Below are 142,800 nucleotides of genomic sequence, written 5' to 3'. Positions count from 1 at the left end.
CCTTGTAACGTGAACTTATTTGTGCGAACACTATCACTTGTATAAATAACTATGATATTCCAACAATTAAAACAAAGACTAATGGTAAGATTCATTAAATTAAACTAAGCATTTGAGTCAATTATATTAGTATTAGAATGATTTTTTGTGCAAATAGTTTAAATTTATATAATATCGTTATTTCATTTTATCGGCATTTATTTTTTCTAAAAAAAAATAAAAGACAGACTTGTGTATTTATTTCAATAAGTTTGTCAATTCCATTGTTTTAAAAATATAAAGACTCTAAAATGTTATATACTCTGTTTTATTTTATTTTATTTCCTCATTCTCGTAAAAAATTTTCTAACAAATATTTTTTATTTCCAGGACAAATACAATTATGCCATTTTTATTTTTAATTTTTCAAATGTCAGCAAAAATAACAATCCAAATAGATTAACATTTTGAATCTTCTTTTACTAATTTTAACCAAATGGTATCTTATCTTATTTTTATTTATGACATATGGGCCTTCTGGACGAACATGTCTTTCCAATCGAGCCCATCTACGCATAATATTGGGTTGACAATATGGCTTTCGAAAGCCCATCACTTCAAATTGTCCATTCTTACAAATCAAAGGCAATGAACACTTAAAAGACCTAAAAAGTTATAATAAAAGAATACTTAGTAATTGAGAACTTAAATTTATAATTTTTATAATTTTATAAAATAATTAATAATATATTTAAAAATGACACTGCTATCCTTTCTAATAAAAACAAAGACGATGCTCCTGAAAGAAAATTTGTTTTTCAAAAAACAAAAGCATCCAAGAGTAACGGATAGAGACACAAAGTCTGAACACATAATTTAAAATAAAAAAAAGGGTTCAATTCCCTGATTTTACAAATGCATCTTTACCTATAAGAGTTAAATGTAATATTTTTAACTTCCATAATTTTTGCTTTAATTCACATATTAAGGTACATTCTTTTACAAAAAAGACACTTTACAGGACTCAATTAATTATACTTTTAAATATAAAAACTTAAATAATTGAATTATAATCGATAACCTTTTTTTATGTTGGAGACTAAGGGTCAAAAAGTTGAAGTGTGTGTCACTATCTCTCACACGTGGGTCAAGAATCATAACTCATTCTTCTTTGTCACCCAACTGCAAGTGGACCTGCGCACCTGCAATTCCTAACTTCTTCTCTAAATTTACAACGAAACATTACAAAAGTTAAAATAATAAAAAAATTAAATAAATATTTTAGTTCAGATTAAAAATAATATATATATATATATATATATATTTAACTTGTTAAAAATACCTTTTAAAAAAACAAAATTATTATTACGAAATACCGATGTGCAAAATGAATAATGGTGTAAACGCCCTTAGTATTATTGTTGATTGGAGTTTTCAGTAAAACCTGATTCAGAAATGGAATTTATACAATTTCAGATAGTAGCTGTACTTTTTGTTTTAAAGTTTTTTAAAATAACAAGAAAATAAGAAAACGTTTTAATTAAAACAAACAAGAACGTAAAAGGAAAAATTTTAGAGATAAATATATTTTTATATAGTTTTTACGTTTTCATTTTTCTGCTCTGTTTATACTGATCTAAATAACATATTTATAACTTATATTTTCCCTTTATCTTTATTGTATCTTTTTTTCTTTATTCTCTAATTTATTCTTAATCCAGGGAAGAAAAAAATGGTAGAAAAAAAGGAAAATATAATGATTTAATAAAAAATAGAAATTTACATTGGTTAATAATGTGTGATTATATTAATTAATGATGTTACTTTGATTCCTCATTTTAAGTTAATCAAACAATGTGTGCGAATAAAAGGAAAGAAAACGTGACACGTCTTTAGTGTAGGAAAGTTTAATTAGAGTTAGTATTCTAAAATTATATTGTTTTAAGTGAAGTTTTTGATGCTTATTGTATAAGAAAATTTTAATAAGCATAACTTTATCAATTCAACAAGAACATTACAAAAAGATATGTTTTTTTTTAATATGATATATTTTTATTATATGTATTGTTATTTTGTTAAGTTATATATGTAATTATAACACCTCAAATTAGTAGGATTTATCTTATTGATTTAAAACATTACTGATAAAAAAATATTAACCAACATATAAACACATAAAATTTACAAATATTTTAAAATTTGTAAATATAAATAATGTTTCATCATATTAGATGTTTTATACAATAGAAAAATTATATATCTAAAGAATAACTATTTTCTTTATAAATACTAGTATTAGTCCTATTGTTTTAAGATTATTTTACTTGTATTACATTTTGCTAGTATATAATATATAATTATTGTAGGTGGATGAACTCCAACCAAACACAAAAAATAATATAAGTTAATATTTTATAACATAACATTCTATAAAATTTCAATGTTTAAACAAAAGTATCACTATAGTCATTTATGTATTATCAACTCATCACATATATAATTCAAACATAGCTCGTTGTGAACTCAATTCCATAAAATACATGCATTAAGTTGAGTACTCATATAGTCATGCACCTATCGTATAATGGTATTACATAAAAATCAACGTCGATATAAATTTATCATGTCTAAAATCTTCCATGATAAGGTTTATTTATTATAATATCACCATAAGTGAATTTTAAACTTTATTCTTTAACACGAGTCCAAAAATTTAATAGAAATAGGATGATCACACCCTTTGTACTCCTAACCAAATACATACACAACTAATGATAAGGTATTTCTCGTTGAGAAAAACCTTATTCACATCACTCATAAATTCTCATACAATTTCTATCCATTTAATATATGATCTCATTACATTGAACACTTGTTATAAAAGACATTTTTCAAACAAACATAAATATTCAAATAGCATCTCAAGAACACTATAAATGTACATGTACGGATATAAAAAATCATTCAACAAAAAGTAAAATATGTCTAGGCTAATCAAACAGAGAACTTTTGAAAAATAATATCAAACTAATGTCAAACATAAAATATTTATACCAAATAAAGATTTCTCGTATCCAATAATATAAAATCATTTAGTTTTTATTAGTATTTCTTTGCATAATATTATATATGATCTTTATTATTTAGTAGTTGAAAATTTTAAGAATACCATTAAAAAAATTTAAAGATAATATCTTTTAAATGTTTTTACTTAAAGAATAATTATCTAAACATAATTATGATGCTTATAGTATGCTTTATAGTATTAGTGTTAATAAAAAGGTTGAAATTTAGTTCATAAGAAGGAAAAGACATTTTGAGATCTAAATTTTTGTGTATTGAAGATGATTTAACTTATGGTAAGCCACACATTTTTAAAAAAGAAGCTCTTAAAGATCAAATTAGTTACTTTGAAAAAAAAATGAAACTTGATTTCTTTTATCTGATATGCCTTCTGATTGTATAATGTATAAGTATTGGCAATGAATTTTTAGGAAAAAAAAATAAAATATAATGGATTTATTGATAAATTTAAAACAAGTGTTGTTATATATTAGTAGTAAACAAGTAAAATTTTGTTATTTTTATTTACTTTGTTCCTAAACTTACCTCCATTAGTATTTTTATAAGCTTTGCCAAAATCTGAAAAGAACTAGATAAAATGCCTTATACATGCAAGCTTATGAAAACTATAAAAAGTCTAATGTGGAGTTAGACTTATACAAACATATATAAATAATAGATATTTCTCTAACAAAACTCTATATACCCCAACTTAAAGATAAAAATATTTATAACTATTTTATTCAAAAAATTATAAGATATCATACACTAATTTCCTTTTTGCTTGATTCACATTTTATAATTTTTAATGATTGTATAAAATCTACATTTTAATATTACTCTATTTTAAGGACCACAGGAAAAACAAATAATTTTTCTCTTCTAAAATTAAAATACTTATGTTGAGAAAGATGGTTAAAAAACTAACAAATTAAAAATTAAAAATAAATAAATTATATTAAACATGTAAACATATTTAAACTTTACACCACACTATTTTATTTAAATAAGTTAAAAGTTAATAATTGTACTGATTTTAATTTTATATATACTAAAATATGTATTGTATTTTTTGATTTCATTTAATTTGTTTAGTAATACATATATAACTAAAGAATATTAGTTATGTCATTCAATATATATCTAATAACTCTTTTGATATATTATTTTAATAATAAGATATCTCCATTTAATAAATTATCACAATAGAAAATAAATAACATTTTATTTGTATAGTTTATTTTTAATATTATTTTCTATTATAAAAACATGTATAATGGTTTTAAATCATTATTAAGAGTAAAATAAATATGTTAAAAAAATATCTTAAAACACTATTATTGAAAAAAAAATCATTAGAAATATTACCTTCAATATAAAATATAAAAGTTATCCATATTTTTTATCTCTATTTAATATTATATGTAAATTTATACTTTGATTCCTGATAAATTGACTGTTGATAGACTAATTTATAATTTATAAACTTTTAATTTATATGATTTTAATGTGTGATGACATAGTTATATAAGTTTTATGTATAAAGATTTTTGTATTTTAAAAAATATATTATCATATAATTATAATTTTAGATTTTAAAAAATAAATATTTTTATAAATTTTGTAAAATTTCTATTTTAATATATATAATTTTTTTATCTTATTAAAAATTTTGTATTAACTAAAAATATGAACATGTTATAATATATAAATGTATTTATAAAATATAAAATGAACTCTTTTTGATTAAAAATATATACAGTAAATATTAAATATATTAAATTTTGAAATTGTCCAAAATTTTGTTAATGGAATTGACAAATAACTTACCAAGTAGTTAATTTACATGTTAAATAAACTTTTTACCAATTATGTATAGATGGTGAATAAATGATTAAAAGAGATGTAATTTTTTTTTTAATCTATGAGGCATGAATGGAGGTATTGTGTGTCATGTACATTATTCCACCTCATGAGAGAGAGAGAGAGTTCCATTGCTCCATGGCATGGCATCATCCCTTCTTTATTTCTTATTTTTGAGATCAACAACTCTAAAACCTCGTAACCGGAACTTCTGTTCCCGGTCACTGCAAAACCCCTAATGGGAACAGTTAACAACACAGTCAATGCTGCGGCTTCGGCGATAGTAGTTGCCGAATCCAGAATCCAACCTGCCAGCTCGCCGGTGCTTTTCTCTCTCTTACTATTTCCATGACAAGTGCATGTTAGTATTTAGTTATTATATAGTGTATGTGAGACTAATTCTTTTGTTTTAGGTTTCATTCATTGTTCTGATTAGTTCGGTTACCGAGAAACAGAGGTCAAATTGAGATCTTGGGTTTTGTGTTATCTTTATTCATTTTCCAATTTCATCAGTGATGATGAATGAATCAAAAGAAGGTCTAGCCTTGGCTGACTTTGTGCTGGGGTCCAATTTTCTCTGATTACCTTTTTTGCTTTTTCAAAATTTATTATTATTATTATTTTTTATGGCTCTCAAAAGTGTGAAAGATGGGTGTGTCTTTTTTGCCCGGCTAAATTATAAGTCCTGTTAGCTTTGATTTTACAAAGAACACTAGCAATTTGCTTCTTCAACCAATTGGGGCAGAATTTCAATCTAGCTGTATCATGCATGTATCTCTTATAATTATAACTTTTTTCAGTTCAATTAGTACTTACTATTTTTATGACTTGTTACCCTTCTTGAAGATGATTGAGCATGCGACAATTTTATTTACAACTTGGTAGTGGAATGTTTCCGTGATTTTGTTGTCTTGCCTTTGCTGATGGTTTTGGATTTATTTCTAAAGATTATCATGTTAGTTCCAAGGCAGATAAACTGTATGTCTGAGTCACCATTCATTCCATCCTGAGAGTAGGTTGCTCAAAGCAGCTCTTTTTGTTAATCTTATGTTTAGATGTAATTTTGAAAGGTACTCAAAGGATTCTCCCATACATGCTTTAAGATTATGTTTGGACTAAATAACTTCTAATGCACCAAAGTGAATAAACAAAGTATTGCTGCTTTTATAATAAAAGTATTTTTAAACTTTCTAGATTTAATCCAAACATTATTCATAGTCACTAGTGATTACCTGTGACTGACCTTTCTAATCCGGTATCTTATCACATGCTTATCATCTATCAAACTACTACTATTTGTTTTTCAGACCTTGATTACACATCTATCAAACTACTACTATTTGTTTTTCAGACCTTGATTACACATTGAGTAAGTTTTCTTTGGCCTTTATGTTTGGGTTCCGTGTTAGTTCTCAGAAACTTACGTATTTGGAGAACTATTAGAGATAGTTGAAGTGGGTTTATGTTTAGAATTGGCAGGCACAGCTTGTTTGGCTAACTGTTTGCAGAACTGAAAATACAATGAAAGTATGTTGTAGGAAGGAAATTCTCGGTACTTTTGGATTAAAAATAATTCTAGCAGTGTTGAAATAGTGATTTAAATATAGACCAAATCTTCCTTATGCTGCTGGGAAACTATCCAGCATTGCGGAATGGGATGATATTAATAGATGCCATGTACTTAGCTGATAAAGGAGCATTTATTTTATTTGAAGGTTTCAAGTCCTGCTTTACTCGGATGCTATTTCTTCCCTTTTACTTTTAACGTCTGCTGATGTTTTTGCTCCCCCACACTGTCAAAAGTAGGTGACAATAGAGGTTTTATTTAGTTTCCTCCAGCCAGTGTAGCTCGATAGCTATTAGGAAAATTAAGGTTCTTCTATTTGTTGTCTCCGTATCTGTGCAATGTCTTCAGTTTTAGCATAAGTACGTTTTGACGAAACATTACACCATTTCTAATTGTTTCAGAAGTTCTTCCCTAAATTTCTTTCTCAAACTTTTAATTAATTGAAGTCGCTTCACTCAAGTTGATTTAACGTTTGATAAAAAAATCTACAGTTTCCCTGCTGAAAAATATTATATTACATCATTGCTATTGACAACTGAATTCGTGATTTAATTTGCTTTCAACTTTTAATATAGATATGTTTCTTTATTAACTGCAGAAAAAGCGCTGGGGAAGCTGCTGGAGCTTATATTGGTGTTTTGGACCCCATAAAAACAACAAGAGAATTGGCAACGCTGTCCTCGTTCCTGAACCTGTTGAACCAGTGGGTCAAGTTGGATCTCATCCTGCTACTGCTGCACCAAATCCTTCAACAGCCGTTGTGATGCCATTCGTTGTCCCTCCCTCTTCACCTGCGTCTTTTCTGGAATCCGATCCTCCATCTGCCACTCAATCACCGGTTGGATTATTCTCTCTCAGTTCTCTCAATGTCAATGCTTCTGGTGGACCTGCATCCATTTTTGCTATAGGTCCTTATACCTACGAGACCCAGTTAGTCTCACCGCCTGTATTTTCTAACTTTACCACTGAACCATCTACTGCTCCTTTCACTCCACCTCCTGAATCGGTGCAGCTGACGACACCATCATCCCCTGAGGTGCCATTTGCTCAATTATTGGAATCTTCTCTAGATCAAGATTGTAAAAATAAAGGTACAAATCAAAGATTTGCATTATCCAATTATGAGTTTCAACTTTATCAACAATACCCCGGAAGTCCTGGCACCCAACTTATATCACCTGGATCAATCATTTCTACTTCTGGAAGCTCTACTCCTTTCCCTGATAGACACCCACTTCTTGAATTCCACAAAGGAGAAGCATCAAACCTCTTGGGCTTTGAACACTTCTCGACACATAAATGGAATTCCAGACTTGGATCAGGATCTTTGACACCAGACAGTACTGGGCAAGGTTCAGGACTAGGCTCAGGATCTTTGACACCTAATGTTGTTAAGCCAGCTTCACAACTAGGCTCTGGGTGTTTGACACCTGATGGTGCAGCACCAACTGCTGCAAAAGACATCTATGTTGGAAAACCGATTTCTGAGTTAACATCCCTTGCAAATTCCAAGGACGAGGGTCAACCCAATGCAGCATTAGTTGATCACAGAGTTTCATTTGAATTGACTGGGGAAGATGTGGCACGATGTCTTCCAAATAAATCAGGGTCTCCTTTGATTGGAAACATCTCAGGGTCTTCTGAGGATGCACTGCTTGGAGAGCCTGTTGACAGAGAAAGTATACACTGTGATTTGTGTTCAAGGAAAACTTCAAATGATAAGCCTGAAAATTCTCCTAGAGAAGGAGAAGAGCATTGCAATTCTTCCAAAGAATTTAACTTTGACAGCAGAAAAGGTGTTGTTTCTGATAATCCTGCCAATGCCTCGGAATGGTGGACTAACAAGAAAATGGTTGGAAAGGAAAGTAGATCAAGCAACGTTCCGGCATTTTTCCCAATGTTACAGTCAGAAGTCGTTTAAAGACGTAGTTCATTGCTATAGGACTTAGGAGCTGTATCTCTCAAATTTTTTAAATAGCATAAATTATTTTTTGTGATATTTAATTAGGGCTATCTCGAATTTTAATAAATGAAAACAATATTTGGTATTTTTTAATAAAGAAAGTTTACAATTTATAAATAGTCTCCGGCTAGTAAGCACTATGGATAAACAACCAAACTTGTTTACGAAGATGTGTGATGTAACTTTAGTTCATGTGAAAAACATATTAAAAGGATCTTTAAATGATATAGTACTTTCGAAATTTAAATTGAGTTATATATTGCACATAGATTGTTAGTAAAAGTATTATTATTTTCTATAATTTTTATTTCTTATTTTTCATATTTTTTGTTATTTTCTTTCACATAATTTATTGATAAATTTGACTTTGGTCATGAGTTATAAGCTCAATGTTGAATGTTGAGTCCGAGCTGTGTGTTTGGATTTCTATTCAAGTATATAAATTAATTTTGAGGTTCTGTTGAATGCTATTCACCTCAAACTTCACATCATTTAAAATCTATAATAAGTGTTTTTTTTCTTTTAACTTCAGTTGAGTTTGACTAAACTTTTTTCTCTTAAATGAAATTTAAACATACACTCTGAGTTTGAATTTTTCTTTTACCAAATAAATATTAGGTAAACGACATAACATTATTTATTGTGCTTATGAAATAATTATGTTTTTTCAAACTAATGTTAAAATTCAAAATGGTATAATAAATCTTAAAACTTTGTAAGTTTTTAAATTTCAAATGATGAGCTTGGTTTAAAAATAAATAATATGAAAATGGATGAAACCATAATTATATGAATAATGACAAAAGTATGAAAAATAAAATAATATTATGCTAATAATTTATGTACAATGTATGATTTAATTAAAAAGATTGAAAGTATTGTAAAAATTAAACTTACTATAATGAGGAAACAATATCATAACAACCAAAAATAGAAAAATATGTTGTAAAAGTAATTTCTTTAAATTTGCAAAAAAAGAAAACAAAAAAATTATAATAAAAAAAATCAATAATTTAAATTTGGTAAAACATTTCGCATGTGCTGTCAAAATAGGTTGTAACCCTCGAGCCAACCCATCTCACCGTGGGTTTGAGTCGGGTTGGGTTTGAAAAAAATGTAATTTTTTATGCGGGCTAGTTTTCAATCCGGCTCACGTGGAACCCGACTCACCGGGTTGAACCTGTGATGAGTCGGGTTGGCTCACCAACCCACCTAATTTAATTTAATTATTTATTATTTTGTGTTTCAATATTATTAGTTAGCATTTTTTTATTATATTATAGATGGTGATAAAAAAGAAGATGTTTCAAGAGAGAAGAAAAATATTATAGATTTATGTATTCAAAACTCTAACATTATAAATGGACAAGTGATACAAAATTTATCAATATTAAAAACTTATATTTATTTGTCTTTTATACATGTTTTTGGATTACGCTTGAATTGTATGATATTTTTTTTTAATTGTCTTTAAAGTTTAACATTATTTTAGTGTGACGTTTATTTAGATTTGAATTAAAAAAATTGTAATTTTTTTATTTTTTAAACAAACTTATAATTAAATGAGCTAATGAGTCAATCCGTTTAATCTATTATGTGATGGGTCAAACTAGAATCTACTACGTGATGGGTCAAACCAGATACAAATTTTTTCAGCTAACTAATAAGTAAATCAAGTTGGATTTATTTATTAAATGATGAACCCATAGTAAGTCGGACTCGATTGAGTGGGTTATCTTTTTCCATAATCAATCAATAAGTTTCAATAAAACCAAATATAAATATAAAAGTGTCAAATCAAAATCACATGGTATACTACTAATAGATATATAAAAAATAATATTTTTCTCAAATATTAACGAATCGTGTAACTTTACTAAAAACGGTTTGATAAATATGTCAATTTTTTTTCTCTTTCTAAAGCTGCAAAAATAATCACTTCTTTTCATCTAAAAGACTCCTCTTGACTTATTAAATGTATTTTGACTAATTTAAACTTTTTAGACACAGTCAGAAATTCAACCTAATAAAGAAATAACAGATAAAAAATTAATTGTTAAATTACATTTTTTGTTATTTTAATTATTAAATATTAGTTTCATGAGGCAGTAGATGAGAGATTTTTTTTAGTATAATATTGTTTGTTTCAAAACTATATATTTTCAATTTTCTTATCTAATACATTTAACTAGTGACTATGTAATAAAATATTAGTGGTCTCGACTTTTAAATTAATTAATTTTTGTTGAAGTATCTTCTAACATTCCAATTTTAACATTTTAGAATTGATAAAAAAAAATATTATAAAATTAATAAAATAGGAATAGATTGTATCAAACTATAAACATGTGATATTAATACAATTATTGGTTTAAACCCTCGGATGATCCTCTTATTTATATGGAAATCTCAAGTGGGTCCTCATATTTGTAATTGTCTCAATTGGGTCATAATATTTATAAAATTAAGCTAATTGGTCCAAATATTTGTAAAATTGAGCCAATTAAGTTCTGTTCGTTAAATCTTCACAGACGGCGTTAATAGCGGATGACGTGTTGCACGCTGATGTCAAAGTATTTGATTACGTAGAATTTTTATTTAATTTAAGACATTATGACATGACAAAAGAGTTTTACTTATCTTCAAATTATAGGGTCCATCATGACCGCCACCCGCCGGCAGTCACCATTTTCATCATCTCTTCAACCACAGTTTGCAATCAATCCTTGCATCATCCAAACACAACAACAGACCATCCAATATCATATCCCTAACCTGCAGAAAAGCTTACATGAACAATCCCAAAAATCCCTAATCGAAACTGAGAGCCTTGATACGACGGAGGACGAAAACCCTCGTCGCCGTAGAGACATTACCGCTGAGACGCAAACCATTTCACCTTCTAACACAATCAATTTTTCTTCACAGACCCAGAGAAAAAAACTACCTAAAGAAGTTGATGAATTAATTAATCTTAAATACCACTTCTTTCTCTCTCCAACCTCAATCCCTTCCCCTGCGCCACTTTTTCTTCAAAGCCTTTATCTCTGCCTCAACCCCCTTTCTTTTCTATTGTTTCCTTTATTTCGGTAGTTTGTGGTAAGTTTTTTTATTTTTTATTTAGTTTTGCTCTCGTGGGTTTTCGGATTTCAGTTGCCTTTATGTTCAATCTGATTAATTTGATCAACTTCTTTCATCTTCTACCTTGCTCTGTTTTATTATTTTTTCCCTTTTTCATTATTTTTCTTCTTCGGGGTTCCTGAATCAGATTAAATGTGCTTTTCTTTGTGTCATTCAATATGTGGATCGATTATTCACCCTCTTCGTGTTTTTCAGTTTGTGTAACAGACAAAGCAAACATGAAACATGAGATGGTTACTAGTGTAGCTTTGAAGGAGCTATGAGTATGAAATCGGAGTGCTAAAATGGATTTTTTGTAATACTTAAGCCTGTTTGTTGAAGGTTATATGTGGAAACGTTTTGTTTTGAGGGGTTTGTTTTATCTGTAAGTTAAATGGTGTTACTGTGGATGACCCGGTTTATGTCGGGCTCATCGTTGGATTTTCGTTATTCCTAACGATTATAGTTTGCAGATGCCACTTTTGAAGAGCACAATATCACATAGCACAATATCACATATTTTTAAGTGATTGGTAGTCCTAACGACGTTGCTGGCGAGAGGGGAAAAGTTTTGAATATTTGGTGTTTTGTTCTGGGCGCGTTTGTCATGGCCCCGACGGCGGCGTTTTTTAGTTTGAGAGGGAGAAAGGGTGTGTGTCTGGGGAGTGAGGGTTTGAGGGTGGGAGTGGGAAAGAAGCAGCTTGGACGGAGGAGCGGAAGAGGTGAAAGGTGATAAGTGGTTTGAGGGAAGAAGAAACACCGTCATCACGTGGATTTGATTAATTTAATGCACAATGCCATGTCATGAAAACAAAAAATACAACTTAGCTCAATTTAACGCCGTTTGGAACAACTTAACGGTTAGGATAAAATTGGCTCGATTTTACAAATATTTGGACTCAATTGAGATATTTTGCAAATATATAGACCCAGTTGAGACAGTTGCAAATATGAGGATCCACTTGAGATTCCCGTATAAATAAGAGGACCATCTGAGAGTTTAAACCTACAATTATTTAATAATTTTATAACAACAACATTGAAGTTAATAATTTTAATAATTATATTTAACTAAAATTATTCAACCAAATTCAATTATTCGAAGAAGCTTACTGTTAACACACTCACTTCAAGCATATAATTCAACCTGCATCCAACTCGTATACTAATTACTTGTAATTTCATATTTCATAACTCAAATTAAAAGAAAACATTAGTTTCTCTTACATTAAGAAGAATTACTACAGCTCTAGACAATTCACCGACCCTGCTTCTAGTTTAAGAAATCCTAAAAACACTTACCGAACAAGGAATTGTGATCAAAGAGATTCCTTAGAACATCTGATAAATAACTAAAAAAAGATACCAAAACACTCGTGTGAGAAGGAATCATTATGCATAATCTTAACCTAAGAGTGAAAGGAAAAAGGAGCCGAAACTTAGTTACTCTATACTAGAAACTGATTGATAGACGTTGGAGGATCCAATGTAATGATCATTAAACAAATAATCAAGGAATTATAATTTGTAAAGAGAAAAAAGAAGAAATTTAGAAAACAAATTATAGAAAAATGACAAATAATTTAAATAAGGAGACGAATTTATAAAATTTTATTTATATTATTAAATTATTTAATTTTAAAATATTCGGTTTGATTATTTTAAAATTCCCATTAACTCTGATCATTTGTTTTACATATTCTTACATAATTTTACAAATGAGTTATGTAAATTCTTATATAAAACTTAATTTATCTACAGCTTATACGCATGTAATTATTTAAAAATAATTTTGATTTTTTCTGTTGTTCATTAAATGATTGAGGAAATGTTTTATTTATATTTCATCATTGACTCTAATTTTGAAATCGTTTGTTTGAAATCAAATCAAATTCTTTTAAATTTATGTCGTGCAAATCTTTTGAATTCTTGGAATATAAATTTAAGAGAAAAAATAAACTAAAAAAGAGAACTAACTTTGAAATTCTTTTAGAAAATCTGAAAAGTCATATGGTTGCACAATGTTTTAAAATTTACAAGTAAAATAGTTTTACAAAAAAAACTTCAATCTAATGTACCTTCGATTAGTCTATATGATTCAGAGTAAGAAAGAGTTTTCCATTGCAGAATCAATAGCATAGATGAATATCTTAAGTTAATGCTGTTATCCCGTAGACTTCAAGAAAGTGAAAATGAAAATATTAAAAAATAGATTTAAGTTTAAATTAATTTTATAAAATGAAATTTATATATTATGTTCTTAAAGTTTTAAATTTAATAAAAAATAAATAAATTTATCTTTTGTTTTTGTGTCTCGGGTCCACAAATAGTTCCCTGCACAACCCACACAATCTATAACTGTTCTCTTCACTTTCTCTCTATGGTTGTGAATGCCCCTGTTTATGTATTCATTTCGTTTTTCAAGCAACAACCATTATGTTAAAGCAACCAAAAGATTCACATGCTATAGAATATGAAGAAAATAACAACTTTGGTAACTTGTTCTCCATGCACTTTTTACATGTAGGTCGTTATATCACCAATTACATAAATTTTGATTATAAATATAAAAATACGTTGAAAGTTGAGTTTCATATTCAATAATGACAAAAATGTTGAGTTTCGTATGAAAAAAAAACCACAATCATTCAATTTTAATTTCGATTAAAAATAATATCACAGTGTCTTATATTGTTTTTAACTGTAAAAAGTTATAAAATTTAAAATTCTAACTTAATTATATTTAGATTTAATACCAATTTTAGTTCCAATTTTGTCAGCTTTATTCGAAATGATCATAATTTTTTTTTCTGTTCAGTGTTCAGTATGTTCAATTTAGTCCTTTTTACAGACGGCGTTTAAATCGTTAACGACGCACTCTGCAAAACCCAAATGAGATGAGATGGCATTTAACTGCCCACGTAGATTCCCTTCAGGCACAGTGAGGTGGAAGGCACGAAGAGGTCGAGCAGTGAGGGAGAAAAAGAAGGGAACCGAACAACTAAAGGGGTGAGGCTACTGAACAGTGAAAGCACGGGAGTGGATCGGTTCGCCAGAGGGATTTGCGATTTAAGCTCGTGGTCCTGCAGATTTCTAGTTCTTATGGTTTGTAGGTTTGGGGTTGACGAGGATGATGGAAGTGTGTGCCGCAGTGGCGCATTGAAGAAGGGAGAATGATAGTAGTAGCGGCGACCATGGAGATTCCGCTGTTGGCTATGAATGTTGTACGAAACTCGCGATTTAGATTGGTGCTAGAGGAGGAAGACTCGTGATTTGCTGCAGGTTTGATGGCGTCGCGGATGGAGATGTGGTGGTTGCAGGTTCTCGCGTTGAGTGGAACGATTCTTATGGGGACGACGACCTGAAATGGGCTTTGCTGCGCAGCGGTGGTGGCGGCCTAAGGTTTTGGAAGCGCGAGGAAGATGATGAGCGAAGATGGTGGTCTGGCGAGCTGAGACCCTAATTAGAAATACATTTTCAAAAATTAGGGCTTAGGTGGTGGAAAAGATGGTGAGGTGCGAAGATGGTGGTTGGTCGTGACCATGACGCCGACGGTTAAGGTTAAGTGTTGGCTAGGGTTTCTAGGGAAATTAGGACTTCTAGAGATAGGAGACGGCGATGACGTGTCAATAATGATGTGTCATTAATTGCACAGCTAGATAGTACACCGTTAATGATTTAAACGTCATCTACAAAAAGAATTAAACTAAACATAAATTACATTCTTTAGAATAATATTAAAAAAAAAATTAAAACCATTTCAAATATTTCAACCAAATTGGGAGAAAAAAGTATTAAACCTTGTATTTATGCATATAGTTATTTTTATGATAGTTTTGGCTGTTTGTTATCTTGCATGAAAGAGAAGAAAAACAAAAACACTTTTTAAAATAGAATCAATACAGGGATTTCAAAACTAAGATTGGGTGTGATTGTGAGTCTGACACAGGCTACAGGACAGTCTGCAATAAGTGAATTGCTGACAATTGCACTACTCTCTGCTTTCACAGCTTTTTAACACTTTTTCAACTTTCCTACCTTTCTACTCTCACACTCCAATCACTCCATTCTCCACCAATATTTTAAATATTTTATTTCACCATCTACTGTTATTTTTTTAGCTTATCCTCTGTCTCAGTATCTTCTTCTATCAAGGTATTATCTTTAATTATGTTATTATGTTTTTTTGTTATGTTGATTTTCTTGTACTAATAAGATACCTTTTAGATTTAGACATTAATTTAAATTATAATCTGAATCAACCTTTATCATTAATTTGGATATTCTTCTTTCTCTCCCTCTCTCTGAATTCGTTGATTGCACAATTTGTCTCACCATTTCTATTACCTTGGTTTTGCATCAAAAACTTCCTTTTGTATTTACAGTATTTGTTCACATCAGGTTGAACTGTTCTTATCAATGTAGAAGAAGATTGCACAAGGTGCACACATACATAGCTATGCATTAGATGAACTGATATTTCTTTTTCATTGTTTTCTGATAAAATAACAATTTTTTAAAGTTAAAGGTGAGAACAAGTGAAGAAACCTAATTTTGTGAAGTGGGATTTCCACTATTTTTCAAAGGATGGTTGGCTAACTGAGGTACAACTGAAACAATTAAAAATGTCATCTTCTGGTTGACAGTGACTTTACCAATAAAGTTTCTGCTTTATTAACTCCAAGCTTCCAATATTTGGTGAAGAACAGCCCAAAAAACAGATGAAACCTACTCTACTTGGCTGATTTAAAAACAGATATGCAGTTCAAATCTCACGCCATGTATGAAAGGGACATGTTGTATGGTCTACACTATGCATTTATTCCAACCTTTTCACACTCTTTACATGAAAACTTCCAAAGCATTTTTTCTCATCAATCTTCTACGGTCTTTGTTATTAAATTTATGGAGAAAAATATATTCAAACATTAAGCTCAATCCCCATCTTGGAGAAGCTCACTTTAAATCACCGCCATTTGTCTCTGCTCATAATGTCCACTAATTAAACAAAACATGTTCAACCCAATCAAGTTTCTATGTATGTGTGCAAAGCAAAGTAGTTACAAGTTTTGTTTCTGTACTTCTAATTAGTCGGATATATTTAGAGTAATTATTGAAGCTCAAGATTAATATAACATCAATCATTGTATCAAAGAATTATAATTTGGAGACCGACAAGAGAAAACAAAAGAATACTTAATTGATTCTTGGAATTTTTCCTGGGAAGGTAGCAGCTCTGAGTGACAATGGTCTTTTTCAAGTTTTACTCTATGGTGATTTATATGGTGCGTGTAATATAATAGAATATAGGGTAACATTTCACCATGTGGATATGATAAATTATTAGTTGATGTGCGCGTGACCTGAAAAGACTGAAGATGCTTCAGTTTTGTTTCACTCCAACTCAACAAGATATTCCTCGACGTAATCCAATCTACAGCTACCAAGCTAATCTGTCATAAGAAAGCGAAGCACACAAAAGAAAAACACGTTGTTAGCCACAGAAATTGATGCTTCTTAGTTAGGCCTCATTGTCTGTCCATGAAAACTTAAGTTTTATAGGTACGCTTTTCTGAAGGAAGAATGGATGAATTGTACACTCTTTTTGCTATATCTGAAACCTTTGACCTTACTTTTGTGCTGTTGGTAATTTGGAAAGATGGCACTACGAGTAAATTGTTTGCTTTTGTCTTTGTATAGTACTCCACTCGCTTAACTGCTGATCTTTATTTTTTGCTGATGTTTAAGAGATTGAATTTTCATATTTCAGGAATTTTTCTCAGAGAGTGGTGTTGTATTTTGATAGTATAAAGTTGGAAGTATCGGTCTTTGGTTGGAACAAGGAACTTGTTGTTTGCTTGTTTAGTTGCAATAATGGCATTGGCTCCTGTTCCAAAAGTGGTATTTGGTTTAATTGCATTTGCAATTTTCTGGGTCTTGGCAGTTTTCCCAGCTGTGCCGTTTCTACCTATTGGAAGAACTGCAGGGTCCCTCTTTGGAGCCATGCTTATGGTCCTATTCCAAGTTGTTACTCCAGATGATGCTTATGCCACGATTGATCTTCCAATTCTTGGTCTTCTCTTTGGGACAATGGTTGTCAGTGTCTATCTTGAAAGAGCTGACATGTTCAAGTATATAGGGAAGTTGCTGGCTTGGAAGAGTAGAGGTTCAAAGGACTTACTTTGTAGGATATGTGTTATCTCTGCTGTCTCAAGTGCTCTCTTCACAAATGACACCTCTTGTGTGGTTTTGACTGAATTCATATTGAAAATTGCTAGGCAGCATAACCTTCCACCAACACCCTTTCTACTTGCCCTTGCTTCGAGTGCTAATATTGGGTCTTCAGCAACTCCAATTGGCAACCCCCAGAACCTGGTTATAGCTGTTCAGAGTAAAATATCATTTGGTAATTTTCTGGTTGGTATTCTTCCAGCTATGGTGGCAGGAGTTGTAGCAAATGCTACAATTCTTCTAATCATGTATTGGAAGTTATTGTCCGTTCATAAGGACGAAGAAGATTCAGGGGCAGAAGCTGTGGTAGAGGAGTATGATTCTCATCGGTTTTCTCCTGCCACTATGTCTCATTTTTCATCCTTGAATTCTCAAGAATGGAATTCCCATCTTGAAGCTATCAGTGTTCAGAACTCTCCTCAACAGATTCTAAGAAACCGATCAATTGCAAGTGAAATTATTGGGGTTTCGAGCAACACTTTTGATTCTGCAAGAATCTCAAGTTTACCAAGGGATGGAACAAATGGTGTGCCATCTCTGACAAAGGAGGAAACTAGTCCTACAAGTTCTTCAGCAACAGTGGATACACTAATTCACCCTTCCGAAAGAAAAAACAATCTTATCATAAGATGGAAGAGGGTACTGTGGAAATCTTGTGTTTACATCATCACAGTTGGAATGTTGGTTGCTTTACTTCTAGGTTTAAATATGTCATGGACTGCAATTACTGCGGCACTTGCCCTTATCGTTCTTGATTTCAAAGATGCTAGGCCATGTTTAGAAAAGGTTTTAATTTGATCTTTCTCTTTTCCTGTGTTCTCCTTGGAATGCTAAAAGTACTTCTGCTGTTCAAATATTTTACGTTTTTCTCTCTTCTCTTGTAACAGGTTTCATATTCACTTTTGATATTCTTTTGTGGAATGTTTATCACGGTAGATGGCCTCAACAAAACTGGGATTCCAAGTGCTTTGTGGGACATAATGGAGCCCTATTCTCACGTTGATCGGGCTAGTGGAGTTGCAATTCTTGCAGTTGTCATACTTGTATTATCAAATTTGGCTTCAAATGTGCCGACAGGTAAGTGGACCTGGTTTTATTTTACTGACAAAATATTTATTATTTGTTCTGTTTGGGAGAGTAGTTATTCCAATGTCATGTGGATCTGTTAACATTGATTGTTAAATCTTCATCCTCCATGTTCCCTGAATTGAAACTTAAAAAGTTCTTGATTGCAAACTGCAAAGAAATCAAAGCAATGCATAAAATACTAGAATAGTATCATTTTACTTTATCTGTTGTGATATTAACACGCAAGAGGTAGTTCAGGTTTTTTACCTTCAAAGTGAAAAAAATAAATGTTCCGCAACTTTGACATAACTGATTGCTCCTCTGAAGTGAGAAAATGTGTAAAGTGAGCATATAAGTATGCTTCTATTGCTGATATTAAGTTAGTTGACAGTACAAGATGCTCGAATTCAAATTACCACTTGATGCATCCTTGCGTTTTCATGTTCATATTTACTCTGCACAGAGGAGTTAAATCCAACATAATTAGTTTTTTTTATAGGAAAGTATGGTTGTGATGACAATTGTATATAGGGAGATATTGGTGTGAGACTTACTGAAAGATGTTAGAAATCAGTTTAGATGATTTGGATATGTGCCAAAAAAGTCACTGGAAGCACTGGTAATGAGTGTAGATCGCATAACTTCTGCACTCTGGAAAAGGGTGGAGAAACTAAGAAGGAAATGGAAGAAGTTATTGAAAGGAATTTCATGTTGAATAATATTCCTAAGAATTTGGTTTTTAGCCAAACTTAATAACATTATGTGATTAATTAGTTGGCTTCAGCCAGTAGGATAAGACTATTATTGTTGTCGACTTTTTTGTTGTAGACTTGTAGTCTTACGGACAATATTGATTGATTGCCATTTTCTTAAAACTGAGCATTTAGAATTGTCTATGCAGTGATTGCATTCACTGAATGACTTTCAGAATACATATTTCCTGAAGCTGTAACTTATTGTGCAAAATCTATTGTCATTGAAACAATAGGAATTATACTGTGAATGTGCACTAAAGAACGACATCTGGATTAAAGTTTTTGTTTCGGTTGTGAGGGCTGAGTCGAATAATACCTTTACGTCCTCCTCTTCCTGCTACTCGGTCGTCCGGTCTCGCTCCTTTTCTTATCACTCAGTCGTCCGGTCTCGCTCCTTACTCCTCGTTTTACTCCTCTGCGCGCGGGTGGGAGACCTGTCAAAGATTCTCCGATGCCAAAGTCAGTTTGAGAGCAATGGCGTTTTCAATAAAACAGTAATAAATGTGTAGTAAATGCAACCTATCTATCACTCACCCTGGATCTATATTTATAGTTTTTGCTATGGGCTTGGGATTAGTGAAAAGTTAATCACGGCCCAAATTCAGCTCAATAGCTTTTAGCAACTACTTACCTTAATCTTAATCCTAATCTGGTCAATTAGCGAAGTGGTTGGCCGGTCTCCCGAAGTTTGGTCCTACGATTGGCTGGCCCACATAGGCGACCTGGTTAATTGGCGATATGGCCAACCGGCTTCGTACGAGTTGTTGTTCATCCGGATGGCGAGCGACAAGGTCACGTAATTGGATAATCATGGATATACGGACGTCCGGTATATCGCTACCCGGCCCCTCCTGATGACGAGCGGCAAGGTAGCGTGATTGGACAATTATGGTTATGCGGACGTCCAGTTTGTTCGCTGCCCGGTCCCTACTAGTACAGTTTTGATTGTTTATCAGTTTACAGTTTACTTCTTTGAGAAAATGTGAAGGATTGGCAACGAAATATAACCAAATCGTATTATTCCCTAAAATCGAGAGATTGGATCTTCAATAGTGGTAAATTCCTAACAAGAGCAAATAATTTTAGATAAGCTGGAATTTAGTTTTGTATTTTGATAGATATCTATTATTTATTTCATGGGATTTTAATTGTTTGTTTGTAAGAGACTTCTTTTTCTCTTTACCACTGGAAATCTTTGTAAACACATCATAAAGAGCAAGTATTTATGTTATGTATGTTTCAATTTGTCTTGATATCACATTAAACTTTTACCTAATATGCTTGAGGGGGTACTTGGTCAAACACCAATTGTAGATATTTTAGCTTTATTCATTCCTTGTCATATTCCTTTTGACTTGATATTGTCATCTGAACTAAACCTGTATCCATGATGGTGAAAGAATTTTGTTCTGATGATACATGACTATTAACTAAAGTTATCTGTTATCTGTGCTATTATCTAGTTCTGTTGCTTGGAGGACGTGTAGCAGCCTCAGCTGCTGCAATTTCCAAAGCAGATGAGAAGAAGGCATGGCTGATATTGGCTTGGGCCAGCACCATATCAGGGAATCTCTCACTGTTGGGATCAGCTGCTAACTTGATAGTGTGTGAACAGGCTATCCGTGCTCCAAACCTACCATACACGTTAACCTTCTGGAGTCACCTCAAATTTGGCATTCCCTCCACGATCATAGTCACAGCTATAGGTTTGACATTCATAAGATGATAATGCCATTCATGGAAAAAGGGCCTTGTAAGTTGAAGATGTTCAAACAAAACGAAAGAATGAAAAAACAGGGTTCTTGTCAATATGTTTTAACTTATGGATACATTATCAAGAAAATGGATGTTGATGCTTTGTTATCGATCGTTTATGCAAAATAAAATATGTGGAGATAGTTGCCATATGATGCTTTGGAATTTAGTAAGAAAAGGAAAAACAAATTCAAGTGTTCAAATAATTGAATTTTGCTTGTTCTTCTTTTATCATTATCATTATTTCCTACATTTTTGTTTCTTCTGTTTTTTTTTAAACATATTTAAGCTAAGCAAAAATTTATAGGGAAATTATGCAAATTATGGATGCTTCTTCTGATTTGCATATTCAGTACAGCCAAGTATGGGATGCAATGCAGAAGTAATGAAATCTGATTGCATATTATTGCATGGTGATTCTGTCCTTTGGATTCAGAATGGTTCATGTATGCCGTAGGCTGAAGATATTGAGATTCCTAGGCATGTTAAACATGTTTTGAATATCAAATCATCGTAGCAGTAAAAGATAAGTAAAATGAAGTTACCATTGACATTCATACAACTTATTGTTGGTTCATAATGTTGTGTGGATTCAAGTCAAGGCTTTTATAACAAATTATTCTAAACGTTTCTGTGATGACGTACATGTAGTTTATCATTAATTCAGAAAATGAATTTTACTAACTAAAGAGGTAACAACACTGATGCCAACAAATTTTCCATTTTATTATAGAAGCTTGATTACGAGGAGACGCATCCGTGGTTAGAAAATATAATTGACTATCCAAGTTCAAACGATCTTAAAGTATGATCTCTATCAACCAGAATTGGTCATCATTCACTTAAAATCCAAGCTGGGGTAGCTGTGATCGCTAAACAATTGAATGGAAAAATGCCGATAATTTTTAAACACTGATTCACTAATTTCCAGGTTCATTACATCATCATCAACTTAATCTGGTATGAATTTAGAATTTAAAATAATCCCATTAAAATCCAAGCAACCACCGCCCGCAAGGAAAAAAAACTCATCCCAGATTTCATATTTTGAGAGCAAACCACAATAAGCTGACATTTAGCCTTCCACTTAATTCATTAAATCATAGTCATCCAATTTGTCATTGTACTGAAGCACCTTTCTCTTTATTTTGGATGAATCCACCCATGTAATGAAGTCTTCCATGTTCCTAGTTACAAGGAAAGCCGGGTCTGTCACCGTCTCTGGACCAACCCTTATATGCCCTTGCTCAATGTACGTGACAGCTTCTTTCAAGTGTTCAGCAAATTTTAATCGCACCAGAACAGTTGAGAGCCTACGTCTGCACAATGGAGAAAATCATTAAGTTGAAGAACATATGAGGGTAATATAATGCAAATAAGAAAAGTTAGTATCTTTTGAAGAAAACAATTATTAATGCACGCAGTAACTTCCCTAAGATTATCTTCAAATTGATCCTAGTCATCCAGTAATGATTATTTATTAAACTGCATTCGCAAGTTATAATTGTTATATCTTCCACGTGATATACTTACCTTTGGACCCTCTAATGAGCAAAGTGCAAACGAATAAAATTAATCGCTCAATTTTCATTTTAAAAAATAATCAGCAGAGTATTATTTTTACCTACAGAAGGATGAGACAGTTAAGCGTTCACATAGTGTGATGCTTTGCCTGGTTGGAATAACGCCCATGTTGTAGCTGTCACCCAAAAAGGAGAAAAGAATGAGGAAGAAAATAATGGCGCATGATTATATCAAATATTTTTCTCGTTTGTTTCAGGTTCATTCCAAGAACAAATAAAATGTGTTTCTTAAATCAATACAATCTTTCTATTGAAACTGTAAGGCTAACTTGTGCTTCTTGAAGTGGAGTTACATCTATTCAAATATTTTATACCAACTCAAAAGTTTTAGAGGAAAGTCATCACAAGAAACCAAAACCAATGGAGAATAATTGCAAATAGTTCACCAATTTTAATTATATTTTGATAGAAACTAATCTCTAAGTGAACTAGGAAGGACCCATTTGATGGGCTGCAGGAAGTTATTATTAGGAGTACAACAGTATGTTATACCAATAACTTATCTTGTACAAGGTATTCAGCATTAGTCATGTACTGCAAGATGGCAGATATGCATTACACAATTACAACTGGTAGAAGGTGTGAAATAAGTCAAATACTTTTGTCTATGGGACAGCAAATATATTGCAGTGATATATGCTTCCGAGTGATATATGACTTCCGTGTTCAGTGATATATTTTATTAATATATCAATTGATGTTCCATCATATGTTCACATACATGAGAGTGAAAAAATGAACTTACAGTTTTTCCAAAAGCTTGTCAGTCATGTCAATCCTAAAAGGATCCTTTGCGTCCATCTGTTTCAATATGTTAACTAACTTCTGAACCATATGGCATAAACCTGAATATCTATCCATATTTGCATCATCCCAGAGTAAAAAAAAACATAAGATGGGTCAACTAAAAGCTAATATAAAAACAAAGGAAATTACACAGCTTCAAAAAATATAAATATAGTGAATTATGGATGATACTTTTTGTAATCGTCCCGTCCAGTAATGTGGTAGCGTTGCATAACCAAGTTCTCTCTTTGACCCCCTTCCCTCTTCCATTCCAAAAAATTTACCTTCTTCAAAAGCTTCTTTTCATGAAACTTTAGCTTCCTCATTCTTTTTCACTGTCATCATGAAACACAACTAAATAATCATTTCATTAAAAAATAGAAGAACTGTTCAATTTATGCATTGGTTATTTAACAGCAGCATAAATTGCTGTACCAAGTTTGACACTTTCCTTCCACCAGCCACTAGTTGATTAGATAGACAGATGGATAGATAGAGCCAGAAAACGAGAGAGACTTATGCGCCAGATCTTAACCAGCCACTAGTGTGAAGTTAGCTAGACTAGAGATGTGGAAGACCCAAAATCAAGAACCAATAAGCTCTAATATCATTTTGATGAACTTCTATATAAGCACTCGGCGAAGAAGAAATACAAGAAAAAAATAAAGGAGGACCAAGCGTTAGAGAAGCTTATAGAGAAGCTTCTTTTTTTCCCTCTAATAAATGCTTATAGAGAAGCTTACTGGTCATCGAAACATGCCGGAATTCACACCCAAAGCAAGCTTAAAGGAGGACCAAGCGTTATAAGGAGTATTCTGGGCACACTTTAGTCAAAGGGGGGCATTCTTAACAATATTTTAAAAGGAAAACTAAACATGGTGTGTCAAATAGGATATATTCAACTAATAATACAACATCCAAAAATTGAGCACATACTACAGGGTAAAGCATGGAACACACTGTTGTGTAAGAAGATCAATGAAGGACATACCCAAACCTGAAGTGTGTTGTGTAGTTTAGAGCGAAAAAAATGGATGGTATACAGTGTTAAAGATTTTCTATACAAACAAGGATTAATAAAAACTCATTTAACTTGGGATATGCCATGCGATCCCCACTCACTGTTCAGCTAAAGAAAGGCATACACAGACTTTGAGAATTGAAATACCTAGCTTGAACGAGAAGGACGTAAAATGAAAGGCAAATTAAGTACTTTTCGAATACCCTATTTATCTGTCCAAAAATCACGTTGTATAATAAAACTGAACGAAAAGTTTATCAAACTAAATGATTCATTGAAGCAAGAAAATCCTAGAACTAAACCTTTCATCGAAATAAGGAAACCCTAAAAAGCGGGGAATTTGAAAAAGATTACCCGTTACTTGGCTTCTTTGGTGGCTGTCTGGACTAACTTGGTAATAGAAAGAGAGCAGTGGCGATGAGAAAACAACACAGCGGCGGCTAGAGAAAGAAGAGAGGACAAAACGGCAGCGCTATGCGGCGGCCAGAGTGAGGACTTGGAACTGCAGGAGGACCAAAGCTGGGAGAGAGGTTTAAATTTGAGTTAAATTTAGGATTCTTTAATGTTTGATTTTTAACTTATATATGTCTATTTTTTATTTTAAATAGAGTAATAAATCATATTTTTAGGTGAATGTTTTACAAAATTAACAATTTTTTTTATCTTATGATTTCCGTAATTTGAATCTTTAAAATTTTAATTAGTTGTAATTTTTGGTTTTGAATTGTTTGCTAAGTTATTATGCTATAAACTTTTAATCATAAACTAGTCCGAATACGTATAGGGTAATTTTTTTAATTATAGTGTAAAGTATACAATTAAAACTATAAAATTATATGTCACAATAATAAATTAGGTAATACAATAAGATAATAATATATCTCTCAATTAATCTTAATATCACCTCATTAATAAAAAATTAAATAATAATTTTTTTTAAAAAAATCCAATAATAAAGACTTAATTGGAATTTTTTTAAATTTATTAAAAATTTAAATTTTGATTACGGTTTAAATTTATAATAAAATATGCAACATATGTATATAAAATAGTAATATTTTATTAATTTGTATAATACTTGTAACTTTTATTAAAGTAACTAATACTTATGATCAATCATTATTATACAAATTATTAAACCAAGATAATTAATTACGTTTGTAAACATAAAAGTTATAAAAGGTATATATATATATATATATATATATATATATATATATATATATATATATATTAATACAATCTTCATTGCGATTCTTAAAATAAAAAGGGTAAAATAATATACTTAGAAAAAAAATATAATTTTGGTTGACATATAAAACACTTGTACTGATGCTTTTTTTTTAAGATTAAAAAGTTTAACAACTATAAAACTTGTTATTTGACAATTAGTTAATATAATTTTGAAATTAAAAATTGAACAAAATATAATTTAATGACATTTTAATGTATTTTAAAATTAGAAATAAAATAAAGTTATGAACAAATAAAGTTGAGAGATTAAAATTACATAAAAAAAATTAGATCCAAAATTGTAAATTTTGTAAAATATAGAATATAAATATAATTCAGGCTATATAAAATAATCGTACAACTTCGATAATTGAATTAAAATTATTGGTTTTCTGTCAATATTATTCTAACTTTGTTGATTTTGTGGACTGTTCTTGCAGTGGCGTTGTGAGTTTTTCCCTCTTTTTTTCAGAATACTTGGTAATTATTTAAATAACTGTGTTTATATAGTTGGAAAGACAAATTTATGTGGATTTTTTAAAAAAAAAAACAGATTTTTATCTAAAATTTGGTGTTGTACAAAACTAAAGATTACATTAAAAGTTATGCTCCGCCCAATAAGCACTGCATTGTCTCGTTTTGATTCAGAGATATAGAAAATTTCAGAAAGTAAAATGATAAGTAGAATGTTTTATACAATTTCACAAAACTTGTCAATAAAGAATCTTCCATATGTATTTATATTACAAACAATATCCTACTCATAATTATTACATACTAAATTAACCGTGAATTTTTTATCAACAATAAATTAAGTTATAAGTGTTGGAATGAATCAAAATCCTACATTAAATAAAAATAAAAAATAAAATATTATATAAAAGTGAAATAGGATTAATTTACTGTCTTAAAGTTTTAGATAGAGAATATGTCAATCATTTATATAAATAGACTCATTGTTAATTTTATATTTCTTCATTAAATCTTATATATATATTATAGAAAATATGTAATTAATAAGGAGTTTTTCTATTGAAATTTTATGGTATTTTTAGAAAAAAATTAGAAAATAATATAAAATTTTAAATATTTATTTTTAATTAAATTCATATTAAACATTTTTATAAACTTTAACATATTATACTTGAAAATCTATTAATTATTTTTTATTAATTTTATTTAAAAAAATAGATACTATATTAAATCCGTACAAAAATTATACTTTACAAATTTCTTTCAATGAATAAGTCATTTAAAAAATATAAAAATAGAGTATATAACAAAAATCCATTAAAAAATTATAAATCAAACTCCTTTCAACAAATAAATCATTTTTTAAAGTCATTTTCCCCTCTTGTATTTTTCATCACTAATTATCTTATACTTTTCTCTATTTTATTATTTTGTTCACATTTCTCTTTCATTTACCTATCATCCAAATTGAGCAGAGAGCCTATCAAACAATAGGGTGTTCAAATAGAAAACTATTTGGAAGTCTGTAATACTATTGTGGTGTGCACCGAAGTATCTTTTTCATTCAATAAATAAACATTATATTTTAAGTGAAAAAGATTACTAAAGTAAACTTTATCTATTCTAATACCTTTCATATGCATACCTATGACTTAGATGTTGATCCATATATTCAAGTGGCTTAACGGTTTACCATTTATAATTTGGGTGTTGCTCTCTCCACCACCACCTTATACTTCCTCTACCTCCCCACATTATTTTAAATATAATTATATTCTTAAGTTAAAAATATTTTTACTTTTATCCTATTTTAAATAATTTGAAATTCTAATTTTACTTTCTCATCACCCACCCACGGAACTTTCTTCCCCTTTCCCCATTTTCGTTTCACCTCTCCACCTCCCGCACTTCCATTCCTTTTTCTTTCTAGTTTTTTTTGGTTTGAAAGCTTTCATTGTCACCGTGGTGTGAAGGAGCGTCGTCGCCGTGGTGTGGAGGAACATCGAGAGCGTCCAGAGCATCAACCAGCGTGAGGAAGTATACATCAACGGAGGTGATATCCTTCAACGGATGTCAACATTTGTTTAAGGTAAAACGGATGTCGACATCCGTTTTTTCTTAAACGGATTTAGGGTTTTATTTCAAGGTTTATTCGAATACGAGGAAGCACGACACACACTGCACCACTCCACGCACTGCACCATGAGAGCGACACTGCACCACGAGAGGGAGACTGTTTGATAATTCTTTCCACCACCACCAACCTTTGCAACTTGTAGTATTTCACAACGACGAAAGAAAGAGAGAAGAAATATAATGTTAAAATGAAAGAAAAATATACGGGACTAGAATAAGTTATTACTGAAATAGATTATGAAGGGGTAAAATTAAAAAATAATAATCCTAAATTTTATTAGAGAGACAAAATAGTAAAAGGGAGATAAAGGAAGAGATGTGTGGTGGTGGAAGGAGCAACACCCTTATAATTTTATACTCACACACATATGTTAAATCTTAAATCATATTATTATTATTATTCTAAAATTCGTATCACCGTCACTCTTCTCTTTTAAGCCTAAACTTTATAATTTAATATACAAAGGTGGCAAATAAAATCATAAAAGCATGATTTTCTCTTTCGGCTTTAAATATTAGCAATCTGATACCTTTGGTTCGAACGTGTAAGATGTTGTGTCAAATTGAACGACTTTTTCTGGCTAAAGACTACATTCCATAATTTGATTCCTCTCACAAACAATTACCCAACCAAATTCATTGTATTTTGTACTAATATAATAAACCATAAGTTATCATCTATGTTATTTTTGCACAGTTAAACAATAATAAAAATTAAATTCAACATCTCATGATGTTTCCTTTGGTTAAAGTATTTGTAATACATGAATTTAACCAAACACTTAAAAGATTTTAGTTCAATTCAAACTAACCACATGTCTCAATTGGATGTATATCTTACATTCAAAATTGAATCAACAAAGAAAAGAGTTAAAATTACAATTAATATTGTGTTTTCTAAAATATAAAATGAATTTTAAAAATAGTTTTTGTATTTCTAACTTTATTGTATTGTCTAAGCTGTGATTTTATTTATATTATTATTAGTAAAAATTCATGTGTATTAGTTTTTTTATGACAATAGAAAATAATAATACTATAACTATAAAAAAAATATAAATATTATTTTTGTTATAGATATTTTTTATTTATTTTGTATGTAGTATTTTACTACAAATAGTTATTTTAATTTATAAAATATTAAATTTTAAAACAGGTTGAATTTTTAAAAAAATATGAAAACAATTACTTAAAGGATAAAATTGATAAACAATTACTTAATAAAAGGTAAAAGTAGAAAGTAGATGTGTACATTAAAATGGAAAATTTCCTAATAGAAAATTTCATTTATATAATAGTATAAATATGACCGTATAGATAATGTCCAAGTTAAATGTATAATTTTATCCTTAGTTTAAAGGCATCTCGTATTAATTATTTTTTCATGAAATACCATTAATAAAGCTTTTCTTTAATTTCCATAATCAGAAACATTAGTTTTTAATACTCGACGAAAGGTAGTATGATTTCTTTGGAAATTTTGTACCATGGATCAAATTTCAAACATAATATACATTTTTACCTTATGCAAGAAAGTGAGAGCACCATAATTAATCAATGTTATTTACAAAAGTAATTTGAGAAAAAAAACATTAATATAGGATAAATTAACTATTAATTTACGAAATAACTTTGTTAATGGTATTTCATGAAAAAATAATTAATACAACATACGTTTCAATTAAGGATGGAGTTATGGTTTTATTTTTTCTAATGGGATGAAGTAGATAATTGAATTTTATAATAATCTAAAATAATTTTAAAAACAATTAATATAGAATAGAATCAATATTTTAAAAGTAAAATTTTAAAATATTGGGTGTTTGAATGAATTAGTGGAGCTAATATGTTTTTTAATGTCCGCAGTATGTTTGGAAGGGTTCAAATGAAACCCGGTAATTGGCAATTAATATTTATATCAAGTAATTATTTTTAATTATTATTAAGAAGAATGAAGTAATCATCAGTTGTGAACACTGATTGAGACGGAGGAGACCCCTTCTTCACTCTGTCTCACTTTCTCTTTCCTTCTGTACGCGATCTCTTTCACTTACTTTCAATTGCGAATATTTTCCCTACAAATCACTGCAAAATCCTTCTCTGTTTGTTGCATTTTGGGTCCCTGTGGGTCTCTTTCCCGGAGCACCCAACGCTTCAGAGAATTTTCCCACTCAGATTCGAGCTGAAATTTGCACAGTGAGTTCAGTTCAATTCAGAGTTGATTAAGTCTCCTCCTTTCCACCATTTTAGGTTACCCTTTTCCTGATTTTACTTCACGATCATCAGGTTAGTCGATTTAGCTGTTTTCTTTGCTCAATCATGTCTTAGTGGAACTTTGTTTTCAGGTGCTTCTTTTAACAATGGATTCTTAGTGCTTCCTGGGATCCTGAAATTTTTTGTGGAATTGGGGTAGGGGGGAGATTAGGAAATTGGAATTTTTCTTGTGATATTTTTCTGGGGACGTGGGGGAATCTAGGTATTTAGACGCAAAAAGAAAATTATTACCATGTATAGGTTAATTTTGATCAAGAGCTGGGTATCAGTTGTTGAGTTTCATCCTTGATTCCTCCTTTCTTTTAGACTCGTAAGTTAGAATAGGATATATGAATTTTGCATTGAAGTTGGAAAATGACAAAATTTGAGCTTATGAAGGATATTGAATTGGTCCAGTCTTTAAAAGTTATTCAAGTTTTGGGAGTTCTATAATCTACATACAAGGCACATGTACAAGTAATGACTAATGATGCCATGTTGTATTGATTATTTCGTGTACTTAGAGGTTGATGTTTTGAATATATAGCAGATATATTTTTATTGAGAATTGGAAACTGGAGACCAATTATTTGATGGAACTGTATTGTTTAATTTAAGTGATTGGTAATTAGTTTATCCTTTGTCATAGATCAGGTATTTGGTGCTTTTTGTACCATACTTGCTGACTAATGTTAATTACTAGTTAATAGTTGCGTTATGAACTATAAATACTGAATTGTTAGCTTCTTCTATCACTTTGAACTGCTTGTTACGGACTTATTGATTAAGAATTGGCATGCATGCATGTTCTGAAGAATTTGGATATAATATATAAATTTATGACTTAAAAAGTATCTGCATCTTTTACTGATTTTGAAGTACATGTTTTTCTCTGCTGCAGGTTTTTGAAATATTTTTGAATAACTGATTCCTGTCTCTCTAAAGGTGCTGCTTTGGAATTTGTGATTCTCCTACTTTTAAAGGTTTGATGGCTGCATCATGGCTTTGGTAACTCTGTCTACTGATGTGAAATGATAGATTCTTTTAACTATTACTGGGATCCTTTTAAGAAATTTGCTGGGCACATTTCAATTGATAAAATACAAATATGCTTACATGGTGGGGAAAATCATCATCAAAAGAAAGCAAGAAGAAATCAAATAAGGAAAGCTTTTTTGACACACTGCACCGGAAATTAAAAATTTCATCTGAAGGTAAACTAAGCACTAGATCTGGAGGATCCCGTAGAAATTGCAATGACACAGTTTCAGAGAAGGGGGATCGATCTCCGACTGAATCAAGATCACCTTCACCTTCCAAAGTGGCTAGGTGTCAAAGTTTCATTGAAAGACCTCATGCTCAGCCACTTCCTCTTCCTGGTCTGCACCCTTCAAGTGTAGGCCGAGTAGATTCTGAAATTAGTATTTCATCAAAATCAAGATTGGAAAAAGTCTCCAAACCATCATTGTTTCTTCCACTTCCGACACCTGGATGCATCCGTTGTAAACCAAACCCTGCAGATTTGGATGGAGACTTGGTCACTGCTTCAGTCTTTAGTGATTGCTCTGCTGACAGTGATGAGCCACACTCACACAATCGTAGTCCTTTAGTGGCTGACTGTGAGATTGGGATTAGAACTGCTGCTGGCAGTCCTTCCAGGTAGCTTCCTCAAACTATAATGTACTTCTTACGTATACATGTCTTGGTTATTTTGTGATCACAATATTATATAATGTACTTCTTATATATATATATATATATATATATATATATATATATATATTCGTTCTCCTATACTCAAAAGTTGCTTTGTTTCTGAAGCTCAATGCCCAAGGATCAGCCAGTTGTCGCTTCCCAGCTCAATTCAGCAGGAGTAAAAAAACCAGGAAGTATTCTAAGTAATCATACATCTTCTACTTCACCAAAACGTAGGCCTTTACGCAACCATGTTCCAAATCTTCAGGTTCCTCCTCATGGTGCCTTCTACAGTGCTCCAGATAGCTCCTTGTCAAGTCCATCAAGAAGTCCACTGAGAGCATTTGGCACAGATCAGGTGTTGAATTCTGCTTTTTGGGCCGGAAAGCCATATTCAGAGGTCAACTTTGTTGGATCTGGACATTGCTCTAGCCCAGGTTCAGGTCACAATTCTGGACATAATTCAATGGGAGGGGACATGTCAGGACCTTTATTTTGGCAACCAAGCAGGGGTAGTCCAGAGTATTCTCCTGTACCTAGTCCCAGAATGACTAGCCCTGGTCCTAGCTCTAGAATTCAGAGTGGAGCTGTCACACCTATTCATCCCAAAGCCGGCGGAACACCCATTGAATCACAGACAGGAAGGGTTGATGATGGGAAACAGCAGACTCATCGTTTGCCACTTCCTCCTTTGTCAGTCTCCAATTCCTCACCATTCTCTCATTCAAATTCTGCAGCAACATCTCCGTCTATGCCAAGAAGTCCTGCTAGAGCAGATAATCCAGGCTCTGGCTCACGTTGGAAGAAAGGAAAGCTGCTTGGTAGTGGCTCATTTGGACATGTCTATCTTGGCTTCAATAGGTATGTACATTAGTTAAAATGTTCTTAATTTCATATTTTATTCTTTTCCCCTTCATTTCTCTATATGCATCTTAATTAGAAATACTTTGTTTATGATGTTTCTGTTTTTCAGTGAAAGTGGCGAAATGTGTGCAGTGAAGGAGGTTACCCTGTTTTCAGATGATCCCAAGTCAATGGAAAGCGCTAAGCAATTTATGCAGGTAAATTGATTTCCCTTCAAATCCAGTTAATTTCATGCAAGTAAGTGCAATTTTGTATAGTTCTGAGTTGAATTTGACATTGAGAACCCATTTAAAAATTACTGGCAGGAAATTCATTTATTAAGCCGTTTACAGCATCCAAATATTGTCCGGTATTATGGTTCTGAAACAGTAAGTTCTCTCCTTCACTTCTGGTTTAGAAAACCATACTGACAATACGTGATAGCATTCCGATTCTGATGTTTACCTCTCTGAGAGTGCTGATGACTATTGTTAATTTTTGTTCTAGACTGTCACTTCTAATATATGCATGATATTCTTGATTTTTAGTTATAGAATATTTGTTTCTGGTGGTTTATCTGATAGCATAGTGGTGTGGAAATTTTTGAGCAGTATTTGTTAGTGTGGTTCCTTATAAAGACTTGTGAATTATCCCTTAAACAGGTTGATGACAAGCTTTACATATACCTTGAATATGTATCTGGTGGCTCCATACACAAACTTCTTCGAGAATATGGGCAGTTTGGAGAACTAGTTATTCGTAGCTATACTCAACAAATTTTGTCAGGGCTTGCTTATTTGCATGCTAAAAATACTCTCCATCGGTAAACTAAGTAATCTATTCGTGAGTTAAATGTTTTATTTTGTTGCTGTTCTGGTGTCTATCTCTAAATTTGCTTTTATATGTGAAGGGACATCAAAGGAGCAAATATACTGGTAGATCCAACTGGTCGGGTCAAGTTGGCCGACTTTGGCATGGCAAAACATGTAAGCTTAGAGATGATAACTATCTGGTTTCCATTATATCTGCATTTAAGCTTAAGTAGTTAGATATGAACTTTGAATTTAGATGTATAGTGAAATTATAAATCTGTTGGACTCCAGAAATAGGCTCATTGAATTCCAAATAAACTATAGGAACAGTCTAGCTTTTAGACCCGATTTGAGTACAATCATCAACAAACACTTGGTTCCCCCTAGTACAATGTTTCCGTTAGGATCTAATTGCATGATGAGACTTGGATTCCAAATTAGAATTATGGGATTTTAATGTGACAGCTCTTTAGCTTTCCAACAAAAAGCAAGGTTTTTGTGGTATAATTCTCCCAAGGTTGTTATCAATTGTATTAGAGCTTTAAAATGTCTTAAGAAGATGTGGAGATGGGATCCCCCAAAATATCTAAAGAGAAAACGTAAGAATTAAAAAAGGAGCGGAAAAATAATTCAAATTAATATTGAAGAGGGGTGCTGATTAACCAGAATGAAGAACCTAAAGTAATAAATTCCCAAGAATATTAGAACCTTTTCTGAATCTACTTTGTGGACTACCAACCTTCTGTATCGGTGATGGTATGATTTGTGTGCAGTCCTTGTCTCTACTAGTTAAGATCTGAACAAACTCCAACATTGAAGACAAACACACCATCGGCAAAGGCATTGGATTTTTCTGTTTCTAGAGTTCAGTGTTTTGTTTTTGTGCATAGTTGGCATTGAGATTGCATCTGGTTTTATCATTTTATAATCCAAAGATTGCATAACTTGTCCTGTCTGGCTTACATCCTTACATAATTTTCAGATAACAGGGCAATCGTGTCCATTATCATTCAAGGGAACCCCTTACTGGATGGCTCCTGAGGTTCTAGTATTTCTAGATCTGTTTTTTTATATTCTAATTATGTTTTAGTTTTTGTGACTCAACCTCGTTGCTTTCTGATGATTCAGGTTATAAAGAACTCTAATGGATGCAATCTTGCAGTAGATATATGGAGTCTTGGATGCACAGTTTTGGAAATGGCTACTACCAAACCTCCTTGGTTTCAGTATGAAGGGGTTAGTAACTTATGTCGATATATCAGACCTTATATTAATTTCTTTTATCCTTTACTTAAATATTTATTTGAAGTATTTTATATTTACAAAGAACTGAAGATAATTTTATTATAGACATTACACTCTTGTAAACTATTTGCATGCTATCATAACAGGTTGCTGCCATGTTCAAGATTGGTAATAGCAAGGAACTCCCAACAATCCCAGATCATCTCTCAAATGAAGGAAAAGATTTTGTTAGGAAATGTCTTCAGCGCAACCCATATGATCGCCCTTCAGCAAGTGAATTATTGGACCACCCTTTTGTAAAACTTGCTGCACCTTTGGAAAGACCTATTCTGGTTCCTGAAGCATTGGATCCTGTTTCTGGGACTACACAGGGAGCAAAATCTCTGGTATATGCCTATTTTAAAACATAAATTGTTTGAAACTCAGTTTTGTTTGTGTAGTATGTCCATGTTAGCATTGATGGGAAGCTTGTTTGTCTGTCAATGCATGTTATGCCGCATGTGTATCAAACTATTGCACTTCTTTATTTGTCTACACGATAGAACAAAATTGGAAGCATTTGCTTATGAAACTGTGATGCTGATTTTTGTTCTTCATTCTGTTACATTCTCATGATTGATTTAAATGTTTTTGGCATGCCTATTATATATAGACATGGTCTGGGCAAAAGGCATGTATAATTGTTTAATCTGAGTCCAGATTGTAGGGGTATTTGCAGGATCTATATCACTTCCTCTTTCGTGTATGTGATAGAACTGGATCATAATATAGAAAAGAAATGGAATGTTATATTGATAGAAACCTGTCTCTTGACCGGCAGGTTATGGTATGCTTGGTTTAGAAAAGAAAGTAAGATGATTTTGTAAGTTGTTTGGTTGTGTTAGAAGTGTAAAGAAATAAAAGGGATATTCATATAAAATGAAACAAACATACTCAATTAGAAAAATAGCTGTATTACGATTAAGGGTACTTTTGTCTTTTTCCATGAAATAGTTGTATGAAATAAACCCCTTTCTCTCATTTTCTTTGCAAAATGAAGGCAAAGAATAATCCCACGCCCATTTAGCGTTTTTTTTTTCGCTCCTTTTTGTCTTAGGTGTTTGAAAGACCTAGGCTCAACCTCTCAGTTGTACTGCCAAAACCGAAGACCCACCCCAATTCTCCCCTTTTCTCTTCGGTACCCTCCTTTCATTTACGGATCTAGCCCACTGGTTGACAGTCCGGCTGTCAGACTAATTATGGCTGTCAATTCATAACAGTTGCTAAGTGATTCTGGCCTCAGAGTTATCTAATAGTTTGTTGCCATGGAAATTGTTCTTGCATGAGGCAGCATGAGTGGTGCAGAAGGAAAAGGCAGGGAGAGTAGCTTGAGACAAAATGTGGTTTAGGAGATTATAAAATAATAGTTGGAGCATAATAGATGTTCGTTGGTTTATAAATTGTATTACCATTGCGTCAGATCATGCTAGAATTTTGTTATAGACTTGGTGAATGGATGGACTTCGGTGAATGGATGGACTTCAGTTGAAGGGATTATTGAAATCTTAACGCGATATTGATTATTTTAATTGCAACGAAAATTTTGTATAGCATTTATTTCTCTAAATTGTAGGCTCTACAGTATTTCTGGTTTAAGTCTGTATGTGAACTAGCTTTCAAACGTCATATCTTATCTAAATTTCTTGTATCAATGGAACCATATATATTTGCATCTCATTTTATTTCTCCTTATATCTTATGTTATCATAATAATTTCATGCATCGTTTATAAATTTTCAGGTAATTGGACAAGCAAAGAATCTTTCTACCTTGGATTCAGATAGACTTGCTGTTCATTCTTCAAGATTTTTGAAAATTAATCCTCATGAAAGGTTTCTCTCTCTTCCTCTCCCACTCACACCACAAACACACACACACACACACGGAAATGTGCATACAAGACTGCTGACTGTCAATGGTAATCTGAACTTTTGTCATTGGTCTCCAGTGAAATCCATATTCCAAAGAATATATCTTGCCCCGTATCTCCCATTGGAAGCCCACTTTTAAGGTCAAGATCACCACAGCACAGGAATGGGAAAATGTCTCCTCCTATATCCAGCCCACGGACTGCTTCTGGGGCATCCACACCTCTCGCTGGTGGCAGTGGTGCCATTCCTTTTGGTAATCACTCTAAACAGTTAATTTACTTTCAAGAGAGTTTTGGAAGCATCCCTAAGTCCTCAAATGGTGTGTACGTTAATGGCCCTGCTCATCATGACTCAACTGTTGACATTTTTCGAGGAATGCAAATAGGGTCTCACATTCCATCAGAGCTGGTTTCCAGTGAAAATGATGTTCTGGTTAAGCAGTTTGCAAGGCCTCCTCATGCAGAGCCATATGATTTTCAGTCAGTCTTGGCAGATCGTGTTGGCCGGCAGCTGCTGCGTGAACATGTTAAGATTAACCCATCCCTTGATCTCAGTCCCAACTCATCTTTGCTAAGCCGCCCAAATGGTTTATGACATCATGATCTTTTCCTAGGCCACTGTTCTGAGCAGCTGTTGAAGTTTCTCAGAATACCTTTTGGTCATGACGATATGTTCATTGTTCTGTTTGCGAGAATATAATTATACAATAAGGAGCCAAAGCACAAGAGAATCACTGTAAATAACTTTGCGACGGAGAATAGGCTGCACCGGGCACCATAGTGCATTTTTCATGGCTTCAGGCTCGGGCTCGTGGAATTCATCCATTTGTGCCACAACATTAAACTTTCTGACAATTTGTCCATATCAAGCAATCAACTCACACTAATCTCACTTGTTGGCAAAGAGGAACTTGTTATTGTATGTATCATATTGAAGATGCTGCATCTGCATGAGATGTTTCTCTCCTGCACTTGAGATACTAGAAATGACAGAGTTCGTGCAATGACAAATGCATCTCCTGGAATTGGAACACCAGAGAAAGGGTTAAAATTGATACAAAACTTAACTTGTAGACTATTTTTTTTTGGAGGATAGACATTGTTGTACAGTAGATAGGAAACTGTATTGTGATTATTCTGAATTTAGGGATGGGGACCTCGTTTACATTGTGGGCTTAAATGTATTATTGTCATTGCGTACTCTACTACTGGATCTGCTCTGTACATTATTGTTCAACAGCAAAATGGAAGAAATATGATCTTATGATCCTCTTATCGGTTAATACAGGAGAGTACTTGTAAAGAAAACAAACTTAGATATGTTTAGTCCTATAAAATAAGCGCGTTCATTCTGTCTGAAGATTTTTTTCTTAAAATCTTCATCTTTCAAAATTTTAAAATTAATGATTTTAGTCTCTATACAAATAAGTGATTTTGGTTTTGGTATGTTTTGAATATATTTATTTAGTTTAATCCTTCAAAATTTTGATGATACTACTTTTGGTCCTTAAAGTTTATTTTATGGCTGATAAATGACATCTGTTTTTTTGGAATCAAGATGTTCCTTGGAGGTACATACACTGATTAGTAATAGTAGAATTTCAACTTTTTTAAAACTGAAAACTAAAGAAATTTTTATATGCAGGTCGAAAATCCAAACTATTTAAACTACAAAACTAAAACTTTAAACTAAAGGTTCTGAGACAACTATTTGGTGACAAGTACTTAATTTAGATGTAAAATAGTATTATATTATACTTTTATTAAATCCTTTGAAATTTGAAAGTAAATTATTTAATTTAATTGGTTTTTAATCGATAATCGCAGTAAATACTAATTCTGAAACAGATTCTTTAAAATAAAATGAATTCTTTCAACTTCCAGAAGTCCAGTCAAATAACTATTTCTTTAAATAATGAATAATTCAATGTTAAGAAAAATAATGATAGCAAAAATCTTTAATTTTTAGTGAAATTTAATTTTTTAATTAGTGTGGAATCCATATTTATTTGTAATGACTCTTTTCCTCCTCTAAGCATAGATAATTTGTTTTCTTTTTATTTCTATCTATCCAAACACATTTTTGTGTACTTGACTTCTCATTTACTATTATCATTCTTATTTATTTTTACATACGTCAACAAAAGCATAATTCATATTCAAGTGCTAAGAATTCTAATAAAATCATGCATAAGTAAATCTTTAGTATTTGTACTGTATGAATAGATTGGGCTATGCATATCCATCGATTGATCATACGAACGGTCTCTTACAAACGAATCGTTTGGCGTAAAGACTAATTTTTTATTAGCAAATTAAAACATACTTAAACAATAATGGATCGTGATTGGATCTACATTAATCCAAGACCTACTTAGAAACCTATAAATACCTCGGATAAGATAGACTTAAGTTGTTGCATTTATTGAACATTTAAGACTTAATTACTTTAACCAATCTATAATCTGAAAACTAGAACATAGAGTATCTTTTACGGAAAGAAATAGAAAGAACTAACTGAACTGGATAAGACTAAATTGTAATAATGTGTTTCTTGACCTTACATATTGAAACAATATTAAAGATACAAATATTCTTTCAAGACAATAAAAACAATATAAATCTATATTACATAATTTAAAGTGCTAAAATTTAAACTAAAATACCAAATAATAAATAAAATTATATCTCAATGAACTAACTCTTGAATATTTTACTCGCAGTGATAATGTAAATCGTAATGGTTATAAGGAAAAAGAAAAAAAAAACAACTAAATAAAAGTATTCTTTCATTAAAAAGCATTAGTAATGTTTCTTATCATATTCTAAGATATGTTTTAACATGATTATTTTAATATTTTTTATCCATTAGTTAATGTAAAAAAGAATTTAACAACTGAACAGAGTCCGTTAAATTTCTATGTCAACGTGTCTAACTTTTCACTTGCTCAGAGCAGTGGAAAAGATGGTTCATAATTCTATAAAAAGAAAGCTGAGAAGAAAGAAAGAAACCATGGTAGGGGAAGTTGTGTAGTGCGCGAGTTCCACGCGCATTTTTAATTTCCTTTGGGCCTTCGTCTTAGGGTTTGCACTTCTAAATACTCAAATATCTTTCTCTTATGCCATTCAATCGGTTCTCGAGTTATCAATAACATTCACGCTTTCCATTTCCATGAAGAAAATGAATCACCTCATGTTTTCTTCTTCATTTTCAAAATTCATCATTATTAGTATTCCTTTTCGTTGGAATTAGACATACTTTTAAATCTGTGTTCCCTGTTTAATTTTGATATTGTATTTTTTTTTCTGTTTTGCCTAACAGAAAAGTTTAAGAATGGAAAGAAAGAACAAGAGGAAGAATGCATCGAGCACTGCCGCAGGTATACACAATTTATCTATGTATCTATCTTCTTGCTTTAGACTCAAATAGTTGTAGTAGTTTCGGTTTCTTACGCATGATTTAATACTCTGCATTCAATTATCAGTCAAGCAAAATTTAATCCATTTATTTTTTCGCTTGAATTAGAAAATTGTTAAAACTTAAATTTAGCATTTTAATTTTGATACTTTAATGTTGTATATCCTCCGGTAGTTTTGAAAGTTTTATATCAGAACTCATTATTTAGCCTTGACTGTATTAAGTACCTGGTTAAATAAATTTACCCATACGATCTATATGATAGAAAAATTAAAAGAAAATTTGAAATTAACTTCTTTATAAGTTTAAGTATAACTTGTAAAAATTTGTATATTTTTCTAAATTTTTCGTTGTGAAAAAGTTTGTTTAATTTTTTTCTTTTTTAGAAGTGCTAATTGACAAACTCGTCCAAATAGCTCCCTGATACATTAACACGATCATGATCATTGTGCTTCCCTGTATCAACAGCTGGTAGCAGCTCGGAAGCCGCGATGAGTGAGGCAATTGAACCTTCAAGCAGTGGTAGTTGTGACAAAATCTCCTTCTTCCTCTAACTTACATATTTTGAAATTGTTATTAACTAAAGACGCGCTTGGATGAATCTCTCTATACAAGAGTAAAGAGAAAAATTCATAAACTAAAATTAGCTTATACAAGTTAATATGTAAAAGAAATTTAATATATTTTTTGTAAATTTTTATTTTTAATTTATACGTAAGCTTATTTTAGTTTATGAAAAAAAAAAGGTTTTTTTTTTGTCCCTTTTTAAGAAACTCTTATGGAGAAACTCATCCAAACAAATCTCATCATTGCTCCCGTATAGTATTAGACTTTAATAGTGAAGGCATATTTCATCTATTTGAGGGGACTTATTTGATAGTATTGCTTGGGTGTGAGGTTGCATTCCCACCTTTATGTGTAGTTCCATCCCGGGAACTGAGCTTTGATCCTAACAGATGCTGCAAACTGCTCAAACCCACAGTTGCTCTAGCCGAATCCTAGTGTCTTGATAATGTATTATTCAATTAGCTATCAGGGCCATTGAAAAAAAGCCACCCCTGCCATTGGATTCTTCCAGCACTCAACAAGTAAAGCAGGATGTGAACAAAATATCCCAATCTATGCTGATCAAGCTTTATAACTTTTGTACTCGTCGACCAAAGGCAAATGAGGAATTGAGGTAGATAGCTTAGGTGTCTTAATATTTTTATTTCGTTTTTTGTTTTTTTATTAATATCATAGATCACAAATTCAAATCCCAGTGTCGTGGTTAGTATGTTCGGCGTTCACTTAAACCGCAGGGATACCTATACAATGAAACCAAAAGGATGCGTCAGTAATATGGTCAGTATTGAACATTCAAAAGGCTCAATTTAAGGTGCCAGTTATGTCATACAACACTGAAAACTATATATAACGTTCAGGTGATTTTAGCTGCTGGAAAGATAATTATGGAAGAGGAGAAGGAAACAAATGGGACTGTCACTCGTCATATATTTAGCCCACAATTTATGGTCAGTAGTTAACTACAATGTTTATAAACAACAGAGTTGCGGTCCTGTTCGTGTTCCATATAACGTCTAGTTAGCATAACAATCTAATGTCATGTTTCTGTGTAGAATAAGGTAAAATGTGACTTAAATCTTTCTAATGAAGATAGCCACAAGACTTGGTGTATTGATGATGTATCTGTATTCATCTTGCCGAGTAAACTGGGTTATGAAATCTATCAGTGCAAACTGGTAAGTATGTTGACACCTTTAATTGAGTATGAAAATTATAGTGGCTTGCAAACTACTTTATTTGAGTATGGTAGTACACAGTGTCTTTCAGGTATGATCATTTGTTGCATTTGTCCTTCTTTCAGATTTTTGCACCAACTTTGTTTGAAGAGCATTGGTCTTGTTATGTACTCGAGCCCAAGGACAAAACCCTGTATGTGTTAGACTCGATGCGTGATACACTCTCAACTAGCAAGAAGAACTTGGATGATGCAACGGTAGTGTTGATCATTTCTTTTTTCCTTGGGAAAAATTTAAATTATTTTTTGTAAAATTGTTATCCCTAACTATTCGTCTGGTCCAACCAATCAACGCTTTTTTAATTAAAAGAAACGTCGTTTTGAGGAGCTGCTGGTATTAATGAGTCCTGGTTCGACCAAAGAGAATGTATCAATAACACTGGTTTACGCTGATGTTCCTAGGCAGAAAAACATGTGAGTAGTGTGCAGCGGTAGTGTTCATTGTAGAGAACTCGATGCATTAGTGTTGACTGATATTGTTTCTCATTGATGCTTTCGATGTTTGATAAAGTCATGATTGTGGCATCTATGTGCTGAAATACATGGAAATTTGGGATGGATCGGTAAAATGGCAAGACAAAACCATGCCTGATTATCAATATGTGAGTATAAATTTGTCTTTCACTATGCTAACCATGTCGAATTGCGACTAACTTTAAAAGATTTTTTACAGAAAGAAATCGCGCTGTTTCGGCAAAGCCTTTTGTGTGGATGGGTTCAACATCCTAAAAATGAGGTCAGAGAAAAGATTTTGGAGGCAGCAGGAGTGTGGGGAAAATTAAGCTGATTGAAATTGACCATCAAGCAACCGTGTCTAAGAGATTTCTCTAACAAATCTTGGTTAATTTTTCTTTTAAATTAAATAAAGTTTTATTTTTACACATATTCGAGATGCTTAAGAAAATTGATTCCTCTAGGTAGAGCTGTCTGATGCTGTTATAGTAAGTTGTGATCAGTTATTGCAAACAACTGGGATTGTATTGAATATTATTACTGACCTAGAGATCAACATAAATTTTACCATGTTATGTAATGATGTGAATTTTATTATCAATGATTAGATTGATCATCTTTAATGATATTATTATACATATTTCTTATTTTATAGAAAAACTTGACCCCAAATCTTACTTAAAAGAATTTATCATTTTCACACAATGTTGACAAATAGAAACTTATTATAAGGATGACATTATCAATAATTGCACCTTTGATAGAAAGGGTTTCATGTTTTAATCAAAATCGAAAGCAAGAAAACCTAATTATAAATGGTCATCATCTAGGAGATTATAAATGGTCATCATCTAGGAGGAATGTTATGATTGTTAACCTTATTTGGTTTTAGTGGAATGTGTAGAGTGAGAAGAATTGAAAAAATTGTAACGATGTGATAAAAACTTAACTCTATATAATATAATAAATTTTTAAAATTTTTAATTTAATCCTAATAAAAGTTGTATGAATTAAAATTTAAAAATAATTAATCATAAAAAATAATTAATTTTTAAAATTGGAAATAAAAAAGATCAAATTCTAATGATCAAATTTTCAATACAATTTTAATTTATTTTTCTAATATTTATCTTGCAATAAAAAAGAATAACTACTATCAAATTAATATTCAATTAAACTTAACTTTGTGTAAATTAAAATAAAGTAACAGATTAAAAAATTAAGACAAGTTTAAATCAATAATGAAAAAAAGTCATTTAAATGTCTTTAAAAATTTGAACTAAAATGTTTATGTCACTTTTTATTAGAATTAATTTTTATACTAATTTTATATGACGTTGAATTATGCATTTCCTTTTTACAATACTGATAAATTAATATTTTTATGGAATACAATTAATTCATATGTAATTATAAAATGTAATTAATTTTTACTGACAACAATTAAATGAAATCCTTCTAATTTTAAATTCAATTCAAAGATCTTGACCGTTTATTAAAGTTTTTAACTTTCTATCACTGTCATCATAATTAAACCAAAGTTGATTTGACTTTCTGATTAACCTTTTGATCAGAGATACCTTCGTTAAATACTTAAAGTAGTGTATTGATTTTTTTTCAACTTCAAATATATGAATCACACAAAAATACATCGTTAGGTCATGTTTTCACAATATTTCATCTAGTTAAATATAAGCAAAAGTAATATATACAATAACAAAGGAAATGCAATATTCATGTGAACACACAGGTAGTAGAAATGCAATATCTATATCTATGAGGGCATAAGTGATAGTAAAACATCAAAGTAGTACAGTTTTATTTGAAAATTACTTACGAGTATTCTTTTAAAAAAAGTCACATGAATTGAAAAACGATGCTTAAAATATGACATTTTTAAAATGCTCTTCTTGAATCTGTAGCACAGCTTTAATAAATTCTTTTAATTTATTTAACAATCGTGCTTATAAATAGATTGTAGTTTTATTAATAAAATTACATTAAAGTTGTATTTGTAATCATCACTTGAATAAATTATAAAGAATAATTAGAGTGGAGTTTGTAAGTACAACTTATCATTGCTTTTAAAATTTGAAGTTATGTTTGTTTACTAAAGTCATGCTTACAAATAGAATTTTATCTTAAATTGATAAATCGGAAAATAATATATTACAATAGTGCTACAAAACATAATATTGATAAATAAAATAAAAAAACTATACTGAAGTACGATTTTTTTTCATGAAAACATTATTTCAAACATGACTTATTTAGGATTTATTTATTTCTGTAACATCTTATATATATTTCATTTTCAAATAAAATTGCACCATTTTCATTTTTTGTTTCATCTCAGATTAAACTAACCCAAATACAGTAAAAGGTGAAGAACATTATAAGGAAGTTAGTACATTTCCCTAAAAAATCTAAGCAAAACTTCAATAGACCTAAAAGAGAATAGAACTTGAGAGTGACCATTGAACAAGAAACTAACATTTGGTAATACTACTACTTCCATACATTACCAGGTACTCATCCAAGAGAAAATAATAGTGCAGAAAGTTTTATTCTTATACAAACTGGTATAAATTCTGTGCCAAGTAAAATGGAGTAGGAACTTTAAAATTCATGCCTATGCAACAGGTGATGAGAATTTTGATAGAAATTACATTAAGTCGTATAATTGAAGCTGCTATCTCCATTGACAAATAATACCTGGGTTTTTTACTTGGTCAATTTCAAGCTGAAATCCCAAAGTTTCTTGGCCAAATCAGCATCAGTCCCAAGTGAGGTTGGTTGGGCAACATTACTGTCTGAAAAATACTTGCCACTAACTCCCTTCACTTGTGGGTGTAATGCTACATAGCATGTTGTTGCTGCTCCCTGCATTACAAGGTCAGCAAGCAAGGTCAGAAGATTCTCATACTAGAGGACACTGTATCCTTATTAATACTATATCTAGGTGAATTGTAAGTTATCTTCAGGTTAATTTCATAATAAACGTTTTAAATTGTATTGGATATAATTAAGAACAAATAAATGTCCTAAATCACAGCATGTCAATGTCCAACATTTATAATGATGTTACCTGCGGGACGTTTTTAAAAACGAGTCTACCAATAACATTAATTATACCTGCACAAATCAAACAAAAATATGTACGTGAAACTCAGCTAGTCATTATCTCAAATGGAAAAAATGAACAAAATTCTTAGAGATGAATTGATATTTAAAACTAAAAAGACCATTTCCAAGTGACCATGAGAAGTCCTTCACATGAGTGCTCAAACTTTTCTTCAGTATGCCCGTATTCAAAATTCAGCAGGGCTGACTGATAAAACACTTGATCATGGACCTGATGTAAGCATCAACGTGGAACAAGACATGGAGCAGTTGTAGACTTGAGTCCCAAACCCATAATTTGGAAGGTCTATGTGTGTTTGAATTAATATTAAGTTTAGTTGAACTTAATTAAAGTTGAAAAAAAAAAAACTCATTATAGTTTTTAAGTCAACAGGAATTTTGAGGTAAATTTGACTTATAACTAATCTGAAGAAAAAAAGATATCAAACATGTTGATACAGTGTTAATGGAAAATGAAAATCCAGATACACCCTATATTTGTAATCATAACATAACAATATGGGGAGAGAAGTTATGCTGCTGAGTTTGCTAGTTAATTAGACCTAGCAGAGAGGTTATCGGGGGAAGAAGAGTGGTAGAATGAAAAGAACATATGTAGGATCACACCATAAACTAGCTCAAGGCCTTATAAACCCCAAGTCAGTTTGCTGAGGAGCTGATTCTAGAACAATAAGAGCATTGTTTCTTTCATTCGAATAAAAATGTTTACTACCAATTATCATTCTTGGTATTGGTTTTTCATAGATATTTGTGTACCAAATTTATGACATACAAACAATGCACACATATACGAGCTTACTGCATTTTAAAAGGAAATTAAAAGTAAATAAACAAGATAATGCAGAATACATTATTTAGTAGAGCAAATCTCAGGACCTATACAATTCTTAGACACGACATGAATAGTACAATGCCATAGTTACCGTTTATTGGAGTATGACGGAAAAGATTGGTGGTAATTGCTCCAGGATGAAGAGAATTTGCAGAAATCTCCACCCCATCTTCCTGTTCAAGATGAAACAGGCAAAATTTCATACAAAAAAAACATCAAATGTGGCAAAAACAAAGTGACGTTTTTACTAACCCTACAAAGTAAAAGAAAGCCACTGAAAAGCAGAATAAGAAAGTAACACAATGATCCACGATTGCATTTGCATAACCAGCAGGTATTAAGAAAGATGTATTGTGAAAAAGAAAAATACTCTTAAAATTAAGTAATTCTATATTAGATCCTAAATAACTTTATAGCTTCCGAAATAATATGTAAATTACACTACTATAGAGGAGAAGCCAGCTCACCCTGAGACGCCTTGAAAGTTCATTCGCATGTAAAAGGTTGGCAAGCTTTGACTGCCCATATGCACCCCAGGCTCTGTAACTGAACACAAGGAAGCAAACATAATTAAATATGCATGTCATATAACACTTTTCCAATTGACAAACACTACAGGTACAGGAATCATGTTTTCGTGCTTAATTTTTTCAAGAAAATTAAAGTGAATCAATTGTTTCAGCTGTAAACAAGGAAGCAAACATAATCGAATATGCATAACACTTCTCATTTCAACAAGTACTACAATAATCATGTCTCTATTCTTAATGCAATAAATGCAACTAAGAAGTGCATAGAGTCTACAATTATATCCATGAGCATTTGATCCTGTTGAATGTATAACTGTTCGAGCAAATTAACAAACAGAATGCATTAGACTTTGTATTATTTTATTTTAAATAAAAGTTATGTAAATTGATAGGATAAATCTGTTTTATCCTATTTTTTAGACATTATCTTTTATCAGTTTGCTAACTGATAGTTTTTCTGTTTTGCTTATGTTCTATAAATATGTTGATTTACACAGGAATAAAAACAGGCCCTCTGCACATACAGTTCCTGACAAAAAAAAAATAATAATCTACAGATCCTATGAACAGATTTTTTTATCAGATCTGGCATCTCCAAAGCATATGTTGTTGTAATTTGAATTTAGGTTACACATTTACCTTGACTTATCATTAATTTTGTCAAAACGGATTCCTTCAGAATATGCAAACCGGTGAGCCTCAGAAGAGACATTAACAATTCTTCCTTCTTTCTTAGTTTCACGTGAAGTTTTCTTCATAGTGTCCAACAAAAGATTTGTCAATAAAAAGTGACCTGCAAAATTATGTTAAGTAAAAACATCAGTATTAAGATGACCAACACATCCTCTCAGTCAGTGCATTTAAAAGAACAAAAATGTAGCTACTTGATGTTTAATGTAAAATATCACCCAATTATACAGGTTGAGACAATCGTATCTTCCTAAGTATAGTAATACACACATTCAATGTTTCAATGACTTATGACCACTTACCCCAAGAGAGAAAAAGAAAGGATTGGTTCGTCTATGACTATATATTGATCATCCAAGTAAGTAATTAGCTAAATAATCAGAAAGATATGAATCATATGGCCCACACCAACTACAAACTACTTCAAGTGCCAAAATGTTATAGAATAACATATCGGTGAATATGAAGCAGTGTCACTATCAGTAATCAAATGAACTTCCACATAGAAGAACACTCAGTTAGTTAGAGCTTCAATTATGCAATCAGATTCTCAACATACCAATGTGATTTGTGGCAAACTGTAGTTCAATTTTGTCTGCAGAGAGCTTGAAAGGGCATGCCATAATTCCTGCGTTGTTTCTAAACAAACCAGAAAACAATATTACCCTTGTGCTTTCTTGAATGATCGGGATTAAGAGATATCACTTGCAACATCACACAATGAGAGAGAACCAGTAACTGACGACTTCACTTAAAAACAGTGATAAATAAACAGTGAATAATTAGTTGATAATATGATTCATGTCATCTGCTTTTCTTACATCAAGATGTTCAACGGAAGACCAGAAGACTTAAAATCAGATGCAAATTTTTTGACAGAATCCATTGAACTGAGATCTAATTCCAAGGCATCAACTTTTGCAGAGGGAATCTCCTTAAGTATTGTTTCTTTGACATCTTTAGCAGCAACCATATTTCTCGCACCCATGATCACATGGACACCTCGCAAAGCAAGTACACGTGTAGTCTCAGTGCCAATACCACTGGATGCTCCTGTTACCACAATGTTCATATACCATATTTAAACGATGGAACATTTCGAGAATTATTTATCATGCTAATTGCAAGAATTCAATAAAGCATACATATGAAAAGATAAAGTATGCTACTTCCCAGTAGTTTTTTTATACAGAAGGTTTAAATTTAAAAATCAGTCCGCAAGAATTTCAGCCCGAAGTCGACATTTTTGGATTGTCTATGACTGCAACCTGACCACAACAGTGGCTGCCTAAGCTGCGATTCTTTTCAATATCAAAGATCCAAACTGAACCTCAATTGAGACCCCAATTTAAATCATTGGTCCTATGCTCATATAGCACACAAGACGTGTATTCAACAATAGGGCACACTAAAAAAACTCATTAAGAAGACGAACAAATTTATAGGTAAAAAAGCACTACCGCTTAGCCGGCTTAGCAATAACATAAGCCAATTGAACCCGAGATTAAAGATTTTTCAATTTGTTCAGTCAAACACTGAACTGAGTAGAAGAAAAATTGCAGCAAGAACATGAGAATAAAAAAGATTTTTCAAAGGCAACTACAACGACAAAACAGCGTCTGCAAGATCAGACAAAAAGGTCATCAGGGAAAAAAAATATTTTTTTTACATGGATGAAAGATACCCATGAAAAAAATATACAAGAAAAAAGAAAAAAAAATGGAAAAGAAGTGAGGAACCTGTAACAATGGCAGTGAGACCAGTTCCATCAAGACCTTCAGTGACTTGCTCAGCAGTGGATGATGATGAAAACCCAGAAGCCCCTTTCTTGCTGAATGGCCACATCTCTATGTGACTATGATTCTCTCCCACAAACAAACAGACAAAATCTATCAGAGAGAAATGGCACCGTTGCACTGCCTGAAACTGAAACCAGGTGGATATTCTATATATACAAATAGGCAATACTGCACATGTTACATTTATTATTCCTACAATCACAAAATATAGAGTTTTTATTATTTTTCATAATAATTATATTATATATCTTATCCATTGCTTCTCCGATCACAAAAACACATGAGAAGTTTTGTTATTTTTGTTCCGTATAATAATCATATAAAAAAAACTAAAATTTTAATGACTTGTAAGAATAATTTTATCACTTGAAAATACATACTTTTAACTTTTATTTAAAAAGAAAATTTTTCATTTTGCATGTTCATGTATTTACTTTCAATACTCTTTTCCTTAACTTTATTTTAATTAGTCTTACTTAAAATATTAAATAATGACATTAAAAATACTATAATTGACTTAATTAAAATATTAAATAAGGACATCATAATATCAGTCGAATTTCGTATTACACCTTGCTGAGTCAGTAAAATTGAAAAAGTATTACTTCCACGTAAGTGAATTGTAAATGACAAGTAATATAATTAATAATCACATGATGACTTCGTATATAATTAAGATGTTATATTTAATTTTTTTTCATATAATTTTAATGACTTTGATGCTCCAAAAAGGGTAAAGCTAAGCCACAGGTTATATCGTGTGTGATTTTTCATATTATGATTTTAATGCTCCGAAAAGGGTATGAGAGGTGCTTAATTCGTGGAAAAAAAAGTAGATTAATTTGCTTTCACACTGGGATTTTTCAAATTAGGTGAGACAGTGTATTTTGACAAATTTTGTATTTATCACGCAACAAAAAAAAATTGTATAAAAAAAATTGCACAACTGAAATTTATCATACCCATACCTAAAAGAGTAATTTGCCAAATATAATATATTTCAAGCCAATGACTGAGTTTTAAAAAAAAAAAGTAAAAGTGAAAACAAAATTGTTATCTCATGTTTATATTGAAAATAAATCAGACTGAAAAAATAAAAACTAATTCAATCGAATAAGACAGTTACATTGTTTCCTCTATTAACATATTAAGTATTTAAGTTTTAAATTTATAATAATGATGAATTTAAATTTATGTGTGCATGAGAGAATACCATTTAATGTAATAAAGTATGGTATTCGATAGAAAAATAACCACTAATAAATATTTTATACAGACAACGCATCAATGAATTTCCATTGCTTACACTTAAACAAAGCAAACTACAACTAAAGTTTCAGTGAAACTGGATTATTTAAGAAAATGGTTTTCTTATAAGCTTACAAAAATAATAAAAATGAATTCAGCTTCGTTATACATTAATATGATCATACAAATAAATTAAATTGTAAAAATTATTTCCTATTAAAATTTTAAAATTTAGCTTTCAATTGTTAGCAAATAGTTGTTTTCAATTATAGAATAGTTGATTTCGATTTTTTTAGGCTTAAATTTGTTGGTGTGGTTCAATTTAATTTTCATTTTTTTAGGCTTTCGTTTTCTCTCATTTCCTGATTCCATCTTTACATTATTCATACTTCAACCAAATCGTGAGACAGTTAAGTAACAGTTTTTAACTCAATCAATTACTTGAATTTCATAGTTAATTAAAGATTAAATTTAATCAGTTATACGCATAATAGCAACGAATTTTCATGTACCTTCAATAAGGATATAGTGGATATCACATTTTATGAATAATTTATTTTCTCTCATATAAATCAAATTGCAAACTTTTGGAAAATGAAATTCAGTTTCTCCTTCTAAACTGTAGACATGATTGGATTGTATTATTTATGCTAAAACAAATTGGACCAGCTTACGACAGATTCTTCTTGCATCTCTATAACTTTCTTCTTGCACCTCCATAATTTTTTTACCTACTATTTTCAGATTTATAATAATAATTTTTAAAATTTTTAAAATAAAAAATAATTTCTGAATTATGTAATTTTAAAATAATTTTTATTAAAAAAAATCAATTTATGTAATCTATAAATCATTTTTTAAATAATTTTCAAATTATATAATTTGATAAAAGAAAATAAAATAAAATATGAAACTTTAGAAAGTTATTTTATTCTAAAAGACTTTTCTTTCTCTTGCCCGCATTGTTTAAATTTGCATCTCCATAACAAACTTATTTATTGATTTAGAATTTTAAGTATGTAAATTAGAAATATTTCAGATTATATAATTTTAAATATTAAATATTAATATTTTTTACTTTTAAATGTACAATTCAAAACATAAATTTATAGATTTAATTTAATTACTATTTTGATCATAATATTTTGAATTTTGATTCTTTTTCTCAATATTCATCATGTATTACATCAACTCAATGTTGTCATCTACAATGTTAAATTAAGCGTAATGCTTGGAAGACAATACGTGCCAATTTAACAAAAAAAATAGTTTATATATTTTTTTTTACTTAATTAAAATTCTATACTTTTCACAAGAGTCAATATGTTTATTTTTGTCAATATCATCTTTCACAAATATTGAAAGAAATTTAAAAATCATAGCTGAATTTATATGTACATTTGTTAATTTAACTTTATAATATGATTTGGTCATGACTTATATAAGTTGGAGTCAGAAAAATTCATCGTGAGAAACTGGTGAGATATTGATGAGATATTGGTGAGAAATTGGTGAGATATTGGTGAGAAATTGGTGAGAAATTGGTGAGATATTGGTGAGAAATTGGTGAGAAATAGGAGAGAAATTGGAGAAAAATTGGAGAGAAATTGGTGAGATATTGGTGAGAAATTGGTGAGATATTGGTGAGAGATTGGTGAGATATTGGTGAGAGATTGGTGAGAGATTGGTGAGAGATTGGTGAGATATTGGTGAGATATTGGTGAGATATTGGTGCGATATTGGAGAGAAATTGGAGAGAAATTGGTTAGATATTGGTGAGAAATTGGTGAGAAATTGGTGAAAAATTGGTGAGATATTGGTGAGATATCGGTGAGAAATTGATGAGAAATTGGTGAGAAATTGGTGAGAAATTGGTGAGAAATTGGTGAGAAATTGGTGAGATATTCGTGAGATATTGGTGAGATATTCGTGAGATATTCGTGAGATATTGGTGAGATAATGATGATATTGGTGAGATATTGGTGAGATATTGGTGAGATATTGGTGAGATATTGGTGAGATATTGGTGAGAAATTGGTGACAAATTGGTGAAAAATTCGTGAGAAATTCGTGAGAATTTGGTGAGAAATTGGTGAGATACTGGTGAGAAAATTGTGAGAAATTGGTGAGAAATTGGTGAGATATTGGTGAGATATTGGTGAGATATTGGTAAGATATTAGTGAGATATTAGTGAGAAATTGGTGAGATATTGGGGAGATATTGGTGAAATATTGGTGAGAAATTAGTGAGAAATTGGATAGAAATTGGCGAGAAATTGGTGATGAGATATTGGAGAGAAATTGGTGAGAAAATGGTGAGAAATTGGTGAGAAATTGGTGAGAAATTGGCGAGAATTTGGTGAGATATTGGTGAAAATTTGTAAGATATTGGTGCGATATTGGTGAGAAATTGGTGAGATATTGGTGAGAAATTGGTGAGAAACTGGTAAGATATTGGTACGATATTGGTGAGAAATTCGTGAGAAATTGGTGAGAAATTCGTGAGATATTGGTGAGATATTGGTGAGAAATTGGTGAGAAATTCGTGAGAATTTGGTGAAAAAGTGGTGAGATACTGGTGAGAAATTAGTGAGTAACTGGTAAGAAATTGGTGAGATATTGGAGTGAAATTAGTGCGATATTGGTGAGAAATTGGAGACAAATTGGTGAGAAATTGGAGACAAATTGGTGAGATATTGGTGAGAAATTGGTGAAATTGGTGAGAAATTTGTGACAAATTCGTGACAAATTCGTGAGATATTGGTGAGAAATTGGTGAGAAATTGGTGAGAAATTGGTGAGAAATAGGAGAGAAATTGGAGAGAAAATGGTGAGAAATTGGTGCGATATTGGAGAGAAATTGGAGAGAAATTGGTGAGAAATTTGTGAGATATTGGTGAGATATTGGTGAGAAATTAGTGAGATATTGGTGAGAAATTGGTGACAAAATTGGTCAGAAATTGGGGAGAAATTTGGGAGAAATTCGTGAGATATTGGTGAGAAATTTGTGAGATATTGGTGAGAAATTGGTGAGATATTGGTGAGAAATTGGTGAGAAATAGGAGAGAAATTGGAGAGAATTTGGAGAGAAATTGGTGAGATATTGGTGAGAAATTGGTGACAAAATATGTGAGAAATTGGGGAGAAATTTGTGAGATATTGGTGAGAAATTGGTGAGATATTGGTGTGAAATTAGCGCGAGATTGGTGAGATATTGGAGACAAATTGGGGAGAAATTGGAGACAAATTGGTGAGATATTGGTGAGAAATTAGTGAGAAATTCGTGAGAAATTAGTGAGATATTGGTGAGAAATTGGTGAGATAATGGTGAGAAATTAGTGAGAAATTGGTGAGAAATTGGTGAGAAATAGGAGAGAAATTGGAGAGAAATTGGTGAGAAATTGGTGAGAAATTGGTGAGATATTGGTGAGAAATTAGTGAGATATTGGTGAGAAATTGGTGAGAAATTGGTGACAAAATTGATCAGAAATTGGGAAGAAATTGGGGAGAAATTGGTGAGATATTGGTGAGATATTACTGAGATATTGGTGAGATTGGTGAGATATTGGTGAGAAATTTGTGAGATATTGGTGAGAAATTTGTGAGATATTGGTGAGAAATTGGTGAGAAATTGGAGAGAAATTGGAGAGAAATTGGAGAGAAATTGGTGAGATATTGGTGAGAAATTGGTGACAAAATTGGTGAGAAATTCGGGAGAAATTAGGGAGAAATTGGTGAGATATTAGTGAGATATTGGTGAGATTGGTGAGATATTGGTGAGAAATTTGTGAGAAATTGGTGAGATATTGGTGAGAAATTGGTGAGAAATTCGAGAGAAATTCGTGAGAATTTGGTGAGAAATTGGTGAGATACTGGTGAGAAAATTGTGAGAAATTGGTGAGATATTGGTGATATTGGTGAGAAATTGGTGAGATATTAGTGAGAAATTGATGAGATATTAGTGAGATATTGGTGAGATATTGGGGAGATATTGGTGAAATATTGGTGAGAAATTGGTGAGAAATTTGATACAAATTAGTGAGAAATTGGTGAGAAATTTGTGAGATATTGGTGAGAAATTGGTGAGAAATTTGTGAGATATTGGTGAGATATTTGTGAGAAATTGATGAGAAATTGGTGAGAAATTGGTGAGATAATTATGAGATATTGGTGAGAATATGGTGAGAAATTGGTGAGAAATTGGTGAGAAATTGGTGAGAAATTGATGAGATATTGGTGAGAAATTGGTGAGAAATTGGTGAGATATTGGTGAGAAATTGGTGAGATAATGATGAGATATTGTTGAGATATTGGTGAGAAATTGGGGAGAAATTAGTGAGAAATTGGTGAGATATTGGAGAGATATTTGTGAGATAATTATGAGATATTGGTGAGATATTGATAAGAAATTGGGGAGAAATTGGTGAGATATTGGTGAGATATTGGTGAGATAATTGTGAGATATTGGTGAGAAATTTGTGAGATATTGGTGAGAAATTTGTGAGATATTGGTGATATCGGTGAGAAATTGGTGAGATATTAGTGAGATATTTGTGAGATATTAGTGAGATATTGGTGAGAAATTGGTGAGAAAATGGTGAGAAATTGCTGAGATAATGATGAGATACTGGTGAGAAATTGGTGACAAATTCGTGACAATTTGTTGAGAAATTTGTGAGAATTTGGTGAGAAATTGGTGAGATAATGATGAGATGTTGGTGAGATATTAGTGAGAAATTGGTGAGATATTGGTGATATTGGTGAGCAATAAGTGAGTTATTAGTGAGAAATTGGTGAGATATTAGTTAAATATTGGTGAGAAATTGGTGAGATATTGGGAAGATATTGGTGAAATATTGGTGAGAAATTGGATACAAATTTGTGAGAAATTGGTGAGAAATTACTGAGATATTGGTGAGAAATTGGTGAGATATTGGTGAGAAATTTGTGAGATATTGGTGAGAAATTGGTGAGAAATTGGAGAGAAATTTGTGAGAAATTGGTGAGATATTGGTAAGATATTGCTGCGATATTAGTGCGATATTGGTGAAAAATATGTGAGATATTGGTGTGATATTGGAGAGAAACTGGTAAGAAATAGGTGAGAAATTGGTATAATATCGGTGATAAATTTGTGAGATATTGGTGAGAAATTGGTGAGATAATGATGAGATATTGGTGAGATATTGGTGAGAAATTGGTGAGAAATTGGTGAGAAATTGGAGACAAATTGGTGATAAATTAGTGAGATATTGGTGAGAATTTGGTGATAAATTCGTGAGAAATTCGTGAGAAATTCGTGAGATATTGGTGAGATATTGGATGAAAATTGGAGATATATTGGTGAGAAATTCATGAGAAATTGGTGAGATATTGGTGAGGTATTGGTGATATTTGTGAGATATTGGTGACAAATTGGTGAGAAATTTGTGAGAAATTGGTAAGATATTGGTGAGATATTGGTGAGATATGTGTGGGATTGGTGAGAAACTGGTGAGATATTGGTGAGAGATTGGTGAGATATTGTTGAGAAATTAGTGAGAAATTGGTGAGATAATGATGAGATATTGCTGAGAAATTGGTGAGATATTGGTGAGATGTTGGTGAGAAATCTGTCAGATATTGGTGAGAAATCGGTGAGAAATTGGTGAGATATTGGTGAGAAATTGGTGAGATTTTGGTGAGAAATTGGTGATAAATTTGTGAGAAATTGGTGAGAAATTTGTGAGATATTGGTGAGATATTGGAGAGATTGGTGAGAAATTGGTGAGAAATTGGTGGGATATTGGTTGGAAATTGGGGAGAAATTGGTGAGAAATTGGTGAGATATTGGTGAGATATTGGTGAGAAATTGGTGAGAACTTGGTAAGAAATTGGTGAGATATTGGTGAGGAATTGGTGAGGAATTGGTGAGGAATTGGTGAGAAATTGGTGAGATATTGGTGAGATATTGGTGAGAAATTGGTGAGATATTGGTGAGAAATTGGTGAGAAATTGGTGAGATATTGGTGAGAAATTGGTGAGAAATTGGATAGAAATTGGTGAGATATTGGTGAGAAATTGGTGAGAAATTTGTGAGATATTGGTGAGAAATTGGTGAGATATTGGTGAGAAATTAGTGAGATATTGGTGAGATATTGGTGAGAAATAGGAGAGAAATTGGAGAGATATTGGTTAGAAATTCGTGAAAAATTGGTGAGATATTCGTTAGATATTGGGGAGATATTGGGGAGATATTGGTGAGATATTGGTGAGATTTGTGAGATATTGGTGAGAAATTGGTGAGAGATTGGTGAGAAATTGGTGAGAAATTGGTGAGAAATTGATGAGATATTGGTGAGATATTTGTGAGAATGTTGTGATAAATTTGTGTGAAATTTGGGAGAAATTGATGAGATATTGGTGAGATATTTATAATATGTGAAATATTATAGTTCTTTTCCCTCTAACTTAGCTCTATGATCTCTTCATACCACTTTAAGTGGATAAGAACTGAAACCAAAATTCTATTAGGAACTTTAAGAAGTGAGAAGCTAGAAGCTTTACATTGAGTAAATTTATTTATTCTACAAAAGACTTCTAACATTTATTTAAGAGCAGTCACTTATATCAGTATCTGGTTTATGTAAAAAGAACTAAAACAACAACATTGACTTGTTATGTAAAAGGAGAAGAATAACAGCAACAAGAAATCTAAGACCAAAGACATTGATTAAGGAAATACTATCACACACTAACCAACAGGAAATTAAGGTTGAAGAAACCAAATTACATAATAACCATTAACAAGCAAAAGCAAACCTCCTTGTTTGTCCTTGATCAGTCCTTCTCTTTGGGAGCAGAGTAATACAACTTGAAAACTCTAGGAAGATAAACAGGCAACAGAAATCCAAACAAATTGTAACACCAGAAGGCCATATTTGCTACGGCAAGCACTCTCCCCACATAGATCCTCCTTGCAGACCCACTGTGCTCTTCATTAACCTTGTTGATCTCACTCCTCAGCCAATCCACGATGGTGAAGATCCTCCTTGAATTGTAAAAGATAGGCACAAAAGCTCTAATTGGAATCGAGAACCCACCATAGAATGTCACCCCTTCCATGAAAACTTGGCTGGCCAAGAGGAAAACATGGGGTGCTGCTGCCTTGATCCCTTCCTTATCACCCTCAAATATTCCATCTAAGATATATGCAATTGGGGCAAAAAGTCCAATGATGGCCCCTATAAATATATAAAGGGCAAACATTTTGTTTTGTGGGTTGAAAATTGTAGTTTCCTTTGATGGGTGAAGAGATGGGAAAACCACTTTTGACAGGAACAACATGTAGACTACGGAGAAGGCCACAAAAGCAAAGTCTTGAGGACAAATCATGCCACTTGCAGACAGGACAATGACCACGGCCAAGCAATTCAGATGCCGGAAAGATGGGAAACGTGATTTTCTTGGTGTGGTGATGGTTTTGTGAAGTGAATGTTCTTCATGTTCTTTGTGAACTTGTTCTTCTCTTGGTAAGCTAATGTCAGAACCCGTTGGACCAACACCACCAGACATTTTGTTTGTGAAGCTACTGAGAAAATGTGTCAAAGAAAGGCCAATTTGATTTTCTTTCAGCAAAATGAGAATGAAGAAAGGAGTCACAGATGGAAAATGATTAGAATAAGTGAAAAAGGTGCAAGCTTTTTACCATTGTAAATGAACCAGATATGGTGTTAAGTACATGAAATTGAGAGAGAAGGCAAGATAAGGGCTGAATGGTTAGCGGTGGAGAAGGGGAGGTTTATGTGAGTATGATAAGGATGATTGACACGTGGCATGGTTAGGTTTATAATGGTGACACGTGTACTTAATTAATTGTGGACGTGGCACTCGAATGAACAAGGATATCTAAGACCTGTGATGACTGCTGTCACTGAAAATTATCATCAAGATTCTTTCTGATTTATTTTTTCTGTGAGTTATCCCTAATCCAAACAAAATAAATGTAATTTTTGTGAAACATGTTATTAACAGGGAATGGGATAAAAATATCTTAACTAATTTTATCCTAAGGAGATTGATTTACAATGTTTTTTTATTTAATTATCATTTTATTATTATTGACTACTCATTTTAGCTTTGACAAAAACTTTTATAAATATAATTTTAAAAATCTATTTTTTAAATATATAATTTTATGAAATGGGATATATAATATTATTATAATTATCTAAAATATAACTATAATAAAGTTTTTCAAAAAAAAACATATATTTAATAATATCATTCTAATACTATATTGCATCGTTACCATTATCTTAAACTGCATCAAACGCTACATCATCATTTGATTACATTATTAAGGTGTTCTCGATGCAAGCAAATAGAACATACAAATAAAACAACACAAAGGAAAATAGTAAGCTAATGTGAAAAAAGAAAAAAAATATTCAAACAACATACATATAGTTATCATCACAAACCATTCATTCACTAAAACAAACATATCATATATGAAGACTCACATAAAACTCAATATTCATATATATATATATATATATATATTGATATCAGACTCTGGTGAGTATATATTTTATTGTGGTAAAACAATTTGCCCACCCAAATTATCACATACAAGGTTAGTCTATCAACCATCTTTGATCAAGGTAAAGTCTCTAGACTATGACCTCCTACACCTCTCACCACATATACTTGAGATTGGATGATTATTAAAATAACATGATAACTCCCAATATTAAATCCTTATATCAATACATACACTAGTTAAACACTACTATAGAATCTCCTTACGAGATTCATGGAATTAGAACAAACACAATTACAATACTCATCATCATTACAGTATCATACATGAATAAACATCATACACAAAGTACATTGCAATTGTATCACAAATAGCAAAGGAAGAAAGAAAAATTGAAACATATTAGCACTCAGAAGTGGTGTCCAACGTCGGGCTTCTTGTAAAAGGTGACACTCAGAGTCATTCTTCTCGCAAAAGATGGTCCTCAACAACATTCTTCTACTGCTAAGCTTCTTGGAACTAAATTGCTTCAAATATGTAGTGAAAGATGACACTCAATAGTAACCTACTACCACTTAACACCAAAGCATTCATAATTTATAACGTTACAAACTGATGTTCAGCAGCCTAGAGCTAAGATGCTCCCATACTTACACAATAAATTGACGCTCAACACCATCTTGTCACTGTTTAATGTTGTATTAGAAAACAACAAATAAAGTTTTGTGATTTGGAAAAATAAAACTTGTTCCAATGTTGAAATTGATATTCTCTTTCTATTAGTTTATCAATTGGCTCACCCGATCAAATAATGTGATTTTAAGACAATAAAACTATTTTATAAAAATTCTATTTATACTTTAATTTTTTATTATTAAAATAATTAAATCTTATTATTTTAAACATATGATCTTTTATAAAACACGATTTTTCAGGTTTTTACAATTTAATTTGATTTACTTGAAACTTAATTTATTTAAATAAGTATAAATTTCAGAAGAACTTCTATAATTTTACTTCCAATTTTATAATAGTTGAATTTTACATTTCTTGTATTTCTATTAGTATCTCTAATGACTAGATAATATGCATCTGAATTTTGTATACATTTTTTTTTCATCCAAAAATATCTCGCTAAAGAGAAGTTGAATTAGATATATGGACGACTTAATAATCTAGCAACGCAAACTATTTTTCAATAGGGAAGGGTTAAGCGTATTTTAATTACTCATTTATTAATGGATGCATACGATAAATTAATTTTAAAATAAAATTAAAAGGTATTAATCATTAAAAAATTGTTTGAAATTTAATTTTATTTATATGCATATTCATTTCACTTAAACTTATGAAGTCTACTTTACTGTTAAATTTATATAAATTTAATTGTTTGAAAAAAAAACAAATGTATTGGTACTAACTTATATTAAGCATTTTTTTTATTTAAATTATAGTTTTTTTTTCTTTTCTAAATTTATATTTAAAATTAAAAAATATAAAATTTAATGCCTTTTGTGGTCGATATCCATCAGATAAAGGAATCTAAGAATGAAACGAACTTAGTTTTGTGGATCAATCTTATGAACTAAGCTTATTAGGCTGAGAGATCATAAGCGAATCCATAGTAACTTTTTAACCAAAAATAATGATTTTCTCCCGAGTAAATATTGTTACAAAAATGAAATGGAGACCTGGACAAAATTATATAATAGTTAAATACGCCAAAGGGAGACCTCCATAAAACAGCTTAAAACAGGAACAAGGGATAAATAAAGTGGCATGGCAAAAAATTGTTGTGCTCTCTGCATTATATCCACAATAAAACTATTGAGACACTTTCAGTGAACAAGTAAGTCTACCCCACGAGACAGGCCGCTTGCTTGACCAATTTTTAGCCCGTGAGACAAGGTTGTATTGTAAGTGATAACCATAAAAACAAGAGGATGCACTTTTATAATAATAACTAGACAAATTTATTACACAAAATTTTGGTAAAAAAATGCCACAAGAAAAAAAAAACTTAATGCACAATCCCCTATTATACCTTCATTTGAAGGAAAAGGACGGAATATAAAAAAACCTTAAGGCAAAACCTACCTCCAACTTTTTGACAGAAGACCATCGATAAAACTGGAACCTCTGCTAATAAATTAATTGGCGAGAAGTCAATCTATGCATATCTGTCATAATTAAATAACCCAATTTCTTCTTTGTCTCTCACAACTAGGCTGCTGTTTTTTGTTTGGGAATGTACTTTATCTTCATTCCTTTTTCAGGCTTCGTTTTGGGTTTAGATCTTGCTACTCCAGAGGTTGCAGGCAACAGGTTCTCTGTACTTGCAAGAACGCCACATCTGTCCGCATCAGAAGCATCTGCTGCTAGTTCACAATCCTGGACAGACTGTCCTCCACGAGGCTCAGAATCAGGTGTGAAAACCAATTTTACATGGTCCGATGAGATAGCTTCTTTCCATCCTGTATCACAATTTTTAGTTAAATAAGCAAAATTAAGACCAGGCCAAGCACTTAGAGTCTGTTTGAATATAAAGCTAGAAGAGCTTTTGAGAAATTCACAACTGGAAAAAAGTTCAGTAGCTCTCAAAAATACTTCTAGCTTATATACAAACAGGTTCTTAATAATCACACCGCCAGTACAGTAAATGAACAATATAATGAAGAAAGAGGTAAGGATTACTTTGGGCAAGAAAGGATTCTGCAGCATGGCTGGATAGACGTAAGCTTTCTGTATCTACTTTTGCCACATTATGGGAAAAATTGTCCCCAAAATCAATATCATCATTACCCTCTACACTACACAACCTTAAACTACTTTGACCAGACGAATTTTCATCAATTTTTCCATTAATAGCATCAGCTTCTGTCCCACCATTTTGAAGTGGAAATGGGTCTTTAGTTCCATGCTGGCTAACAGGCCTCCAAAACTTAGCTGTTAAACGACCGTTGCTTCCTGGTTTCTCCTGAGCAGTATTGAGCTTGGACAGATTCCCTGCCGCCGAGCAATCCCGCTGGGGTGCCATAAAATTACCTCTGGAGTGGCAAGAATTACCCAGACTAACTGATACAGATCCTATCAAAACTTCATGATTTTTAACTTTGTCTGGTTCTTTCAGCAGTTTGTTTTTTACAACCAAATCATTAGATTCTGCTTTAGGTTTTCGACTCCAAACCTTACTGCCATTGATTATAGGAGCTACCCTAAGATCATGGCTGGTTCTATGCTTTTGAATAACTCCAAGCTTCGTCAGTTGAGAATTCTGGCCTGCATTCAAACCATTGGCTCTAGCCCATTGTGATTTTGGTAGCCCTTGCCATCTGCCAGGCACTGTGCCCGGGCGATTATGTGCTGGTAGTGTCTGCCGCTCTATATACTGATCAGTGTCACAATCATCATACCCTGCCAGCGTATCCTTTTCTATAACATCATTAGTGTCTAGGCAGTGAGAAGTTACATGTGGTGGTGGAGGAGAATGATCCGCAAAAATATCTGGATTATGTGCATCGAAGTCACATGTACCCAAAGATGCTTCTCCTGGTGATACATCCTCTCCTGCGCTGCTTATGTTTCCTTTAGTTTCTGTGTCGTTTTCAATTTGCTCCTTTGCCTTGTGTTCTTTCTGTCTGAGCTTTTTCTGCCGTTTCCTCTCTAAAATCTCAGCTTTTCTATGAATAGACATAAAAAAATAAATAAAGAACCTCTTCACGATAACTAGTTTATAATAGAATACATAACATATCTAGTACCTTATTATTGACTTCGCTATATAAACAACTTAAAGAGCAAACCATTAACTACCTAAATGATTAAAATAATGTAATTTTGTTTATTATTATAGGTCATTAGAAGTTGCCGAAGTCATTCCAAAATTCAGACAACTAAAGAAAGAGAAATATAAGTCATTACATATACGTGTCCATTTTAAGTCTATTCTAGTATCTAGAAATATTCTTAAAGCCAGAGAGTAGACCATGGGTAAACTGAGAAAAAATTGTTGCATTAAGATGTTCTGTCGGTGCAGTGAGACTATTAAAGTTTCACTAAAACTACACATAACTCACTCTGAGTGAATATAATAAACACCAGTATCTTTCATAGAACCTGGTCCTTGCTGGGAATTGTTTCTCTCATGACACAAGGGCCTATTGTTTCTCTCACTAAAACCAAGTTAGGTTTCTTTTCGTACTGTTTTTCATACGCATTGATTTAATGACTATATAAATTCCCTGAGCTACTAAAAACAGAGCAATGCTCGGGCTCCACTTTAAATATTAAATTTTATCCAATTGAGGTGACTTCCCTTTAAAGGAGGACAATAAGAATTTTAAATAGAGGCAAACAAATTGAAGATTGACCATGCTTTTAAATAAAACTCAACCAAACACTTGAAATATTTTCCATTCCTTAAGAATCTAAAAATTGAAATAAAAATCAAGAACAGCTCAGGGAAGATGCAGATCAACAAGACCTGATATAAATAAAGACACTAGAACAAGGGAAGGAATGGGGAAAAGATACCAAGAAAGATTGATTGAAGGACAAAGTGGTTAAGTGTACCTTTTCTGAGCAGCTTCTTCCTCTTCCACAAGTAACTTTTGGCATCTCAATGCTTCAGCATCCTTGTCCGCAAGCCAAGACTTCACCTATGAGAAATGAAATTCATATTTCATCAGTACTGTAACTAAGAAATAAATTATCATATTTCATCATTACTGTAACTAAGAAATAGTAAAGAAAGGTTATACTATCACGTCAGACTTAAGAGAATGTACATGCAGGATATGCCATAATTTTGTTTTCACTTCCATGTCGTTTTCAAAAGCATTATAGCTCAAGCTATGTGCTGAGTCAAATCTTAAGGTGACAAGATTAAAACTATGTAGACTTTGGGGCATCACAGGATGCCAAAATATTGTTTTATACTAATTATCTTTTTAAACCCTTCTATCGCCTCTTTGTGTAACTGAAAAAATGGACTGTTGTGTTACGTGTAAACTCTTCCACTTATGTATATGTCAACATATCTAAACTGTCAACAATGATAGAAGCATGAAGTATTGCGTAATTATAAACCATTTTTTAGACCCTTTTCACCAGTAAAATCTGGATCGTGTGGAACAACCTCACTTGGGAAAAAGCCAAATAGAAGAGTAACCACGAATTGATTTTATACCAAAAATCTGATTGCATAACTACGGATTTGTTCATAGTTAACTTTTGATATAAGTGAAGCATGCATTTGAACAAACTAATGTATTTATTAATAACCAACACTCCTAATGTCATTGAATGAATCGAACAACAAACAAGCCTAGACACCCACAAAATGACATCAGTGTCATCTACTAATCTTTACAAACAAAAAGGGAAATGTAGCAAAAACCACATGAGAAAGAGGCAGGAAGAGGAGTTTAAAGGTAAACAGACAGATTCTTAAGTTTGTAAAAAAATTACCAGTTTCTGCTCTAGCAAGAAACTTGTGCAAGCAACTAGGTTTTTTTGTTCAAGACCAATCTTTCCAGCCTCTCCATCAAAAACATATCTTTGCATCGACACTGCTGATCCGACCAAAAATGTTTTTTCACTAGAATCATCTAGGATACTGAACAACTCTTGGGAAGATATAGGAAAACTAGATGGCCTGGATTGAACAATATTCTGCAAAAAAAAAAATAGATAGGCTGTGTTAATATATCAAAGGAATGTACCAGCAAAAGGTAGCCTGAGTGAATAATTGATAAGCAAGATCATGTAATGTTTCTTACCAAAAGGGCAGAACCAGCCCTCAGATAATATTGCGGAAGAGAAGAAAATCCTTGTTTTCTAAGAGTTGTCAAAGCTTCTAAAATTGAAGACCCTGGAACTTCCTGGAATGCATTTTAAAATGGAAGCGAAAAAAAGAATAAAAGATACTTTGACTAATTCAGGTTAAAATAAAAACAAGAGCTGAAAAGAAGACAGGCATATGAGACTAGTGTGTCATTGTATTTGTAGCTATGCTTCTTATCCATTTAGCCTACAAAAATTAGTGTTGTCTGCAATCAATTATCAATATAAAAAAGACAATGATATTTCCAAACGAGAACAGGGAAAAGGCTTAAAAAATTATATTCACATTTGAAAAGGCACCTACAACCTTCAACAATCACAGGAAAGTTTCCTAACCAATATGGCAATCAAAAGAGCTTTTACCAGTCCAAAAAATACAGCACACTGAACAATAGTCTAAGTGGAAAAGTAAATTTCTGAAAGGATTTGATGTCTAGAAAATCTTATAATATGACAAACCAACAAGATTTTATCTTAATTGAGGTGAAAATGGGAAATAGATGGAGAAGCTCGTGTCACTCAACCGCTCACACTGTCATTTCTACTAATCATAGCTTAACATATTTGGCATATCCCCAGAACTCGAGAAGGCAAATCCCATTAAAATAACATCATATAAAAATAAATTAGTCAATAGGCAAAAAGATATTACCTCCAGCATCACATTCTTGAATGAAACAACTTCCTTTGCCTCTTCTATGGAGAGCTACACATGTTATTGAATATCAGCATGCATAAAACAAGATGTATTCTACATATAACTGAAATTCACAACGATCAAAGGTTACCTTATCCCAATATGCCCCTAAAAGTTCCCTATTCTTTTTAGAATCCTACAATGTGTAAGAAGCATTAGGAAAAAGTGAGGAAGATTTGGAAAAGAAAGATAAAAAAAAGAAAATAATCTCAAGGGGGCAAAAACATGAACTACAAGCATCAATGTGTTACATAATTGCTTCTACTCATTATAAATACAAAGATAACCTTATCAAGCTTTTTCAACCGGTGCTGCACACGTATATGTCTTCTATAGTTAATGGGAGAGCAAAATTCTCGAGAACACTTGTTGCACTTTTGTAACTGAACCTTCACAGGAGAGAGCAAAGGCCACCCTGGAAGTTCTGTAAAATGGATGAAAGGTTTTATCATAATGTCAAGGTTTAAATCAATGGCATCAGAAACAAGCTCAAAATCTACGTATGGTACTTTTATATACTAGTCAGCAAGCCTGTGATAGGTCACAGAAAAGGCAATACCAGTCTAGCAATTTTAAAATTTGAATTCTATTTTTCCTCTTTTTATTGACTTTTATGTTTTGCTGTTGGAGGAAGGCTGCATATCATGGGAATTGCATATAACCACAGGCAGCATATAAATGCCTTTAAAATGAACCCTTAATTCTTTATTGCAAATACCTTGCTGATCTAAAGCATGAAGTAATTGAATCCACTGTACTGGGCTGTCACCGGCCCTAGGAAAGGAAAGCAACGGTTCTTTTCCAATTGCTTGTCTGAATATTGTATCTAAAGAATCATTTCCATCATCTGTTTTTGTGAAACCGGTTGTGCCTGAGGCCGGTAGTTTTGCAACTGGCATCTATTCAGACAAAAATCTTACCAGGAAATTTTGCTAGATTGCACTGCACAAAGTATAAAATTATACTCGTAACCATGGGAATAAATTTAAATTCAAAGAGAAATGAAAAAGATGATGAAAGTTACTCATTCAACAAATTGAATGTCAAAGAAACTAATAAAAAATCAAGACATAACATATTGCTAGACCAATGCCAAAGTGATAAGAAAATTGTCACATCATATAAAACAAAACACCGAATCTCTCAACACATTAGATCGATGAGAAATAAAAAAACATTTCAAAACTCAACCTAGAGCAAAATAGATCGATGTAGAATCTACACTACAACCTTGTTGGGTGACTCCATTATCAAAGAGACTTATATTCTTGCATTATCCATTGGTAAGCACTCCACAACCATAGCTTTAACAATTAAATTACGATTCACCAAACTTAACACAATTTATCATAAACACGATCTATCATAAACATACGACCTCCTATATTCAACCTTCATTTTCATCCTCGACTAAGGAGACGACACTGAAAGGCAAATTTACTTTCCCAAAAAACTATAATATAATGAATTCAAAGAACGTGATCTAAGATCGGGAGTAAAAAAATTAAGTGGAGTGACAGCAGATCACGTACCAGAAAAGAAGAGATCGCTTGGAGGACGAACGAACTCTGTTGTGACGATCCGAAACGGAAGCGAAACGGCTTTGAAGGGATTGAGAGTGTTTGGATTTGGATGGAAAGAAAATCGTGAGAGAAGACGCGAGAAAATAGCGTATGAAAGAGAACTCTCTCTGTCGTTCCTGCAGGCTGCAGTTGTAGTAGGGCGAAAGAAAAACGTTTCTAACAAGAAACAACTTCAAAAACATAAAAAAGGAAATTGATTAAAACAAATAATAAAATATATTGAATTAATTACTCTTTCACTTTTTTTTTTTTTCACCGCTAAGATTTCTATCCATCCACGCTCTCTCATAGCGCGTGAAAAAACATGGTATGAAATTGTGGTTTGGTTTTACACTCACAGCATAACCAACCACTTACATTCCGAGGAAGGAGTGAGTGGCCGCACGTGCCTGTTTTCAGGACTGCACGTGGTTTACATTTAAAGTTGGTGTCCTTTTAGTCATTTCAGGGAGGAATTAAACAGAAACAACATAAGGTAGAAAAAGTTTGGGCTTGGTCTTGTCCACTCCAAAAACAACTTCTATTTGGGCATTCCTATTTGGACGTTGATGTAATTCGAAAATGAAAATCACAAACTCAATAACTGCAGGTAAGGTCATAGAGAAAATCAACTAGTGTGATATAATTAATATTATTTTTTCATTAATACTATTTTACAGATTTAAATAAAAATAAAATCTATTCCATAAATTGTATTACATAATTAATTATAAATTTGTATGACTTTCTCAACGAATATATAGATAAATAAGATGTTTGATATATGAATTGCTACAATTTTGGTTTAAAAGAACATTTGAATTAAAGATAAGATAAAATTAAACCTTTTTTAGGGTTGATTTAAATAAACGTTTACTATTTTTGATTTTCTGATTCTAAGTTTTTCTTTCCATAAAAATATATTTCATTTTCATCTTGTAAACCAAAATCATAATAAAATAAATTGTCTCTTAAAAATGAGTAAATTTGTCTTGTAATTGAATATCAATATTTAATTTGCCATTCTTCTTCTTCAAAGGTATGTTTTTTCCGTATTAACGAACAAATTGTAGTGATCTACAACAAAGCACATTTATTACAATTATTATTGGCACAGTCAATCTTTATCACCACACCAAGATTTTGTAGGTGATATATTTTTCCAAAAAAAAAAAAAAACTTAATGACATACATTTTTTACTCAGAAAACCCAAATCAAACAGAATTGATTGGCTTTAAAAGAAAATCCAAAGAAATAACAAAAATTAATTTTGTCTGTTATATTTTATTCTTTTATCAATTTGGTTTTAATCCCAGTAGACAATCTCAAATGTTTTATGTAAATCAAAAGTATATTGGAGTTAGAATGTTAATAATACTATTTTAAGGTGAAATTTAAAAGGGATTACTCTTTTGATGGATCTTTTAGCGTGGGTAATTTTCTTTCTTACATAAAGACGTTGGTGATAATTTTGGAGATTTTAACAAAAGGTTTCTCATACTAGTTAGAAAAGAAAAAAAATGTTAAATATATATTTTTTCCAAATTATTTTTCTAAGATTAAATTATATATTTATGTTATCACATTATGAGATGTTATATCATAATCAATTGTAAAACTATTTCCTTGATCATGTGAGAAATATTTCATTCATGATCAGAATGATATTTTATATAATTTTCATAAATTGTAATGAGAAAATATATATGTATTTAGTTTATGAACAAAATATAATTTTTAAAAATAAGTTAAATTTGTACAAGAGATTAACACTATTTTTAATCAATTTTCCTTATTATTTGTTTTTTTTAAAATGTTATTAAATCACATACGCACATATATAAACACACATACCTACGTGCACATCCATTATATGTGAATACAAACTTAAAACTTAGTCCTAAAGATGATAACCCTATTCAGAATATTTTTGTAGAACATTAATTGAAAAACTTGTTTATTTGACTATATTCCGAATAGACATTACTTTTGCAGTTAACTCACATGCTAAGTTAATAGATGAAGATCATTGGTCATTCATTTAACTTACATTTCATCACTTATCATAGTACTTGAAGTCTAGATCAAGGTCCATTTTTTTTTCATTTGTGAGCATATGCAACTGTAAACTAGGCCACCAAGAAATCAACCATTAGCTTTTGTATTTTCCTTGTTGATTCTCTAATCTATTTGAACACTGTCACACAAGTCATTGTTTCCTCCTTTTTGATAAAATAAAAATATCATAAAGTGATTTTTACTATTATAATTACTCAGACACTTTTAAATTTTAAATGACACACACTTTTAATTTGTCATGCACATTGCTTCTAAAATGACACACTTTTAATTTGTCATCCACCATATCCATCATGACAAAATCAAAATAGATATTGATTGCTATTTTAAAGAATTGTTTTTAAATACTATTATTTAAAATTAAAAAATAAAAATACATCTGCATTATTAATAGACACTGACTGTATAAAAAAAATCCAGACATTATTTAATGTTAAAAATGCTATTTATTAAAGAAAATTGAACCGTTAAAAATCATGGTAAAATCAAATACATAAACTAAAAGATGTTTACAACATCCTCTACTCTTTGCTGATAAAAAAAAAGAAAGACAACATCCTCTACTATGCCTTTCCTTCAATTTCAAGGAACCAAATTCAAATATACGATCATTTATTTTTCAGAAAAGTTAGAAGTATATGGAGAGAACTTTAATAAATTCAATACAAAAATTGTTGTATTTTATTAAATACTTGGAAAAATAATCAATCACGTTTCGGGTATTTAAAAAGGATATTTTGTCAATTAAAACAATCTCGTTTCCTTTAATGATTAGGGCAGATAAATAGAAGGTGGTGAAGTCAAATATTATGTTTGATTGGACTAGTTTACACATTAATCCTTCAGTTTTGGAGAACTTTAAATTGTAATTAATAAAAATAACAAGGTTTATTTACATAGTCATTCCTGGTTTCAGAAAGCTCTCAATCAAGGGAAAGGTTTAATTAAAAAATTCCCTTGCCCTCTATTTCCTCCCTTTTCCGTCCCAACTTGCTATCAATATATCAGGATATGAATCTTTATAAAGTGAAGTTTCTAAAATGAGCAAGCAAGGGTGTATTTGGATTTTAAAACGCACTATGATTTTAACTCACTAAAATTCAAGTGTAAATACACCCTTACTGGCTCACCTTAGATTTTAATTTGTATGTGATAAGTGATTTATACCAGTGTAATATGTGCATGTATAATGGACAGTGAAGGTTTACTGTTGTTGCCACTCCAGAATTGCATTATGTAGAGCATAGTTAGGTACCAAATCCGTGTGATCAAGCTTGAGGTTTGTCATGGGGGAAGTGTCGTGGCCACTATTCAGCCACCCTCTTATTGCCTCTTCTTCATACGTAAAGCCATCTGCAGCTATGTATGGATCTTCCATTACTTCCTGTAAAACCAAAAGGTAAATGTTATGATTATCACAAACAGGAAAGCAATCCCGCGGAAACCCAATGTTTTAACTTGTGATTGCAATAATTCGCATATGCTACAACAGCTGGCTAATTAGTAAGATGAGGAGGTGGAGGAGAAAAGAATAACCCCCAGACACTTTAATTGCTTATAAAAACTTAGTGTTAAAATTGCACAACAAAACTGAGTCAGAATTTTGATAGAATTCTACTAGATTTGGGGGCAGTTATTGGATAAGATGAAGTTGTAAGGGTCGCTAATCCATCCGGAGCTTCAAAGGCAAGCAATTTTATTTTTTTTAAAAAGTGCATTTGGAAAAAATGTATGATGTTCACCTGGACAATGGGGCAGACAAAATGTGAAGGAACACGACGAAGCTTCTTTGAAATCAAATATGGTTTGTCAATGCGAATAGCTTTGAATGGTTCCAGAACACTCCAAATTTCAGACACAAGGTCTGGCCTGTTCAACCAATTCTTTTCACAACACCTCAGTGCTAAATATGCCAGCAGTTCAGTTTGATAAAGTGGCCATTCACCAGCTGAAAAATCCAAGACTGCTTTAAGGTTTTCCTTTTCCAATGCACACTTCACATCCCTTACTAACCCCAAAAGTGGTCTTCCAGTTAGAAGTTGTAACAATATGACTCCAAATGAATATACATCTGATTCGGGTGTAAACTTGCCATTGACAAAATACTCTGGATCCACATACGCCAAACGTTCATTTGGGTTATTATATATTGTGTTTGCATCAGCTGAATCCAAACTTTGCTGAACTAAACTAGGAATGCCCAAGTCACTCAGTTTGGCAACAAAGTTAGCATCGAGGAGAACTTTACTAGGTTTCAAATTCCCATGGATAATGCAAGGCTTGCTGGAGTGAATGAAGATTAGAGCAGAGCATATATCTGTAGCAATAGACATTCGAATTTGCCATGGAAGTGGATTCTTTTCTTTGCGGGCAAGGTGGCTTTCAAGGCTGCCATTGTTTAGGTACTCATACACAAGTGACCTAGACTCTGCACAGCTTCCAATTAGTGTTAACAAATTTGGATGTCTTACCCTACTCAAGACCTCTACCTGAAATTCAACCAATAATATAGCCAGACAACGATAAAAAAGTGAGTTCCTCATGCACACACAACCTATGACAGAAGTATTCAGTCAAGCCTTTTTGGATCAATCGCTCAACATAATTTAATTTCAAACATACTTGAAGATCAGAAGCTTGGAATTATGGTGTGCGTGTGTGTGCATACATTAATCTGATAACGGGAACCAATTGGACCAAACTATAAAGTGAAAATAAAATAGATCTCTGGACTATGGAGACTTACAACTTATTTATAAGAAAAGAGAAGGAAAAGAGTCAGATGCACCATGTCAATAATTCCTTTCGCTCAAAAATACATCAAATTATCCAAAAATCTTCAGATATCGAATCAGGTAGGATAATTTATGAAGTGTTTATGTTGTATTATAGTATAATATATGTGCAACTGTTCCAAAATGGTAGAGATGACAAGTATTAATCATGTAAGGCCCAAAAAATCTTCTGAATAATTTTGGTGGGAGGTGCGTAATGAGCATATTTTCTAGTCTAATTTCAGACTTTCAAGTAGACACTGTAACAGATAACATGAAATTACCTGATGTTGGAATTTTGATAGACTCTCTTGACCGTAAGAGGGTAACATTTTTATGGCAACATGCATGTTGCGAAGCAGTCCCTTGTAAACACTTCCATACCTTCCCTCTCCAATCTTCCAAGACGGATCGAAATCATGAGTTGCCTCATTGATCTCCACAAAAGAAAATGCAGGGAATTCTACCTGATAAGAGAAGGGAGTATCCGCTTCACCAAATGTTCTAAGCACTTGGACTTCCCTAACTGCATTTGCATGCTCTATTCTAAGCCTATCTCTCTTTTCCCTGAAACTTATCAGAAGGTCCACAGCTGATATGATCTTCTCCTCAAACTCTGTTACCGTAAACTGGGACTCAGAAATTTGGTTCATAAGTGCAGAATTTTGGTCTTTGACCATTTGCAATTCTTCAAGTATTTCATCCTGCTGATTCTTCATTTTCTGTACTTCTTGCTTTGACCTTGCCAATTGTTCTTCAACTTCTTTTCTTCTTCTTATTTCCTGAGCACACTGGCTTTCAAATGCTTCATCCTGTCAAAAATGCAATTTGAAACTAGTTTCAGAAGAAAACTGGTAATCACTTTAGTTCATCAATAATCAGACAGCAATTCATGCAAACATATATTATACACATCTATCCATACGAACAAGTATATCAATTAGCTGCATTGAGCTGACTATTCTATTTATCTGAGATTTGGGCTTTCACGTCCCGTAGTGCCATATACATAAAGTAACAATGATAAGGGATACAGGTGATGAAGGTAGTGTGCCTGACAGTCTGAATTAATTAAGAGTAAATAGTCCAAAAGATCTTTCTCCATTGAAATTCAAGTATAAAGCTAAGATTGATATCGAAAAAGAATTGGAAACAGGGGCGTAATTATCTTTTTTCTTATTTTTAAGAAATAATACTTATACTCCAAATAGTAACCATCGAGCAAAATTTGAGAAACCAAATCAGAGCGACCATTAGAAGAAAAAATATATCACTTTTTATATTTAAGCAATGAAAATTGTGTTTATTATAAATCTTGATAGAACTATTTTCTATTTTCCATCTCTTTAATGTCACTCCATTTTTTCTCTATTATTATCAGCCTTTAATGCCACTCCATACCCTTTTTGGTTTCATGCTCTTGGCATCAGCGGTGGTGTACCATTTATTTTGCTTCTTCTAATCCCACCAGTAAAAAAAAATTAAACCAGATGGAAGATGCCAGACTACGGATTGAAACAAATATATTTTTAGAATAAGAGACAATACCAAACTTGAAAACCCCTCTGATACACGCTCTGATCTTATTCACAAGAAATCAAAACTTTCAAGTGTTGACATAGGAAAAAAAATTCTTACAGTCCTACCACTAAAGTGTAGAAGCACACGAGAAAGTGTAAAGTATAAAAAGAATAAACTTTTACACCAAGGTTAAAGCAGAAAAATCACCTCTCACCTCATGAAACGTCAAATCTGGCAACTTTGACCTGTCCATGACCTTATTAAAGGACCATTTTGTATTTAAGGAACGGTTGGAACTGATACTTTGGATTTCTTTCATATCACCAGAATCTGCAGAAACCTGTCAACAGTTATTCCCCTGACAGTCCTTATAGAAATTGATAAATGGCCTGATCTGAAGAATAGCTATGCCATTCTAAATTGATAACAAACATAGAAAAGAAACATCTAAAAAGAATACCTAAATATTTCAATGCATCTAGAGTCGATTTCGATGTAGACTTTTCTGTATTTGAATTGAGCACCAACAAAGCAGGCCCACCCTCTATGTCAGAAGTATGCTTGCTATATACCCTGATTTAATTTGTGCATTTCATAAAAGTGGAAGATATAGAACAAATTATCAGCTAAAGAAGTTGTTGCCAATATTACAGAATATGATAAAAAAAAATCTAAGTGAAAGATCAAAACTTGTAATAAGGTCGTTTAAATGAAAACAACATGATTAGTGGGAGTATAAGGTCCTTTCTGCTTTACAGAACCATTGAGTTTGCCTTTCTACTCATCCACGCTCCGAATGTGATACACAATTCATTTAGTAAATTGTCAACAAAATAAAATTAATGTTTTCTTCTTTAGCTATTTTTGTCCACCAAAGCATCACCTGTCACTCTCTAACGTCCTACCACAAGGGTAATAACTTATTTTATACTATATTCTTCAACACTTCCAGAACATAAGATCACTTTTTTCAATATATAGATTACACAACAATGCCATTTAATTTGGTTAAAAGCCAAAGCTTTAAGAATCACAATTTTTTGGCACTAAGATAAAAATAAAATCAATCAAAATTCATTACATAACATTTTTTATAAATGAATATTTCACAAAATACACAACTAGATTTAAAGGTCCCTTTTCTAGATCATCTTAATAATAGATATATTAAATTATTAATCTGAAACTAAGTCATACTTCATACATAAAAGCTATCATTAGAGTCTAGTATACTCTTCATATGTAAGAATATACAAACTAAATGACTAAATACTGACTGCAGTCAAATTCTTCTGAAATTTGAGCTACAGATGGGCATTAATGAATCAAAAAGCCATCCCCCAGCCCAACATGGGCAAACTTATAAATCTTGGAAAAAATTAGCAATGCGTAATGAACATTGGATATTTTACGAATGATCAAATTTAAAAGATCTGACCGTTAGACTTCTTAAATAATAGTGTGATGGATTTTTTTTCAAATTTGATAGTTATGGAATGCTCAATGATCATGATTCACTCCTCATATTCTCTGACTTTTCAGTAAAGTAGTTGAAAAAAAAACAGTGACAAGGAAAAAGAATACTCAGTAGTGCTGTTCACTTAATTACCAACAAAAATTGAGAAAATTCTCTTCTCAAGGGGTTTCCTTTTTGTGACAGTCCTAAGCCTAGTTATCAGATGATAAAGAAGCAGAATGACTGACCATATATTAGAATCATGTCATTGCAGTACATTTATCATTTTCATTTACATTTTACCTAGTACATATGAGGTTGCCCTTGCAAATGAACCAAATATTACATGATAGCAATGCTTGTTTGCGTATAAAAATAGCCTTCTCCGAATCTTGCTTTGCCAGTTTGCTGCAATTTCAACCACTATAGTTTAGTAATGAAATAAAAGATGCAAATTAACACAGCTCTAATTTAGAGTTGAAAGCAAACTCACGAAGCAAATTTTCATTTAACCAGACAGAAACAGGAATTTTATTTGGATGTCGTACTCTGCTTCACTCTTTTACATAGTACATATATTATAAACTTTGTTGAACACTATGGAAGTTTCACTTCAGATCTCTTGTCAATATCCTCAAGCCAAGTGGTACTTTCTAGTCATAACTCTTTTTAATACTGGTGACCCAACATGAACACCAATGTAGTATGGTGGGTATTAAGGTAGAAACTTTCTAAAAAAGGAAAATGCCGTCAATGAAGCATAACAGTCCAATATCTAGGCATATCTGAAATGAAAACCCCCCATAAAAAAACTATATGCAGAATGGTTGAACGTTAGAAGGAACCCCCTAACACAATGCAACAATCCTATCCCAAAGAAAGTTCAAGAGATATAACCATAAAGCTAGAGTTGTCTAGACCAATTACATTTTCACTCTTTAAGCAGTTCCAGTTTTATAGCACAGGTATCCAGTGACTTCAATAAGATAAGATAAGAAAAAATTAAATTAATGAGAATTGAAGCAGCCATACTTCTATTTTCATCATGCATCCACATTTGATACTGATACTCACAGACACTTCACTGACACATATCAATGAAGTATCCAAACCATTAGTAAACGTTATGGATATCTAACATAGCTACATGAGACATGGAATGTGTAACAAAATCATAGAAGCATTGTATCTTAATAAACCAAAAAATGGAAAGTGTTCTCTTTATGGATGATCTCAAAAGGGAATACGATTTTAGTATTCATATTCATAGACAATAGGAGTGATTTATGATAACAATGATTTATAAGTTTTTTTCTGTTTAATGCAGTGTGCAAGAAGTATTTTCTCAATTTGAAATTTGAAATCATATATTCCTCATGTTTTATGAACTTCTATACATAACTAGATATGCATCTTACATGTCCTACATATATATATATATATATATATATCTTACATATATATATATATATATATATATATATATATATATATATATATATATATATATATATATATCTTACATACATATATATATATATATATATCTTACATACATATATATATATATATCATATATATATATATATATATATATATATATATATTTAGATTAATAATATCGTCATATCAGATAGGTATTGTATCTTATACACAGACTGTGTTTGCTCATCATTCTTAAAATTAAAAGCTACTGAGGTTTGGAATTGATACCCCATGTTATATCCATCTGCTGCTGCTCCCACTACAAGCCATCTAATACTGTGTTGAGCAATAGCTTCTGTGATCCCTTTCTCAATATCATCCATCTCAATCAACAATTTACAGGCCCGTACCTATGCACACATACGCCATAATGTAAACAAAATCTGGATTTCTTCATGAAATAGCTATAAACATAACAATGATCTTCCATTACTATAATTTTGAACTGTTTAAATATAACTAAAATCAAAAGTTCATGGCATACTTAGAGAAGGTAGTGTTCCCCCTTGAAAGACCCTTCAGGTAGATGCTTACCTAGTTCCTCTTAAAATAAAGGGAAAAGTTCAATTTACACCTTCAAGTTGTGTCATGTATATTTTGATTCTCGATATTTCAAAACATGCAACACAATCCCTACAAATTAAGAGAGACTGGTATATTTTTTAAGGACCAAAGAGCAGTTGAACCCAAGGTAGATTTTGAACTTTCCCATTGAAAAATTTGGTAAAACAATGTGAGGATGACCCTATGAATTGATGATTGATCGAAACTTATGGAGTGACAAATCGTGCACTTTAAAATGTTCACCGCACTGCTCATTTTTAAGTCAACGGAGAACCAAATTCAAATTTGAATTGAATTTCTTATTTACTAAAATAAATACAAGTACACTACATATTCAGTGTCAAAAATTTATCTGCAGAAACAAAAAAAATAGGAAAAAGATAATACCCCTGCAGGAACCAGATCAAGAATGTATTGGTCTAGAAGTTCGTGCACTGATTGATTTCCCTGATCCTGGAATGCCTGGATTGGAAGGTCTTTTGGCTCATACCCAGAGAGATTCCTGTCTGTTGCACATGCTTATAAACAAAAAAAAGAAAATGTTCTTAGTTTGTTAAATATTACCAAACTATCAGATAAGACCTACCCTACCTAGTATGAATATAGCCAGAATAAGATCAGTATTTACTACAGAAGTTATATATCAAATATACAAGTCAATACCAAAATAGACCACATAAATTTCTCTTTTTTTCTGTTTTAATTTTATGCTCCACTAAATTTAACATCACAGCTAATTTGATGACAAAAAAACAAGTCTCTAAGATTCAATGCATCCTTAATCCTCAAGCAATACTGCAAAATATTTCATTATTTTTCATAAGCATGTTTTTCACCAACGTTTTTATCAAACACAAAACTTGTTCTAGATAGCAAATGAATTTAGTTATTCATTAATTATCCAAAACAGAACGGTTGATCAAGCTCTTTTTTCAATAGTTAGCAACACAAAAGATTGGCTATAAGTTCTATTTAGACATATAAATGAGTCAAATCTCAAGTTTTATAAGCTTGATATTAAAGTATGTAAGTCTGTGTGAGTCACAAAAAAGTAAATTTTAGATAAGAAAGAGGGTTTGAAGATAATAATATTTTACATATTTGTATCACTTAGTAAGTAGTAATTTTATTTAGAGAATTATAATTACATGCATTGTCACAGATTCTTTTTCTATCTCATCCTATGTTTACTTCATCGTCTATCATTAAAATGCCCACAATGTAATTAAAAAATTCTTCAAGACAAAATCCCGTAAAGGAAAAAGAAAACTGAGTTATAAATGAGTTGAACAGTAGACCAATCTTTAAATTTTTAAACAAACCAAGCCCAAACCTTAAATTTGGCTAATTTGAAATAATGAAACAAGCTTAATGTTCATCTTTATATTTGCAAGTCAAACCTAAGCTTCAAGTCATCAACTAACTCACTTTAGTCTCAATTACGCTCTTCTTACCCTTGTTCTTTTAAAACCTTTATACACTTGCCACAAATCAAATATCACCTCCAATCACCTATTTACTAAGCAGTTTCACCATTTATAGCTTCATCATTCATTTCATCAATAACTAGCAGTAAATGCAAAACGACATAATCCAATATTTGCCTTTTCATCTTCACCCTCAAATCCAAGAGTTCAATTCAGCATTATCAGTCTTCCTTCCTTCTTCTGAAAAGTCCCCGACCTCGAGCTTTTCTTCAATTGATAGAATACACACATAATAGCCAACCCAAAAAGTCAATCCAAACCCAACAACCAAATTAAACCAATAATTAACCAATCCAGCAACCAAATTTCCACTAAAACTCCATACATTCGTCTAAACGTTTGATGAAAAGAAAACAACCACAAGACGCACCTTTATTTATTAATTTTTATATATAAAGAAGATAATTTACGTTTTCTACTTAAAAGGCATAATTGAGGAGAAACTCACAGAACGAATTGAGGGAGTAAGGTCGGTGAATATGAAGAAGACAAACATTCTTGCCAGAGAAATTCTTAACCGTCCAATGCAACAGTTGTTGCGTCTTCTCCGCGTTGTTTCCCACCGCCACATACACTGTGTCAGTATCGGCGTCTTCCACCACGATGCTACCCATCGGATCCGAACCAACCAAATTGCGGCGAATCGGTGCAAGAACGGCGCTCGGCAGAATCTTTCCGAGTTGCGGAGACCCAGCGATTGACAAATCAGAGAAAGAAGGTAGTGAAAATAGAAGAGAGTGAGAAGGAAGAGTCAAGAAAAGGAATTGGGAAGGACTTGGTGAGGAGTGTGAAAATTGAAGTGAAGTAGAAGGAATTGATTTTTATGGCATCAGTGCTTGAAAAAAGTTGTTTTCTTCATCAGTGAGTGGGCCCCATGGGAGAAGCTTTGGTGAACCGTAGAGGAGAAGGAGTAGCACATCGGATATGAAGATCACTATTCTCTGCAGTATTTAGGAGCAGATAACTATGTTCTTTGTCATTTTGTTTTCACTCATTTGTTTTATACCCAATAGGTGTGTTTTACTACATCTCTAAACTTAATATCTTATTAAAGTTTGTCTTCAATAAAATTACTATTTTAATATGATTTCTTTCTCCAAAAAAATTGAAAAAAAAAATACTTCTTTATGATTTTTTTAATTTTTAAAAACTTATATTTATATTGTCTATTTTAAAATGATATTTTTTTTGTTTTTAAAGATGCTCTTGCAGTTAAAACACCAATTGTTAGGTAGAAGTCAACAATATAGTACAATAGGTAATAGAGTATCTCTTATCTGCATACAAGTAGGTTTATTTTATACCAACTAGTATCTGTATATTAGAAAACAACATTACACTTTAACAACCTATAATAAATAAATAATCATTTCACAACTAACTATATAAATAGTTTATTTTTATTTTATTTTTTAAATAAACCATTAATATACATTATTTATATTATTAAAATAAAGTTGTCAATGAAGGGTTTATTTGATAAAGAATATAAAAATATAACAATTTGTTTAAAAAACAAATTCTGAGAAAATTACACAGCCAGAACAAGTTTTGTAGGGATTAAAGAAATTAAAGGAATAGAACAGAATAGAAGCTGCACCATCCTTGATCAATCAAGAAACTTCTCCAGTGATGGTTCTATGATTCTCTTTCCAGATAGGTATGCAATTATGATAACTTGTATAACTAAAAGTATATACCTATATTTTTTATTTATTGATGATTTGAAACTATGAAAAAAAAAAGTGATTTTTCAATTTTTATCCAAAAAACGGCTAATACACCTTTTGTTGAAAAAAAAATAAGTAATTGGTTTACTTCTTTAAGTACGGATAAATTATTTGATTATCTCTTTTCGAAAATTCGATCAAGAATAAATTCATAAAGTTAATTCGTTTCTTTTTTAGTATTCTCATATCTCCAAAATCATCATAAATTTTATATTTATGAAGAAGTTTATGTTTATTAATCAAAATGACTACGTATTTGCCTTTTCTTTAAATAAACTTGATAATTATTTACTTCAATTTTTTCACTTAGTTGTTCTAATTCATCCATAAATTTGTATAATCACTTAGATATTTGTTCACATATTTAGTTTCTTTTAACAGAGGCAGTGTTCTTTGGATTTAGTTTTCTTTTTTCGTTTAAATAAGTTATAATTACATCAAATAATATTTGAGATATACTTTTATCCATTATATTTTTTTAAAGGATAAATAGTAAACCTAATAACTGTTTTTCTCTGACTTGTTACTTAAAAAAACAATTTTTTTATTGGAAAAAACGATTTTATTCAAAATACCTATTATTTACTTGGACTAAGTATTATTAGATGCGGAAAATTTGGAAATTGACACTTGGTTACCCACATAGATTTGTATAATGAAGATGGAATTTTTATGCACTTAAATACATAAATTATCATTTTACACTGTTTTTCATACACTAAATAGTAAAATCAGTTTGATGGCACTTTTTTATCAGTAAAAACTGTTGACCAGGACTGAGGACAGCTGATTGTTATATTTAAACTTAAAACAAAAATATATCCAAATAGGTTAAGTTCACTTGTTGAATATAGTGAAAAACTATATTTAGATTAATCTCCCTTGTGTAAAATACACACATAGGGTTCTCTATTTATAATAGAAGAAATATGGGCTAAGCCCAAAATACAAATGAGAAATAATAACAAACCAACTAAAAGATAAAAGATAATATATCTAACACTCCCCCTCAAGCTGAAGCATACAAATTGTATGAACTAAGCTTGGAATAGATGAACTTAGTGTTAAACTAGATGATTTGTCTTCAAGAGTGTGAGGCAAACATAGATGAACTAACAGCAGCTTGTGAAACTTCAACTTTAAAAGTGGATGAAGGAAAGCAGTGGTGGACAATGACAATCTACAAGGACTGATTCCCAATTAATGATGGATGAGTGACAGGATCAACAGTGGTAGCTGAAAGCTAAGAGCTACAAAACTGCAAGGACTACACTAAATTCTCATCAATGATGGATGGGTGACGGGATCAACAGTAGTAGCTGAAATCTACAAATATGTGACTTGACTTGCAGTGTCTTGGAAACGTACTCCCCCTCAGTGTGAACGGCGGAAATGTGGAATATCACAGTTGCTGGACCACTAAAACAAAACAAAATATTAAGCTACAATGCTGAAACAAAGACATCAAAGATCCAAAGATACGTTGGAGGTCCAAAATTCTTTGCTGGACAACTCCCAAGTGGTGATACTTAACTGTGTATCACAAGAAGATCGGGCTAAACTCTAGCCCAAGAAGAACTGACGCAGTTGCGTCAGTCTGAGGCGGTAGCGACTGTAGCGGCGGTTGACTGCTATAAAACTGTAGGGACTAAATTGCCATCACTGACTGATGGGGCCTGTAGTGGCTGGAAGCGACAAAACTACATGGACTGCCATCACTAACTGACGAGGTGATGGGGGCCTACAGTGGTTGGAAGCATACGGTGCCTGGACAGCGACAAACGGCGTGGGACAGCGGCAAACGGCGCGGGACAGCGGCAAACGGCGCGGGATAGCGGCAAACGGCGCGGGACAGCGGCAAACGGCGCGGGACAGCGGCAAACGGCGCGGGACAGCGGCAAACGGCGCGGGACAGCGGCAAACGGCGCGGGACAGCGGCAAACGGCGCCGGAACGGCATCAGCAGCTGAGACGAAGCACACAACGCAGAAAGGAAGGTCCGACAATGCGGAACGTGCGACGAGATGAAGATGCTTTGAAGACAGACGAAGATGGCAGCAATGGCTGCTCTGGAAGGTCTGAACAGAGAGAGGGAGGTCCGGCGAGACAACCGAAAGCGTCAACCGGAAGCGTCGCGGTTTGATGCCGATGCTGGGAAGGCGGCGCGTGACAAGCACGCACCCGAGATCTGACAGAGAAGAAGCGGCGCGTGGCGGAGCGTGGGAAAGAGTTAGACGCCGGCACCGGTGGGGTTGGTCGTCGCGTGAAGAGGCGAACCAGATCCAGTGGTCGCCGGACGGAACTGTGACGGTGGCCGGCGACAAGGCGGCGGCGGACTGGCCGGAAAGAAGCACTGCGTGGCGGCGCGTGACTGAGAGGTGGCTCTCGAAACCGGCGTGGTTGGCCGTCGCTCGAAGAGACGGTCCAGATCCGCAGGTCACCCGTCGAATCTGTGACGGTGGCCGGCGACGGTGGCCGGAGTTAGCAGTGACGGCAGCGGAAAGTGGCGGCGACAGCAGTGGCACACTGGGTCTGGACTGGTGCTGACTGTGGCAGAGATTTAAGAAGAAAAATGGACTGCCCACTGAGATTTTAGGGGCTGCCGGCGGCCATGACGGCCAGCCGCCGGCAGACAGCAGAGACCACCAGAAGAGGATCAGAGAACTTGCTCTGATACCATGTTGAATATAGTGAAAAACTATATTTAGATTAATCTCCCTTGTGTAAAATACACACATAGGGTTCTCTATTTATAATAGAAGAAATATGGGCTAAGCCCAAAATACAAATGAGAAATAATAACAAACCAACTAAAAGATAAAAGATAATATATCTAACAACTTAATTTTTATTTTGATTTCCAAACATCTTTCTTAATTTTTAAATAAAAGATGTGATTTTGATTCTATATTTTTTAATATATAAATAAATCATTCAATTTTTATCTCTCTCTCTCGTATTACTTTTACAAACTCAATTTTTTTTTAAAAAAAACCTCTTATTTGATATCATCAACACTGTTTTTGTGATTATCATGGTCATTTTTATGATTATTGACTATTACAGTCTTTACTAATATCTGACTTAGCATACGGTACCGGACTTAGCAGGGAAATGAAAGAAAAAAATAAAGTAGTTATTTGTTTTTTTTTTCCTCTTAATGTTAATAATAAGGGAAAATAGTTTAATTTAGATTTTATTTTTTATTTAAAGTGTACTTCCTTCAAGTAAGAGATGTTCAATTCCTTCCCAAATATCTTGTATTTATAGGAAAATCCTTTTTAGGAGTTCACACGCTAATTCTATATACTGGAAAACATATATGAGAACCAAGAAAATCTGAGATACCAATAAAACGGATTTTGGTTGATGAACCGTCAATTATATGCTCTAAAAGGTGATATTATTTAAGAAATTGAAACGAGTTTAAGTGTGGTATTAAATAAAAATGAGAAAATTGATGATCATTTAAAAATAAAAATTTATAAATTTATTATTTTAAAATTGAAAATTGAAAATTATGTTTATGTATAAATTTATTAATACTATCTTTATATGATGATCTTTCTTAAAATATGTAGACCAGTTTTCCTCAAACTCTCATTTTATCATATATCATAATTAAACCATATTTTTAGATGATAATCTTTTTTTTGTTTTTCATTTGAAGAATTTTAATCCTCCAAAATATAAATGTCTATAACAATAATGTCAAAGCTAAGAAAGATATTTTGCTTTGTCATTAAACTATATTGAATGTTTATAATATTTAGACAGGAAAAAATTAATTTCAACTCATTTTACAACAACAATAATGTTTCGAGAAGAATCATAAATTTACAAACATCTTTGTTATGATAGTAGTATGTAGTCATTTTCCTATAATTGTACAATACTTAATAAATTATTTTTTCAAATCAGGAACACATTACAAATTGTTTCAACAAAAATCAACTTTTGGTTTTTATTTTAATATTTCATTTTCTTCATCACTTTCATAATAAAGCAATATTCAAAACTCACGGTAGATTATTTTCATTTAAAACATAATAAAAAATATATTTATTCCTACTTATATGATTATTATAATCGATATCCATATATCACAAATTTAATTCAACATTTTTTTTTATATTTTGATTTGTCATTAGCAATACTTGTTATTCTTCTTTCATTTATGATAGACTTAAGATATAATATTTTAACTTTTGTGTTTTCCATCCCATCGTAATGTTTTTGTTGACGATTATTTACTCCGAAGGTTTTTTAGTTTTAGTGCATTCAGTTTCTTATATTGTTTACCACGGAACATTTCATTATTTTTTTCAACACATTATATTCAATTACTTATCATTGTTTATTGAATCTCTCTATAAATTTTCTATCAACAGACAAGGAATTGTTGACTTCGTATAAAGTGTTTTACTTGTCATTTAATACTATAAAAGAAGCTCTAAAAATAATATTCCTTCCTCTTAATACGATTGATATTTTCTTTTATAAAATTTACTCAACTTACTCAGACACATTACACAATTACATGTCTCATTATAAATATTATTACATACTATATTACTTTTCTAATCATTATATTTATAATAACTAACTCAATTTATTACATTAAATATACCACTTCATAATAATCTGTATGTTTTACAGTTATATATTAGTATTAAAATTCAAAATCTAAAAACTGCAAAACAAGAAATAAATCTAAAATTTTATGTTTTAGTTTGAAAATAAAATCTAAATCTAATTAATATCATTCCACTGGACCTTATTTTTAGCTGTCAGTATTTACGGTTCACATTCTAATTTTATTTTCTCATTCCAATTTTTTCTTTTTACTTAACGTCGAAGTTGAAATTTCTACAATAGATTAAAGGCAAATTAAATTACGCTTGGAGATATTTGGGTGAGAATTACGTTCGATTGTATCTATGGTTGGTAAACGACAATACTGATATAGAAGTAACTCGTACGCACCCTTACAATAATATTTTATATTTTATCCCTTCTTCCTCGTATCATAATGTTGTTGAGATTTTTTCAAACCAAAATAAACTTTAAGATGTAGCAGTTTACATTCAACCAGTAACTTTTATATAAATTTAAAGTAAGTTTATCAAATAATGATAGCTTTTTTGTGGGAGACATAATAATAAATATAATAATAATAATAATAATAATAATAATAATAATAATAATAATAATAATAATAATAATAATAATATAATATAAGAAGGATACACACAACGTTAATCCAAAAATCTTAAAATAATAAATTTTTTGAGTTTTGATTTTTATATTATTTAATCTCTTCATTCTTATATTATGTTACCCTTAGACTTACGCTTAAATTTTTCATCAACAATAATCCAAATTTTTGCAAAAGTTAAGAATAGCAGGAATCAAAAGAAAAATAAAATAGAACAAATACAAATAGCATGATTCACATTGTGTTAGATGTATTTTTCTTAGATAATTTTGTTAATTTAAATATACAAATGCAGATGTTTAATCAGACAACATAATAACAAAAAAACAACAACAAATAACAAAAAAAAAGCTCATGATAAAAATCAAACAAGAATAAGTGATCAAAATTATCAAACACGACACAAAACAACAGGTTATTAAGATAGATTTGGGATTAAAAAAAAGTACAATGTAGATCAAATTGCAAACAGAATTCCGAATCCCATTATATTGCTCACTAGACTTCTCAATATATAACCATATCTTAAATATCAAAGATGAAAACACAAAAGAAAATTATGATATTAGTTTAAACAGTAAAAAAACAAAACTATAAAAATAGAATATAGAGTAAAGATATATATATATATATATATATATATATATATATATATATATATGGGTTTGCTAACGCGCGTACACCTGTTTTTCAGTTGGTACATTTTAGCAATATGTACCGGGTTTTAGTAGACAAAAATATACTTACATATAATGGATTCTAAGTTTTAAGGTTAAGGGTATTTTAATACAAAAAAAAAGAAACCCCAAACCCTTACTCACCTCTCTCATTCCTCTCAATCCTTTCTCTTTTATCTCTCTCACTCCAACCTTTTCTCTATCATCCATACTGTAGCTCCAATTGAAAAAAATCATAAACATCAGAAACACTTGCCGCCGTTAAACAATTTGCCTTTGTAAATAGTTGAGTCATTGACATATTCACTTCAGGCAAAGGTTCAAGATCTCTTCAATTTCACCATCTTCACTAACCTCTCTAAAAAACCCTCAAGGCCAATTACCAATTCCTTCGGATGTTATTATGCTTGTGAAAATTAGATAAAATTATATACGACAAAAATTATAAAATCATTTTAAAATCATTTTTGGTAAGAAATAGTTTAATAACGAGTGTTTCTTATTTTTTCCAGGTCAATTACCAATTCCTTTGATGTTATTATGGTTGTGAAAATTAGATAAAATTAGATAAGACAAAAATTATAAAATGAAAACTCATTATAAAATCATTTTTTGTAAGAAATTGTTTAACAGTATTTCTGATTTTTTTTTTCGGGTCAATTACCAATTCGTTTGTGCTTGTGAAAATGGGATAAAATTAGATAACACAAAAATTATAAAATGAAAACTCATTGTAAAATCATTTTTTGTAAGATTGTTTAACCGTCAGTGTTTTTTATTTTTTTTAGTTGAGACTACATAGAGAAAATGTTGGAGTGAGAGATAAAAGATAAAGGGTTGAAAGGAACAAAGGAGGTGAGCAAGAATTTTGTTTTTTTTTTTTTTATTTTGAGAATGAAAATTATTAAAATATCCTTAACCTTAGAACTTAGAATCCATGATATATAAGGGTATTTTTGTCTACTAAAATCCGGTACACATTTCTAAAATGTACCAACTCAAAAACAGGGCTTACGTGTTAGCAAACCTCGTGTTATATATATATATATATATATATATTATTATCTAACAATTGTTCTGTATTTACATTTTACAAAACGAAGCATCATTGTCGCAAATAGTTGAAATTCATCTTTAACTAACCTTCCCCTCTGACTGGTTGTTTTGAAACTATTCTTTCCTCCACCCCTCTAACTCTGGTTTGCTTCTGTCTTCATGAAGATCCTCAAGCATCCACTATTATATGCAACATGGAACAATTTTCTGACCGTCCTCATCATCCAGACAGGGTCCCTTACTTTGAAGAGGTTCTGAAAGAAAAAGAAAAGGATGGGTTGGAGGGAAAAAAAGTGGGATTTTTGAAAGAAAGGGTCGAGAGACTGGAGAGTGAGAGGAAAGAGAGAAATGGGGCGATGTTTATGGTTTTGGATTGTCTCACTTCAACGAAGTATAGCTTGTCTAGAGTGATAGAGGGTTTAGAGGGAGAAAAGAACGAAGCTTCAGTGAAAGATTGTAAGGGGGAGTGTTCAGGTGAGGAATCAAGGATGTTGTTGGAAGAGTCGAGATTGATCTCAAGGCTTGCGGTTGAGGTGGAGAAAAGGGTGGATAGGTACAAGGAGATGAGGAGGAAGGAGAAGAAAGAATTGGAGAGCAGTTTGATCAGTTTGACTGAGGAGAATAGGGATGTGAATAACTTGCTTAGGGTTGCCCTGTTGGAGAAAGAAGCATTGGAGAAGAGAATAAAGGGACATGACCATAAAAGGATGCCCCTTTTGCAGTTTGGTTGGTTCATGATGGGTGGTGGGAACACTGAACAATCAACGGAGATTTCTGGGGCCAAATCAGATAGCAGTGAGTGTGAAGAGGAAGTTGTTAGTGTGGTAAGCTCTTATTACGCTTTTAATTCTTAATATCTAGAACAATCAACTCTTTCTTTTATCTGAAATTTATAGTTATTTTCCAAGGCCTCAACCGTGGAAAGAATGATGAAGAATTTACGTCTTGAAATCACTCGATTAAGGAGATCTTTGGAAGAATCTAGGTACTTTGGCACCTGATGTTATATTGAAATTATACTTTTTTTGTCATAATGATATGGAGTTTCTGCTAATACTGCATGATTTACAAGGAAAAATAGTGAAATTAAATTGATGCCTCCTATTTTTCTTTGATTGTTGGCTTATATAATGATTAGGCTATTTGAGATTATTTTTGTTTGAGGCTTGCTGCTGCAACTTATAATAATTTAGAAGTATATATTGGAGTTCATATTCTTTGGTTTTGGATTATTTATCATGAACCTCACGCCAGGTCAGATACAGAGCGTCTCCAGTGTCTCACAGAAAAACAAGCAAAAGAAATTGCAGAAAACAAACTCTACATCAAAGAGTTAGAAGATAGAGAGAGAACCTTGGCTCAAAATGTAATCAATTGCTTCATCAACACATGAAAAAACAGTTCCCTAATAAAAGTTATTTTTCTTACCAACCTTGGTTTCTGTCTAACTTGTCAAAAGGTAGAGGAGTTTTTGATGGAAATGAAAGCAGCGGAAGAAGAAGTTGCTAGATGGAAGGAAGCTTGTGAGTTGGAAGTTGAAGCTGCAAAGGTAGAGATTGAAGAGCGTGACAAAATGGTAAAGATTCATTGGAAAATGTTGTAGAGTGAAGAACTATTTTTTCATAACTTAGCAATATGTGGTGACATTTGAGAGCATCTTTATGTTTCACCAGGTGGCTGTCTTGAAACAAGAACTGCATAAAACAAAGACTAATTTGGACATATCCAATGGAAAATTAAGACTGAAAGAGGAACTTGCAATGACTGCAATAACTGCACAGGAAGCAGCAGAGAGGTCTTTGAAACTGGCTGATGCTAGAGCAGTTGAACTTCGTGGGAGAGTTGAAGAACTAACCAGACAACTAGAAGAAACAGATAAATGTGAAAACAATATTCATAAAGTGAGACGCATATGTTGGCCATGGCAATTTTTCAAATTAGCAAACACTGGAGTTGGAAATGCCAAAAGGATGCTACCAGAAATGCAAGCCTTGATTTAATTAACTTATATGTATACTGACATAATTTTCCAAAACAGTAGTGAGTTATTCATCTTTAACTTCATTGATGTAAATGTGGTATACTTTATTGTTGCTGTTTGGACATAACAAGCACAATCACTAAAACTTTCAGAACTGACATTTGATTAACTTTCAAAACATTAAATTACAGTGACAAGCATTTCCATAGCAGTTGATGGGACTGTCAATTCATATTTATCAATACTACCCTACCGCACCTTAAGCTGAAGAACCTTACAAAACTAAGCTTGTTACAGTAAACATCAAACATAAATCCTACAAATTGTTAAGCTGAACATAAGCAGTGTTGTTTTATCGATATAGTAACTTCTCAGTTTTGTGCACTAAAAAATGTGATGGCGAAGATCCAAACAACTAAAAATGTATGACATATTAAGCCATCGTGTTTGTGTTTGTAGTTGTAGCAATGACACCAAAATTTGGAAGAGATTTAATTGCTTTCCAGTGTTTAGTTTATGTTTAAAAAAACTAGTATTTTCACAAAGTAATTTTTCTATAATTACTTTTTTTAGCAAATAAATTAGGACATTGTTATTAAATATCCAAAGTTCTGAATATAAATTTCTAAACAAAAGCATTGGGTCTTATAGATTAGAGAAAAATTGTTTTTAACAAAAAAGTATTTGTTGTTTAAAAAAACAATACTGTCTTGTTATCTTTTATAATGATTGGTTTAGTTAATGGTGTGAAAATATTTATAATTCACAATAATTACAAATTAAACTCTACAAAATTTATGCATATCGAACTTGATTAGCGGTAATAGGATGAGAAATTACAAATTTTGAAAGAAAATATAAGGCGCATCGAATAAATTAAATTAGATAATAGTTGTTTACGTCAAATTTTAGGTTAAGTATTTGAAAATTTTCCATATAACCTTATGCTTTAGATCTGGTGGGACATTAGATTATTAAACGTTTTCTTTTTCATATAAGCGAAATCTTATTGTAGATCATCAATGCGATCATTCCTAACTTCAAAAGCATTTCAAATGAAAAGAAGACAAGCTTCCATAAATTAAAATTAATTTATGAACAAATTGAAAATAAAATATGTAGCCTTTGTTCACTTGAATGTATATGGGGGAGAGTGATTGAGGAAATTTGAGAAGATTTGAAGATAAATTTTTTTTTTTGTTTATTTGAGTGAATTTGGAGATAGATGAGAATGAATTTTAAAGTAAATTTTTTTAATCAGTCACGTCACTCAAATCGTACACTAATTCTCATACAAACTTTACTTCCATTACTTCCAAATTCATTATCACTTACCTCCAAATCTACTCAAATAAATAACAAAAAAAATTTACTTTGAAATCCTCTTAAATCCCTTCAATCACCCTCTTCAGATCCATAGTGAACAAGGCTGTAGAGAAATTAGTTGGTTTTAATTTATAAGTTCCATATTTGTTCTCTCCTAAATGTGTTTCTGAATAAGTTTAGCTAATTATTATATTTAACAAGGGTTACTTTAAAATTTATTTTAGGTCAAATGTTAAATTTGTTAAATTAAGAAATACATAATATAGCACAGCGCAAAACTTTTAATTGGAAACAAAATTAATTAATTTTGATGACCTAACTAGGATAGCTTCTTTTCATTGAATTCAATAGCCCATCCAATCATAATTATCATTATTAACTAACTAATTCGAAATTCCACTAAAGTGATTGAATTCAATTTGATTTTTTTATAAAAAAAATACCATGAAAATCCCCTAAGAAAAAAGTGCAAGTTTACTGGACTGAACTATTTTGAGAATAATATTTAAGAAAAAGTATTTCGGGGACATTGAGAAAAAAAGGTCCTACAGATAGAATCGGTATTTTTTTTACATATGGGCCGACCCAGTTATTAAGGATCCACAACCCGACTTGACCTGGGTCTCTACCATAAAATGCAAAGCAACACAAAAACCCTAGATGCTCTCACTCTCTTTCACCGCACGTTCTGGTGTTAGGGTTTCTCCGTCAATCAGCGCCAGGTAATGGCTTCTGGCTTTTGGTCTCTCATTCTCTTTCTTAACTCAAAGTTTCGTTTCCTTCTCATTCGTTCGCAATAGCTTCTGATTACACAGACCATTAACGATTCTGATTCGTGTTTGCTTTTTGACAGAGATATGGCTCCCAAACCGCCTAGTACGGGCCTTTTTGTTGGACTGAACAAGGGTCACGTCGTCACTAAGAAGGAATTGCCTTCACGCCCCTCAGATCGCAAGGGGGTAAGTTTTATCCTTGGTTTTTCAATTTTGATTCACTCTTTTACATTTATCACTTGCACCTTTTTAGATTGAAATGCCGTTACTAGGATCAAATTATTATTCAAAGCAGTGACTATAATTTTAGGGTTGTCTTTCTAAATGAAACTGTGAAATAGTTGTTCTTTGTCCAAATTTTTTGCTGCATAGTAAAAAGTTATTTGAAGTTTTAAATTTCTGCCCCTTCTATTGTATTTATTCCGTTTCAGACTGGCTAGAAGTTTCTTGTGTTAGGGAAACATGGTTTTGTGCCACACCTAATATTCTGTACAGTAGAGAAAATTTAATTGGTAATTTTGTTACTTTCAGTTCTCAGATTTAGAATCTGTCTTTTTCTTTTAAGGAATCTGACCTGTCTTATGTTGTGCACTCAGAAAACAAGCAAAAGGGTGCACTTTGTGAGGAATCTCATAAGAGAGGTTGCTGGTTTTGCACCATATGAAAAACGTATAACTGAGTTACTTAAGGTTGGGAAGGATAAGAGGGCTCTTAAGGTTGCCAAGAGAAAGCTTGGAACTCACAAACGTGCCAAGAAGAAGCGTGAGGAGATGTCCAACGTTCTCCGTAAAATGAGGTTATTCTTTGTTTATATTTATAATCCCACTATTTACTGATTGGCTTCTCCGTATCAGCTAGCTGATGCTAATGTTATTTTCTTTGTGTGCAGGGCTGGTGGAGCTGGAGACAAGAAGAAATAAGTCATATTTACTTTGTTTTAGTTTCAGTAGATGGATTTTTGTGTATTGACGTTTAAGGTGTCTTATTTTTGCCTTGGTTTAATTATTTTACTTCATGATCTTACTCTTGGCAAAAGTACAATTGTTCTATTTTCTATTTAAGCAATCTGATCTGTGGGTATTTATGTTTGCTCCGAGGGTTATATTGCATGCTGCACAGGTCATTTTTTATTGTTCTCGGGCATGAAATAACAGTCTTTTTAATACGATAAGTGTTATTTCGACGTTCTTTTTTTTATAAAGGGTAAATTTTATTATCGCCTACAAATTTCAATGTTTTAGAATAGCTGTCAAGAATTGTTCCTGTCTTGAAAATCTTGGGTTAAGAAGTTATATCGGTGTGGGATATTTAGATCTTTAACCATTTTTTTTTTTGCGCATTTTTGTAAATGAATATTTGGTAAAGATAAAATTTGATGCTATAGACCATTATACAATAACTCTTTATGAAAATACTTAGTAATTAAAAGCCAAATTCTACTAATGTACCAATTCCTTAATGTATTTTAAATCAAGATTATATTCGATGCTATATTTATGTAATATAGGCTTAAAATGTATTTAAGTATGATTATCATTTGGTTAATGTTTGCAGTTTATGAATCTGTATTGTGAACTATGCCGAAAATTGAATGCTTAAATGAAAATAACATGTTGAATTATAAGTCTTCAAATGTATTTAATTACTATTACCATTTGATTAATGTTTGTAGTTTATTTATTTATTTTATAATTGAAACTTAGATTCTCTAATGTATACAGTGAATTTTGCTAATAATTGAATCTTGTTTACCAGTTAATTTTTTATAACACATGAATCATGAAAATAACATTGAATTACAAGTGCTTACTCACTTTATTATTAAATTTATTTATATAAAAATTGATGTTATATTTATATATTATAGTCTTCAAATGTATTTAATTACCATTACAATTTAGTTAATGTTAGCAGTTTATTTATTTATTTTAACTATTTAACACTTGAAACTTAGATTTTGGAATGTGTATTGTGAACTATGCTAATAATTAGATGCTTGAATGAACGCTGAAAAGAAGATAAAATCTTTTTTTGGGATGATTTCTGAAAACATAAGAGTCATGAAAATAATATTTTTGAAATTACAAGTGGTTATCTACTCCATTATTATTAATTTCATTTATACTTATGCTATACTTCTATATTATATTTTTTTAAATGTATTACTTTTTCTTACTCAAAATATTTAAAGTTGTCTTAGAGACTAAATAAACTTTCTTATGATTTTTTGTTATCCAAAGTTGTGTTGTTTGTTCTCTCTTCCTCTTCCAAACAGTGTGGGATGGTACCTTTCATCCTACACCTCCAAATATTTCAAAAAACATGATTTTACTATAATTAAAAGCAATTAAAATGTTATTAATTTTTAATAAAAAGAGATATTTGACCAGACTTTTTTAACAACTTTTTCTTTCTCTATAAAAACTGTTGTTTTTCTTTTCAATCTCAATTTCTCTCTTTTTTACTTTTTTTTATTTCTCCAAATACAGTTTTGGTTCTTCTCCACGTCCAAGTTCACTTTTTTAAATTTTATGTCATTTAATACACATATATTTATTTTAATTAATTAATAATTTATATTTTTATTAAATTCTTTTGTTTTAATTTTTTTGTTTTCTAGTTTTTTCATTTTTATTTTAATTACATTGATTTGTAGTTTTTTAATCTTTTATAATTTTGAGATATTTTGTTACTTTTTTTATTGAAATGTTATGATTTTATAATCATATAAATATTTTAATTAATTAAATTTATTTTGAATTAAAATTAATTGTTTCTAATTATTTAATATTTATTTAAAATTTTATAATTTTATAGAATTTAATGTTTGATTTGTTTAATATTTAATATTTATTTAAAACTACCAAAAAAATCATTTAAAATTTTCATATCAATTTTACATACCAATTTCATTTTAATAAATTAAAAAAGTCATATAATTTATTTTATAATATTTTTAAGAAAATGAAAAACTACTAGAATAAATTAAACATTTATAATTAAATTTTTTAAAATCAATAAAATAATGTAATAAACTTAAAAAATAAAACACCAAAATAGTTTTTTACATCATTCAAAAAAACAAAATCAAAAACTAATACAATAAATTCAATAATTATAATTAAATTATAAATTCATCAACTAATATAATAATTTATACATTTATAAATAATTTAATAAACTTAAAAAAAAACATAATAATATGACTTAAAACTACATAAAAAATTATTTCAAATTTTCATGTGAATTTTAAATACCATATTTTTTTTAAAAAAAAGTCATACCATTTATTTTATACAAAAATTTTAACAAAATAAAAAACTAATAGAATAAATTAAACATTTATAATAAAATTAAAAAATCATAAACTAATACAATAAATACAACATTTATAAACAATCTAAAAAACTTAAAAATAAATTAAATAATTATAAAAATGCATTTTTTATCATAAAAAATAAACATTTAAAATACATTTTTTATATTAACAAAATTAAATAATTATAAAAGTTAAATTAACATAAATGATGGTTTCATTTCATTTATTATAAATCTAACTCTTTTATTGTTACACGTTTTCAGCAAAACCACAAATCAAAATCAAAAAATAAAAATTAATGATAATTTATGAATGTTACTGATAAATGAATAATAAACATAATTAATGTTACTGTAAGAATATCAATTGCAATCATATAAAGAAAAAGCAAGTGAATTATGCATATAAAAGGCAAAGTTAATTAACCAGGCGCAGATTTCATTCAACGCGAAATGATCGGATCTCAATATCTGATGTCTCTTTATTGGATTTTGACATTCAAAAATTATAATATTAGACGTCGATATCCGATTTGTTTTACATAGGATGTCGATATCCCATATTTTGATTTTTCGAATTTACAGATTTGATTTATATTTTTGAAATTTTACTCTTTTTTAAATGTGGACATCCGACTTAAAACATTTGAGCGTTCAAGCTCCCACCGCCTTTAATTATCTCAAACCTTTATGTCCAAACTACCTCCAACACCTTCAAGGTGCCAAACTATCTCAAACAATTTCAATACTCAAGAAATGGTCTAACAATTTCTCAAAACTCAACAAAAGGATGAGGAAAACACTCAACAAGATAACCCTAAAAGAAATGGGGTGCAAACACTCGTGAGAGATGAAATGGGATATAAGTCTTTGAAACATTATATTCAACTTTTGAAGACTTCATTTAATGTACATGAAAATTCTCAACAAATCAATTTTAATACATAACCACCTCTATTAGAGGATATTTATGAAAATTTGGGCTGTAGGGTGAAAGAATTGGAGGTACAAGGTAAAACACCGTGAATATTTAGAATTAGTTCAAACCTGATTATACTAACTTATGCTAGTCCAACATTTTACTATTGAAACTTAGATTTTCGAAAAGAACTACATTTAATGCTTGAAAATCTTGTTTCCCATTTGATTTCTTAAAACACGAGTCAAGAAAACAACATATTGAATTACAAGTGGTTACTCACTCCATCATTATTAATTTCATTTATACAAAAATTGATGCAATATTTATATGTTATGGTTTAATTATTATTACCATTTGGTTAATGTTTGCAGTTTATTTAATTATTTTAAAGTAAAACTTAGATTCTTGAACATGTATCGTGAACTACGCTGATAATGGAATGCTTGAATGGACGCTGAAAAGAAGGCAAAATCTTGTTTATCGGTTGATTTCTTAAAGCATAGGAGAGTCATGAAAATAACATGTGGTTACTCACTCAATCATTATTAATTTCATTTATACAAAAATTATGCTATATTTATATATTATAGTCTTCAAATGTATTTAATTATCATTACGATATGGTTAATGTTTTGAGGTTTATTTAATTATTTTACAATTGAAACTTAGATTCTCAGATGTGTATCCTGAACTATGCTGATAATTGAATGCTTAAATGAAAACTGAAAAAAAAGGCAAAATCTTGTTCCTTGATTGATTTCTTAGAACACACGAGTTAAGAAATTAACATGTCGAATTACAAGTGGTTACTCACTTCACCATTATTGATTTCATTTATACAAAAATTGATGCTACATTTATATACTATAGTCTCAAATCTATTATAGTCTTCATATGTATTTAATTACCATTACCATTTGATTAATGTTTACCGTTTATTTGTTATTTTAATTATTTTACAATTAAAACTTAGATTTTCGAATGTGTATACTGAACTACGTTTATATTGAATGTTTGAATGGATACTGAAAAGAAGACAAAATTTTGTTCTCTTGTTGATTTCTTAAAACAAAGGAGTCACGAAAATAGCATATTCGTTATTAATTTGATTTGTACAAAAAAGATATTATTGACATCGGTATTCCAAAGCAACTTAGCATAACAGGGAGAGATCAGGTCCTGAAATTTTGAGTGAGCTTCTCAACTCTTTGTATACAATCACCCGCAACTCGCTTTGCCCCATTTTTTATAGTAAAACCAAACTCAGCGGTGCCTTGGTGCACCTCATGAACTGACTTGCCTGCCTTTGCCATGAGAGTTTCTCTCAATTCTTCAGCTTGTTTTCCAGATTTGCTTGTCCACTCTTTCAATCTTGATACGAATTGAGAAATTATGAGGATAATCTCGTCAATCATATCTCGAGCTCTTCTTCCCACATCTGCTGCCATTTTCTTTAGCTTCTGCAGTAAGTTTTCACCCCGGTCAACCGTATCTTGAACCGATAACTGCTCCTCAAGATTCAGCACTGGAACTCCAGTAGAGTCCTCAAGGAAGTTATCATCCACTGCTTCGATTCCATTCCTCTCCCAACGATCTCTAGCCCTCTCCAAGGCCACTGCATATGCACTTACTCGTTTTGCCTCATCCTCTACCCATGCCCTGACACCACACACTTGGCTTGTAATATAACACAACTATATGGCATGTCTCAAGATAAAATTATTGCTTCTCAACTTTTAGTCACTGGAATTTATATTTCATGAAACAATTTTTGAGGTAATACAGTTCACTCAGTCAAAGTAAAAAAGAAAAAAACTAAAGAATTCAAATACAACGTGTCAGGAATAAAACGTAGAAATCTCAAAACAGTTATAGAAACAAGATAATATTTTGACCAGAAGAAAACATCAAACCAAGAAACACAAAGGGATCAACCAATGGATATACCTGGAATTATGGATGTCAATATCAAATGTCTAATTTAAATATGAATCTAGACTACCAATAGTCAAACTTGAAAACAATATTTGCCAGTTTCCACAATTATTTTATGTTATAACCATAACTTAAAGATGATCAAACCAACTTAGTTGCTTCATGAATTTTCATAATTTTACCTTGCCATTGACAAAGCGTTCCGTTCAACTTCTAGCTCATACTGCACTCGCTTAATTTCCTTCTCTTCATTTTCTGCCAGCTCCCGAAGCTTACTAATCCTCTCTTTTTCATGAGCTATTTCAACCTTGTCACACATAAGGTTTTGTAGATGATCTTCCGTCTCAAGCCTTAACCTAGAAAAAATAACCCTTTCTGAATCAATAGCAGCTCGTTCCTTTATGAAGGAAATTCTGTCTTCTTCTCTCTCAGCCCTCAACCTTTCCAACTCGCATGTTGCCTCTATGGTCAATCTTTCAACAACATTGATCTTTTCCCTCTCTATGGAAAGCTTCTGTTCAAAACTTGCATTGATATCCTTCTCAACTTGAGCTACTAAAACACTATGAGAAGCAACAGCGTTATCGGCCAAAGATTCTGCCTCAACGCGTGCAAGCTCTCTATTAACTATGTCAAAAGCATCTCCAGCAGCAAGAGCTACAGCTGCTTGGGCCTTTGTCACAGGTTTATGTGGCTGGAACAATCGTGTATAACCTAACCACCACCACCACCACACACACACCAAATCAAATAAGAAGAAAAAGTTAAAATCAAAAGCAAATAAGACATGTAAGACAAACGAAATTTTTTCAAATGCTTCAAAAGAGAATATGACTTACCAAATGCAAGAGCTGTTATTCCATGCTCCCCAGCAGATACATCAGCAACAAGTGCAGGGAATGCATCAGAGTGTACCTTACCAGCATCTATAAAACCAGAAAGCTGGTACAGCATCTGGCCATGCAAGATTATATTTGAAGCAAACAATTGATTAGGTTGCAGTCCAACTGCAACTAGAAAAACAAGAATAACATAAGCACAACAGAACAACGTTGAGAAACCTTTCCATCTGCTTCTGGAAGCTGTCTTTTCTCTAGGACCGTTTTCCAACAAACAAGATCTTGACGTGATAAAGGGCTGCGACAAAATGCATATAGGAGAGAAGGGAATCACAATCACAACCAATGCTATACAAAGTTACAAGATTAAAAGAAAAAAAGGAAACCATGTAAAATTGTGAATAATTGAAAAAGATAGGTGAACTCCAATAATGATGAATATTAACTATGTGGCCCAGTAAAATGAAGGTAACCACAGAATAGATATCAAATACCAAATTTAGTAAAGCATACCTTTCAGGAGAGAAGTAAAATGGGCCATCGTGTTCATCTGTAACCAACTGTCCATTACATCTTGAAAGCCTGCTTTCAATAAGTCCAGCTTCTGCCAAGCCTGAAGTGTCCATATTCATTAGACGTGATAAGCTAGGAAAAAGTCATACATACTGACAAGCTGTTGTATTAAAACACAACATTCAAAGATCCTACTCTGACCTTGAATGGAAGAAAAATCTGGGTCCTCAGAGGTGATATCATCAAATGCAAGCTCAGTAACATTTTCTATGTACATGGCAGGAAATACCTTTGAGATTGTTTTCCTGAAAAAACAATCAGAAAAGCACACATACAGCCACATATTACAATAATACAAATAGCTTGTTTGAATATTGTTATTTCACATAACAGTGATTGGAAGAAGAAATAAATAACTACCTTGATAGAGCACTGCTAGCCGACACTAACCATCGAGCATACTCACGGCGTGTGCATAAATCACTGGGTTCAACATCAGACTCAATAATCTGATTATGCAGCAAAATTTTCAGTGAATATACAAATTTTTAAATAATTATCAGACCAATTGGAATATTTTACTCTAACAAAATCCAAACTATATCTAAAATGTGTTAATGAAAAATCTATCAAGTCCATCTTTCCCAAGTTCTTAAATATGTAGTCCTTATGCTTCACAAAAATAATGTTTGACCTACTATCCGTTTAAAAATGCAAATAAGAACAAAGACATACCTTCAGAGCTTGCAAAGCAGCTAATGCTTGTCCCTGGCCTTGGTCAACAACTGCAGGAACTAAAACCTTTCCAGGAAACACCTCTACAGCCGAAGAAACTACTGATGGAGCAGGAATACCGGGAGCAGAGTAAAAGGCTCCAGAATTTGAAGATTCAGATCTAGATTTATTAACCTCATTATCATCATTTTTTACCTGTCCATCTAGAAATGTATTAGTTGATGAGACAAATGATTTTGCCAACAGGTCATCTTCTGAAAAGTTCTGCTCCTCAAAGGATGACTTGTCCGAAACCTGCGGCATGTTGTTCAGATCAAGATTTCCTTTGGTTGAAAGTGATGGATCATCCTCTTCAAGAAAAACCTCAGGATCTGAAGTTGTCTTATTTGACTGAGTACTGACATCAATATTGACTGGTACACTTTCATCATCAGCTACAAAACTTAAAGTATTAAAAATAGCAGAACTTCTATTGCCACTTGAAACGATAATTTCATCCTGCTGCTCACATATAACAGGTAGGGGCTCAGCATCAATGTTGGACATGTTTCTTGGTTCAATGAAGGATGGGTTCTCCTTAAGCTCAGTAGTAGAGTTATCTGTATCTACAGTAGAGCTGCTATCAAAATCTTTAAATCTATAACTATCCAAAGAATCAATAGGAGTTTCAGGTTCAGGATCATTAAGTGCCACTGTACCCTCCCTGGGAACAACATACCTATCATCAACAACTGACCCATGCTGTAGTTCTTCTTGAACGGATATGTATATGATGGCATCAGCATTATCATCTATGTTATGAATATCACGAACCCACTGGGATTCTATGTCAGAATCATTAACAATTCTATGGCAATTTGGAATCTTATCAGACTCAGGAGATAAACAACCCCGGGATATGTCTATCTGACCTTCTACATTAATATCTACTTGCTCCACCCTGTTGTCAGCGTTTACATTTTCTGTTTTGTCATTACAATCATCAGAAGATAAAAGCACTCCCTGATGTGTAGTCAGGGGCTTCACTTGTCCTGCACGCAGTCAAGCATGCATAAGTTAAATTGCTTCACTCAAAAGCAGATAACTTGCCCCACAAGACGACTTGATGGTTAATGCATGGCAAAAGCAGAAGCAAAAAAAGTTGCTTACTGGCACCGTTTCGCCTGCTTACAAGGAATGCAGCAAAAGCAATCCCTGAAAGAAGAAAGATTCCAGCCACACCCACTCCCACAACTCCTGAAAACAAACTACTTAAAAAGTGTCAAGTAAGGAGAAATACTAACAGCAACAAAAATAATGTTAATATCTTTTCCGATAATCCTCTACAATTGCATGTGAAACCGTAAACCTCACAGACTATCTGTACCATATCAATACAGAGGCTTTATTTGGAAACATATTTCATCAAGCATGGTCAAAAGAATCAAGGATAAACAGTCAATTTAGTATATAAACTATTGACATATTTCTTATTATTTTAGTCCAACAACTTTAACTATGTTAGTTTTGTTTGATATCTGGTAATGGTTAATGATCTTTAGTAATAATCACATATATTTATTAGAAAAGAAATAAAGTTAATAACCAATTGAATTTATCTTTATTTTGTAAACTTAAAATTCTTAATGATTCTTTCAAGATTAATCAATATTAAACTTAATCAATACAAGTAACAATTACTAAAAACCAAATTTGTGAAACAAAATCAACTAAACTCAATTTTTTTGGAATAAAAAATATTTACCCAAACAGTAATGCTACAATATGTCATCACCCAAAAATCAAATAAGAAAGAATAATAAACTTATATATAAATTAGTTTATAAAAACTCCCTTGTTTATCTTCTCTGAATGGCGATTTTAACTTATAGGACAAACTCAATTCGCTTTAGCCTTTTATTTCTTTCTCCTGATTATTTGTGTTCATTCACAACTTTATCCAAACATTGTCTAAAGTACAAGAAGCAAACCAAGAAATGCAAATGAATGGAAAACGAATCCCACAACGAGATATAACGCAACCAAACATTTCATACATCAACAATTTTTGAAAATTTAAATAATTACCACGGCCAATAACTACTCGCTCATTGATAAAACTAAAAAACGGGACAATCAGTTTTATAATCAATAGCGTTCTCTTAGAATAATTGACCTAAATCCAAAAGAGAGAATAATATATCTGGAAGTTAAGACACTTTCCTCACCTCCATATGATTCGTTCTTCTTAAACTCCGAAACGGAACGGTTATCCGACCCGGACCGAATAGGAACAGAACCCGACCCGTTTTCGTGATTTGCAATGCAGAGAAGGCGAACGCGACGACGATCGAAGTTGGTGAAGCGCGTGTGGAAAAGAATTGGGTTTATTTTCGTGGAATTGAAAGGAGTGAAAGCTAATCGAATTTGAAGAGAATTTGGAGTAGTGATCGATGCCATCTAAGAATTCAATCACCTCTGAACTGCACTCACTCACACCAAAAATATCAACCCAAACACACCAAGATCAAGAATCAGTTAAAATGGCATTCACACACTCTCGAGAGTCACTCACTGAATCCACTACTTTTTGCTCATTGCATGTAATTTATAGGTTGGTTTGTGTAATAAAATAGGTTTTGCATTAGTTTAAGTTTCGTGTATCATTATGTTAGAAAACTGTGCATTAATAAAAATAATACTTCGTTAAGATTCATAAACAGCGAAAAGATTCTAATTTCTGCATAATTATTATACTCTAAAAAATTTAACATAAATTTAATGTACGATGCAACTTCAAAAATTGCATTTATCAACAATAGTACTTCTAGAAATATTGCATTTGATGAATTTTAAATAAATTATTATACTCTAATTTTAGTATTTCTTTTTATGGAAATTGTTAACTTGATTATAGGTCCATACCTGAAATAGAATTGATCCTCCTACGATTGTGAGAGAAAAATATGTATTTTTCTTAAAAATAATTATAATACGATTCTTGAAAAACTTTATAGGCTTGTATGTCTACACTTTTTGGAATATGATACTAATCATTTTTCAGCATACAAAGCGATTCTGTTAAGTTCTTTCCAAAAAGTGATGTAACCTTTGTCCACATGTCACCATCCAATTGTGCACCCAACCCTTGTTTGTCACGCTGGGATTGATTTTATAAACTTTTGTTTAAACCATTTTCATGATAATGAATTAAATTTGATCTATAGTTAATTAGTGATTAAATTCTGTTTAAAATGTTTTCATGAAATTTAAAAATCTAAGGTTTCAATTATGTACAAAACTAACTAAAGATGGAAAATAATTTTTTTAACTAAAAACAATTATTGAATTGGAAATTTTAAACAATCAAATTGTGAAGAAATGTAATGGCATAAAAGAATACATTGATGTTATTTTTTATATATACCGTCATAAATTACTCATCATTCATTTTAATTAATACTACCATCTTTTCTAAGAAAATATAAAGTTAGATCATGTCTGCTTTTTACTAATATATTAAAATTGTATATAATGTAAAAGAGATCATTATTACTGTTTTATTTTTTTTCTTACAAGTTTAAAGCTCACAAAAAATGAGATTGAGGTGATTCAGATGTGCTAAGGTTTTCTGCCTTGACATCGTTAAGAAAAGTTGTATACATATAATTTTTGTATTGTAAATATAAATATATCACTTAATTAAATAATGTATTAAAAAAACTCTAATTATATTTAATTCGAAATATAATTTGATTAGCTTAATTATATTAATATTTTCAATTTGTTACATGAAACTAAACGTGATAATAAGAACGAAAAAACAGTTAAAAAATGTCAAGGATTTAAAATGATCAAACAGGGGTAAAAAAACCTATGGATTAATATTTACATGAAGTACAAATATATTTAAATTTTAAAATACATAATATATTGTTAAATGAAATGGTAATTATTGTGGAGATCAGAAAAAAAGAAGAAGCTTAAACTGGTTTAAGTTATCAAGATAAGTTGGTCTGCTAAATTCATTGATTAAGTGATACATATAACGTAATCAAACCAGATATTAGTGAATTTGAATAACTTGTTAAACACTTTAATAAGCTGGTGAGATAAAGTTATTTACCAGATAGCTCTTCTAGTTTAGTTAAATTGGTTTATAAACTATTTACACAAATTATCAGAGGAAATAACTTGTTGAATCATATCTTCCTCTCTTTAATTCTTAGACAACAAATATTCAACTCCTTTTATCTGAATGATAACCAAAAACTATTTTGTTTCCGTGTTTTTATCCTAAAAACGAGAAAGGACCTACATAATTAGAGTACAAACTAAACCTATGTACACACACTTCTCACTCTCCCGAGCTCTCACATGAGCTTCCAAGATTGGACGTTATGTCATGCACCAAAACCCTGATTATGTTGCTTCCTGGTGATCTTGACACATCCATGCACTCCTGCAGGTCTGCATCACAGGCTATCAAAACCCATTCATGATCATCATCAAGGTACTTGATATCAAACGTACCCACCTCAAGTTTCAATCTTTTGGCAACTTCTTCTTTCAGTTCCACAATGCCACATGTCAATGAGACCCGGAATCTTATGATATCTTCTCTGTATGTTGCCTTGATAGTCACAGTCTTCATTTCTTTCGTTGCTGCAAAAGGTGTCACTGCTTTATTAGGAGTACCCATGCTTTGCTTGGGAGACAAATCTAAGGCTGGAGGATTAGTCCCACAAGCTTCAGGAACAAGGTCCTCCAAAATGGCCTCAGCTACTGAAGGACACAAATTTCTTAAGTCTTTAGAACTACCAGCATCCTCTATTAGCATCCCTCCAAATGGCTCTTGAAGTTCTGCAGCCACAAATTCTGGCATACAGAAAGGAGTGGCCTGGTTCGGTGTATTAGTGGCTGGCTGCAGTGTTGACTCTGGTGATCTCCTTAGCACTGCACATTGGTCATGGTTGGAAGTAATGAATATATCTTTTACAGGTGAACTTTCATTTGGGATACTGTCATGCCATGAACCGTGAGAAGTAGGGTTTGTGCTATCCTCACTTGAGCCACTTCCAGTTCTAGTCCTTTTCGGTTCTTTCCCAATCTCCTGAGTAGAACCTCCTTTATCATTGGTAACTCTCTCAAGATTATGTATTCTTCCTCCTACCAATTGATCTTCCATTCCTGCTTCTCTGTTTGTTTCTAGTTCTTTGGAGGCATTCAATTCATTCACTTTCATCTGAGGTTCTGATGGTCTAATGCTCATTGAGACTGGCTGGCTGAACTTGTTTCGAGTAGATGGTTCAGGAAGGGAACCAACAGCAATGGGAAGTGGACTTGTGCTGAGAGAATTCAAACCAAATGCTCCTTCAGCACCCTGGACAGATTCAATAACACGCTTCAGCTTGGACAGGGAACGATTAACCTTGTTGATCTTTCGAGATGGCCATCGTGATATCCCATGCTGCCTACAGATGCGCTTCATTGTGGTAGGACAAACTGTACACCAAGAAAAGGCTCGTAGAGATAAAATTCATTGTGCTAAAGTAAAATTTGTATTCATAGACAAATATAAATATTATTCTTAGATAAATGTGTGATTCCTGCTAGATGTATATTGTGAAGATAACAAACAAAACTATTCATTATCGATATGTTTCAGGAGTGTGAACATACCACCAAGGCTCTTTGCAGCATCTTTTAGACTCCCAGCAAAATATCGTTGCAAGACTTCAAGACTGATTGATTTCTCAGTTTTTCCACGCTTCCTCTCTAAGGGTTTCTTTGAGGTTTTAGTCTCTAAAGTAATCATATGATCAATTTTCCCACCTGCTTTATCACTGAGATTCGCTCCATGATTGGTACCATTACAGTACATCAATATGTGTTGCTCTGATGGATCAAGTGAAACTTCCTCCTCCATATTTGGTGAAGTATCAGGTCTAGGAGGTGATCTAATGGATGGGGCAATTGGAATGGATTCATGCCTTGTGTGAATTCTTTCAATTGTTGCTTCAATAATTTCAATTGAACCATCCTCAAGTTCAACACCAGAAGCAATCTTAAGACTCTGGAAATGCTGTTTCATTGTTGCCAATATGGACGCCAACAAAGTCTTTTGTTCGTGAAAGTCTGTGACCCTAGGAGGCAGAAAAAACTCTAATACATAATCATCAGTTCCTGTATGAGAGCTTCGTAAACATATTGCAAAACAGCTTGTTAATCCAAACATGAGAGCATAATGAACTAAGGGGTAATCAGTCTTGCAGAATTGGGTAATGCTTGAACAGAAGCACATGCTGTGGGACAAAAAAGCCCTCCCAGCAACCCCTTGACTTTGTTGTAAGTGATGCTCAACACAGGCCTCACGGAAACCCCATAAATGGGCATCTATAATATAGAATGCTACGTCAGTTGTAGACATGCAAACTTTCCCCATGCAGCTACCATCAAAACTAGAACAAATTTTCTTCACACCACCACCTTGGGCCAAGACACTCCGATGCTTACAAGGAATCCATGTTTGCGCCAGAGGTAAATTATGAGTTTCACAAACCACTGTCAGTATCTCCAAGATCTCTGATAAAGCATTCTGACGGCCTTCATTACATATCTGGTTTAAAAGCATTGCCAAGTTATATCTGTGGGAACAAAGGGTTAAGATAAAGAACAACAGAAATATAACAGATGGGGATGCATCATGTCTGATGGTTAAATCACCTGAGTGTATGGATGGTCCAAAATTTCCGAACTCCTCAAATTTACTGTCTGCAAGGAAACATACGATCGATGTTGGTATACTATTACATGTAACCATCACATGATATTTGTCAAACATGAGCAAATTATGGGCATAATTAGCCAAGTTAGAAGAAACCCAACCTCAAGGGCTTTGCAGATTTTATCAACCTCGGGAGCATAGTTAATCTTCTGAGAAGTCATTATCAACTCCAGTACACCAACACATGACTGCAATGCAGGTTCAAACACGGGCAGAGCCAAAGATCCACGAACATTGTAATGTTGAGCATGATCTCGGCGTGGATACTCTTTACTGGAATAATACAGAACATTGGGAGTCCATTCTGGTAATTTCTGCTGAAAAACCCGACCAGGGAGTCCCAAACTTCCATCGTTCTCCCCATCCACAGCAAACATGTACATCAGAGAGACCGTTCTATACTGATGCAGCCCATTACTGTGTGGATCAAGAACAAATGGTTGACCTGAAGTTGTAAGCACATACCGATTACCATTCCGCACAGGTGCCCAAACTTGAGCCAGAACATTCAATTCAGTCAACTCTTTGAAGTATCGAAGCGCTTGTGTCATCCTTTCCTTAATTACACAGTATCCGCCCACATTTTCCAGTGGTGTCATAGGCGCAAGTGGTGGCAAAAGCTTCTTGTTGTCATCATTCTCCTCTGGCTTTTCAGCAATTGAATTTGAATCACCTGAAAACAGTTGTTTCGGTTAGAATAGTTGCAGATCCCTGAAGAAACAATAAAATTCACGTTTAGCACCAAAGGGCACAGAGATAGTAGGCAACGAAAGCTGTTGCTTAACAGTTATGGTGGTAATAACACCTCTGAGCTCAACTTCACAACATATCTACAACCTCCAAACCTCAAATACTCCAAGAATCATATAAAAAAATGTAGCTTACAGTGGCAAAGGTAAAATCCAAGGGAAGCATATTACAGACAAAACTCCGGCCTCAAAACATTAGCTTGCTTGAACAAACTACACTCAAAAGAGTACAACCATGTCAAGCCATGAAATTTCAGCTGGTGCGTTCAGAATAGGTGATAAAAGAAATTCAATTTCAATCCCATAAATTCCATCCATATATTACCTGTGCCTAATAACCAAGTTCCTCAGCAATAAAAAAGGGCTTCAACCAAAGTAATTGGCTATTAAAATGGTTGTTCTAATAAAATGTATTTTTTTTTTCCAATTCGCATAAACTTCAAGCTAAAAATTGGCAAAACGAAACTCTTAACACCAAAAGAACATACACTACAGAAACTAATTCCACCCCATATTACATTTATAAATCTATAAAATAAAATTCTGGTGCATCTATTCAAGTTACATTCCAAAGGGTGTGAGCAGGTCCAAAAAGAAGGATGCAAATTCCAAAACTGAAGTCCAAAGAAAACCAATCTGAAACCATACAAGGGAAGATCTTGTGGCAATCAGAGAAGGCAGAAGCTGGAAACTTGGCGTCTTCTCCATCAGAGAAAGCCCACAGAGGAGAGTAAGGCTGGTCAGAGTTGGAGGAGAACAGAAAAGGTGACATGGGATTGGAGCCAAAGGACATGTGATCCAAAGGCCATGAAGTTTCTAAGTCAAGATCGAAGTCCATGGTGCAGCCAACTTCCTCTGCGGGCTTTGACCTTGGAACACAGTCTGTATTTTCTTCCTCAGATTCTGACATTTTCTTCTCAGAGTGCTAAAGAGTTTGCGGTGAAGATTGAAACTTTGTGAAGAGAAGTTTAAGGGCAGCGTAGAATAGATGATGATGATGATGATGATGGGTAAACTTCAGGTGAATGCATAGAGTTTGTGATTCCATGTGAAAATTTTTACAACTCCCTTCCACTTGCAAGTTGCGACAAAGTGACAATTAATTATTCAATAAAATGAAATTAAAAGGAGAAAAAAATTCTTGTTGTGGCACCAACTACCAAAAGAAGGGCACTTGCACCTGTCTCTGTCTTTTCTCTTTTTATTCATTTGCAAGGTTTTCAAAGCTTCCATACAGAAAAAATAATAATTTAGTTCTTGACAATTTTTATTATGTTTTCTTTTCGTTTGTTTGCATTGTAACTTTCACTGTTGGAAATTTATTAACTGGTCTCCCCATCACATTTTGTTTTGTATTTAAGTTTTGACACGAGAATTCAAAAATATAATTGATATTTTAAATCTTACAGATATTTTAATAGTATGTTCATTTTTCTTCCATATTAATTACATTTTTTTTATTGATTTTCCTCTCTTTACAATAAAGATTGAGAATCTAATAAAAAAATCAAGCGAAGCATATTTTTTTTCCAAAATATCAAATGAAACAAGATGGAGAAAAAAGCACGTGGTTTTCACTTTCGTATTTGTTTTGAAATTCCTAAATACAGTCTCAAAATAATATGTGATTATAATTATAAAGTGAACGTAGTCTATATATATAACATTAATGTTGTTATCATGTCAGTCTGTAAAATATCTTCTTAAAAGCGTGAACAAATAATAAAATAGGCCAATTTGAGTTAATTTATGCTAATCCACACAAAAAAAAAATACGATTGGAATTGTTTAAGAAAATGGATTAAAAATGTTTATCCAGCCCTAATACACTATTGGTTGAGGTGGATTAGTCCACTAAAATTACTGGAAATAAATTTATAGACTAATTTGGTGGTGTTGTGTGTTTGTATAAAACAAAAGAAACAATATAATATGTAACATTTGATAATACATGCCGAAGACTCAGTCATATAAAAATTACTATCATCACCCAAACTTTAATCCTATTATTTAAAAACAATTAATTCGCTGGAATAGAAGAATACAACAATTATTATAATATAAATGGAATTTATATTTTAAGATATATTGGTCTAAATTTTTTTATTGCATTGTTCTTAATAAATATTACTGGTACAATCTAAGAAAATTATATGTTTAGTATGAAAAGGATAAGATTTTTACAATATTTATATATTAGAGTTTTATTTTATTTTTAGTTAAATATGAAAGTTCTAATCAACTTTATCGTCTGAAACATGAAAGTAGATATATGAAATAAAATATAGATTTTCTTAAATATTATAATTTATGATATATTTTGGGAATTGAAAGCAAAGGAGAAGTTGTGTACGACTGGTGAGAAAGATATGGAAAGAAAAATGAAAAGTATGTTGTGTGGCGATAACAGCTTTGGTACTTGTTTGTTTGCGACATGAAAGAAGTTCGATTTTCTTTGTCATTCAGAAGATGGGTGGTGACCATACTCCTCAAAATCTGTCCAATTCAAAACCAAGTTTTCTTTTATATAAAATGAATTATATAAAAGTAAAAAACATAAAAAAAATTAATATTTTGAGTGGAAAATAACCTTTTATCTTTATTATGAGTTTGTTCACATGTTGATTATTTTCAATATTTATTTAAAAAAATCTTTATAATAGTATTAGAGTTGTTAGACATCAATTTAAAATTTTAAGTTCAAAGTGATATTTTCATATTTTACATAAATTTGTTCATTATTTATTTATTGGTGTTAAATATTATTTTTTTCAAAAGATCTCACTATCTTCAATCAAATCTAATTAAATGTAATAGAATCATGTGAGTTTGTTTTTTTTTTTAATTAAAAAGTATCCCTTATCTAGGAATTATTTTAATATAGATACATCGTCCTTATAGAGTGCTGTTAGTTTTAAAAACTGAAACTTCATATGTGAAAAAGAAAAAAAAGAAAAAAATATTTAAACTGTTTTAAGATTTAACTTTTAAATTATATGAAACTATTTGATGTAATAAAAACAATACTTATTATATTTCAAAATTTGTAAGAAAGTGAAAATAATATTTACGTATTGTATCTAATGATAACCTGTAAGAGAAAAAAAATAGAAAAACATATATTTACAGTATAATTATAAACAATATTTGTATGATATACTATTAAATTGCTTTTAATAATAAAACTACTATAGTTTCTATCATTTTTATCCTTATATAGATTATGTAGATGTATTGAATAATGTAAAGACTCCATTATTATTATATATAGTTAAACAAGCACACATAACATATTAAACAACTTAGCATATCAAAATATATACATATTAGAGTCATTAAATAAGAAATAATGGTTCCTGAAAATTAGGGTTTAGAATTTGTGTTGATTATCTTATTTTAAGGTCGTTTGGTTTATTATAGTTAACTTTATCAACTCTCAATATCGTGGTGTTTTATCTCTATTTTTTTAATTTATTTTTCGTAGTTTTTAATTGGGAAAATTTTCAACAATTAAAAATGTTATAATTTCAATTATTCAACGTATATATAAATTAATTTTAATAATAGAAGGTTGAACCCTTTTCTGACATGGACACTCACAGATAGAGGCCAAAGGAAAAGCATTGTAAATTTCCCACTTGTGGCTACAGAACCATTTTTCGAATTTACTAGTCCAAAAAAACAGAGACCAAATCAGTGAATGTGGACCAAGAAAATCATAGTAAATACTAGACTTTAAAATATGTATGTAATTAAGGTCGATGTGCAACAAGGATCCAATAAAACACTGATTTTTGTTTGGTGATGGATAATGTTTGCTTGCGAGTTGCCACAGAACAATAAATCGTTATTTGACGTTTTGCCTACTCAAACAAAGCAAGAAAAAAATAGATAGAAATAATGAAACCAAAGAAACGAGAGAGGAAAATGATTGAGATATATAATTGAATATATGAATGTCATTCAATATAAATTCCTTTTTAATTAATGGATCAACCACTCATTGGCGATATGGACATTTACGTCACGGAGTTCTGTATTAGGTGTATAAGTCAGTTGTATTCTGTTAGACAGCTGTAACTACTACAGCATAACAAATGTCATTATAATCTGTATATAACAGACATGCGAGTTCTCACATTTTTTGAATAATACAACATCATCATTCAGTACTTGTTTTTCTCTGTTCTCTCTCTATTCTTTCTCTGCCACTCGGTGCATACTTTCTTTTGCTGGTCCAACATTCTGCACCCACAAATAACTTATTAATTAATTTACTCATAAACTATGGGTCTGATCGTATGAAGGGTAGATTTAAAATGATAAATTATTACACGGATGTGAGCAGAAAAAAAAAATTGTTTTTATAACATACGGAAATGTTTTATTTATTTATTGACACCACATATTTTGTTTATATAATATAGAGGGACACGTGTATTTATGATCATTCACTCAGTTACAAATTCGATAGTTAGACTTTATTTGAATTTATGAACGAAAGAATCAGACTATTAGGGAAGTGAATCGATTAATCATTAATTATGACAATGAATTTTAATATTGACTAACATAGAATGACTCATAATTAGATAATATTAATAAAACATTTACTTTAAAATTTAAAAATATAAATTTGAAATAAAAATATAAATGATATAATTGTATTGCATTATTTATACTTGAACTATCAACTTTGAGATTTTTGACATCGATATATAAATACTCTCTGAACAATTTGAACCAGTAGTTATAAACAAATTTGTACTCTGAAACAAATTTTAAACTGTAAATGTTTTATCTAATGTTGGACTGTTGATCTCGATCTTATACTCTAAAACAACAATGATGATAAACACACTTAACAAAATATAAAAACTTAATCGAGAATTTGATATTAAATTGAAAAAAAAAATATTAATATCAATTAAATAAAAAATAACTGAAAATCTTTAAAAAATTCTAAATTACTCTAATAAAATAAAACAAAGAATCATTGTGCTCGTTGTTGTGAAATATGAGAGTAAATTAAATATGATGGGAGTTCACAAAATTACTTAAGTATTTACTGTATTTTTTGTTCCTACATGATTTGATGAAGTAAAAAATACTTAAATAAAATAATATAATATGATAAAAAAAGTTATTGATTAAAATTTTTAAAATATAAAATATTTAAGCATTATGTTTTTTGACTTTATAATTGCTTAATGTAATTCAGTTCAAATACAAATAGTAAGTAAAGGTTGAGAAATCCGTCGAGTAAAAATTAGATGTAAAATATTGTTACTCAAAACTGAATGAATGATTGAAGGATATTATTGTAAAAATAAAGCTTAATTATTGATTTCTATTTTTGTTAACTTTGTGTTTGACGTGAGACTCATTTTTTTTAATGTTTAATGTAGTCTTTAATTTTGTAATTTATGTTCAATTTGGTCTTTTTTGCTAATGACGTCTAAATCGTTAACAACAAAATGTCCACAACACCTATTAGTGAGTTACATGCCAGTTATTGACTGACGTAATATGTTTGCAAAAGCTTTCTGGTTAGGGTTTTTTAAATGTCCGATGATGGAGGTGCAAAGATGGCTGGCCGTGAACGTGGTGGTGACGACGAGGGTTAGGTGGTGGCTATAGTTTCTGTGTATGGGAAAATTAAGGTTTTTTGAGGTAAGAGATGATGATGACGTGTCAAGGATGATGTGTCTATGTCAACTAATACCTGTCATGTAATTCACTGATCGATAATGTGAACATTTTGCATTTAAATATCGTTACCAAAAGGACAAAATTGAACATAAATTACGATATAAGGAACTACATTTTAAAAAAAATAAGTCCCACATCGAACAAAATTGATGAAAACAGGAATAAAAAATAGTATTAAACCTAAAAATAATGTTTCTATCTATCTATCTATATGTGCCATGTTAGGATAACCTAGGTCCAAGCTGAATGTGGCATTATAATACAAGAATTTAAATAAATTATGATTATTACAAAAGTAAATAAACTAAACCAGTAATTGAAAAGTTTTAATTATTAAAAAAATATATGATACGTCGTACATGTAAGCCTGGGCGAGTGGATTTGATAATTAAAAAATATAAGACGAGTTCAAATTAATCCTTAAATGTTAACGAGCTCAAAAAGAATATCTAAAAGTAGTTTTTTTTTTTTAAAAAGAAGTTGCCATTAATTGAAATAGATTTTTTTATGATTAAAATTAAAATATTTTGAAAATGAAAGGAAAATCAAGAATCAGAGTCCATTCAAAACATTTTAAAGACTCTGAAAAAAGGAGAGAAGTATTTGATAGAAGTTTTTTCTTACAAACACTTGACGAAAAAATTAACTACACTCAAGTAATAATGGATAGACTTTAAAGTGTTAATATAAATGAGATATTAAAATTCACTGCAGTGTTTAACATTAACTTAAAAAACTAGTATAAAAATGCGTGTCCTTTTCCTTAACTATCTTTTATTTGTTCAGCTTTTTGTATTTTTTATTTCAATTTAGTTAATTTTTATGAGATTTTTTAATTATGCAATACCAATTCATTAGTCTTCTTAATAGTGCACAACTTTTTCTAACACAAACTAGAAAAGAAATTAAAAAAAAATGATTTCTCTAGACAATGAGAGAGGGAAAGAAAGATAAATAGAAAAAAAAACTGTGAATCAACATAATAGATAGATGCAGGCTGGTTGGTCGCATAATCACTTCTCACAAGCGTTAAAAAAACAATTTTATTATACACACCATTTTGTATTTAATAACATCGTAAAAGTTATTCACAGTGATGGTACATTTAAATCAAAATTTTACGAAAAGTACAATTCATACTTTACTTTAACATATTTACCTTAAAATAAAGTGTCAACATTATGGATAAATTTTAAGAAATATCATATTATATATAATACTGATTAATTGATTATAAAGGTAACACTTCGAAAAACAAGGTAATGTCTTATTTTCCACCGGCCAATTCTGCTTTTACACGTTTCATTATTATTTAAATGAGATTTTCTTCTTTATTAAAGCAAACTTAGAATGAAGGCCATAGATTCGAATATTTATTATTTCTTATAGAAGGCACGACGGATTCCACTTAAGTAGTGAAAAATGGCATCAAAGGATAAATAAATTAATAATTGTAATATGCTTTGATTTTAATAAGTAAGCTTTTATTAGTGCAATCACAATATTTTTTTTTTTTATCTTCTAGAGAAATTCCAAAGTGGTTATACAACATTTTTTTGATATCTCTCGTGTATTCTTCTCTTTTCATTAGAGAATTTTTTATTTTCTTAATTTCATTTGTTACTTTTTCTAAGAAAGATTTTGGATCACCAAAATTTAAAGACTATAAGCAAATTTCGACACCTTTACCATGCGTATTTCTTTATTTGAAGGTATATTCAAAATGCATAAGTAAATTTTACCTTTTGATATTAGTTTTTGTGAAATATTTATATCTAAAGTGTACTCGTATATAAAAGTTTTCAGTAAATGATAGACAGTGATGTTAAAACAATGATTCCTCACGAAAGTAATGACTTGGCTAATGGAATTAGTAATTTTCAATGTTATGCTTTTTCACGATTTGATTTTTGTTATTGAAAATATTGTTTTCACATTATTTTCCTTATTTATTGAAGTTATATATATCTATATATATATATATATATATTATTACAAATTTTGAACGTAGATTCACAAAAAATTAGGTTTGAAGAGAGAAATAACATTGAAATTTTACAACATAATTTAATGAGAAGTTGACATTTAAATTTTATAGCTTAACATCAAATTACTTTTCATTAAATAAAATTTACTACAGAGCATTAACGATATGTTTATTTGAAGAATGAATTTGAAAGAGAAGAAATATATATATTTGAGAGGATTTGAAAATGAATTGTATATTTTTTTAAGAAATTTTGAGGTGATTCAGAATGAATTTAGAAATAAAATTTGTAAAAATTTTCTAAGATTAGAACAATCATTAAGAAAAATGTTTTAATTGATAAAAAGTAAAAATTACCAAAATATCATTTGAGATAAAAGTAATATTTATTAATAACATATTTATTGGTAAAAAAACATTCTAAATAGATAAAATAAAATAAAATAAATTAAATAAATTTGTATTTAAGTAAAAGTAAAATTATTTTGAATTTTTTTAAAATATAAGTGAAATCAGTTACAAACACAGTAGAATACGTTGCTCATCACACTAGAACCAGATATATTGACATGGAATCAAATACACTTCATATTGAAATCGAATACGCTTCACATTGGAATCAGATATCATGATATTGGAATCTATTCCAACTCGTTGCGACTTCATCTTCAACCTCACGCTGTGAATGAACACGAACTTGTTACAATAGAACACTATTGTTAGATTCATACAAAACCAATTACATACACGTTAGAATATATTTTAGATTTACCAGCATAAACATGAAATCAATTAAAGAGATTTAAGAATCGATTACAACACGTAACATTATCCCAAAAAAACTGGTAATTATAAATTCATGAATCGAAGTATTTAAACTATTGATAAAAAAACAATAAATCTTGCCATTTTTTCACAAATCCATGCAAGTGAATGCCATTTTAATCTGTCACAAACAAGCTAAGTCTAAGAAACGAAATAATGCTACAAAATTTAACATGAAACAAATTGTAGTATATATACACTAAAGAAACTAAACTGTGACATGTTTAGGGAGTTAGTTAGCAAAAGAACTATTTATCCAATAATAGCTTTTAAATAAATAAATACAAATGTTTTAATTTAAATGAAAAGATAATGATTTCTGAAGAAGTGTAAAAAGAAGGCTGAAAGAAACAAAGAATGATCTAAGAAGACACCGTAGGGAAAGGTTGGAAAGAAAGTAGTGGTAGGTAGACAAACTAGAAAAAGAGTCATGAATGAATGAAGTTAAAACAAAACGTGACCTTAGGAATTTGTACGTATATACATATTATACCACATAACTTAATTTTAAGACAAAAACAAGACATGCACAATTTCTTACGCAGCAGCATTTGTTTTAACTTCATCAGGAGTGTCTTTTATTCTCTAATTATCTAAAAACTAATTTTAAATTTAACCCAAACTTCATAAAATTACCTTATGAGATCAAATTTGTTCTTATATATATATATATATATATATATATATATATATATATATATATATATATATATATATATTGATTTGATTATATTTTTATTCAACCGTAAATTTTGAAAGAAAAAGTTTAAAATATATTATTTAATTATTTGGATATTTTATGATATCTTGGTGGAATGAAATAAAAAAAAAATAGTGTGTTCAATGTCTTTTAAGAGGGGTAAGTGGATTGGGGGATGGTGTTTTATTAGAACGTATATGAAGTGTGTATATATAGATGACACTTTGTGTTGTTTTAATTTTAAACACTTCGTTGTGTTGCAATCTTTTATTTCTATGGATGAATGCAAACATGACATAAGTTTCCACTTCAAGAAAGTTCCAGATAACTTTCTTCGTATATATATTATTTGATTAATTCTTTCATGTAAATATTTGATAATTTTTAATTGAAATTTTATTAAAAATATTTATTATTAAGTATTTGTTTCGGTTAAATTGTTCTTAGGATCGGTCGTCCTTCCTTACTTTACTTTTTTTTTTTATCTTCAATCGTTTTTAAGGGACGCTTAAGTCAGATATGTTTCATAAAGAGGTCTATATTTTATTAGGATAGAAAAGAATGTCTTTACATGGACCTTAACCCTATATTTATAGTGCTTATGGCAATCAAACTCATTAATTCATATTTGATATGGCAATAAATCCAATAATACTTGTTAATATACCTGCTAATTGTCCATTAATACCATATTCTTGTGCAATATGACTTGTCAATCACTCATAAATAACGTATATTTGCATTTAATATGGTCATTAAACGTATTAATTGATCATTAATAATATTTACCTTTCCTGATTAGTTTGTCTGACAGCTGGTTCCAGGTATAATACAATATTAATTGAGTGATATGTTTTGTTTGATCTTTTTAATGTAAAATGAGAAATATTAATTTCTATTACTTTAGTTTACTTAAAAACATGAACGAAAAAAATATTATTATCAGTTACATCAATAGTGGTAGTGACCATAATCCTTTGGTTGTGCATACATTTATTGATAAGTAAAATAATTTTGTTATTTAATATGTTTTAAATTAAAATAATAAAAGTTATTTATTATTTTATATTAACTTAAATATCGACTTATCTTAAAAAAAAAACTAAAATTTTTAAGACATTGAAATAAGTTAGTCAAATGACTGACTAAGATAACATCTACACAATCAAAACAATGAAAAAAATTAAAGATAACATCTACATGATCAAAATAATAATAAAATTTTAAAAATTAAAAGTATAAAAATTTTCAGTATTCAACAGATATTTTTTTTAATAAAGACTGCATTCAAAATAATTAAATCTATGATAAATTTGACATTAATTAAATCTTACAAATAAGAAGAATAATGATGAGTTTGAGAAATAAACTTTTAATTACAGGTTATTAAATGATGTAATAATGAGTATAATATATACCAATTATTTGATTTTCAATAGTAAGTACTTAACTTTTCTTTGAGTTATCATCGGTACACATGACTTATTTATTGGAAAATGCTATAAAATTACGACGTCTTACTCTTTTGTCTACCATATTATTCATTTATTTAATAAAACTACTTATCCTAAATTTAATTTGTATTATCCACGCTGCATAGGAAAGCAGAAAGTCCCAAAATAATAAAGGGAATCTGAAGTGAGGTGGGTCAAAATTCTTCCGTATTCTATTCCCTCCAGGATCGTATTTATATGTTTTCTTACATTTACGTATATTTATTAATTAACTATATAATCCTTCCTTCGTATCCTTTGACCACCAACAAAGATGTAACGTTAAAAGTTTTTATAATTTTTTCTATTGATTTTAGTAATATAATAATATTTTAACACAAAAATTATAATTTGTTATTGTTTCAAATTTTAGATATATTTTAACTTTCAATTTTTAAATATTAATTAATAAATTTATATATTTTAATTTAATAATATTAATTATTTTTATGTGTTAAACTCATTTTGTATGATATTTGAGTTGGAAGATGTAAAATAGTGTAAGGAAAATCTAAAACTTACTGTTAAAAAATTTATTATAAAAGAAATATATTTATTCACTTTTTATTTTTTAAGTTTAAAGATTAAAGTGTCATCAAAATTTAAAAACTAAAAACATTATTAATTTAATATTGTATTTAGTTTATGGCTAAAAATATTTGTAGTTCTTATCTAGGATGCTAAATTAAAATCCGTTTATATTCCAAACATTTTAAATGAATATATTTTGATTTCCAAACTTTTCACATAAATTAATATTTTTATTTTAGTTTAACAAATATTATCTTTTTGTTTTTTTGGATAAAGTTTCATATTAACATTTGAAATAAAATGTGTTAAAATAATATAAAGAAATTAAATTTTATCTTAAAACGTGACACATAAAAGAATTTAAAATAATTAAATTAAAAATTATATCTATTAAGAATTTAGTTAAAGATAAAGAAAAAGGGAGTGATAGTACCTGCACCGGATATATGTTGATGGAGAGTGGATATGCTTCCAGCTACACATTCCAGAACGCGCACCTGAATTATTTGGCATTATAATGTTGACTAAATCAAGATTTTGCTTTGTTTTATTAATATGCGAAATTCAGCGCAACGAGATCGTGATTCGTGAATGAGATGTATACGATTCATTCACTACTCTCAATTACCAGTACTTCATTATACTTTCTTAACATTACTTTATTCCCATTGAAGTGCTCATCTATCATGGCAAAACAATGTAATTGGTTCAGGAGATACGACCTGTTTTTTTATAACTATGTGTACTACTTCTTAAGTGAAAAGTGTCTATACATGCGATCCTTGTTTCCCTTTTATATTAATGGATTTATACCAATTTTTTATTCAACACATTAAGTATTTGGTTGGAAGAAAATAAAAGTATTTGTTTCCTCTTCACTAAAAAAATTATTCTTAGCCCACTGATTTTATTTAATCCTTTAGGTACATATAGCAGTAGGTTCATTTTTTCTTTCACCCTTTTTTGCTTGTAACGAAAAAAGTTTACCTCTCCGGTTTCTGTTAAAATATTCTCTCTTTTAACCAGAGTGATAGGCCCTGACCGGGCCAAAGAAAACCCACAGAATAAAAAAAAATTGAGTATTGCTCCCTCCACTCTTGCACTTCTTAATTATTTTCTTTTATTCTAAAAATACTCTACATCTTTCTACTATTTTCTTTTATTCTAAAAATATCTTACATCTTCCCACTATATTCAACAATCTTTATATTTCTCTCTCAACATTAATCGAGCATTCACATGACTCAGATTTAAACTTGTGATATATTACAAAATTTTATTTACACTTTCCCTTAAATAAGTTTGATTCAATCTTATTTTCACTGTTCAATATATTTTTTTCTTCAAATTACTTAATAAATTGTAAAATTTTGTTCTAAATTTCTAGAAAAATGTTTATATATATATATGTGTTTTTTTTTACATTTAATATATATAATTTTAACATTATATTATGTTTTAACTTACCGACATGTTTGACTCAAATAACTTGAATAAAGTATTTAATTTATTAGATAAATAATATAAAAATATTTTTAAATACTTAAAATATAAAAGAAAAGTTATTTATTAAAGATTTGGAATTTATTTAGTTCTTTCGTCGTTATAAAGTTAGTATATAATAATAATAATATATTATTTACTATTAATATTATTATGTTTATTATTTTGTATTTGCATCTAACTTTTAAGTTTATAAAATGAAAGTGGTAGAAACACTAATATTGAAGTTTCCTCTGAATTTTATATTTTGCAATATATCACAAGTTTAAATCTAAGCCATATGAATGCTTTATTAATGCAGAGAGAAAGAGAAAGATTGTTGAGGATAGTGAGAAGATGTAGGGTATTTTTGGAATAAAAGAAAATAATAGAGAGGTATAGAGTATTTTTGGAATAAAAGAAAATAGTGGGAAAGTGCAAAAACACTTGGAGTGGTGGAGGGAGCAACACCCAAAAAAATTTCTTATTGAAAAAACCCTTAGAGCCAAATATCCACAAAGCTCTAGGGTTAGCCCACGAGCCTTCTTTTTAGCATTGAGAAAACTATAATAATAAATCACAAATCTACAAATAAAATATTTATAAACTTGTAAACTTGTTTCTGCTAGTTCTGACCCTTATGATTATTGTTCTCTTCACCAAGTCTCTCAATTTCCATCACATCATTTGCAGCCACAAATTGAACTTCCTCCAGTTATACACAGTTATCAAATTTAGAATCCTCGTCCTCTTCTTACTCGGGATCATCAATTTCAAATTCCTCATACTCCTCTTCTTGATGATGCTTGAGTGGAGAAAAGGGATCCTCCAGTCGAATTCCAGCAATTTGATCATACCGCTCAGCTAATGATCGATGCGTTCTATAGAAGTCTTCAAGCATGCTCACAAGCTGTGGTCTCTTCTTGTAATACATCTCAGCACGTTCAGCAAAGGAACCTGCATCTTCTTCAACTAGTTTTGACATTACCTTTGTCTTCTCATTTAGCTCTGCCATAAAAAGCATAGTAAAATCACTTTCCATTACAAGCATTGATTTGTTAATCCTTGGCTTCTCATCAATAAATGCAGAGTCACAATAAATTCAGTCAATGAAGAACACGAAGAGTCAATGAGTGATTGTCGCCGGCGGAGCTCGGACTGCAGTGAGGCTCATGGCCTGCGCGGTGGTTAATGGTCTTTGAATTTCAAATCCCTGATTCTCTTTTCAATTCACTGTTTCTCTTACCCTTTTCAATCCCTAATCTATTATTTTAACATAAATCATTTCAATTTTGTCATGTCATAATTCTTTAATTAAATAAAAATTCTATATAATCAAACAATTAACATCAACATAAATTGGCTCAATTTTAAGTATATAGACCAAATTTTGACACTTCAAAAAACGAAGACTCACTTAAGATTTTCTTACAAATACGAGGACCATCAAAAGAGTTTAAATCTTTTTTTAAATTTTACTTTGTTTTGATCTTTTTAATTATTATTATTATGTTATTTAAAAAAAATTATTTTATCGGATGTTAAGTCAATATTAAGTCACGTGTCAAAGTAATTACCACAATCATAATAGTTTATATATTTATTATTTTAATTTTATTCATAATTGTTTATATATTTTTTATTTTGATCTTATTCATTCCTATATTTTTTAAATTGAACAATTTAATCCTTTTCAAATTCAGATAAAATTGGATTTCTATGTAAATGTTATAAAGATAATTTTATTAAATATTTTTAACAATATTAAATTTATTTAAATTCATATTTCACGTTAAATTTTACTTAAAATTTGTTTTAAAATTTTAAATATGTTTATTTCAAATTATTATTTTTAAACTATTTATAACATTTGTATAGAAATTATTAATATGTAATATTATACAAGTATTTAAAATATAAATTTATAAAAATTCAATGTAAAATATAAATTTAAATAAACTTAATCTTATTTAAAATATTTAATAAAAATATCTTCATAATATTTATACAGAAGTTAAATTTGATCTTTTAAAGGTAAAATTGTTAAACATAAAAACAGAAATTAAATTTGAATTGAATCAAAATAATAATTATAATACTAATTTGAAATGTGAAATTTTTTTTATAAAAAAAATTAAAAATTAAAAAGAAAATAAAAGAATCACAACTGACACATAACCCATATTTAATACCACCTACATTTACCATTGATAGTATAATACTAGCAGAAAAACTTAATTATTACATATTTTCAAAAATAGAAATTCAATTAAGACAATAAAAATATAAAGACTTAAAAATTTTCAAAACAACTATAACTAACAGACTATCTTAACCCAAGAAAATCTTAAATGTGAGATGATTTCATAATTCTCCAAATTCTAACTAGGCCCATGATATAAAATTTATACAATAGATTGTACAAAGTGTATTCTATGATCACCAATAAACTCTGGGCTCTTTTCATCGAATGTATTGATCATGGACCTAGGAGAAAATGAGTAAGGAATTTACCATCAAGTAGACTACATTTAAATCTAGAAAAACGGGTTAGAAGTTGTGTTCGCTGCATGAATAATGTCAATTATATTACCTAAAAAAGGAAACGATTCAATTAGAATAAATCGTATGATACATTAATTCCAAAACTCCACACTTATTTGTAGCATTGCCGTAAAAGACAGGTAAAAAGGTTCCTCAAAAATCTCATTTTACCATCTATACTCAGAAATCATGAATGCAGAAGTGAACGTATCATGAAAACCAGCTCTTTTTAATCAGTAACGATAAACGGATCCACATCCCCTAGCTCCGCAACCAATGGTTTCAAATCATCAGTATCTTCGTCTTCTGGGGCAAAGTAAGTTGGGAAAGGAAGCAGAGATATGTCAGGTTTTTTGTATACAGCATCTTTTATAAAAACAAAGTTCCCTGTAGCTCCTGGGACCTGTTGTGCACATCATACAAAGAGAAATAAGTCATCGCTAATGAAGCCAAAATCCAATTTTTTTAGTGACTTAATAGACAACTGTGAACCATAAAGCTGCAAATCACCACAAAATTTGCGTAAGTAATTTAGCTTAAACATCAAATTAAAATTTCTGTAGCAGTATTACTATGTGAATTGATTCTGATTTGAATTTTCAGGAAAAAATTTAGACATCAACGCTATGTCTGATGTTACGAGCAGATATTTTTTACCCTTAGGCTCTAATCTGAATGTCATAAAAATAGAAAAAAGAATTTACCTGGCCTTTCACCCACATCAAATTCCTTGCTGGATCAATTTTATAGACCCATACACTTTTAACAGTTCTTTGTTCTCCACCCATTCGCCCAGCCATCTTTTTACCTTTAAAAACCTGAAGGGTAATATAAAGCGTGTTTAAATCAATCATCGAGCAAAAATTATTGTAACCGAATTACTAACTTACTTAAGATTAAAAACAAAGAAATATATTTTCAAGGGCTTTAAGAGACTCCTCTCATAATCTTTTATTTATAATCTTTTATTTATATTCTTTTATTTATAATGAAAAACTGATTCAATAGTACATGAAAGATTAAGGGACTGTATTAGACACTTAGGTACAGAACTAGGTACGGCTATAAGTACAATTAAAAACTAGGTTTAAAAACCTGAAGGGTAATATAAAGCATGTTTTAATCAATCTTCGAGCAAAAATTATTGTAACCGAATTACTAACTTAAAACTAAAAACTGAGAAATATATTTTCAAGGGCTTTAAGAGACTCCTCTCATAATCTTCTATTTATAATGAAAAACTGAGTCAATAGTACATAGAAGATTAAGGGACTGTACTAGACACTTAAGTGCAGAATTAGGTACTGCTATAAGTACAATTAATAGATTGTCTAACACACTACACCCTACTTAGGCTTAATGATGATAATTATTCTAACAAATTTATTCAAGGAACTAAACAAACATATCGATCTAAAAGAGCACAACTTACCCTTCCCGGACCAGTTATATGACCAACAGAACCAGCGCTTCGATGGGACAATGAAGCACCATGGGATGCTGGACCTCCCTTAAATCCATGCCGCTTCATCACACCCTGGAAACAAAAATGATATTTAAAATTGACACTTATGATTTGAAGAGATCCACAAAACTGGAGGACCATTTTAGTGCCTTTTTTACTCACATTGAAGGATTCTCCGCAAGTACACAGAAAATATAAATAAAAGGAAAACAACATGATAATACACAGAAACAAAGCACAGATACATCTATTAACTTCCATACATGCACAAAGTAATATACTTCTAAAGAAAAAAAGATAAAAACAATATTTAACATGAAGGAAAGGGAAAAACACCTGAAAACCTTTTCCTTTGGTTATTCCAGTGACATCAACATACTGGCCGGGAACAAAATGGCGAACATTAAGTGATGCTCCAACAGGAAGAAGTGCATCCTCTGTCACTGGAAACTCCTTAAGCTTTCTCTTCATTGGAACTCCTTGCGCCCTAAAATGACCAACTTCAGGCTTGGTCAAATGTTTTTCCTTCTTATGTCCACAACCAATCTAACTAGAAACAAAACAGCAAAAAAAGTCTATAATTAGATACACTCAAACGCTTAAAAACATCACTGTAAAAACCAAGGCATAGCTAAATGGACCACACCACAAAATATTCAAACTGCTTAAACAGTTTAATAACCCAAACCCGTTTTCTTAAACAAGTTCATTAAATTGAGCCAGCTTTCAATCCAATTTGTTTATTTGGTTCTAAGCTGCAAACAGACCCAAAACAATCTAACGATCTTTAATGAACAGTAGTCAACTGTCAGTAATGACTGCACCAACTTGAATATTGGCTTATTCTAATTATCATTTCTGTCCATCCTAGTGCATTAAACTGCAGTTGTTCATGTACATCTATTCATAGAACTCCACCAAGAATGTACACTATCTAAAAAATTGAGACTTAGACTGGCTATTAATTTTCCTATCATTTCTTTGAGATTATAAGGCACCACAAGTCCATAAAGTTGTTGCTTATGCAAATCCGGGGAAAAGTGAACCACAGACATATGGTTGTTACCATTCTGTACAAACTTAATGTTACTCAGGTGAACCTTAAATTCCAAATACAGACAACAAATACACTAGAAGAGAAAAACAGGTTTTAGAATGAGTAACTAGAAGGGAAGAGAGGTGTACCTGGAGAGAACAAAAACCTTCTTTCTCTGGGGTCTTAACCTGAGACACAATGTTATCATCCACCCAAAGCACAGTGATTGGGATTCTAGCACCCCATTTATCCCAAAGCGCACTCATTCCACATTTTACCGCTATAAGCCCAGTTCGCTTGGAATCAGGGGTCATCAAACCAGGTTTTGGATCAATAATCCGAGTCTGAATCTCTGCATCAGAACTAAGAAATCGGAGTGATGAGGGTGAATTGACGGCAAAGCGCTGCAAACGGGAAACAAAGCCTCTCGAAAATGCAAGCATGGCAGAGCTACAGAAACAGAAAGAGAAACAGATCTGCGTAAAACAAAGTGAATCAACATGCTAAGAACACATGTTATTAATCGTGTCACCACCACTTGTTGATGTATAGAAATTTCAATTATCGCAAACATATCCATGTATAGAAATTACACTGAGGAAAACAGATGTAAAAGGAGATAATTTACTCTCTTTACCCTTGCACTGTTTAACATAACTGTATCACGTCTGCGTGTAGTAAAGAAAATATTTGGTCAAGGAAACTGTATATGACATTATACAACTCAAAATTCCAGGGGGTGTAGGAAAGGACTCTGACCAGATACACCAAAAACTGAAGTCTAAATAGGACACTACTTTCCTTTTCAAAGTTACCAAACCACTCCCAACTTACAACATAGTGTTATCTTACATATTCGATGAACAAACCGTCAAGTAGAAGGTCAGGTGTTCACTAATGCACATATAAACCCCAAAGAAAGATGCAGCAATTCTCAGCTTATTGGAAACTTAATAAGGTGGGACTGTATCGGGTGGTTTATTGTCCAAGTCCTAGAAAAGCTCCACCCTATTTAACTTCTCGTTTGAATTCAATTTCTGATTTTTACCCCATTCTGATCAAAATTATAATATCTCAAGCACTTATGGACGAAGCTCCGAGAAGAGGACCGAACGAAAAACACAAGTTCCATTATTAAACTACATATGAACAAAAAGGCCAGGACATCATACGCATGACCTCATAATCCAACTAAGTTTCCACTCCTAGAAAAAGAAATATAATCCAACTAAGCACTAATTGCTAGAGCTAACAAATGCATAGGGACAAAGTCAAAAGGGAGTGAGAGAAAAAGGTTTTAAAAAGTGAAGCTCATGAAATATAAGAAAACAAAGATTTTTTCATTTTTCTAAATCAGTACTTTCTAAATATATTTCTATAAATCACTTTGCTAAATGCATGTGTTTGTGCATGTACAGGACAAAATATATTTCTAACATAAGAGTTTGACTAATCTTTTACATATGGAAGAGTTTCAATGCTATATTCGTAACAGGGAAACAATGCTATATATGAATAAATCTATTCCATATAGAATAAAATCCCAAAGGAATTTAATAGCTTGAATTGGAGTGAAATTATTTGTTTAATGTATAAAGTTTTTGTACTTGTTTTTAACATAACTGTGTTGCCTATCATATTAGCATTGATGATTATCTGCTGCATTTTTGTAGTACCTTTCTTTGTTTTTAAAATTCAATAAGAAAAGAAATCCAGAAGTTTAATTTCTGCATAGGCAAAGGGAATGAAAACTTCACTGTTTCATATCCATGGGAAACTTATAAGCTTTATATAAAAGTAACTGTATTGCCTTATGACTAATCACTGAAATCATGGTTTAAAACTATACCAAAATAGTAAGAACAACAAATAAAAAGTAAACATCACAAAATAACAAGTAATAGGTATATAAAAACATTTTATTTAGTAAAAACTACTCCACACCAGCAGTCCTAAACACATCATTAATATGCCAATTTTTGTATGATACGTTGCTATCCTATTTCTCCTATAATGTAGGATATTATACAGAGAAAACAAGTAAAGGGATTGAAATTGGCACAAATATAACAAGAGCCTACATCAGTCAGTAAGCCTACATCATGCTAGATAATTGAGACTCCTAAACCGAGAATAAGAATTTCTACAATATTCCTATGTTGAAGAAAAAACCGTTACAACTACAAAAAAACACGGTTAAATCTATTTTCAATTCATGTCAAAACTGCTGATAAATTTTTACTTGTTAAGATTGATGTTGGCATGAAAAAGGGTTTCAAAATTAAGAGAAAGAAGGCCAAAAAGAGCACTGGCAGTGGAAAATTGAAGAGAAAGGTCTGTTTTCATGGACTAGGCACCTTGATCTTCAGTTCTGAAATTTATAACATTATAAAATTTATAACTCAAAGGTTGAGTCGGCGCAGCATCTTAAAGTAAAGAAGCAGCATTTTACATTTCACAAACATTTCAGCTTTTACCCTCTTATGCCCCACATAACCCTTAACTTTTTCCACGAAGGCACGGGTTAAGGGTTCATATATAGGAGATGTCTTTTGTCCAAAAAAATTATATCATTATCACCATTTCCCACCCTTTGAATCCTTTTGTCAAAGGGTACATAAATCACACATTATTTCATAGGAAAACTGAAAACTGGGTCACAACAATCCTTAAAAAAAACACGGAAAGTATTTGAAAGAAGCTAACCTTGATTCTTCTTCGCTGCCTGTACCACCGCTGCCGTCAAGCCGTTGAATCCACTTTGTGCTGTCGTCCACTGTATGCTGTCGTCCCCCGTGCGCCGCTGTCTGTCGTCAACTCTGTGTTGCCGTCTGCGGTTGCTGTTCAGCGCTTAAGCAAATGTTTCTTCATCGATGAGAATAGTTTAGATGATGTTGTGGACTACGGGGCTAACCCGACCCTAATTCAATCAGATCCCATTCATTGGGGTTTTTGGGCTAGAGGCTTTAGAAAAGCCCCATCAGGGATGGGTCAAAGAAAATGGGTCTACCTATAGAAAAGGTCAGGGCTGGCCTTAGGACTAAAAGAAGCATCCTACACCTCCAACATCTCATCTTACACTTCCAAAAATTTCATTTTAGTTTTTTAACCTCTCATTTTACACTTTCAACTTTTTCTAAAATTTCATTTGTAATTTTAATAAATATAATTTTATTTTATTTTCTTATTAAAATCATTTTAATAGATATCTTTCTATTTACTTTTCTTTCTTATTAAAAATATTCTACACCACCTTAATAATAATCTAATTTAATTTAAAATTTAAATATTAGAGAATATAATTTATATTTTAATAATTATTAAAATATGATATATATTATAATAATAATTATATTAAAAAATAAAAATAAATTATTTAAATAAAAAAAAAATAATAACAATAATAATAATAATATAAAATTTCATTTAATATATTCAAATATATTAAATTATATTAAAATATTAAAATAAATTAAATAATTATTAAATTTTAAATAAATAAAAAAATTAAAAGACTTGTTTTTTGGATATCTGGAAAATATGCTAACAACTTTGTTTTTATTTAAAATTTAATAAATATTTAATTTATTTGAAAATTATAATATTATTTATTATACTTTTATAATTTAATAATTATTAAAATATAATTTATATTTTTATAATAGTTTTATTAATAAAAATAAAAATAATAATATGAGTAAAATAAATGTAATAATAATAAAAATAAAAGTAATGTTTGAAATTACATTTAATATATTTAAATATATTACATTATATTAAAATATTAAATCAAATTAAATAATTATTAAAATTTAAATAAAAAACTGTAACATCCCAAAATACAGTAATCACCATAATTTAGAATTAATTACAATTAACAGTTAAAACATGCAGTCTTACACTAATAATAAAATTCCAAAACCGAGTGTGCTTAAGTACAGAGACAAAAATACCATACAGCAGTATTTCAAAGTTTATAGACGAACGGTTTTACAAACTTTAACCGAACGTCCAAAAAAAAAACTAACAGAAAAACTAAAAGCTATAACTTAACGAGCGCTCTAGGGCTCGGCTTTAACCTCTACTTCGACCAGATTGGCGTCCTCCAAATTATCTTCTTCCAGTGTTTCTTCAAGCAATGCCTCTCCGTCTGCTCACATCCACACGGATGATCATTGCATAGACAAGACGGACGTACATGGACGAACGACAACACAAAGAAATAACACAGGGTAAGCTTATTGAATTTGATTCACAAGTCATTCATACAAATAGCATATTAACATTCATAAAATATCACAACACATATAATCAGTTCAAACTCTCATAAGACAGACCGTCCGGACTGTATGAATCCATGTATCTACAGGCGTTCGTGCACCCAGGTGATGTGATAACTGGAAACACTCAACAGCTGCCACCCGAGGTTAGCCCTATCAGTCCAAAGTACTCATTAGGACTAGGATCTCCTGCCGTTCCCACACATGACCTACTCCCCTCTACTTGAGGACGAGCACTCACGGAACATCAGGATGAACTGCCATCAGTAGCTTTACCATGGTCATACTACACAACTTCTCATATTCAAATCATAGAGACGTTCCTCCTCGGAACGCTCGTTCAAATTCCATAATCATAGTTTCATCTCTTATACTAATCGCACATTATAAAATTTCCTCTAAATCACATTTTCATTCTTAGTTCCACTTTCATAAAAAGACGAGCGTTCAGCCCCTTTCATAATGAGGACGAATGTTATCATGATATCGAGAAATACTCGTTTCTGAAAGAAAGAAAACGAACGTCTTTCCAAGGACGGACGTCATGACCACTTGAATCAGTTAAATGAACTGATTCTAAAACGATTCAAATGATACTTAGAATAATTTAAATTCAAGAACTTTAGATCGAATCCAAATGAATAAAGACATCGCAAGGCTTTTAGATGTTGATAACGGATACGAATTTATAAAAGATGTTAACCGTCAGTCAATGACCGAACGCAGTAATGGATATTTATTTAACTGTTTGGACGAACGCTATTTTCATACAATTGATAATCAAGTGTAAGGACGAGCGTTCGGTATAAGACCGAGCGCTACTCATAATGAACGCTTTGGGTCGAGACCCATCGCTGAGGCGGGATATTAATAGAAATAGAAATTTATAAGGTAATCATAGTGAAGAGAATTATTTAGGAATGACTAAGTATATAAGGTTGTATTTTGCTAAGCTTCTCACTTTCTCGCATAACACTCAGAGCACCTACGTTTGGCCGAACGCTCAAACGTAAGACTAATATAAGAGGGCGTTCGTCCTAACTCAGTATTCCTTCCAAATGAAAGAATTATGTTTTCAAGGGAAGTAAGAAATACCGAACGGTCAAAGACCGTTCGATAACGAACGTTCATTTTCATAGCATTTCATATTTCAATTCTCAATTACAGTAAACTCATTTTTCAATATAAACCTTTATGCATTTAACTACTCATATCATGACACATTTCATAAATTTCATATATCATCTCATCATCCAGATCATACATCAAAGATCAATAATACAGATTTCATAGTTCATAATTTCACATACTTCATACAGCACAACACATACACATGAATTAAACTTAATAAGCTTCCCTTACCTGGATCAGTAGTGAACGAACGTCCTAACGCGAAATCCTGGATTCGCCCAACTATCACTTCTATCCTCAGACCACTCAACTCTTGCGAACTAAAACAAATTCCAGAATCAAAATTTGATTCAGATAAGGAGAATGCATGTAACCAGATTTGGTTTTGCATGAACCCTAATAATGAACAGCTAAGGGACGAACTTACCAGATTCAAAACTTGAACTTGTTCGGTTTGATGGAAAGCTTATGACGTCTGGATCGCTTCTACGGTCTCTGAAATTGGATCGGAGAAGAAGAAGGTAAGTTATGGTAGAGAGAAGATGGAGGTTCTAGAGAGAAGGCAGAGAATTTGGAAATCAAGAGTTTGGGGAAGAAGACGAAGCATGCAGAGAAGTGGGAAGAGTGTTTTCCAGAAAATTAATTTCTCTCCCCACGTAGGACGAACGTCCATTCACCTACTGCCACTTGGATTCCACTAACGTTTTCGAATGTTCTAAAGTGACACTTGGCAGTTGCATGCAGAGTGAGTGTGAGTGCGTTTTAATGGCACTGCACGTGTGGCAAGGGTGCATTAAATGGTGCTCAAAACGAGAGGGTGTGGGTGCGTTTCTTAATACAAATTCTGGACAGGGTTTTAGAGCATTAATGACGTGATTTGACAGGTGGAGGTTGTTTTAATTTTCGAGACCCTACAAAAACAACATCGGATTTTGTTAATCAAGAAATCCGATAATTCATGATACTGATATGATATCCCATTAACAAATCTTTCTAAAATTTATATTTTATTTAAATTTTAATAATTATATAATTTAATTTAATATTTTAATATAGTGTAATATATTTAAATATATTAAATGTGATTTTAAATATTATTTTTATTTTAGTTATTTTTACTTTTATTTTTTTAATAAAATTATTATAAAAATATAAATTATATTTTAATAATTATTAAAATATAAAAAATAATATTATAATTTTTAATTAAATTAAATATTTATTAAATTAAATATTTATTAAATTTTAAATATAAACAAAACTGTTAGTATATTTTATTTTTATATCTGATTAATAAGCTTTTTAAAAATTTTGTTTTTATTTAAAATTTAATAACTGTTTAGTTTATTTTAATATTTTAATATAATTTAATATATTTGAATATATTAAATCAAATTTTATATTATTATTATTATTATTTTATTTTATTTTATTTTTTTATTATTATTTTTTATTTTAATTTTTTTAATATAAATCATATTTTAATAAATATTAAAATATAAAATTATATTAAATAATATTTAAATTTTAAATTAAATTATTATTAAGGTGGTGCAGAATCTTTAATAAGAGAGGAAAAAAAAATTTATTAAAGTGTTTTTAGTAAAAATGAGAAGGAAAAGAAAAAAATATTTATTAAAGTTAAAAATGAAATTTTTAAAGAAATTAAGGATGCATAAAATGTTAAAAGATTAAAATTGGAATTTTTGAAGATCCAAATCGGATGAGATGTTGGAGGTGTGGGATGAAAAAAAAATAAAAGTTGGGGGCTCTACTTTTAACTAAACAGTACACACACTATAAAATACACATGATTATAGAAATAAGGAGGATGTTTTTCATTGATGATGACCACTGCTCATCTTTCAAAAATGGAGGAGACAATTATGTCCCTCCTAGAGTGATTGGAAAAGAAAATTACAACAAGAATTTGAAATTATTGCAAAAAAGAATCCAGCAGTTATAAGACAGACCAGACAATCCACAATGTCTTAATGAAAGTAATAGCAGTGGCGCTATACGGAGCACAATATTTTTTTACAAAAAAAATACAAACAATCAAAAATCTTAGTTGGAATTTTTTCATCGATGGGTCCTATAAAAATAGTTACGGGTCCGGATATGATTGCTTTGCTTTGTTTTTCCAACACATGACATAGTCATGTTTCTTATTATGTTTATCCAGATCCTTGATGCCACCTAATGGCATACAAAGATTGAAGAGAATGATCTTAGTTTTTTGTACATGTCACATAACCTTCTGTCGGGAGAACTGCTTCGTAATTGCTGGAAGAGTTGGAAATTCAATTATCTCAATAGATTCATCCAGTTATATGATCTTGGAAGGAATGTTTTTGCATGACAATAAAAACATTACAAACAGTTTTTTATTTTATTTATGCTAATAATAAAATCACTAACATTATTGTTGTACTTTTATTATTAGAAAATGCATCTTTTGGTATTATCATTATCCCTGAGTACTAGAGATTTAAGGCAAGTCTTACATTAAGTCTTATGCTTGTTTGTTTAGCATAGAGGAGTTCTTATGAACTTGTTTCGCTCAATTTATGTATGGTGTATCAATAGAAACATCAAGACATAGCAAGATGAAGATTATAAATTTTGCTGACGAGTCTGACGATTAAAGGTTCTCAGTAAATTTACAACTTTGTGTTTAGCTATTATAATCCAGCGGGGTTACTAGACTAAACTTCTATTTCGCGATCCTTATCATTGAAATTCGGCATGTTTCCTTCCCACAGCTCAAGTAATTCTCTTTTCATCCAAGAGATCACAATCACAGGTCCCAAAGTAGAAGGCACCTACACAAACCAACAAAAGGAACATTATAAGAGAAACCAAACACATCATAAAATCACCAAAACATGAAATCAGCAGCCCCAAGGTTAACGCAATTACTGTAAAATTTAACATTAATATGTAAAAGCTCAAGATTATCCTAGATTAAGCTTACTTTTCATTTTCGGTATGTATCAGACCAAAGGATCTCCTTCTATATTATGGTGAGAGGATATTAATGTTTATTCCATATTATGATCACAGGAAACAAGAATGAAAATGAGACAGGTTCCTGTTTAAATATTATTCATTTAGGATAATTCCAACAGATATGAGTTTGTATGCTCTTAAGAATGGAGCACCATTGACAACCATGAGAATAAGAACTATGGATCAGGAATGGCATTGTTTCAAATTCTACCAAGCAAATTAACTTCGAAAAAATAATAGACATGATAGAATGTGCAGTGCAACTTATGCACTGGGCCAATAGAAAGTAGTCATTATGACACTTAGACTTTGATCCTAGAAAACAGAAGACAAAGTGACAAACAAATAGCACGCTACTAACATTGCAATTTACAAACTCACTATATACATCGTGAAAAAAATGTTCAACAATTTCAGTTTACAGCTGCGGTACAAATCTAGCAACCGTAACTTCTATTGATAAGTCCACCGAGGAACATAGAACCAACTTTTACAAGGGAAGTAAGGGTTACACAATGGAAACTGTAGCTTCTACTGTTAGTGCACCTGGGAGGAACATAGAACCCACTTTTACAAGAGAAGCTAGGGATATACCCAATGGCTACTGTAACCTCTATTGTTAAGTGCACCTAGGAGGAACATAGAACCAACTTTTACATATGCTGATAACAGAAGAGATGGGGAAATTAAGGAGTCAACTTTTGTGATCCATCATAAGGCCAATAATTGCATCACATAGATAATGGATTGATGAACAATCTCCTGTTTTGATCTATTTAGTTTAACCCAAAAAAATCTGGCATAATCATCTTCAGATTGAATTTCAAGATGGCAATTCTTCAAGTTGGTATGCCATACTAATAGACTGGATAGAGAAATAACAAAGCTAAAATGAGTAATAACTGTGACAACTTTCTTTTATTAGTCATACAACCTAAAACCTCCCAATATATAAATAGATAAAGGAATTCCAGTTGTGTACCCATGACCACAAAAAACTTTTATTATATCAAAAAGGCAAAAGTCATTCTATGCCAGCGATCTTACGTAACTTAAAGTGTTTTAATAAGATGAATTCAATGTCTTCCCTGCTTATGAGCACACAAACAGAAAAATCTATATAGAAAATATGATAACAACAAAAGTTCTAGAATAAATGATGTAAAAAGTAAAGGTAGCTATGAAATCAGTATAATGACAAGAATAAAAAGAAAAACAGAAATACCAGATAAAGAAGTGCAGGTTGAGGTGAGTGAGTCAAGACACCAGCAGCCAAAGCAGTAATCAAACCAATGGCATACCCAGGTAGTGCATACCATATGTACTTGTGCCCCTTTGAGGAATGTAACTCAAAGAGATTTACAATGTCCCTGCTCTTGCGATAATCAAAGCAGAGGACTAAAGCCAGGAGCATTCCTGGGATAGCCTATAAAAAGAAGAGCAAAATTTATAAGACATGGTCAACATGCGTTGATATTGTAAACAAATAATTGATAGTTTAACAATACAAACACTGGAGCACAAAGAAAGCATAAGCATTTAACTTATCACATTCAATGCAATCTTACAACATAAATTTCAATGAAATCAAACCACCTTGTAGCATGAGAAATTAAAAACCCTTTCAAATTTCAGTCCAATATAAATTGGTTCAGGGGAAGGAAGTTACAGCAACATGTACAATATAACAAAGTGAACTTTAACCATTTTGTTTTTCAATTTTAGTGCTCTTGCTCTTGCATATTATGACATAATATTTCCCCAAAAAGGGGTTCAAAATCATAATGATAATAAATGTTAATCCACATAACATACATAAAACCTAGCGAGGCATGATCCATGAAGAAAACATGAGAAAGAAGTGCACGGCATATAAAATTGGCACAACCGATTTAAATCAAACAACATGAAGCTTTCTATAGTTCAATATTTTGCGCAGTAAATCCAAAACAACACAGTACTTCATATGACAGTAAACAATTGAAAAGACAGTCTAAAACTCAGAAACAGTTGCGAAAAAATCCACATAACGTCAGAGATAGAGGGTAAGAATGTCATACCATGTCTCCTAAACCAAGCATCATGAAGTCTGTCGCATTCTCTCCAGGAACAACACCGCCCAGCAAATTTCTTGGAAAAACAATCTTTACAGGCAACTCTAACTTCTTAGTTATTAGTTGCAACCCAGGAAGGCTTAAACTATTAGCAACTGTGTGCACGGGATTTGATGCTTGCTGCGTTGCTACTGATACCATGACATTTGCACCAAAAAATCTTTCGGAGAAGAAAACCCAAAAAATGTCATATACGAATAGACAAAGAAGGAGCATTGCACAAATCTTGATGTTTGGGAGACGCACATGGCTTACAAATGCAATGCATATAGATATGCCCAATAAATTATTCAGTATCCAATGACCAGAAACAAGCCAAGACGCGACTATGAAAGAGCAAACTACCAACAGTATAGCTTGGAGTCGTGTAAAAGATTTTGAGCAACAACGTGAAACAAATGGATCAGCTAAACCAAACTGTGTCTTTAGATAGGCAACATAAGGAGACAAACAGAAGAAAAGGGAAGAAGCGGACGCAATGGCAGTGAATGCAGTGAGAAGCTGCGAGACAGATGAGAACAAGTAGAACATCAAAAGCAAGCTAAAAGAGCTCATGACAGGGATCATCAGGGCTTGTGACCTATCCAATGTAATGGATGCTTCGGATAAGTCACGATTACGCTCCATTTCCTTGCCATAATTTAGAGCTCGAAACGCAGATCCGAATGTCACAGCCACTGCTGTAGTGATAAGTGTCACAGGTGCAGGCTCGAGCAAATACAAGAGTTTCCAAAGGGATTCCATCTTACAAGAGGCACAATTATCTCAAGCCCACTTTCATGCATACACAACTCAACACCTGTAACTTTACAACCAAAGTTGCACAGTTTTAATTTTGAAGACAAAATCCTAAGTAGTTAAGACCGTGCAACCTGCATAAAGAAAATGAACCATGTAACCCATGTAAGTATTTCATTGAAAAACAAATGTGCAACAAAAACACTTTCAGAATCAGAAGCTATATTTCCATTTATACTACATACACACACAAAAAAAGGTCTCCTCTAAGGTCTACCCACTACAACAACAGTGTCATCCCTCTAAAGCAAACATACCCATCAGGATATGTTCACATTATGGTTTTATTTACCCCAAATCGAAGTTCGACAGATTTCTTTATTGATTTCAACCAAGCAATTAAATTGAGTAATGCCCCAAAATTCTCATCATCCCTTTATTCTTCTTTCTCACGATCACATCTATTAACCACAAAAAAGCACACTACGACCGACCCGCATCGCAAAAGTTGAAGATTTTGAATCGGAGATTAAAAACTTAGCACATCCGCGATTATCAAAACCCACCGGGGATATTGAAGCGCAGTGTGTTATGAAAAATGGAAGAAAAGGAAATTGGGGAATTAGGGTTTAGGGGAAAGACTGACCTTGGACTTTTGCAGAGGTTAGAGAGACCCTTTGCTTTCTTGCGCTAATCAAAACCTATTTCTCCCAAAGTGATGTGAATGTCAACCTATCCATATTTTCATTTTTAACCCACCACTCTCACTTATTTCCCACTTTTCCCCCCTACTTTTTCTTATAGGATCAATAACATTTTTCTAACAAATTAGTAAATTGATTATAATTTAGTTTTTGAAAAAAATACGGATTTAATGTAAAAGGTATGATGACTAAGTTTTACGACATGGTGTTGTTACTCAACTGTAATGTTTAAAGATAAATTTGACATTAGGTTTTATCATTGAAGGATAATTTAATATTTAACTGTAAAAAGTTATGTATTTAATTATTATTTTTAGATTTATGTTTTGTCAAAGATATTAAGTTGGTCATTTATTTTTATTTTTTGTTTCAATTTGATATTGATTTTTTTAAAAGTTACTAAATGAAATGTTTTTAAATTAACTTTAAAATTTATATATAAATATATTTAAAATCATGTTAATTGAAATTTGGTTAAGTATGAATTTTTTTCCTGAATTTCAAAATTCGAGTAAATATCAATGTTTTAGTTTATTAAATTTTGAAATTTGGTTATGTGAATTTTTTTTTATCGAATTCTAAAAATCGATTAAGTACAAATTTTTATGTTTACTCCCTTTAAGCTATGGAGTTCTTATGAGTCAGGTTACCGAAAAACAAATGCATTTGGTGATATGAGTAGCCAAATCAATCCCTTTAAACTATCATTCAACTGTATAGTTCCATACCTACACAGTCTCTAGATCCCTCTCATTCCGGTGTATGTTCGATTCATCCATGTGTCCCTTCCACTGAAAGTCTGTCAGGAGCCGCTCCTTGTCAGTGCCTTGCACCATGCCTCTTGCACCGACGATCACTCCCCGCCTCGTCAATGTCCGGGTGTCACATTTACAAAATTTTGAAATCTGATTATATGTGTTTTTTTTTTCATCAAATTTTCAAAATTAAAACTGGTGTCGATTTCTTTTTTACCGATTTTCAAAATCTTTTTAAGTATTAATTTATTTTGTTTACCTGATTTTTACATTCGATTAAATGTCACAATTTTTGTTTATTTTATTTATCAAATTTTCAGAACGTAATTCTTTCAGGGGTGTTTCATCTGTATCTCCAAGAGTCTCATCTGCACCTAAGTTTCATATTTGTCCTCGTGATTAATGAAGTTTTGTGAAAACTAAATGCTTTGAATAAAGTTATTGACCAAATTATATAATGAGTTGAGCGTGTGGAAATTTATATACTTCATTCTCTTCCGGTTCCTTTCATTTCTCTGTTATCTTCCACTCCTTTCCTTTTCTCCTTTCTTGTATGTGGTCCTTCAAAGAGTTTTGTGAAAGATTTAAGAGAGATTATTCATTGGATAAATATGGTGGAGGTATTGAGGTACTGTAATGGTGTGGTTAACATTGGAGTCAAAGAAGTGATTTTTTTAAGTTTTTCACGTATATTACAAAGCTCTCAGGTCTTAATATCAAAATCTAATAAATATTCACTTAAATATCGAAATCCAGATAAAAATCATATATCTGATATGAAAATTTGAAATTTAAAAACCTGTATATCAAATGTTGAAATCCGAATTTTCCTTTATCAGATTATAACATTTGATGTACAAGTTTTCGGACTTCCATATCCGATATACATTAATGCTGAAATCCAACGGTATTAAAGCAAGCAGAAATCCTACTGTATTAAAACTCAAGAAAGATTTAAGAGAGTTTGATTTATAATAAATTGCATCTATATCAACTTAATTTTTATAGTTATTTAATTTTTTGATATAAAAAATGCATTTTAAATGTTTAATTTTTATAATATAAAAAATGCATTTTTATAATTATTTAATTTTCTTAAAATTTATTAGATTATTTATAACTGTTTAATTTATTCTATTAGTTTATGATTTTATAATTTAATTATAAATGTTTAATTTAGGTTGTTAGTTTATTATTTTATTATATTTTTTTGTATAAAATAAATTGTATGATTTTTTTAATTTATTAAAAAACATTCGTATTTAAAATTCATATAAAAATTTTAAATAATTTTTTAAGTAGTTTTAAGTATTATTATTTTGTGATTATTTTAACTTTATTAGATTATTTAAAATGTTTAATTTATTTCATTAGTTTATGATTTTATAATTTAATTATAAATTTTTAATTTATTGTATTAGTTTTTTAATTTATTTTTTGTATGATGTAAAAGAATTAAAAATATTTCTTTTTAAAGTTGATTAGATTATTTAAATAATGTTATATGTTTTTAAATTATTACAAATGAGTTTTGAAGGAAGAGAAAACTGTTAAAAGAAGAAAGTTGTTAAAAGAATCTGATTAAAATTCTTCTTGTTTCATTGAAAATTAATAATGTTTTAATTGGCACTTTTTTTTTTGGAAAAGCTCAGTCCAAAACTAAATTGGACTAAAATCCATGGTATTGGACAGAGATTACCAGACCGGCCCATATAAATATAATTGTTGAGGGTTACTCCCTACACCACTTCACATTGCTTCCTGCACCACCATATTTTCTAAAAATTTTAAAACTAGCCTTTATATTTTATAATATTCTACAATTTCATTTTTTTTCTTCAACGGATATCGACATCTACTAAAGAAAAAATTCTTCAATGGATATACTACATCCATTGAGATTTTTTTTAGTTTTTAGTTTATTAATTTATTGTATTTTAAATTAATATATAAATATTATTTAATTTTTTTAAAATTTATTACGTAATTATATATAAATTAATTTTATTTTATTTAATAAAATAATTATTATTAATTTAATTTATGTATTATTATTTAAATATTTTTTATAAATTTATTTAAACAGATGTGGCGATATCGTTTAGTTTTTAGTTTGTTAATTTATTATATTTTAAATTAATATATAAATATTATTTACTCTTTTTTTAAAATTTATTACTTAATTATATATAAATTATTATTTTTATTTAATAAAATAATTATTATTAATTTAATGGCTTAATACCCTATTTTGTTGTCAGTCGCTCGAAAATGTCAAATTAGTCCATCCTTTAAAAAATGCGTAAATTACGTCCTCACTTAATAAAATTTGCATCAATGAAATCCCTTCAGTTAAATCCGTACAAACAGTCCGAAAATGTCAAATTAGTCCATCCTTTAAAAAATGCGTCAATTACGTCCTCACTTAATAAAATTTGCATCAATTAAATTCTTTCCGTTAAATCCGTACAAACGGCATTAATTATCTTGATGCAAAATAATTAACGCCGTTTGTACGGATTTAACGGAAGGGATTTTATTGATACAAATTTTATTAAGTGAGGACGAATTAACGCATTTTTTAAAGGATGGATTAATTTGACATTTGCGAGCGAAACTGGGGACAAAATAGGATATTAAGCCTAAACTAAAATATAAAATATGTAAATGGATGTCAACATCCGTTTCTGTTGACATCCATTTTATAACGAGATCAAATGAGGTATGTGGTGGTGCATGGAACATTTAGTGACGATGAAGGGAGCAACACTCATAATGTTTCATGAGTCACATGGCTATCTCTCTCTACAACTCCGGGGTAAATATATTAGAGTTTATCCTTTTTTTTTTAAATCTGGAAACAATCTTGAAATAATAAAAACCACGCCCAATTTCTAAAAAAAGTGAAAGTGTGTAAATTCTGAAGGATAAGTGATTATTTTAATTTTTAAACGATAACGCAATGTTAGTTTACTCTGCAAAAGGATGTAATAATTATTTTATTTCTTGAATGTTTAAAGAATTTTTTAATTACGTTAAGTTTTGTATCATTGTTTTGATGTTAAAACATATTTCGAAAGATAAATGTAACTGTAAATCAGATATTATTATGTTATGAAGTTGTAATACAATGATCGGTTTGAAATTTTTATATAATACTAAATCGAAATTCGGCAATACCTTAACATGCATAAATCAAATTAGTATTCTTTACAAATTCTAAACGTTTCTGATAAAAAAAAATCGTAAACATTGATCCAGACATATTTTTTCTTTCTTAAACCACACGAATTGTATGTTCTGACTTTTCTCTTCTGAGGTTTTTACTGTTCCTAAACTACTGTTTGTCCATTATTCTCTGCTTGAAGAACCCGGTTCAGACTTCAGCCAACAAAGAGTAACATGCCCAAAAAAATGCAAACAAAACTGGATCTCGCAGAAAGATGCTCTTTTACAATTTCAGATATTTGTCAGGAAGGCATTGAAAAAACTCGTTTGATTAATAGATTAACATTAAATAAATTGTATGCACTTGCTGCTGTCGGATTTAGAAGATAAAAGGATAAACAATAATGTTTGTATGGATAGAGGATAAAAAAAATCATTTTTCATGTAAATAATGTTGATATGGCATGTTCTCCTTAACGCGTTCATGTTTGTGACAACTTTTTATATAGATGAAAGTTGGTGGATTGGGTTTTTGGTTATGCATGTGTCTTAATTAAGAACTTTAAATATCAGGATCAGTATAGATGACATGCATAAGATGCAGATTATAATTTTATTATTAGTATATATATAAACACATATTGATAGAATTACATTATTATAAGCATCAAGAAAAAAATTTAAATAACTAATAAAAAAGAAAAAAAAATCATAAACTATACAAACATTATAATGTGTGCTCTTAGTCTGAACCGAGGTGAGTTATAGCACAAGTTGGCGAACAAAATGGACCTACCACGTTTACTTCCCACACTACACAACTCTATAGCTCCTTCTTTCTTTTTCCATCAATCACAACCTAGCTGTACAACTCTACACTTAAAACAAACTCCCATTAAACCCAAATCAACATTCATATATGTCCAAAATTCATTACACATGTCATGTGATCATGTGATAATAACCTGTTTAAGAGATTATCTACACTCATCATGTGATAGGTTTAATCTAAAAGTATATGTTATATAATTTTTTCAACTCTAATTGATATTAATTCAACATAATTGTAATTAAAAAATAAAACACTTATTTTGTGTCAATTGATAAAATAAACTCTCCCAACTTGTGTAACATCCCAAATTCTCACATTAATGTAATAACCCAACTTTTTACATTAATGTAACATCCCAAATTTTCACACTTGATAATTAACATTACATTTACGGTAACATTCCGTAATCTCACCCTTTAAAATTTCCTAGTTAATATAAGTCTATACATGTAAAAAGATTCTAATTATAGTTCTTCTACTCCTCCCTTTCCTTGGCACTATGTGAGGCGACATTCCTTCATCTGCTCCCGTATAACGAATTATACGATCATCGCACATACCCAAACACAAAACACAAACAAGTAGGGTGAGCTAACATGCAACAAATCATTTATAAGACATGCATAATTACTTCGATACAAACATCATATAATAATTATGTCAGACACCCTCATACCATCGTACCACAATTCCTATTGAACACTCGTCCCACAATACCCAATAAACACCAAAATACCCAATAAACACCAAAATACCCAATGGACACTCATTCCATAATACCCAATAAACACTCATTGAACACTCGTCCCACAATACCCAATAAACACCAAAATACCCAATAGACACTCATTCCATAATACCCAATAAACACTCATTGAACACTCCTCCCACAATACCCAATAAACACCAAAATACCCAATAAACACCACTATACCCAATAGACACTCATTCCACAATACCCAATAGGCACTTATCCCAACGATATTCAATAGG

General features: G+C 31.1%; 15 protein-coding genes across 32 annotated transcripts; 6 read left to right on the top strand and 9 right to left on the bottom strand.

The window, feature by feature from the left end:
• Positions 1-4,982: 4,982 nt before the first annotated feature.
• LOC108324052 (uncharacterized) lies at positions 4,983-8,552 on the top strand. Its single transcript, XM_017556849.2, has 2 exons — positions 4,983-5,227; positions 7,071-8,552. Exons 1-2 carry the CDS (start codon positions 5,144-5,146, stop codon positions 8,391-8,393), a joined length of 1,407 nt encoding a protein of 468 aa, XP_017412338.1. The 5' UTR covers positions 4,983-5,143; the 3' UTR covers positions 8,394-8,552.
• Positions 8,553-15,509: 6,957 nt separating this feature from the next.
• LOC108324007 (silicon efflux transporter LSI2) lies at positions 15,510-21,598 on the top strand. Of its 3 annotated transcripts, none has more exons than XM_017556785.2 (4): positions 15,510-15,710; positions 17,326-18,572; positions 18,674-18,863; positions 21,073-21,598. In XM_017556785.2, the coding sequence occupies exons 2-4, from the start codon at positions 17,430-17,432 to the stop codon at positions 21,333-21,335; spliced, it is 1,596 nt and encodes a 531-aa protein (XP_017412274.1). In that variant the 5' UTR covers positions 15,510-15,710; positions 17,326-17,429; the 3' UTR covers positions 21,336-21,598. The 3 variants fall into 3 exon arrangements, with proteins under 3 accessions (XP_017412274.1, XP_017412275.1, XP_017412276.1); XM_017556786.2 differs by lacking the exon at positions 15,510-15,710 and adding an exon at positions 16,753-17,117; XM_017556787.2 differs by lacking the exon at positions 15,510-15,710 and adding an exon at positions 16,753-17,226.
• Positions 21,599-22,244: 646 nt separating this feature from the next.
• On the bottom strand, positions 22,245-25,308 carry LOC108324266 (uncharacterized). Its single transcript, XM_017557170.2, has 5 exons — positions 25,109-25,308; positions 23,926-24,068; positions 23,693-23,800; positions 22,989-23,063; positions 22,245-22,683 (listed from the first exon to the last, which is right to left on the bottom strand). Exons 2-5 carry the CDS (start codon positions 24,057-24,059, stop codon positions 22,452-22,454), a joined length of 549 nt encoding a protein of 182 aa, XP_017412659.1. The 5' UTR covers positions 24,060-24,068; positions 25,109-25,308; the 3' UTR covers positions 22,245-22,451.
• A 4,747-nt stretch (positions 25,309-30,055) lies between these two features.
• On the top strand, positions 30,056-38,136 carry LOC108326016 (mitogen-activated protein kinase kinase kinase YODA). 4 transcript variants are annotated; one of them, XM_052875007.1, is made up of 12 exons: positions 30,056-30,292; positions 31,295-32,008; positions 32,171-32,905; positions 33,018-33,105; positions 33,214-33,276; positions 33,550-33,710; positions 33,798-33,873; positions 34,682-34,741; positions 34,828-34,935; positions 35,091-35,330; positions 36,724-36,815; positions 36,932-38,136. In XM_052875007.1, exons 2-12 carry the CDS (start codon positions 31,458-31,460, stop codon positions 37,446-37,448), a joined length of 2,691 nt encoding a protein of 896 aa, XP_052730967.1. In that variant the 5' UTR covers positions 30,056-30,292; positions 31,295-31,457; the 3' UTR covers positions 37,449-38,136. The 4 variants fall into 4 exon arrangements, with proteins under 4 accessions (XP_052730967.1, XP_017414726.1, XP_017414725.1 ...); XM_017559237.2 differs by having other exon boundaries at positions 31,251-32,008; XM_017559236.2 differs by having other exon boundaries at positions 30,056-30,382.
• A 1,658-nt stretch (positions 38,137-39,794) lies between these two features.
• LOC108324263 (ubiquitin-like-specific protease ESD4) lies at positions 39,795-43,148 on the top strand. Of its 3 annotated transcripts, none has more exons than XM_017557165.2 (11): positions 39,795-39,869; positions 40,176-40,233; positions 40,740-40,793; positions 41,301-41,451; positions 41,534-41,615; positions 41,696-41,785; positions 41,891-42,013; positions 42,139-42,270; positions 42,383-42,486; positions 42,584-42,674; positions 42,746-43,148. In XM_017557165.2, the coding sequence occupies exons 1-11, from the start codon at positions 39,819-39,821 to the stop codon at positions 42,857-42,859; spliced, it is 1,050 nt and encodes a 349-aa protein (XP_017412654.1). In that variant the 5' UTR covers positions 39,795-39,818; the 3' UTR covers positions 42,860-43,148. The 3 variants fall into 3 exon arrangements, with proteins under 3 accessions (XP_017412654.1, XP_017412655.1, XP_017412656.1); XM_017557166.2 differs by having other exon boundaries at positions 39,796-39,937; XM_017557167.2 differs by having other exon boundaries at positions 39,809-40,233; positions 40,658-40,793.
• Positions 43,149-45,015: 1,867 nt separating this feature from the next.
• On the bottom strand, positions 45,016-49,670 carry LOC108324051 (short-chain dehydrogenase TIC 32, chloroplastic). The gene is made up of 8 exons (XM_017556848.2): positions 49,461-49,670; positions 48,543-48,774; positions 48,281-48,360; positions 47,671-47,824; positions 46,969-47,047; positions 46,593-46,674; positions 45,614-45,660; positions 45,016-45,408 (listed from the first exon to the last, which is right to left on the bottom strand). Exons 1-8 carry the CDS (start codon positions 49,564-49,566, stop codon positions 45,250-45,252), a joined length of 939 nt encoding a protein of 312 aa, XP_017412337.1. The 5' UTR covers positions 49,567-49,670; the 3' UTR covers positions 45,016-45,249.
• Positions 49,671-57,276: 7,606 nt separating this feature from the next.
• Positions 57,277-58,514, bottom strand: LOC108325173 (uncharacterized). Its single transcript, XM_017558195.2, has one exon. The coding sequence runs from the start codon at positions 58,319-58,321 to the stop codon at positions 57,587-57,589; it is 735 nt and encodes a 244-aa protein (XP_017413684.1). The 5' UTR covers positions 58,322-58,514; the 3' UTR covers positions 57,277-57,586.
• Positions 58,515-61,240: 2,726 nt separating this feature from the next.
• LOC108326484 (uncharacterized) lies at positions 61,241-67,711 on the bottom strand. Its single transcript, XM_017560013.2, has 10 exons — positions 67,365-67,711; positions 66,551-66,774; positions 66,120-66,256; positions 65,924-65,968; positions 65,788-65,841; positions 65,072-65,173; positions 64,761-64,964; positions 63,864-63,949; positions 61,986-62,971; positions 61,241-61,765 (listed from the first exon to the last, which is right to left on the bottom strand). The coding sequence occupies exons 2-10, from the start codon at positions 66,729-66,731 to the stop codon at positions 61,515-61,517; spliced, it is 2,046 nt and encodes a 681-aa protein (XP_017415502.1). The 5' UTR covers positions 66,732-66,774; positions 67,365-67,711; the 3' UTR covers positions 61,241-61,514.
• A 2,558-nt stretch (positions 67,712-70,269) lies between these two features.
• Positions 70,270-79,723, bottom strand: LOC108326062 (U-box domain-containing protein 32). Of its 2 annotated transcripts, none has more exons than XM_017559313.2 (9): positions 79,210-79,723; positions 77,662-77,792; positions 76,939-77,060; positions 75,529-75,633; positions 74,230-74,342; positions 73,984-74,099; positions 72,533-73,060; positions 71,217-71,963; positions 70,270-70,858 (listed from the first exon to the last, which is right to left on the bottom strand). In XM_017559313.2, the coding sequence occupies exons 1-9, from the start codon at positions 79,373-79,375 to the stop codon at positions 70,679-70,681; spliced, it is 2,208 nt and encodes a 735-aa protein (XP_017414802.1). In that variant the 5' UTR covers positions 79,376-79,723; the 3' UTR covers positions 70,270-70,678. The 2 variants fall into 2 exon arrangements, with proteins under 2 accessions (XP_017414802.1, XP_017414803.1); XM_017559314.2 differs by having other exon boundaries at positions 77,662-77,780; positions 79,210-79,721.
• Positions 79,724-87,486: 7,763 nt separating this feature from the next.
• LOC108325172 (uncharacterized protein At3g49055) lies at positions 87,487-89,591 on the top strand. Of its 2 annotated transcripts, none has more exons than XM_052875144.1 (5): positions 87,487-88,265; positions 88,338-88,426; positions 88,696-88,807; positions 88,901-89,017; positions 89,115-89,591. In XM_052875144.1, the coding sequence occupies exons 1-5, from the start codon at positions 87,636-87,638 to the stop codon at positions 89,439-89,441; spliced, it is 1,275 nt and encodes a 424-aa protein (XP_052731104.1). In that variant the 5' UTR covers positions 87,487-87,635; the 3' UTR covers positions 89,442-89,591. The 2 variants fall into 2 exon arrangements, with proteins under 2 accessions (XP_052731104.1, XP_017413682.1); XM_017558193.2 differs by having other exon boundaries at positions 87,489-88,265; positions 88,350-88,426.
• A 1,755-nt stretch (positions 89,592-91,346) lies between these two features.
• LOC108325170 (60S ribosomal protein L36-3) lies at positions 91,347-92,610 on the top strand. Its single transcript, XM_017558189.2, has 4 exons — positions 91,347-91,470; positions 91,602-91,707; positions 92,118-92,317; positions 92,411-92,610. Exons 1-4 carry the CDS (start codon positions 91,409-91,411, stop codon positions 92,439-92,441), a joined length of 399 nt encoding a protein of 132 aa, XP_017413678.1. The 5' UTR covers positions 91,347-91,408; the 3' UTR covers positions 92,442-92,610.
• Positions 92,611-96,747: 4,137 nt separating this feature from the next.
• On the bottom strand, positions 96,748-102,364 carry LOC108324029 (uncharacterized). 3 transcript variants are annotated; one of them, XM_052875141.1, is made up of 11 exons: positions 101,991-102,364; positions 100,933-101,019; positions 100,293-100,814; positions 99,784-100,217; positions 99,469-99,557; positions 99,250-99,353; positions 99,049-99,148; positions 98,758-98,833; positions 98,536-98,650; positions 97,879-98,410; positions 96,789-97,420 (listed from the first exon to the last, which is right to left on the bottom strand). In XM_052875141.1, the coding sequence occupies exons 1-11, from the start codon at positions 102,220-102,222 to the stop codon at positions 96,934-96,936; spliced, it is 2,778 nt and encodes a 925-aa protein (XP_052731101.1). In that variant the 5' UTR covers positions 102,223-102,364; the 3' UTR covers positions 96,789-96,933. The 3 variants fall into 3 exon arrangements, with proteins under 3 accessions (XP_017412305.1, XP_052731101.1, XP_052731102.1); XM_017556816.2 differs by having other exon boundaries at positions 96,748-97,420; positions 99,784-100,814; XM_052875142.1 differs by having other exon boundaries at positions 99,784-100,814; positions 100,933-101,030; positions 101,991-102,001.
• A 1,592-nt stretch (positions 102,365-103,956) lies between these two features.
• LOC108326210 (protein NLP6) lies at positions 103,957-108,467 on the bottom strand. 4 transcript variants are annotated; one of them, XM_052875139.1, is made up of 6 exons: positions 107,947-108,412; positions 106,651-107,222; positions 106,489-106,536; positions 105,445-106,381; positions 104,300-105,267; positions 103,957-104,232 (listed from the first exon to the last, which is right to left on the bottom strand). In XM_052875139.1, exons 1-6 carry the CDS (start codon positions 108,206-108,208, stop codon positions 104,185-104,187), a joined length of 2,835 nt encoding a protein of 944 aa, XP_052731099.1. In that variant the 5' UTR covers positions 108,209-108,412; the 3' UTR covers positions 103,957-104,184. The 4 variants fall into 4 exon arrangements, with proteins under 4 accessions (XP_052731099.1, XP_017415057.1, XP_052731100.1 ...); XM_017559568.2 differs by having other exon boundaries at positions 103,957-105,267; positions 107,947-108,467; XM_052875140.1 differs by having other exon boundaries at positions 103,957-105,267; positions 107,864-108,000.
• A 14,132-nt stretch (positions 108,468-122,599) lies between these two features.
• Positions 122,600-128,061, bottom strand: LOC108324942 (50S ribosomal protein L3-2, mitochondrial). 4 transcript variants are annotated; one of them, XM_052875136.1, is made up of 7 exons: positions 127,780-128,061; positions 127,376-127,444; positions 125,223-125,523; positions 124,374-124,583; positions 124,005-124,109; positions 123,277-123,390; positions 122,600-122,975 (listed from the first exon to the last, which is right to left on the bottom strand). In XM_052875136.1, the coding sequence occupies exons 2-7, from the start codon at positions 127,417-127,419 to the stop codon at positions 122,802-122,804; spliced, it is 948 nt and encodes a 315-aa protein (XP_052731096.1). In that variant the 5' UTR covers positions 127,420-127,444; positions 127,780-128,061; the 3' UTR covers positions 122,600-122,801. The 4 variants fall into 4 exon arrangements, with proteins under 4 accessions (XP_052731096.1, XP_017413386.2, XP_052731095.1 ...); XM_017557897.2 differs by lacking the exon at positions 127,376-127,444 and having other exon boundaries at positions 125,223-125,549; positions 127,780-128,058; XM_052875135.1 differs by lacking the exon at positions 127,780-128,061 and having other exon boundaries at positions 127,316-127,435.
• A 4,972-nt stretch (positions 128,062-133,033) lies between these two features.
• LOC108326642 (signal peptide peptidase-like 1) lies at positions 133,034-137,107 on the bottom strand. The gene is made up of 4 exons (XM_017560246.2): positions 136,995-137,107; positions 135,557-136,482; positions 134,722-134,922; positions 133,034-133,309 (listed from the first exon to the last, which is right to left on the bottom strand). The coding sequence occupies exons 2-4, from the start codon at positions 136,352-136,354 to the stop codon at positions 133,193-133,195; spliced, it is 1,116 nt and encodes a 371-aa protein (XP_017415735.1). The 5' UTR covers positions 136,355-136,482; positions 136,995-137,107; the 3' UTR covers positions 133,034-133,192.
• Positions 137,108-142,800: the final 5,693 nt, after the last annotated feature.

The sequence above is a fragment of the Vigna angularis genome, chromosome 3 (assembly GCF_016808095.1).
Source record: "Vigna angularis cultivar LongXiaoDou No.4 chromosome 3, ASM1680809v1, whole genome shotgun sequence".
Lineage (NCBI taxonomy): Eukaryota > Viridiplantae > Streptophyta > Magnoliopsida > Fabales > Fabaceae > Vigna > Vigna angularis.
The sequence above is the reverse complement of the archived record's forward strand: the minus strand, read 5'-3'. Positions and strand labels throughout refer to the sequence as shown.

Coding starts and splice junctions, on each gene's coding strand:
- LOC108324052 (XM_017556849.2), top strand. CDS start 5,144: ATGGGAACAGTTAACAACACAGTCAATGCTGCGGCTTCGGCGATAGTA. Junction 5,228..7,070: donor TCCAACCTGCCAGCTCGCCG/GTGCTTTTCTCT, acceptor TATTAACTGCAG/AAAAAGCGCTGGGGAAGCTG.
- LOC108324007 (XM_017556785.2), top strand. CDS start 17,430: ATGGCATTGGCTCCTGTTCCAAAAGTGGTATTTGGTTTAATTGCATTT. Junction 18,573..18,673: donor CTAGGCCATGTTTAGAAAAG/GTTTTAATTTGA, acceptor CTCTTGTAACAG/GTTTCATATTCACTTTTGAT. Junction 18,864..21,072: donor GGCTTCAAATGTGCCGACAG/GTAAGTGGACCT, acceptor GCTATTATCTAG/TTCTGTTGCTTGGAGGACGT.
- LOC108324266 (XM_017557170.2), bottom strand. CDS start 24,059: ATGAGGAAGCTAAAGTTTCATGAAAAGAAGCTTTTGAAGAAGGTAAAT. Junction 23,801..23,925: donor GGACGGGACGATTACAAAAA/GTATCATCCATA, acceptor AAATATGGATAG/ATATTCAGGTTTATGCCATA. Junction 23,064..23,692: donor GACAAGCTTTTGGAAAAACT/GTAAGTTCATTT, acceptor TTTGGGTGACAG/CTACAACATGGGCGTTATTC.
- LOC108326016 (XM_052875007.1), top strand. CDS start 31,458: ATGCTTACATGGTGGGGAAAATCATCATCAAAAGAAAGCAAGAAGAAA. Junction 33,106..33,213: donor GCGCTAAGCAATTTATGCAG/GTAAATTGATTT, acceptor AATTACTGGCAG/GAAATTCATTTATTAAGCCG. Junction 34,936..35,090: donor CTTGGTTTCAGTATGAAGGG/GTTAGTAACTTA, acceptor CTATCATAACAG/GTTGCTGCCATGTTCAAGAT.
- LOC108324263 (XM_017557165.2), top strand. CDS start 39,819: ATGGTTCATAATTCTATAAAAAGAAAGCTGAGAAGAAAGAAAGAAACC. Junction 41,616..41,695: donor AAGGATGCGTCAGTAATATG/GTCAGTATTGAA, acceptor TATAACGTTCAG/GTGATTTTAGCTGCTGGAAA. Junction 42,014..42,138: donor AAATCTATCAGTGCAAACTG/GTAAGTATGTTG, acceptor TCCTTCTTTCAG/ATTTTTGCACCAACTTTGTT.
- LOC108324051 (XM_017556848.2), bottom strand. CDS start 49,566: ATGTGGCCATTCAGCAAGAAAGGGGCTTCTGGGTTTTCATCATCATCC. Junction 46,675..46,968: donor AACTTTCAAGGCGTCTCAGG/GTGAGCTGGCTT, acceptor CATCTTGAACAG/GAAGATGGGGTGGAGATTTC. Junction 45,409..45,613: donor TTTTTAAAAACGTCCCGCAG/GTAACATCATTA, acceptor CTTGTAATGCAG/GGAGCAGCAACAACATGCTA.
- LOC108325173 (XM_017558195.2), bottom strand. CDS start 58,321: ATGTCTGGTGGTGTTGGTCCAACGGGTTCTGACATTAGCTTACCAAGA.
- LOC108326484 (XM_017560013.2), bottom strand. CDS start 66,731: ATGCCAGTTGCAAAACTACCGGCCTCAGGCACAACCGGTTTCACAAAA. Junction 65,969..66,119: donor GGTTGAAAAAGCTTGATAAG/GTTATCTTTGTA, acceptor TACACATTGTAG/GATTCTAAAAAGAATAGGGA. Junction 63,950..64,760: donor TCTTGCTAGAGCAGAAACTG/GTAATTTTTTTA, acceptor CATTTCTCATAG/GTGAAGTCTTGGCTTGCGGA.
- LOC108326062 (XM_017559313.2), bottom strand. CDS start 79,375: ATGGGTAGCATCGTGGTGGAAGACGCCGATACTGACACAGTGTATGTG. Junction 75,634..76,938: donor GCAGATGGATATAACATGGG/GTATCAATTCCA, acceptor TTGAAATTGCAG/CAAACTGGCAAAGCAAGATT. Junction 74,100..74,229: donor AGATGCATTGAAATATTTAG/GTATTCTTTTTA, acceptor AGGTTTCTGCAG/ATTCTGGTGATATGAAAGAA.
- LOC108325172 (XM_052875144.1), top strand. CDS start 87,636: ATGGAACAATTTTCTGACCGTCCTCATCATCCAGACAGGGTCCCTTAC. Junction 88,266..88,337: donor AAGAGGAAGTTGTTAGTGTG/GTAAGCTCTTAT, acceptor TGAAATTTATAG/TTATTTTCCAAGGCCTCAAC. Junction 89,018..89,114: donor TTGAAGAGCGTGACAAAATG/GTAAAGATTCAT, acceptor ATGTTTCACCAG/GTGGCTGTCTTGAAACAAGA.
- LOC108325170 (XM_017558189.2), top strand. CDS start 91,409: ATGCTCTCACTCTCTTTCACCGCACGTTCTGGTGTTAGGGTTTCTCCG. Junction 91,471..91,601: donor TCTCCGTCAATCAGCGCCAG/GTAATGGCTTCT, acceptor GCTTTTTGACAG/AGATATGGCTCCCAAACCGC. Junction 92,318..92,410: donor AACGTTCTCCGTAAAATGAG/GTTATTCTTTGT, acceptor CTTTGTGTGCAG/GGCTGGTGGAGCTGGAGACA.
- LOC108324029 (XM_017556816.2), bottom strand. CDS start 102,222: ATGGCATCGATCACTACTCCAAATTCTCTTCAAATTCGATTAGCTTTC. Junction 101,020..101,990: donor GAAGAACGAATCATATGGAG/GTGAGGAAAGTG, acceptor GTTTGTTTTCAG/GAGTTGTGGGAGTGGGTGTG. Junction 99,149..99,249: donor AGATTTTTCTTCCATTCAAG/GTCAGAGTAGGA, acceptor TGGACACTTCAG/GCTTGGCAGAAGCTGGACTT.
- LOC108326210 (XM_017559568.2), bottom strand. CDS start 108,208: ATGTCAGAATCTGAGGAAGAAAATACAGACTGTGTTCCAAGGTCAAAG. Junction 107,223..107,946: donor TTGCCACAAGATCTTCCCTT/GTATGGTTTCAG, acceptor AACTGTTTTCAG/GTGATTCAAATTCAATTGCT. Junction 106,537..106,650: donor AAATCTGCAAAGCCCTTGAG/GTTGGGTTTCTT, acceptor GTTTCCTTGCAG/ACAGTAAATTTGAGGAGTTC.
- LOC108324942 (XM_052875135.1), bottom strand. CDS start 127,419: ATGAAAACAGACCTTTCTCTTCAATTTTCCACTGCCAGTGCTCTTTTT. Junction 125,524..127,315: donor GCCAACATCAATCTTAACAA/GTAAAAATTTAT, acceptor CTGTTTCTGTAG/CTCTGCCATGCTTGCATTTT. Junction 123,391..124,004: donor ATATAACTGGTCCGGGAAGG/GTAAGTTGTGCT, acceptor ATTACCCTTCAG/GTTTTTAAAGGTAAAAAGAT.
- LOC108326642 (XM_017560246.2), bottom strand. CDS start 136,354: ATGGAATCCCTTTGGAAACTCTTGTATTTGCTCGAGCCTGCACCTGTG. Junction 134,923..135,556: donor TGCTTGGTTTAGGAGACATG/GTATGACATTCT, acceptor TTCTTTTTATAG/GCTATCCCAGGAATGCTCCT. Junction 133,310..134,721: donor AACCTGCACTTCTTTATCTG/GTATTTCTGTTT, acceptor TGGTTTGTGTAG/GTGCCTTCTACTTTGGGACC.